Source organism: Passer domesticus, chromosome 7 (genome assembly GCF_036417665.1).
Source record: "Passer domesticus isolate bPasDom1 chromosome 7, bPasDom1.hap1, whole genome shotgun sequence".
Lineage (NCBI taxonomy): Eukaryota > Metazoa > Chordata > Aves > Passeriformes > Passeridae > Passer > Passer domesticus.
The window spans coordinates 61839728-61961623 of NC_087480.1; the positions used below are offsets into that span (position 1 = coordinate 61839728).

The 121896-nt window shown below is 55.0% G+C and overlaps 4 protein-coding genes, 2 long non-coding RNA genes and 1 other non-coding gene across 9 annotated transcripts; 3 read left to right on the top strand and 4 right to left on the bottom strand.

Moving 5' to 3' along the window:
- The first annotated feature begins 30172 nt into the window (after nt 1-30172).
- On the top strand, nt 30173-42103 carry LOC135305486 (cystathionine gamma-lyase-like). Of its 2 annotated transcripts, none has more exons than XM_064429203.1 (12): nt 30173-30349; nt 30761-30842; nt 31362-31457; nt 32346-32461; nt 33136-33267; nt 34487-34544; nt 34782-34859; nt 35239-35391; nt 35814-35935; nt 36645-36697; nt 37737-37875; nt 41715-42103. In XM_064429203.1, exons 1-12 carry the CDS (start codon nt 30188-30190, stop codon nt 41721-41723), a joined length of 1200 nt encoding a protein of 399 aa, XP_064285273.1. In that variant the 5' UTR covers nt 30173-30187; the 3' UTR covers nt 41724-42103. The 2 variants fall into 2 exon arrangements, with proteins under 2 accessions (XP_064285273.1, XP_064285272.1); XM_064429202.1 differs by lacking the exon at nt 41715-42103 and adding an exon at nt 38577-38993.
- A 144-nt stretch (nt 42104-42247) lies between these two features.
- Nucleotides 42248-45379, bottom strand: LOC135305488 (uncharacterized). The gene is made up of 2 exons (XR_010366632.1): nt 45283-45379; nt 42248-44490 (listed from the first exon to the last, which is right to left on the bottom strand). It is a non-coding gene; the product is annotated as an uncharacterized LOC135305488 (long non-coding RNA).
- A 198-nt stretch (nt 45380-45577) lies between these two features.
- LOC135305485 (cystathionine gamma-lyase-like) lies at nt 45578-60575 on the top strand. 2 transcript variants are annotated; one of them, XM_064429200.1, is made up of 12 exons: nt 45578-45752; nt 46858-46939; nt 47471-47566; nt 48466-48581; nt 49256-49393; nt 49908-49965; nt 50202-50279; nt 50873-51025; nt 51822-51943; nt 52386-52438; nt 53456-53594; nt 57313-60575. In XM_064429200.1, the coding sequence occupies exons 1-12, from the start codon at nt 45591-45593 to the stop codon at nt 57778-57780; spliced, it is 1665 nt and encodes a 554-aa protein (XP_064285270.1). In that variant the 5' UTR covers nt 45578-45590; the 3' UTR covers nt 57781-60575. The 2 variants fall into 2 exon arrangements, with proteins under 2 accessions (XP_064285270.1, XP_064285271.1); XM_064429201.1 differs by lacking the exon at nt 57313-60575 and adding an exon at nt 54378-54794.
- A 4256-nt stretch (nt 60576-64831) lies between these two features.
- Nucleotides 64832-64913, top strand: TRNAL-AAG (transfer RNA leucine (anticodon AAG)). Its single transcript has one exon. It is a non-coding gene; the product is annotated as a tRNA-Leu (tRNA).
- A 19752-nt stretch (nt 64914-84665) lies between these two features.
- Nucleotides 84666-91601, bottom strand: PTGER3 (prostaglandin E receptor 3). Its single transcript, XM_064429212.1, has 2 exons — nt 90732-91601; nt 84666-87094 (listed from the first exon to the last, which is right to left on the bottom strand). Exons 1-2 carry the CDS (start codon nt 91542-91544, stop codon nt 86816-86818), a joined length of 1092 nt encoding a protein of 363 aa, XP_064285282.1. The 5' UTR covers nt 91545-91601; the 3' UTR covers nt 84666-86815.
- Nucleotides 91602-94228: 2627 nt separating this feature from the next.
- Nucleotides 94229-103049, bottom strand: ZRANB2 (zinc finger RANBP2-type containing 2). The gene is made up of 10 exons (XM_064429213.1): nt 102897-103049; nt 102558-102610; nt 102294-102402; nt 100840-100922; nt 99905-99981; nt 99451-99588; nt 98485-98657; nt 96414-96500; nt 94885-95049; nt 94229-94371 (listed from the first exon to the last, which is right to left on the bottom strand). Exons 1-10 carry the CDS (start codon nt 102950-102952, stop codon nt 94308-94310), a joined length of 1005 nt encoding a protein of 334 aa, XP_064285283.1. The 5' UTR covers nt 102953-103049; the 3' UTR covers nt 94229-94307.
- Nucleotides 103050-117294: 14245 nt separating this feature from the next.
- LOC135304165 (uncharacterized) lies at nt 117295-118862 on the bottom strand. Its single transcript, XR_010365612.1, has 3 exons — nt 118260-118862; nt 117662-117871; nt 117295-117354 (listed from the first exon to the last, which is right to left on the bottom strand). It is a non-coding gene; the product is annotated as an uncharacterized LOC135304165 (long non-coding RNA).
- Nucleotides 118863-121896: the final 3034 nt, after the last annotated feature.

Consider the following 121896-nt stretch of genomic DNA (forward strand, 5'->3'; position numbering starts at 1 on the left):
ATTCCCAATTCCCAATCTCCCATCCAGTCCTTCCCTCTGGCAGTGGGATCCATTCCCCGTGTCCTGTTCCTCCATCCCTTGTCCAAATTTTGGCACCAATCACTACAGAAAGAACAAAGGAATCTGCTCAAAAACAAACAAAACCAGAATTTCCTCTGAACACCTGTCCATGGGAGATGTCTGGAGCTGAGCAACTCAACAGATTTTCCTCCAAATAGCCCAAAATCCCCATGGGGCAAGTGGATCTTTGCCCTTTTTTTATTTCCTTCTGATTAAAAGGAGAAGTTTCCCCCACAGCAACACATTGCAGTGCAATGAATGTTTTCAGGAGGAAACTGGGACAATTCCCCAATAAAACCCCAGCTCTGCCTGTTCTCTTGGACACACACGTGCCCAATCCGGATTGCTTCTTTTCCCAAGGAAAAACCTGCCACTTTTAGCCTCTCAGAAACAAATCTGTGTTCAGCTCTGACCTTTCTTGCTGTGCACCAGCTCTCCGGGGGCTGTGCTCCAGTGCCTGAGGCTGCTATTCCTGCCGGGCTGTTATTTCGGAGTGACACTGCTCCTCAGCCAGGAATAGCTGCAGGACCCGGAGCTGCAGGCTGAACTCCCTGCTGGGGCTTTCCTGCACCTCCAACAAAGCTGTCACCCATGCCACCCCTGCCACGGATGGGGCTGGTGAAGAGGTGGAAGTGTGAAGAGAAATCTTGAGTTTTCAGCGCTGGGTTCAGCTGCAGAGGGAGCTGCCAGGAAATCAGGCTGTGCTCCCAAAGCACTGGGATGGGATGTGGAACCACTGAGGGGTAACCACATCACCCGGGTGTCACCTCTGCCACCACGCTGCCTGCCTGCAGCTGGAATTTCCTGTATTTATGGATCTGAGCTGCATTTGTGGCACTGGGGGCTCCACCTGCCGTGTCCCCCCAGCCACGGAGGACATCCCACGCCTTCCTCCCTCCCAGCACGGAGGGCCTGGATTGCACAGGGAACTGAGAACGTTCCAGCACCTCTATTTGTGGGTCTGCTGCTGGTTTGGGACCTGCAGGTCGGGCTCTGAGCCGTGGGGACAGCCAGGACTCCCTGCCAGGGCCTCCCGTGGACTCACATCCAGCAGCCACAGCCCCTGCAATCCAACCACACCTTCCAGCACCAGCTCATCCCAGGGGCCTTTCCCCGTGCAAACCACATCCCCTGGCTCTGCCATTCCTTAATTTCGTACATTAATGGTCCCCATCATTTTTAAAATTCAACTTAGAAATACCAGCAATGCCAAAAACATGGAGAATCTCACAAGAAGAAACAAATTTCTTGATAAAACTGATACCTCCCCAAAATGCCACCTCCTGGGCCCCTTGGCCAGGGCCACCACCCCTTCCCTCCTTTTCCCAGCATCCCACACAGCCCTGTCCTCATGGATGCTGAGGATGAGGTTCACAGCTCTGCCAAACCCTACTCCCATGGGATGTGCTCCAATGAAATTATCAAAGAGAATAAAACCCAGACCTTTAAAGGCAAAATTCTGAAGTTCTCTACAGGGGAGTTTTCAAAGTGAAGCCTCTTCCCTTCAAATTCCTTTTGTGTGGAAAATTTTGCCATGATTTTTTTTTTTTTTTGGCCATCCAAACAAATGTTGCCCCAGATTTTGGGCCAGTTTCCTTTTGGGAAGTCCTAGAAAAAGTGGCCATGTTCAAACAAGACCCTGGCTGAAGGAGGTGGGGTCTCCTCTGGCCAGGATGTTCCAGGAGAGCCCCCAGGAGAGCAGATATGGATCCCTCAGTGCTGGATCCAGGGAAGGAGCCACATTTTCCCAGACGAACTCCCAGTGTCCCACCCCAGGAAGCAAATTCAGGCCCCTCTCTAACATTCCCAAGCCTGTGCCCACAGCAGGGGCACATTTGGGGTACAACTGGGGCTTTGTGCCACTTCCCCCCTCCAGAAGTGTCCCAGCACCTCCCTGGGGAATGCCACGTCCACTTTTCTCATGGATAACCTGACCAAACCAGCCCCAGCTGGCCCTGGGCTGAGGCATTGGCACAGTGCAGGTTTTATGGACAATGGGAAGGATCCTTTAGCCTGAAATAAAAGCAGTGCCTCCTGCAAGCCCCACAGGTCCCCAGGGCTGGTTCCAGACTTTGGGAATGCAGAGAGCCCAGCACCAGCCTGGCACTAATTATCATTCTCCATGCTTAAATCATCAGTTTTGCTCATCTGGCTTCCAGAGAAATTGTTGTTTTAATGGGAACTGGAGGTGCTCAGCACATTCCAAACATAAATCCCAGACTGTTCTGCACCAAAGCGGGACGAGTGAGGTCTGTGGGGGCCTGTGCATCTCCTCCTGTTCTGCAGCAGGTGATAAACATTGCTAATTAAAATAGTTTATAATTGTCTCCAAAAGGTTAAAAATGCTGGAGCACAAAATTTGGACTTTTCCTGACTAAACTGTACTTTTCTCCCCCGGCTCCCCGGGCCGTCTCCATGGCTACCAGGAGATCGCTGGGCTGCCTGTGCTAATTGATTTCCAGGAAGGAATGATTAATAAAGAACAACAGAGTCTCCCTCTCTGGCAGGGCACTTCTCCCAGCAGCCTCTTCCTTTTCCCCTGGGAGCACATGGACTCCAGAGGCAGATCCAGGCCGGGCCATAAATCCCAGCCCAGCAACACCTGGGATCCCCCCCCAGGCTGCAGGGATAAAAGGAATGGGAACCCTGCACTGGAGAGGAGAGTTATGGCTGGTAGAAAAGAGATTGGATCCCAGCCCTGCACTCTTCCCATTAATCCGTCACACTCGCCTTGCCATGGATTAAATTGCATTCCTGGAAAGCAGAGCCCTGGGTGTCAGAGCAGCCCAGAGAGAAAATGATTGTGCTCTGCTTCCTCCCTGAGCCTGGAGCCAGCCAGGCGTGGAGGGAAAGCTGCACCCTCAGCCTGCTACCCCTGCACCCTGCCATCCTTGCACCCTGCCATCCTTTAATCCTGCCATCCCTGACCCTGCCACCCCTGCACCCTGCCACCCCTGCACCCTGCCATCCTTGCACCCTGCCATCCTTTAATCCTGCCATCCCTGCCATCCCTGCCATTCTTTAATCCTGCCATCCCTGACCCTGCCACCCCTGCACCCTGCCACCCCTGCACCCTGCCATCCTTGCACCCTGCCATCCCTGACCCTGCCACCCCTGCACCCTGCCATCCTTGCACCCTGCCATTCTTTAATCCCGCCATCCCTGCCATCCCTGCCATCCTTTAATCCTGCCATCCTTTAATCCTGCCATCCCTGACCCTGCCATCCCTGCACCATGCCATCCCTGAACTCTGCCACCCCTGCACCCTGCCATCCTTGCACCCTGCCATTCTTTAATCCCGCCATCCCTGCCATCCCTGCCATCCTTTAATCCTGCCATCCTTGCACCCTGCCATTCTTTAATCCCGCCATCCCTGCCATCCCTGCCATCCTTTAATCCTGCCATCCTTGCACCCTGCCATTCTTTAATCCCGCCATCCCTGCCATCCCTGCCATCCTTTAATCCTGCCATCCTTGCACCCTGCCATTCTTTAATCCCGCCATCCCTGCCATCCCTGCCATCCTTTAATCCTGCCATCCTTTAATCCTGCCATCCCTGACCCTGCCATCCCTGACCCTGCCACCCCTGCACCCTGCCATCCCTGCACCATGCCATCCCTGCCATCCCTGACCCTGCCATCCCTGACCCTGCCCTGGGAGAGGGCCATGGACACCTGAACATCTCAGGGGTGCCTTTTTCAGCCAGCTCTGCCACACAGAAACCAAAACAATGTCAAAATCCCATTATTTTGCCTTAATCCTTCACCAGGATGTTGGACAGTGCTCCCCAGAGCTCCAGGTTTTTATTTATTTAATTTCCCCCTCCAGGTGATGACATTTGATACAAAACTTTAATCTGCATTTCAGCATCATCTTACATAGAAAAGCAAAGGAAAATTTGGATGAAGATTCCACGGGTGCCTGAGCCCTTCATGCAAGATTTAAAGCACTCCCGAACAGCTCCGAGCAGAATTGATTCCTGAATGAACTCCTGGCAGTGGAACTGCACGTGCTCCATCTCTGCCCCGGGCTCTCCGTGCCTGCCTCGTGCCAGCCCTGCAGAGCTGACAGGGACAAACCCAGGCTGTGTGTGCCAAAAGTGCCTCTGGAGAGACTCGGGGAATCCTCATCGTGCCCCTGAGGGCTCGACAGGCAGATCCAGACTCGGTGTCCCAGCGATCCAGGGAAATGCCCTGGGATGAGAGCGGGGGCAGTGGGACAGCAGGGGCTCCCCAGGCTCCCACCCGAGCATCCATCCCCGCAGCTTCCAGCCGGCCTTTCCCTGCGGGTTTGCTCCCCCGGGCCACGAGCAATTCCCAGCCTGGGGCTCAGCTGCTCCCAGACCTGCTCCAAGCACGGGCCCAGGCTCAGCCCCTCACAGAATTCCCTTGGGATGCCCTGGGATGCACTGGGAGCAGCCGGATCCCATCCCTGCCAGACTGGGAATGCTGTGACGCCCCCAGGCTCAGCCCCTCACAGAATTCCCTTGGGATGCCCTGGGATGCACTGGGAGCAGCCGGATCCCATCCCTGCCAGATTGGGAATGCTGTGACACCCCCAGGCTCAGCCCCTCACAGAATTCCTCCGGGAGCAGCCGGATCCCATCCCTGCCGGGCTGGGAATGCTGTGCTCAGCCGGGAGCAGCCCGGGACGGGTTTGGAATCTCCGGGACGCGTTTGGAATCTCCGGATCACGCCGTGCAGCGATCCCAGCGGGACCTGGGCAGTGCCCGGCCGGGTTCCCCGTCCATTTTCACCGCTCCCTCTCCGGCCTGCCCTGGAGCTGGCCCCCGGGCTCGTCCCTTTCCCAGGGGCGCTGGGAGCAGCAGGGCAGCCCGGAGCGCAGAGGGGAGCAGCTTCCCCCGCGCCGCTCGCACGTTCCACCTCGGACTTTACACCTGGTGCAGCCCTGCCGCTGTAAACCTGCTGGGATTTCAGCCCCAGTCCCCGATTCCCAGCTGCAGGGATCGCCCCTCCCGCAGGAGGCTCCTGCAGGGTGCGGGAGCAGCCAGGTGAGAGCCCCGTGCTCCCCAAACAGCGCTTGGTAACACAGGAGAAAATCAAAAGCGGCTTTTGGGCTCCTTGCCAGGCTGCCCTGGGCTCCTGGCGAGCCGGAGTGCACATCAATCCGAATAAAAGATGAGGGAGCTGGGCCGTGCCTCAGCCAGCTCGGAAACACCGCGTTATTGATGCACATCCCCGGCACTCCTGCAGGGATTAAATAATTAGGGGGAGAGATTAAAAATTACTCCAAACGAGCAGAATTTTTAAGCTCTCCCTCCTCCCCTACCTGTGCTGGCTGGGAGGGTTTTTTTAATCATGGATTTTTGAAAAAGGTGGCAAAATGAAGTGTGGCAGCAGAATAAATAATGTTTTTTGCAACAGAAACAAAGCACATTTGGGCAGGTTTGGGTGAAGAGGAGCGGGTGTAGCTCCTGGACATGAGCTGGGGCCTCAGCCTGGGAAGTGCAGCCACAGAATCTCCTGACTCTGCCATTCCTTGAACCTTGTGGCACACTCATATTTCCCATATTTTTAAAAATACAGCTTAGAATAAGCAGCAATGCAAAAAATCTGGAAGATCTCACAGCAAGGGACAAATTTCCTGACAAGACAATATTTCTGGATAAAATGGGTGATTTCCAACAGCCACTGGGGATGGATCTGGACTTCCAGGATGTTTGAAAATTATTAATAAACAACTAATTAATAAAGAACCTCTGGATTGTGGCAGAGCATTCCCAGAGCACATCCCTACTGCTCACATATTAAATGGATAAATCACTTTTTTCCTAAAGAAGACCTTTTAGACCTGCTCTGAAAAAAGAAATTTTTACATTGAACAAGTAAATATTTACAGCAACTTTTTTTTTTCCACAGTATTTTTATGCACAACTCCACCTGTGAGCTGCAAAAGCAATTCCAAAAGGAATTCCATGTTTATACAGGGGGAAAGCAGCAGCTTCCTGATAAACCCACGGAGCAGCCAGGCTGGGATAAACGGAGCACTCAGGTACTGATCCAAACCAAAACATTTGGGGAATTTAGGAACTGGAATTTGACCCTAATTTCCTTTTCACCCACCACAAAAGGGAAATAAAGAGGCAAAATTAGAATGTGTTTGCTACTACATTTCAACCTGTCCTTTTCTCATGGATCCCTTCTGCTGTTGAATTCCTGAGCATAGAAAGTCCCCAAAAAGGTGACTCCAAAAGTGACTCCAAAAGCTGAGTGTGTTGTGCCTGACAGAATTTGGGCCTTTACTCCTTTAAAACCTGAAAGTGCCCCACTGCCTTTTCACCTCCAAAATGCCATCCCAGGCCAGAACAATTCCCAGTTTTTGGGAGACTGGAGCGCCCCAGCTCTGGGGCAGGAGCTGCTCCCACCCTCACCTCTCCCCTGTCAGCTCTGCCTCCCAAAGGCAGCCCCGACCCGGGGACAACCTGTCCAGCACCAGGAATCCCGGGAATGGGTGCATCCCGGGCTGGGGAGTGGCACCCAGAGCCACCTGCACGGGGTGTTTGGCACCAACCCCGACCCTGCTGCTCCCCAGAGCTCCGGGCCAGCTCACCCCATTCCTGCAGGACAAACACAGCCCACGGAATCCCTGGATTTCCCCCTGAGAATTCCCACACGGGGCAAACTCAGCAGCAGCATCCCCGCTCCGAGGTACAGCCTGTGAATGATGGGATGGCAGCGGCTGTGCCAGAGCTGTGACCCCGGGGCTGGCACGGCAGCAGCTGCTCCCACCCTGCTGGGAGCCTGGGACTGGGATAAAACACGTGGGATTCCTTTGGGTAAAACAGCCGGGACTGGGATAAAACACCCAGGATTGGGATAAAACACCTGGGATTCCTTTGGGTAACACACCCAGGATTGGGATAAAACAACCTGGATTGGGATAAAACACCCAGGGTTCCTTTGGGTAAAACAGCCAGGATTGGGATAAAACAACCTGGATTGGGATAAAACAACCTGGATTGGGATAAAACACCCGGGATTCCTTTGGGTAAAACAGCCAGGACTGGGATAAAACACGCAGCATTCCTTTGGGTAAAACACACGGAATTCCTTTGGGTAAAACACCTGGGATTGGGATAAAAACACCCAGCATTCCTTTGGGTAAAACACTCGGGATTCCTTTGGGTAAATCACCTGGGACTGGGATAAAACACCTGGGACTGGGATAAAACACCCGGGATTCCTTTGTATAAAACACCCGGGATTCCTTTGGGTGAAACACCCAGCATTCCTTTGGATAAAACACCCAGGATAAAACACCCGGGATTCCTTTGGATAATGGGTCTGGCTGGAGCACCAAACAAACAGCCGGGCACTGGGTGCTTTTTGCTGCCCAGCTGGGCTGGGATCCTGAAGCACTTTTCCTGAATTTTCTGGGCTGGTTTTGGTGCCCTTGCCCAGCGAGGACTCAGTCCTGGAGATGCCCTGGCCCCATGGCCCAGGCTCTGCACTTGGAAGTCCTGGCCCTGCTCCAGGATGGAGAGAGGATATTCCAGGATGGAGAGGGGGATAATTCAGGATGGAGAGAGGATATTCCAGGATGGAGAGGGGGATATTCCAGGATGGAGAGCAGGATATTCCAGGCACGACCTGCAGCCAGGGTGAGGGCAGGCTCCGTGCAGCAGGGATGTGATATGTGTTCAAATTTGCTGCCCGGCACAGATTAGATCTGAACGAGGTCCTCAGGATGGATTTATCCCCCAGATCTGCTCGCCTGGGAGCCAGGAAGGTGCTGCCGGGCCAGGAGGGTCAGGGCAGAGGCAGCTCTGATGTCTCTGATATCTCACACCTTTTTTATCTGCACTCTCATTGCCCACAGGCTGCCAGAACTCCCCTTGCTTTCCTCAGCCCCTCCTGCCCAGCTCTGGGCTCTCCCTTGGATTTTCTCACAGGTTGGAGGGATCAGGGACTCCCCTTGGAGCCTGAGGCAGCTCTGACAAGCCCTTGTCACAGCTGGGATTTAGGCACATCAGCAGCACAGAAGGTTTTTTATTACATCTTCCCAAATATTCCACTGCAGAGCACGGAGAGCCTCTCGCAGGGAAGTTCAGCAGCAGGAGGGAGGAGAGCAGCAGCTCCTGGCTCAGGGCCTTGCAGCCCACCCTGCCCTCGGGATAGGGGCAAAGGATCTCCCAGAGCTCTGCCAGACACCAGGAAAGGAAAACCCAAACACGGCGACGTAAAGCTGGGGATATTGTGCAGGCACAGCAAAGTGGTTTTGCTTTAATTTGATTTTCTGCAGCTCCAGGGACGCTGGGGGGCCATCCCAGTCTCTGTTGTGACACAAGGAAACAAAGCAGTTCCACGCTTCCATCTGAGGAACGAGACAGAGGAGTTGCAAACAGCAATTCCCCTCCCCAGAACCCATGAAACACGGGATAAATGGGTGTTAATCAGGGAGGGATACGGGCTTTTCTAAACAGCCTCTGCACAGCCTGTGCCGCTGCCTGAGCCCTCCAGGCTCCCTCCAGGGAGTGCCCTGGCTGGGCTGGGGGTGAGCCCGGGCTCGGGGAAGGTGGCCCCGGTGTCCCCCTGCTGCACCCAGCCCCTGAAGACATCCCAGCCCCTCCCGGAGCAGCTGCTGCCTTCGGGTGCAGCCGGAGCCCCTCCCGGGACACTGCAGGAGCTGTCCAACATCTGCTCCATCCCGGGACACTGCAGGAGCTGTCCAACCCCTCCTGCTCCATCCCGGGACACTGCAGGAGCTGTCCAACCCCTCCTGCTCCATCCCGGGACACTGCAGGAGCTGTCCAACATCTGCTCCATCCCGGGACACTGCAGGAGCTGTCCAACATCTGCTCCCTGCTCCATCCCGGGACACTGCAGGCTCTCTCCAGCACCTCCTGCTCCATCCCGGACACTGCAGGAGCTGTCCAGCATCTCCTGCTCCCTGCTCCATCCCGGGACACTGCAGGAGCTGTCCAGCATCTCCTGCTCCCTCCAGGCTCCCTCCTGCTCCGTTTGCCTTCTCCCTGCACCAAACCTCCACAGCTTCTCCTTCCACCACCTCCTGCCCCACCTGGTGTCCTCCCGGCATTTTTGGCTCCTCAGAGGAGTGGCTGGGTGGTTTTGTTGAGCTGGACCCATCTGCTGCCCCAGGAGCAGCTGTGTCACTGGGTTTGGGGGCAGGGAAGGGCCAGGAGCGCTCCAAGGCCAGAGCTCTGCCCCACACAAGCCTTTCAGGATCCCAAATCCCTTGTGACTTTAGGGAACTTCAGGCACAGGACGCAGCAGTCACCTGCCATGGCAGCACCCTCCAGGTTCCGTGCTCCTTCCAGAGAGCTCCGTGCTCCTGCAGGGCTGGCACAGAGTGGCCTGGAGGAGCCGGGGCTGCTGCTCCCCTCCTGCCTTCCCCTGCCTCAGCCCGCTGCTGAGGCCCCGGAGATGCCAGTGGGAGTGACAAAGCCTTGGGATTCTCTCCAGAAACCCAGATTTCCTGGCGTGGGCCCAGGAGGGAGCACACAGCAGGGCCTGGCTGTTCCTGTGCCAGCTCCCGGGCTGTGGGAGCATCCCTGGCATCAGCAGGGCCATCCCTGACCAGCACACCCCCAAATCCCTCCCAGAGCTGCTCCTCACCCCACAGCCTCCCTCTCCAGCCTGGAGGAAATCTTGGAAGAGCAGGAGAGGGGATGGCTCTGAGCTGCCCTACTTTAATGCTATTTTTGAGAACATTCCCTAAATTCTGGGACTCTGGCACGATCCCTGAGGCTTCCCCACATCCAGGATGCCACCACACCAACCCACTGCTGACCCTCAGCTGTGCTGGGATTATTTTGCTTTAAAACCACAAACCCCCCCTGATTTTAATACATTCAAGGAGAGCTGTAACTAAATCTCCAGAGCTCCCACGTACAAGGGTGTCTATTCAAGTGAGACAAAGTTTTGCAATTCAAAACCCATTTCTTCCCAAGATTCCTTCTCCAAACCCTCAAACAGTGGCCAAACACTACAGAGTTTCAGTGCAGAATCACTGTCCATTTGGAATGAAATCACTTACAGTCATTAAATCTTCCTATTTTAGCCACACATCCATTGAAAGGCAGCATCAAAAGGAACCAAATTTGGTTCAGCTTCATTATGGACAAGCTCCAAGTGCAGTGAGGTTTGTGTTGCCTTTCTGGAGGTGGCAGCTTCTCAGCCCTGGAATGGCAAATGAAGAGCACAACCTTGTTTCAGAAGGTTTTCTGCAGGTTTTAAATAGCCTGGCAGGAATGCAGCCTGCAGCTCCTGAATACCAATGCACAGCTCTGCACCTCCCCAGGGCTCAGCACAGGGCCAGCACCCTCCCATCCAGCCAAAATCACATTTCAACCAAACGCCACAGCCCACTCAATGTACCCAGATTAATCCAATGCTTCGCCGATTTCCTACTTCAAAATTAAAGAAAGCTGTGCTTGCCTAAAATAACCCCAGAAAAGGCAGCTGTGCAGCAGCCTCTCATTTCCCCATTTTCCTTGGAGCAACCATGGAATCCCAGACTGCTTTGGGTTGGAAAGAACCTTAAAACTCATTTATTCCACCCCTGCCACGGCAGGGACACCTCCCACTGTCCCAGGCTGCTCCAGCCTGGCCTTGGGCACTGCCAGGGATCCAGGGGCAGCCCAGCTGCTCTGGGAATTCTATTGCAGGGCCTGCCCACCCTGCCAGGAACAGTTCCTGCTCAGAATGGAGAAGCCCCTTTCATTGGTGCTCGGCTCTGATGGATGTGGCACAAAGGGACAACCCTTCCCTGGGCAGTTACAGTCCAGCCCTTCATGGTTTGGGGTTTTACTTTAAGGATTTCTCTTTAGTTCCTGATTTTTGGGTGAACGTTTAGGAGGTGTTCCCAGCTGTGCAGGGAACCCAGGTGCAGGAGCAGCCTGGGGACAGGATCCCTGCTGGGACAGCAGCCAGACCCCAGCGCCAGGGCCCTGAGCCACAGCTGCAGCAGCTCCAAAGGGAAGGCACCAAACACCCCAAACCCAGCTGCAGAGCTGAGCCAGCACTGCCAGGTGCAAATTCCTCTGGCTCGGGCACCCATCAGGGCCAGGAGAGACTCTGGGGTGTGCAGGGTGCCCTGAGCCACGGCAGGATCACTCCTTCTGTGATCATTAATAACATTAACTGATCTGTTTGCCATGAGCACGCCCAATAGCTGCTCCTGAGAGGAATGAAACTTTCCATTGTAAGGAAAGCCCAGAGCCCTGCACGTCTGCATCCAAGCACACCTGAGAACAGAGCCCATGGGGGGAGAAATCCTCCTGGTTTAAAGTGTGACATGGATTTAAAAAATACAATTTCTCCTCTCCCTGCAAAGCCCAGCAGCCTTCAGGCCACACCACCCAACACCCCCCACTTGCTCTGTGCTAATCAAATAAAAACACAGCTTTAACAGGGAAAAAATGACATTTTTCCACCTGCTGGTTGTCCCCCAGCCAGATAAACCCTCCAGATCTCTTTCTTGGGAGACAAGCAAAACAATAACAATAATCCAAAGCAACACTTCCATTCTTTCCATTTAATCAGCTCAGATTTGCTCTCACAGCCTCCCCAGACAAGCAGTGGGGCTTTTAATGGATGCTTAATATGTCAAAGCCGTGTATTTTTAATTAAAACACTGAGTTTGACATCCTGGGTGATCCACTACCCACACATCTGACTAATACACTGTCTCCAGACCAGCTGAAGAGATAAAACTCACTAAAATAACAAAAGCAGCTTTTTTTTTGTTTAAATCCAAGCACAAAAGAGCTTTTCACAAAGCTGGGCAGTAAGCACCCATTACTGGTGTCTCCCACTGGGGCTTTTCCCCTTAGCAAGGTGGCCTTGCCCCAGCACACGTTGTGGAAAAAAGGGATTGCCAGGAGCATCAGGAAAATCCAGTTTGTGCTTCTCCAGTGCCCTGGCAGCTGAGCAGAGCACAGCTCTGCCTGTGAGACTGGGGGAACTCAAGCAGTGGTGTGCCTCAGGAAGGAAAAGCCAAGACTAAATCCATGGATGAGCTGCCATGGCTAAGCCAGCGTGCCCAGCTTTATCCCAGAGTTGCTCCAGGGACAGGGATGTCAGCAGCCCAAGCAGCCCCTGGCACTCACCCCCATCTCTGCAGAGCTGGCAAGGGCAGAAGGCTCCTCCCCAGGCAGCATTCCCTCTGTGCACTCCCAAACTTGGCCAAGCAGCCAAGGAAAGCTCTGCCCTTGGCAGGGAGAGAGGGCAGAATTCCAGAGGCTGTAAGGAAAGCTGGGAGCCACAACCAGGGGACAAAATCATGGGTTAGTAGGAAATGGAAATTTCCCCCATTAGGTAGAAAAATCCAGTTTGTTTCATCAGCAAAATATTTTTTACCTGGTGGGGGAAAAAAATCAGGGGCGACAATAAGAGATGAAGTTCTGAGGGGAAGATGGAAAACCAGGATATCATTTATGGATCCCAAGGAAAGTTAATTCAGTGCCACCTCAGGGGCTCACACTCAGCTGCCACAGTAACACAGGGCTGAAGGTCCGAGGGGTGAAACATTTATTGGGCACCCCAGGAAAAACACCCCACAGGTAAGGGGTGACAAAGGGGACATGAAGTTTCCACAGCCAGAAGGTTCAAGGGTCAATTTTCCAGCAGTGCTGTCAGCCCCACAGCAGGGAATGCCTGTGGAGATGGGATTTACCTTCTGGAGGAGTTTTAGCTGAGGTTTGGGTGGAAAGCTCCCTCCTGGGAGGATTGCAGTGTCCATCCCAACCAAGTGTTCTCATGACAGCAGGGAAAATGGGAACACTGCATTCCTTTATCCTACTGAAGACAATTCCTTTTGTTATTAATGTCCATAATTACTTCTATTTCTTTCTCATGACTGATAAATAGTTTAATAATATTTTTACTCATAATTAAATCAAGAAAAAAGAGATTTGGACAACAGAGGAGCTGATTTTTCTGCTGAAAAGCATTTTAGGGCCCTGGAGCTGCTGCAGGGCTGGAGCCCCTCTGGAGCCAGGCTGGGAGAGCTGGGGGGGCTCCCCTGGAGAGGAGAAGGATCCAGGGAGAGCTCAGAGCCCCTGGCAGGGCCTGGAGGGGCTCCAGGAGAGCTGCAGAGGGACTGGGGACAAGGATGGAGGGACAGCACACAGGGAATGGCTCCCACTGCCAGAGCTGGTGCAATAAAGAAAATTCAATATTTTGAGATGCCACCATTGCCCACAGTAACTTGTCTGACCAGGAATGGGGAATTCACTCCACAAATATCAGCAGGGAATGACTACCTGGGATGCACCACTCAGGAAAACAAGGGGAAAGAACTGGAATTAGTGTTACAGAGGAGTTGCCAAGTATTTAAAACCCTCTTTTGCCTGAATTTGTATCTTTATGTGGGCTTGAGAGACTGTCTAGGATGGCTTTGCTTGATTTGTTCCTTCTTTTATCCTTAAAATATCAGGAATGCCAATATTAGCCCGGTTTTCAACACAAGTCTTGAATTCTTTTTAAGCCAAGCCTTAAGGAGAGATGTTGGATTTTTAGCAAAGCTTTCCTTCCTCTGAAATGTTAATTAGCATCTGAAGTGGAGAAATTAGGGAAAAAAGGCAAAAAGCAGCAAACCTTGATATTTCCCTCTCAACTTCCCTTTCAAGTCCAGAGTTTTCACTCCCTTTCTTCTTGAAACTTTATCTGCACACGTTTTCCCAGGTTTTTGTAGATCACACACCTCAGAAGTTTAAAATAAATACAGTTCAGCCCCTGAAAGTTCCTTTTCAGCTATCAATATCTCCCCCATTATCTGCTCTCACATGAGGGAGCTGGCAGAACCCTTTCTGAGATATCTAGAAATTAAATAAGCCGGAGAACACATTTCTCACTTTTCCCCTGATTTGTCACCATGCACATCCACTCTGCCAGCCTCCTGCTTGGAACTGCACCATGAATTCCTGCAAAGCCCCCTTGGAATGCTGGCCTTTCAAGCTGGGACCTGGCCCTTGTAGGGACAGGGCAACTTCAAACTACCTCTTCAACCTAAAACCTCCTTGTGGGACTGTCCAGCAGCAGCGAGAACAGCAAGAAGCAGGAGTGTGTTCTAAAGGAAAGGCAGAGGGCTGCCAGGGCCCTTTCACCTGCAGGAGCTCGAAACATCCGCAGGGCAAAAATTCTGGCTCCTCCCCAAGGCCCGGAGCAGCTCCAGGCTGGAGAGGAGCAGCAGCAGAGACCTGGGGCTGGGGACACGCTGCCTCCCATCCTGCAGCTTTCCAGGGAAAGTCTTCTTCTGGAAAGCTTCATTCTCCTCATCTGAAGGTCGTGCTCACATGGGACACCACTAATACTGTGTTTCTGTGTTTGTTTTATTTTTGTTTGTTTTGGTTTTGGCTTTTTTTTTTTTTTGTTTTTTTTTTTTGTTAGGGTTGGGATTGAAAGTGTTTGAGACGGTATTTTGTGTTTGGACACAGATGTTTATTATTTTTAATTTATATTAGAGTTTTACAAGTTGTGAGTTTTACGGTATTTTACTAAAAAGTTATAAAATGGCTTCGTATTTATCTTTACAAGGTCTTTTAAGGAAAAACTAAGAAATAATACTTAACTTATTTTTACTTTTAACTTAATGACTAATCACTCATGTCTCGTAACGTGGACTTTTTTGTTTGATTACAAAATACCACCCAAACCCATGAAGAAGAAGGTAAAGAAGAAGGACGAGCTTCTGCTTTAAAACTTTTATCTTGTTTTATATATATATTACTGTATTTTAAAACTTTAAACTCTTTTTTATTATATGAAATGATACACTTTTAATTAAACTACACACCTACAATCTTATTGTTTTGATTTAATTTTGGAAGTTTTTTCTACGGCCTCAGGTCAAATGTAGTGTTCTCTTGAGGGTCTGTGTCTTTCAACACAGAAAGTTTAAAATTCTCAGTATCTAGGGCTCTAACACACCAGGACAGGATTTGGGTCCAGGGAGATGAGGCTGCTCTGGCCTAAGTGAGCCCAGCTCACCCAAAGCCACCGCAGCTCACAGAGAGGGGCAGCTGGGCAGGCAGGAGCAGCACGGGCCTGCCTGGAGCCTTCCCACGGAGCCAGCCCTGGTGCAGTGAGGTACAGAAGTTATAAAGACAGACCCGATAAGATCAGCCGGCTCTCCTGGAACCAGGGGCTGGCCCTCTGCAGGTTCCCTGTGCAAGCAGTCCTGGTGTGAGCAGCTGGTTAACACAACAATCTATTCCTGGGTGAACAGCAGCCTGTACCTCTATAGACTGGGTTTAGATAGGAAAATGAGAACTGTTCTCACAAACAACTTCCCTACATGTACACACTGAGAGTTCGAGTGAGCAATCAGCCCAGGGTAACAGCTTGTTATTAACCAACAAAGTAATTAGCAACAAAGCTCCTGACCAATGGAGTCACACACAGGGCTGTACAACGGTATAAGAAGGAGTTCTGTGAATGCAGAAGGGGCTTTTCCCACCATGAGGAAAAGGGAGCCTGAGTGATTTATTCCCTGACTTTATCCCGACCCAGACTCGCTCCCGGGTGGGTCACACGGGCAGCTCCCACCACCTGGGCTCTGCAATTTGATTTCCCCCCAGTCTGTGCCAGACTCCCCGGGGCTGGAGATGCCTGTCCCTGTGGGGTGGCTGGCAGCTCCCACAGGCCAAGGTGCCAGCACCAACCACATCCCCAGCCCTTGGAGAGGCTCACTGGGCATCCCAGAGCCTGGAAATGCTTATTCAGGCTGGTGGCACAGGCTCAGCACGTTCCAAGGGTGGACACGGCCACGTGGAGAGGGCTGGGATGTGTGGGTGAGCCCTGGGGCTGCTGGACAGGGCACAGCTTCCCCCAAACCCACTCTGCAGCTCCCAGGGAGAGAAATTCCATCTGGGATCTGCCTGTCCTCCGTCAGCTGGAGGGGCAGGACACAGGGAATGGCTCCCCTGCCAGAGGGCAGGGCTGGATGGGATGTGGGGCAGGAATTGTTCCTGGCAGGGTGGGCAGGCCCTGGCACAGGTGCCCAGAGCAGCTGGGCTGCCCCTGGATCCCTGGCAGTGCCCAGTGTCCCAGTGCCTGGGACAGCAGGAGGTGTCCTTGCCATGGAACAGTGCAATGGGATGAGCTTTGGGTCCCTTCCCATCAAACCATTCCAGGACTCCACATATCTCTGCCCTGCAGTAAAATTCATCACTCCCTGCTTGCTGCACATTTCAAAATCCCTTTCCCCTGGGTTTCTCTGGCTGCAGACCCTGCAATCCCACAGCCCCTGGGGCAGCTCCAGCCCCACAAGCCCTGCATGCTCCCTCAGGACAGCCCTGCCACCTCCCACCCCAGGGCTGTGATACATGGCTTTCTCCCCTCGCACAAAGGGAAGGGCCTGGCTGTGCTCTGTTTCACTCCTCGTTTGCTGGGCCTGGATTAAGTGTGGAGATTATTGAACATGTGCTGGTGCTCAATTAATATTTCATTGCTGCTGGCTCCTGTGTGGGCTGCCTGTTCTCCTGGAGTGCTCCAGCACCATGGAAACGTTGGGAGCGATTTTCCCTTAATTGCATGAATGGTTGACAGACAACAGCACAGCACCATGGAATTAAGCCCCGATGGCTGAGGAATTCTCAAGAGCTGCTGCTGCTGGCTTAATTTTGTTTTTAAACCTGGCGACATCTGCTCTTGTCCAGGAGAATTTGTGAAGGCTTCAATGTGATCAGGGAAGGAATCTGTGTGACAGGGAGTGTGTATGCACCAGAGCTTTGACTCACACAGGTGAGCCCCTGAAACTCAGGGAGAATTCCAGCCAGGAAAGAAAATACAAACAAATTTTTAAAAGTGATCAGAAACTAATGAAATGCTCCTTTTCCTTTTAAACTGTACTTTTATGGCAAGTTTAATTCCACAAATAACCACCCCTTGGCTCTAGGAATGCCAGGGAAAGAGTGACTGAGCAACATTATCCAAACCCAGGCAGCTCTAAATCAGCTTTTTGTATTTCTCAGGTTGAAATTGTTCTGTGTCTTGTAGGACAGAGCCCTGGCAATCCCCGAGCATCATTATATAATGAAGCAGGTTTTTGTGAGCAGGGTTTGTGCTGCATGATTCACTCCTGAGACTCCTCGGGATGCAGATTATCCCTGTTCCCAAAGCCAGCAGGGATCACATCAGGAATTTCACTGAACTGCACCAAGTTTTTGCCATTTTATTAAAGCAGACTTTGAAGTGTTACATCCCCAAAGCTGTGGCTGAGGCTTAGCCCCAAATTAAATACCAGTTTAAATCTAATTCAGACCCATTTACTGTTAAGGGCCAGGGCTCCTCTAAAGTTTTCTTGGCAATTCAAACCTCACAAGCTCTAAACTCTTATCAAAATAATTCCCTGATGATTTTAAACAGCACAGATGATAAAGGGGAGGTTGGAGAGCTGGGAGATCACTTGGTCACGGGCCCGCTTGTCTCAGTCTCTGCCAGAACTCTCAAAGAGCCCTAATTTAAGAAAGCAAATTATATTAATTGCATTTATCATTATTATCATGAATGTGCCATCAGAAACTCCCAGTGACATTTGTTTTGGTTTGTTTTTAATATGTTTAAATGAGCTGGATTTGAGCCCAATGCCAATTCTGAACCGAGGTATTGCTGGAATCCTGAAAAATTCCAGTTCTGAGTTTTGACGAAATTGTCTCTGTGGCCATTTTTAAATGCACAGCAGTAGAGCCTGGACCTACTCAGGAGCTCAAACTTCCAGTGTTCAAAAGCCAGGTTTGGGCTCCAAGCCCCAAGCTGGCCCTGAGCACTCCTGGGGCACGGGGAGTCCATCCCTGGGGTACCCATTTCCTCTCCAGGACAGTGCTGATCCCAAGGCTGAACTGCTGATCCAGAGGCTGAACTGCCCACATTCCTTCTACCAAGGAACGTTCAAAGCATTGCCCAGCGTTTAGCTGGTGCTGAGATCAAGACTAAGTGAAATAAGGCCAGCACTCAGTCCTGGAGCACAGGAGTGTTTAACCCCCGAGCAGCCTCATCCAGCCGGGATTCCCAGCCGGGATTTCAGAACTTTCTCAGCTCCTGTGCACAGCCCCATTCACAGCCATGGTCAAGCCCTGCAACCACAGAATCCCGGGATCCCCGAGGCTGGGAAAGCCCTCCCAGCCCATGGAGTCCCAGCTGTGCCCAATCCCCACCCTGTCCCCAGCCCAGGGCTCCGAGTGCCACCTCCGGGGATGGGCACTCCAACCTCCCTGGGCAGCTCCAGTGCCTGACCCCCTTCCATGGGGAAATTCCTGCTGCTGGGCACCCTGGACCTGTGTCCAGCTGCTGTCACCAGCATCCTCAGGGCCTTTCCCAGCTTTCCAGCCCCTCTTTCCCAGCCTGGAGCATTCCAGGGGTTGTTGTCACCCAAGTGCAGGACGCAGCCCTGAGCCCTGTTGTCCCCTGGGTCCCAGCTGGCCCAGTCCCCCTGCAGAGCTTCCCGCAGCTCCAGCAGATCCACACTCCCTCCCAAAACATGGACAAACCTGCTCGGGGTGGTGAGCAGCCCATGGACACCCCTGACAGGGGTTTGTGCCCCAAACCCACACGAGTGGCACTGCAGAGCCCCATTCCCTGGGGCGTGCTCTGGTGGGTAGCTGGGCACGTTTCCCTCAGCCCAGTCACGTTCCCAGCAGTGCACTGCTCCACCCTCCTGGCACAGCTCGCTCTGAGAACGTAGAGCCAGGCTAAAATTAGAGGTGTTGCGAGTGCCTTATCAGGGAAAAAAAAAAAAAATTGGCTGAAAAGAATGGATCTGAGCTAATTCTGGATGGGGCTGGCTGTATTTCCTGTCAGGAGATTGCTCAGCACCCAGCACTGGCTCTGCTGGAGGAGCCTCTCCTGAGACAACATTTGGTGTTTCATCACTTCCCATTCCACCTCAGGTGGAGGAGAGATGTCTCTAACTCACAACCACAAGCCCAGCAGAAGGGAGCCCTCCCTTCCTCCCCTGCAGCAGCATTTGACCCCAGCTCAGGCTGGAGGAGAGCTGGGAGCTCCAGGGCAGGAGGAGGTGACCCCCACCCACCACAGTCCCTCTGCCTCTAACAGTGTGGACAGCAGGTTTTACTGCTCAGAAATACTCACCAGCCCAGAAAGTGGAGCTGGAGAAGAGCCAGGGCAGGGATCTCAGCCTGGCTGAGCACAGGCTGCCACAAGGGCACTCTGGAGGGGGAAGGTGCACTGAGGGCAGGGGCCGAGTGACAGCAGCCAGGCTCCAGGGATGGACACACGTTTATTGGAAACACCAAACGGGCCAACGTGAGCCTCTGGGCCAGCTCCCACCTCCACCACACTACCTGCACGATTTCTCCTCCTTCCAAGGCTCTCTCACTGTTCCAGCATTCTCCCTACCCCGATTTTCCACACAAAGGGCCAAGCCCTTCTCCTCCTCATCAGCTGCCACTGGAACAGTCCTGGAATTCCTTCCTGCTCCCAGTTCATGGTCAGGCAAGTCTCTCAGTCCATCAAAATCTGCTCTGCTGAAATGAAGTTTTTAAAAGTCTATTTAAGTCAAATAACCTCCTCTTGCATGAAGGTCATTTTTAACAACAAGCTCTAACAATTTTAGAACAGCATCTCCTCCTTCGCAGCCAGGGCATATTTATTTTAAAAATCTGTTGGCTAAAAACTGAATAGTTAAAATTGATAGGAAGGAGACCAGCTGATAATAGTGTACAGTGACCTAGAAAAAATTCAAATTACTGCCATTTTTGTCCATAGCTTACAAGCAAATGAAGTACAAAAAACTTGCCAAAGTTGAACTGCACACAATGAATTCAAAGCCCACTCAGAGCAAATGGCACTGGAGGGCTGCTGGGGATGCTGGAGCTGCACTGACAGGTGCCTGATGGAGAGGAGCTGTCAGAGCCTGCTCTGCCCCCAAACACTGAACTTCCCCCGAACTGCCCTTTTTAAAATGCATTTTGAGATGAGATTCCACAGAACTGAACAGATCACACAGCTCCACCTGCACGAGGCTCCACTGCAGCTACACAAGAAGCAGGAACGTGCCAGGAAGATCATGGAATCTTGGGATGGGTTCACAGGGAACCTAAAGCCCACCCAGTGCCACCCTGCCCTGGCAGGGACACCTCCCACTGTCCCAGGTGCTCCAGCCCCAGTGTCCAGCCTGGCCCTGGGCACTGCCAGGGATCCAGGGGCAGCCCCAGCTGCTCTGGCAATTCCATCCCAGCCCCTGCCCACCCTCCCAGGGAACAATTCCCAATTCCCAATCTCCCATCCATGGCTGCCCCCTGGCAGTGGCAGCCATTCCCTGTGTGCTGTCCCTCCATCCTTGTCCCCAGTCCCTCTGCAGCTCTCCTGGAGCCCCTCCAGGCCCTGCCAGGGGCTCTGAGCTCTCCCTGGATCCTTCTCCTCTCCAGGGGAGCACCCCCAGCTCTCCCACCCCTCTGATCACCCTGGTGCCTCCTCTGGAGCTGCTCCAACAGCTCCACGTCCTTCCTGAGCTGGGGAGCAGCATCATCAGGCAGTGTAATTAAATGTAATTAAATTGCACCTGATTTCCTTCCCTGGGGCATAGGGTGAGGAAGAGGAGGCAGTGAAGCCCTCCTGATCTCCTGGCCCTGCTGCTCTGGACCCTGCCTGGCTGCTCCTTCTCCTTGCTGGGGACCAGGAGGGACACAAGGGTGGCTCTGCTTCCTCTGCCATCAGAGGCGAGCTCCATTTCCAAGCAGGACAGAGCCCAGGCCATTCCGAGGTCAGGTTTTACCAATAAAAGTGGCTCCTGCCCCAAAACTAACCCAGGGCACAGCTCAGCTTCCAGAGCCAGACCAACAGGGATGGAGGAGCCCATCCCACACCCCTCATCCTGTTTGGCTGGGTTTTCTTTTGTTTTGGGGTATTCTGGTCAGTGTTGGGTTGGTTTTTGTTTCATTCCTGCTCTAATCCCAGCCTGCAAACACAGCCTGCCCAGGGCTCCTGGATCTCAAGGACATTTCAATTACCTTTTCCCACAGCCTTTGGCTACTTCCCAGCCTTCCAGGAAGGATTTCACAGCATTCTGGAGTCTACAGGTATTTGGCCAAGGAGATCTGGCCTGGATCAGGTGCTCAAGGATCACACACAGCAGCTCCAACCTCCGTCTGCTCCTGGGCATCACTACATTGGCCCCTTCCTTGAGCAGGCAGGCTCCCAAACAAGATATTTTTGGGATTTAAACCTCTGCCAATGGGAATCTGAAATGATCCATTCCTTATAACAGAGCCTAAACCACCTTTTCTCAAACAACAGCTTTAATTTTATAAAATTATACCCAAGACTCAGAGTTCCTAAGTTCTCCTGGAAAAAAGGCTCGCCTCATTTCACCCCATGGGGATAAAGTAGCAGTAAACCACCAAACTCAGGGAGATTTTGGATTCCAAAGCCTGGGAAGCTGGAAAAGCAGCACTGCTGCTCCACACAAATATTGGTGCCACGTTTCTGATGTGCTGACATGAAAACTGCAAGAACGTTTCTCAGGATCAGCCGCAGTCGGTCAGCGGCAGCCCACAGAGCCAGCCCTTCCCACTCCTCCACCTGCTGTAGGAAGAGCTTTTCGGGATTAGGAAAACCACACCACCACCGTGCGGCCGGGACCAAGGACAGCAGCCGGGCAAGGAGGGCACATCCCGCAGCAGGTTCCCAAATCCGCCTGAGGAAAGCCAGATAAACCCAGGCTGCTGCAGGCTGCTCCTGTGCGGAGCAGCGTGTCCCGCTCCAAACTCGGGCCATGGGTTCTGTGCCTGCTCTCACTTTCTGGGGTGCCCTGGAGCTGCTCCCAGCCCTCCTTTTCCAGGTGTCACTGGATCCAAGCCCATGGATGTCCTGCAAAGGTGCCTGTGGCTTTGGGGCGGGGGAACCTCCAGTGCCACGCAGACCCCAGTGGAACTGTAAGGCTGGAGCAGGGGTGGGCTGTGCCCCTGGGGATGCACAATTCCAGACTGGTTAGGGCTGGGAGGGACCTGAAATCCCATTCCAAGGCAGACATCTCCCACCACCCCAGGCTGCTCCAAGCCCCAGTGTTCAGCCTGGCCTTGGGCACTGCCAGGGATCCAGGGGCACAGATTTTCCCCTGGAAATTCAATTCCAGGGCCTCCCCACTGTCCCAGCCAGGAATTCCCTCCCCACATCCCATCTCTCCCTGCTCTCTGGCACTGGGAAGCCATTCCCTGTGTCCTGGCACTCTCTGCCCTCTCCCTCCTTTTCAAAGCCCCACTTGGTTTGGATTTTGGTCCCCTTTTCCCAGGCAGCCACGTGAAAACCAGAGTATTTCCAAAGCTTTCCTTCAAATTGCATTCCATGGACAGGACGGGATGCACAGTTCACAGCCAGGGAATAAGGGAAGCAATTACAAAATTAAACTTCCCAGACACCTGCAGGAATCTGCAGCATTTGAAAAGACCATGGATTATTCCCAAGAACAAAGTGCTTTGTTTTTCCATCCTCCTTCTGCTTTTCCAAGCTGTTTGGATCTTCTAAGCCTTTTGAGTAGCTCTAGAGAAAACTGACTTTCCATTTTTTTTTCCCCAACAATGCAGCCTCAGCCACGGAACAGCAGTGGAAACAGCAGCAGGAACATCCTAAAGAGAAAACTGAATTTCCATTTTTTTTTTCCCCCAACAATGCAGCCTCAGCCACGGAACAGCAGTGGAAACAGCAGCAGGAACATCCCAAAGGCTGTGTGAATGCAAAACATGCTCACTCCAGCTGGAGTCATTTGGGCACTGGAGGAAATCTAAGAAAATCCTGGAAAAAAAATCTCAGTAAATATTTAGTTGCATTTCCTAGTGAGCAAGCCAACTTCTCCCTGCCAGCATTCCTGGTGTAACATTCCTGCCAGCTGTCACCTTCCACTCCAGGAACATCTGCATCCCAGAGACTTGCAAGGAACAAGTGAAGCCCCAAACCCATTGGGATAAAAGCCTGGAGAGAGGGACAACTTTCCCATTTCCTCCCTGCTCCCAAGGAGCAGTACAAGCCAAGCCCTGCGAGCATTCCCCTTCCAGCACCTCTCCCTGAGAGCCAGAATTGAGAGCCCACACTCCACATTCCAACCTGATCCCATCCTCTGAGCCAGGGGCTGCCAATTGCTGCCCTCTGGAGCATTTCAATGGATTCTGTCCATGTGGTTACCACAAATGAACGATTTAGTGACAAAATGTTTGGAGTGAACCAATTGAGAGGAGCGCAAGGGAAATGAGGCTGGAGTGGAGCAGCAGCTGCTGCACTTTTGGGGAATAATGGAGCTGATGAACTCGTTTGTGAGGGAACTGGGCACAGCTGCAGCTCCTGGGAAAAACAGCGGCACAAAAGGCTCATTCTGCAGCCCAGCTCCCCTGAACTGCTCAGAGTTTGGGCGTTGTTGGGGGTTTCATTTTTAAGTAAGTACTTTAGGGGACAGGGAGAAAACCTCCCCATCTGAAGGAGCTGCCAGTTAAAGGCCTGGGGCAGAGGCAGAAAAGCAGTTTTTTCTCTAAAAGTACAGGCATAATCCCACTGACTCTTATAAAATCATGTCAGACACCTTAAAGGCTAATTTTCTAAAGAAGTACCATAGACCAAAGCTCTCTGTATCCTAAGTACAGCTATTAAATAATCAGAACAAATATTCATTTGTTGTTACCACAATTTGCTCCTTCCCTTCTAGAAATTATCTCAAGAGTGGATGTCACACAATCCCAGCAGTGTGGATAAAATAGGATTTATTTATCCCAGTTCCCAGTAAAAATCTGATTGATCCCCATGGAGTTGGCTGGTTTCCCTCTGTTTTTTGGTTTTTTTCCCTTGAAAAGTCAAAAGTTGCCTCAGACTTCCTGGATGGATAATTGAGGCATTTCCAGCTTTTCATTCCATCCTGAACTTTTTAAGGCAAAAAACCTCAGCACAGGCAAGGGCAGTAACAGGCACTGAGAAGTCCATAAAATATCTAAATAACTTTTTATAATAATATAATAATAGCTTTTGTAAATACAAAAATTGTAGCTAAAACAATTTCTAAACGTGGATAAATATCCAGGGAATTTCCTCCTGTTTGATCCAGGTAGATCTGAGCAGCAGGATCCCACACCACAGAAGGAAGTGCTCCCAATTCAGCTTTAATATCCCTCCAAGCCAGCAAAAAGCAACCTCAGCTGAATCTCTTCACTACACCACACTTAAAATCCACTGTTTAATTAAATCTTAAGATAAATGACTCGAGGGGGGGAAGCACAAGTTAATTAACATATCATGATACAGTCCATAAAAACCCTGGGACAGGGGCATAAATAACAAACCAGAGGCAGAGCAAAAGGGATTTCATTTAGGATTGGCTCGAGGACCTGCATTCATTAGGAGTGTTTGAAGCCAGGACTGCTCATGTCTCTGCCTCCAGCCAGGGATTCAGACACTTAGCTCGGATCAATCTTAACCTCAGGTAGAGCAGCTCAAATCCATATCTGCTGTCATTTTTGTGCTCAGCACCTTTGGATCCCATGGAAAAGAAACGAGGTTTTTATCAAAGTCCCATCCACCAGGATGGCTGCGAGCTGGGGTTGTTAATTATAGATTAAACATTCCTTCAAGACTTTGAAACCAACCCAAATAAACCAAACTCCGGATTTCTGAGTATCCAAAGATCACACAGTTTCACACACACTTTAATTGTTGGGAGAGACTGAACATCACATGAATTCTCTCTTGCAAAATGCTCTTTGTGCACATCACCCTATAGTAAATTAATGTTTGTGTCACACCTTCTACAGCTCCATGTTTTGTTACACACAATCCTCTCATTCCCTGGAGAGGATTTTTTTCTCTTATATTCAATAATATTAAATAGTAGGCTGTGAATTGATTATTATTTTTAGACTAAATGTCCCCAACATTCCTCCTCAACACATTTATTCAGCTCAAAATTTACACTCTAGTTAATAGGTGTTTACATCCTTCAAGGAATAAAAGGCAGATAAATTCAATGTCTACAAGGTTAAGGGATTTACAGCCATAAAAACTGTCATATTATTCATGACTTCAAGGTTTTTCTTTACAATTTTACAAACTGGCAGGACGTTTGTGTGGTTTTATACAACGCTATAGAAGAGCTACTCAGAAATTTGTACGAGAGGAACAGAACTAAGACCAGTGAGTGAATTAAAGAATATTTTCCTACCTGACATCGCAAAGGATTTGCACTGTGGGGGTCCCTTCATGGAGGGCTCTGCCAGGAGCACCCACAGAGAGCTGGGACAGAGAATTCCCTGTTTCTCCTCGGGGTTATTGACATTCCCCAGCACCCGGGGCAGTGATCCCACCCTGGGCAGGTGATCCGGGCTAGGGAGCGGAGGGTGGGCATGGGGGGCACAGCCCAGGCAGCTCAGGGGGCTCTCACTCTCCCATCAGGGCAGGAGGAGGGGCTGGGAATGGCCGGTTAACAGGAAAATTCAGTGGGAAAATAAATCAGCTGCAAGTGGGAGCAGGAGCTGACTCCTGGATGGGGAGGAATGCAGAGTTCCTCAGCCTTTGAGGTGTCCTCAGCTGCCCCTTCCCACACCAACCCTCCTGAAACTCTGTCCAAGACAGTCCCTCCAGCTCGAAAAAGCACCAAATCAGCTGAAATGATGGCAGCTGATAAATCCCACAAAACAGTACAGTTTTTTTTTCCTAAGAAAAAACCCTTTACTGCAATGAAATGGTGATTGCTGCAGTTTGGCTCCAAAGTCCATTTCCCCCCAGGCACATCCAGCCCGGATTGGGTTCTTTGTCTACAAAATGTTGCTTTTCTAAAGTCTGTACCACACTAAAAGCCCCTAAAATCCAGCCCTTATTCTTTAGCCCCCTGAAAAAATGATGCATAATATTCTTGGGAGAAGGGATTGCTGAAATGTTTAAATGCACAGCTGAGCTCTCCCCTTGTTATCTCAGTGCCACAATGGGAGCTGGGAGTGAAGGACTCTCATCTTTCAGCTCTTGCAGATTTTTGAGCTGCTTGTTCCATCTCTCTCCAGATCAGGCAGTTTGCTTTGCCTTGGAGTGGAGAAGCTGTTGCCCCATAATCCAAATGGGAAGAGATGAGCAGGAAGGAACTTTGTGAGAGTGCCCCAGTGTGGGTGGATACCTGAGCTGGTGTTTGTACATTGAGAGCAAAGGAAAGGAAGTCTGGAGCACAAGGAAAGCTCATTGTACAGGCAGAAAAAGTGGCTCCAAGAGTGCTTTTGGGGGCCTGGAGGTGCTCTCAATCATTTCTAATGCTGCCTATGCTCCCAGTTGATTGGCTGGCTTCATGGCTGTCCAGGGATAAAAATCCACAACTGCTGCCCCTGTGGAGTCATTTCCTTAAAGCAGGGAAAGAGCAGGAGGAGACTTGGAATCCAGCTGTAACAGCAGAGAGAATTCCAGCCTTGTCCTCTAGCAAAGTCATTGAAACACTGGAGGCTGCAGCAGGATCAAGCTGCTCACAGGATGATGAGGATAAGGAATGGTTTGGGAGGGAAAAGCTCTCTGAGCCCATCGAGCCCAGCCATTCCCAGCACTGCCCCATGTCCCCAGGTGCCACATCCACATGGCCTTTAGATCCCCCTGGGGCAGGGACTCCTGTTCCAACGTCTGACCTCCCTTCCCATGAGGAAATGTTCCCAGTATCCAGCCTGAACCTCCCTGGGACCGTCCCACGCCCCAGAGCACTGCAGACATCCCTGCTCCTGCACTGGCCAGCCCTGCCCCTGCACTCTCCTCACTTGTTCCAGGAGAGAAGTTGGACACCGTGCCACATCCTGGGGGAGCAGAGCTCGGATGCAAACACATCCACAGTCACGTTTGTAAATGACCTGAGAGAAGGAGGCTGGGAGCTGCTCCAGAGTGAAACAGTCATCACTTTCTGCAGGCTTTACCTGGGGGCTTCCCCTGGGATGATCAATAATTGATTGATACTCTTGCCTCAAGGCCAAACACTGCTGAGAAGGGCTGAGGCTCAGCCCAAATCCCTGCCCACACCCCAACCCCATGTCCAGGATGGGACCCCACAAAATGAATCCCAAAGAGGAGCAGCCCCTGCCCAGCCCTGCTGCTGCACAGAGACACAAAATGGAAATCCTCTGGCTGGAAATCCTCTGCTCTTTTACAGACTGCGTGGGTGGAAATAATTAACATTGCTGTTGTAAAGTTTTGAAGGGAGAACTTCACCCAGATCACAGAAGGAAAGCTTGGGGCCTGAAGGCTCATCTTGTCCCAGTGCTTCCATTCCCCATGGAACCCACACACCAAAATCCCAATGCAGTTGCTGCAGCCTGGCATGTTGAGAGTCCTCATTGCAAAGCAGATTCTTGCCTCTTGTTGCACAGTCAGCTCCTGTCCTGGAAAACCGAACCCTGGCATCACGGGCACACACAGCAGAAAGCCCCTGGAGGAAACTCAATCAGCTTTTTGGTCAGGCGTGGCAGAAACCATGATGTGGGCCATGAGTTTGATGCCATGTGTGCACTGAAGGCACACATTCGGCAGTTTCTCCAGATAAATTATCATTATTCACACTCGAGTTTCATCGGTTACGTTATAAACATTGAAAGGCAGTTTTGTTAAAGTGGAAGCTGTGGCTGTGCAGAGCAAGGAGGCGCCTGCATGGAGCTGCTGCACTGCCCTGGAGAGGCTGAAGGCGGCTGCCAGCAGCCCCTGGCCCTGCAGTGCCGGCTCAGCTGGAGCACAGGGGCCCTGCAGCTCCTGCCCCCGGCGCTGCTGCCACGGCAGGAGCAGGGCTGGAGCACAGCCCGGACCCTGGTCCGTTACACCACACCCTCCTCACACCCACATTTCTCTGGGAGATATTTTCCTGAGTAAGATAAAGTGCCTGAAGGCAGCTGATTTTGTCTGAGCAGCGAGATGCAATTTGTACATTGACAATAATCCTTAAAGGTGTATTTTAGGGGAATTGCAGAGAACAGGACCTGGACTCAAAGGACAACATTTTCTGAGTCCATATGAGGAAAATCTTAGGTCCCATTTGGGTGAGTTCCTCGGTCATTGCGAATTTCCCAGTCCAGAATTTGTTTCTCTGATGTCTAGCATAATATCAGAGTCACAATGGCAAAGAAGGTACTTTGTGTTGTAGTTTTCCATGAGACATTCGGGGGATCTTTGGGAAGCACGAGAGTATCGAGTAGTTCTAGACTTGGTTTTATGAGAGAGGCAGCAATGATGGATAAAATCAACATTTCATTCGCACTTTGACATTAATAATTAAAAGTGTATTTTTGTCCCTCTCCATGCCCCCACACAGATCTCATTCCCAACCAGCAGGAAACACATTTAAATGTGTTTGTAATCACAAATTTCTGTCTAGTGAACCAGCCTGACCACACCAACCACAAAAAGGCAATTTTGTGTACTCTGCACACAACATTCAGTTTCTACATCTCACACTCTAGAAGCAAACACCAGAAATATTAATTTCTACCATCCAAAGCTGTTGCTGTGTTTTTCATGCCCTGAGGTCCATGCCCTTGACCTCATGGCACACCCAGACCCTCTCTCAGGTAACAAGGGTTTGCTATAACCTATAAAATATGACCTGGCAGAGGTGATATTTTGGCAGTGTATTCATCCCTAAAAGTGTCTGGAAAAATCCACACAGATTCAGTATCTCTATTCTTTTATATATAATAGAAGAAAAAAATATTGCACTGTTTTTCATCTCCACGTGTTTGGATGATCACTAAGGACCCATCTTGGTGCCACAGGTACTTCCTGCTCCTCTCAGGATCCCTGAGGTTGGGAAAACCCCCCAGGCCATCGAGTCCAAATCCTCTGGTGCCATCGCTGGGCCCTGGAGCAAAGCCTGGGCACTGCAACACAGTGCACCCAGGGACACACAGGGACACTCTGGGACTCATCCAGGGACACCCAGGGACAGCCAGGGCTGAGGCCCCTCTCCCTGGGGCTCCTCTCCCGGCTGAGCAGCCCCAGCTCCCTCAGCCTTTCCTGGGCACGGAGCTGCTCCAGGCCCTTCCCCAGCTCCAGGAGCTCCTGTCCCTGCTGTGCTGAGGAGCCAGAGCTGGGCACAGCAGCCAGAGGTGCTCCCAGGGCTGGGCACAGGGGCAGGATCACCCCTGACCTGCTGGGAATGCTCTTCCCAAAGCAGCCCAGGATCCCACTGGGCACTGCTGGGCAGGGACAGCTCGTTGTCCCTCAGGATCCCACTGGGCACTGGTGGCCAGGCACAGCTCGTTGTCCCTCAGGATCCACTGGGCACTGCTGGGCAGGCACAGCTCGTTGTCCCTCAGGATCCCACTGGGCACTGCTGGGCAGGGACAGCTCCTTGTCCCTCAGGATCCCACTGGGCACTGCTGGGCAGGGACAGCTCGTTGTCCCTCAGCATCCCACTGGGCACTGCTGGGCAGGGACAGCTCGTTGTCCCTCAGGATCCACTGGGCACTGCTGGCCGGGCACAGCTCGTTGTCCCTCAGGATCCACTGGGCACTGCTGGCCGGGCACAGCTCGTTGTCCCTCAGGATCCCACTGGGCACTGCTGGCCGGGCACAGCTCGTTGTCCCTCAGCACCCCAGGTCCTTCCCCAGAGCTGCTCCAGCAGGTCCCCCCAGCCCGTGCCGCGCTGGGGTTATTCCCAGCTGCTCGGGTGCTGCAGGCAGCGCTGCCGGGCAGTCAGCACCCTGCTCCGCTGCGGATCGCTGCCGTGCTGCCGGGCAGTCAGCACCCTGCTCCGCTGTGGATCACGGCCGTGCTGCCGGGCAGTCAGCACCCTGCTCCGCTGCGGATCACGGCCGTGCTGCCGGGCAGTCAGCACCCTGCTCCGCTGTGGATCACGGCAGCGCTGCCGGGCAGTCAGCACCCTGCTCCGCTGCGGATCACGGCCGTGCTGCCGGGCAGTCAGCACCCTGCTCCGCTGCGGATCGCTGCCGTGCTGCCGGGTCATTCCCGGCTCCTCCCGGCGAAGGCGCCCCTGGATCCCGCCAAGGCTCCCCGGGAGCGGCCCCTCAGCGCGCAGCGCGCGGGCGCCCCCCAGCGGGCGGGCCCCGCCCCGCCGCCAGCCAATGGGAGGGCGCGAGGGCCCCGCCCCGCCGGCGCCGCAGCCAATGAGGAGGCGCGAAAGCCGCGCCCCGCGAGCCCGCTAAATGCAGCCGCACTGAGGAGCGGTCCCTCAGAGCCGCGACCATGGCAGGTGGTAACGCACCGGACTTCCTGCCACCCTTTAAGCACTTCGCCACCGATGCCATCCACGTCGGGCAGGAGCCCGAGCAGTGGAGTTCCAAGGCCGTTGTGCCGCCCATCACGCTCTCCACCATGTTCAAGCAGCGAGTGCCCGGGAAGGACGAGGTGAGTGCGGCCACCACGGGCCCCCCGAGCCCCGCTGCGGCCCCGGCGTGTCCGGGCCCGGCAGCGGGAGGCGGCAGGTGCCGGGCACGGAGGCAGCTCCCGGCGCGGATGTTCCCCCCGGGCCGCTCCTGGGCAAACGCGAGCATCTCGCTGGGCCGGGAGCGGGGCTCTCGCCCGGGCGGGCGGCGGAGTCTCCTGGCGGGGACACGGCAGAGCCCCTGCCCGCGATGCCGTGCCCTGCGCTCCGGGGTGGCCCTGCCGAGCAGCGATGGGGCCGCAGGAGCCGCTGTGGTTCCTTGCAGCCTGAGCCAGCCCGGGCTCGGTGTTCCCGCAGCGGGCGGCCATCCGGAGCCCTTTATTCCAAGCTTTCCCAGTGCTCTCTCTGATGTTTGTTTCCTCTTCCCACCCCAGGGTTATGCATACACCCGGTATGATAATCCGAACCGGCATATCCTGGAAAACGTTATAGCCGCCCTCGATGGAGCCAAATACAGTGAGCACCTCATGGGCTGGACGGGGCTTGGAGCAGCCTGGGACAGGGGCAGGAGGTGGCACTGGGTGGGCTTTGGGGTCCCTCCATCCCAAACCCTTCCATGGTTCTGTCACCACAGCTCTGGCTGTTGGCTGTGGGCAGGAGCAGCTCCGAGGTGGGGAAGAACCCAACACTTGTGGTGCAGGAATGTCCAGCTCCATCCCTGGCTTTGTCTCCTGCTTCCTCATGTGGCTGATGCCTGGGCTGGGCTGGATCCATCCTTGTGCAGCAGCACTGGAGGCAGTGGGAGCAGGCAGCCCCTGGCCCCGGTCCGTTCCCAGTCCGTTCCCAGTCCGTTCCCAGTCTGTCCCAGTGTCCATGCTGGTTCCATGCTGTGCACATCCATCTCCTGCTCTCACTGGCTGCACGTTCCCAGTGAGGCAGTGACAGGACAGGCTCTTTTCAGAGGCCAAGGGAGGAAGGCCAAGGCAAGTCTGACTTGTTGTGTCACATCAAACACTGATGATCCTTTCTCCTTAGGCTTGGCTTTTTCGTCTGGCTTAGCAGCTATTTCAAACATCTGTCACCTGCTGGATTCAGGAGACACAATTATCTCCATGAATGAGATGTATGAAGGTGGGTACAGCACCCAGTGGCTTCAGCCTTCTTTGTGCAGGGGCTCAAACCTGCCTGTGGCTCTCAGGAACCCTGAATTTCCCGTGTAGGACCTCACTGCTCTTTGCAGGCTGTTTTTATCAATCCCCTCTTCCTCACAAGTGCCCGTGCAGAGTGCACCCAGCTCTGCCAGAGTCCTGCTCTGAGCAGGGTGAGCTCACTGCAGCTCTGGGAACTTTCCCCTGCTCCTTGGAGCCTCAGCCTGGGCTGCTTCCTGCAGGGCTGAATTTCCCTGCTCCTCCTCGGGCTTGGTTTGTTATCAAGAAAGGGTTTCCCACAAAAGAACCCCCCAAACATCACTCAGATGTTTCCTTCAGCTCACAGAATCCTCCTCCATGTTCCATCCCTTCCTGCTCGTGTGGAAAACTGAGTCCCTGGGGATCACCTTGGCAGGAGGATCCAGTCAATGAATTTTCAGTCCAGGCAGTGTTTCCAGTGGGAGTGCTGCACATCCATGGATCTCCTGTTGCTGCTGGATTCTTTGAATCCTCCCAGGGAAAGGCTTCAAAGACAGGAAGGAATCATTTTTATTGGAGTGCTGGGAAACAGCAGCTGGAGTCTGCCCCTTGTTTCTTCTTCTCTGTTTAATTTTCTGATCATGAACCCCACAGTGATTTCAAGTACTTCCTAAATCACTGTGATCCCATCTTCCCATTATTACTATTTCATGATCACTCAATCTGCAACAATCTTTAAACTCTGTAAATAAAGAAAGTATAACTGTGCCACTGATGGTGTGCAGCATAAAGCTGTGCCCTCCTGACTGTCCCTGCACGATGCAGGAGGCTGGAGAGCAGGGAATGAAAGTTAAGGAAGTTGCTTCATTTTGTGACTTTTGTTTTTTCTTAGGCACGAGAGAATTATTCGAAAAATTAGAAGAGGAGTTTAATTTGAAAGTGGTATATATTGACTGCAGAGACCAAAAAAAGCTGGAAGATGCAATTAGACAAGAGACCAAGACCAAGGTAGGGGAGAGGGAAATGGATTTTAAAGGGATGTTAAATTGTTTTATCTCTGCTCCTGTTGGGTTTGGGGGTGTGTTGAGCTGAGGGGGGGCAGCCTGGGGCACAGCTGGATCCACCATATCCCACGGTGCTGCCTCCTGGAAAGCATCCCAAGAAGGGCAGAAAGCCCTGGAGAGAGAGGAGGGAACAGGGAAAAGGTGAGGAAGAGCAGAGGGAATGCAGAGCTGGGGGTGCTCCATGGCACTGCTGGGTGATCCCTGCTCCAGGGGAGGGAACTGTGCTGGGAAAGGCTTTGGGAAGGCTCTGTCCTGGCTGGGTGATCCCTGCTCCAGGGAAGGGCACTGTGCTGGGAAAGGCTTTGGGAAGGCTCTGTCCTGGCTGGGTGATCCCTGCTCCAGGGGAGGGAACTGTGCTGGGAAAGGCTTTGGGAAGGCTCTGTCCTGGCTGGGTGATCCCTGCCCCAGCTGGGATGCCCTGGGATGGCACAAGCCCAGCTGGAGGAAACCTCCCTGAGCTTGGAGGAAGCAGCTGGAGCCTCCCCTGGCTCTGGCAGGGCCACTGCCTGTCCCCAGTGCACAACCCCAGGGAGCTGCCAGCCCTGAGCACCCAGAGCCCCTGGGACTCAGCACAGCCCTGGGAAGTCTCTGACCTGGAGTTTTTCTGGGTTTGTGCAGCTGGTTTGGCTGGAGAGCCCCACAAATCCTGTGCTGACAGTGCTGGACATCAGAGCCTGTGCAGAGGTGGCACACAGGTTCCAAGATGTGCTGGTGGCCGTGGACAACAGCTTCATGTCTCCATATTTCCAGGTGTGTGGGAAAGGACAGGACTGTCCCCTGTCCCAGTGGGGCTGGAGATCCCTTTTGGGAAGGGAAGCAGCACCAAGGAACTGCAGTTTTGGGCTCTGCATTGTAAAGTGACCTGCTCTGCTCCAGCCCCAGCCCAGGTGCTGCTGCCTGTGCAGCAGTGAAGGGGGCAGGGGGAGTCTGTCCTCCAGGAATGATGGGATTCTGTTCTTCCTGATGGAAATCAGAACAGTTACAAAGGGTTCCCTCACTTTGGCCTTATTACATCAGTTCTTCTGTAGATGCTGTTCTGAGCCACAAAGGTGAAAACCAGAAGGTAGTGGAAGAAAAACTAAAACTAAGCAAACTTGGTCCAGTCTTTTTTGGAGACATCCACTTTAACTTTTTCTTCACTATTTTGCTGAATAGATGACTCAGAAGTTTATAACTTTCTTCATAACAACTGCCAGAACTTTCCTGTATTGATAACTGGCAGACATGAAACGAGGCGATTTTTTAAGTCTTAAAAGTGCTTCAGAATAGTGAACTTCCATGCATTGTTGCTCTTACTATGTGCTCGAATTTGCCTGCTTTGTTGAGTTTTAAAAGTGATGCCCCTATGCTGTTCACTCTTCAGAATGTGCTGATACCTTGGGCAAAGTGCCTTAATTAGTGATTGATTAAAAATCAGGCACTGCTCAGCACCTCTTGGCCATCCACCTCCTGGTTTGTCTCACCTCAGCAGGCTCCTGGGCAGGGAGCTGGGAGCTGAGGGGAGAGAGCTGCCACAGGAACCTCCTTTGCTCGTGTTCTCAGCTCCTCCAGGGCAGGGCTGCAGCACCTGGAGAGCAGAGCAGTTCTTGAGCTTTGCAGTGGAGTCCTTCATTTCCCATGGCAATGCTCTTTGTGGGGTCAGTGCCATGGTTTGTCCCTGCCTCAGCTGAGCAGCAGAGCTGTTTCTTCCCAGCTCTGCTCTGTGTGTTGGATGTGCTCAATCTCTTCTCTCCTGGAGCCTGTGGGAGTTGGAGCAGTGCTTTTAAATCTCATTTTCTTGTGCTTACCTTGAATCCAGAGTGCCCCTCTGTAGTGCTGCTTTTAGCACGTGTCCTATTGCCATCCTCAGGTTTTTGTGTTTGTTTCTCCCTTGTTTTTGCTGTGTGAGCTCAGAGCCCTTTGGGATGGCTGGGAATGATCCTGAGTGCAGCCCAGCCTGAATTATGATGTTATTTTCCTTTCCTTTCAGCGTCCCTTGGCCCTGGGGGCTGATATTTGTATGTCTTCTGCAACCAAGTACATGAATGGTGAGTGTGAGAGTTGAGCACATCCTTAGGGCAGGGGTGGAGGGAGATTGGGAGGGAATTCCTGGCTGGGAGGGTGGGGAGGCCCCTGGATCCCTGGCAGTGCCCAGGGCCAGGCTGGACACTGGGGCTGGAGCAGCCTGGGATGGTGGGAGGTGTCCCAGGGATTTTATTTACATTTGGGGGTTGTGGCAGGACCCTGGAGTGGCTGATCCCGTTCTTGTCCCCTGTCATTTGTAGGGCACAGTGATGTCCTCATGGGCCTGGTCTCTGTGAACAGGGATGATCTCTATGAGAGGCTGAAATTCCTGCAGACCCGTAAGTCCAGCCAGGGAATTGCTGACAGGAATGCTGTTCACATCCACAGCTCCTGCTGGGGAGGGTGGGCATGCTCACAAGTGGGAAATCTGCCTGGAATGTAATTAGCAGAGCTAATTACAAGCAAGCTCAGTGAAATAGTCCCATGAAATGGGAGGTGCTGGTCTGCCCTTCCCAAGCAGCTCAGGAGAGCACTGGGGCCCACCCTGAAACCACTGAGGTGCCCCCTGCACCTGGGGGGTTTGGAACTCCTCACCCACCAGGATGGGCCCAGTGCAGAGTTTCCTTACCTCTGATGATTCCAGCCATTTTCTGGCCTCTTCATTGTCAGCAATAAATTCCTGTGGAATTCTGTGGAATTCTGTTGCCATTCCCCCAGGCCTGGGAGCTGTCCCCTCCCCCTTTGACTGTTACATGTGCAACCGGGGGCTCAAGACTCTGCACCTCCGGATGAAGCTGCATTCCAAGAATGGCCTGGCTGTGGCTGAGTTCCTGCAATCCCATCCCAGGGTGGAGAGGGTCATTTACCCAGGTGGGTGGCCAGGGGTTTGGGATCATCCCAGGGCAGGGGTTTGGGATCATCCCAGGGCAGGGGTTTGGGGAGCATCCCAGGGCAGGGGTTTGGGGAGCATCCCAGGGCAGGGGTTTGGGGAGCATCCCAGGGCAGGGGTTTGGGATCATCCCAGGGCAGGGGTTTGGGATCATCCCAGGGCAGGGGTCTGGGGAGCATCCCAGGGCAGGGGTTTGGGAGCATCCCAGGGCAGGGGTTTGGGATCATCCCAGGGCAGGGGTTTGGGATTATCCCAGGGCAGGGGTTTGGGAGCATCCCAGGGCAGGGGTTTGGGAGCTGTGGTGCCCCGTGGCTGGGGCTGGGTGCCCAGCTCAGGTGAGGCTGAGCTGCCCCAGCTCTGCACTGGAATTCACTGGGAATTCTCCCAACTCTCTCCATTCCAGGGCTGTCTTCCCACCCTCAGTATGAGTTGATGAAGAAGCAGTGCACAGGCTGTCCTGGGATGGTCACCTTCTACATCAAAGGGAAAAAAGGAAATGCCATTGCCTTTCTTGAGAATTTGAAGGTAAAACAAAGGCAACAAAATCACCCTCAGAGAGAGCTGAACCTGCCCTGCTGAGGGGAGGGTGGAGTGGCTTTTCTTGCCCAGTCCTTTGGGTGTGCCCCTCTGTAAATCAGGGATAATTTATTCTTGGGGGTTAATGAGCGGGAACAACAGGACCCCTGAGTTCCTTGGAAGTGTTTGGTGCCAGGGTGTGTCCAGTCCAGCCCAGGAGCTGCTGCTGGCAGAGGGCTTTGTGCATGGCTGGGCAGCTCTGCTGGAATATTGCAAAGTGCCCTCAGCAGGGAAAGGCACAGAGGGGCCCCTGGCTCTGGGAATGCTTGGCTGGGGCCAACCAAGGAGCCATCCAACCAAGGACACTCCCTGGGATCCAGGGACAGGATGAGTCTGTTTTCAGTTGTAGCTCTTACCTGCCAGATGTGCACTTTATTCCCTAATTACAGCTAATATTCTAGAAAAGGCAGGGGATAAAAAGTGCCTAAACTTTCCATTTTCCTCAATGCCCTTGAAGAGGTCCCAGCCCGAGGCTGCTGGAGCTCCAGGGGGGTTTGGACAGCTCTGCCAGGGATGCCCCGGGTGGGAATGTTGGGGTGTCTGTGCAGGGTCTGGGTATGGATCAGTGATCCCTGTGGGTGCTTCCAACTCAGGATATTCCCTGATTCTGTGAGCTCTCTGTCCATGATTCCATAGCCTCCTTCCCTTTCTCCCACAGGTGTTCACCCTGGGTGTTAGTCTGGGTGGCTTCGAGAGCCTGGCAGAGCATCCGTAAGTTCATCCTCCCACCCTCAGAGCCTCTCAAAGCTGCAGAGCACCACAAAATCCCCACAGCTTCCCAGCCCCAGAGCTGCTTTGCTGTTTTGCCTTTAGCTAAACTCAGGGACTGTTGTGAGGCACAAAGCCAGGGGGGGTTGCAGAGGGAGGGAATCCTGTGAGAGGGCAGAGACAGAGCAGTTCTGCCTGGAGGGCTGGGGCACTTGGTGTCCATGAAGACAATCCCAGAAGCTGCAGAGTGTTGGGATGAGGAGCTTGGATGGAGGAATGCCCAGCTCCCTGCTCCCCCAGGGGCACGGTCACTGTGTGCACCTGGCTGCCTCTGGTCCCTGGCAGGGCTCCTGGGGCCTTTTCAAGTGCTCCAAACAGCATCTTCAAGGAATTGCATTATTGCACTCAAAGGCAGCTTGCTTTTGGGAAAGGTCCATGGAAATGAATGGCTGTATTTAAATGTTCAGTCATTTCACTCCCTGATTTCACAGCAAATGTTGAACCCCTCCAGCAGCTGAAAGGAACTGGTGCCAGGGACTGAGCACAGGGGGAAATGCCTTCTTGCCTGTGTCCTGTGTGGCTGGGGAGAATAAACCCTGCAGAGTCCTTTGGGACAGTTTGGGAAGGGATCTGAGCAACCAGGAATGAAACCAGGAGGTTTTATTCTGGAGGTTGCACATTCCCCACCTGCAGAGCTCACAGAGCTTCTGTGGAATAAAGAGCAGCTCCGGAAGGAAGAAGAATAGGATTTTCTCCTTTGTCAGGTCCAGATTTGTAGGTATCCACTTCTTGTTAATCATTTGTGTCTTGGAAATCCGAGGCGGAGATGCAATTCCCTGACTTGTCAGCATTCCCACCATTTCCAGGAGCTGCTGCCAGGAGCTCTTTGCACCTGTGGGGTCACACAGGTGGCACAGAGGAGGTGTCAGATCCTGCTGCATTTCAGGGGTGCTGGCAGGGAACCCCTCAGCTCCACCCCCAGGCTGGTTTTACCAATACAAGTCCCAAATTCTTGGGATAAAGATGTTTTTTGTCCTTGCAGGTACACCATGACACATGGCTACATGGATGCCAAGACCAAGGAAGAGCTGGGAATCACAGACACCTTGATCCGCCTCTCGGTGGGGCTGGAGGATGAGGAGGATTTGCTGGCAGACCTGGACCAGGCCCTGGAGGCTGCGGTGAGTGGGGAGTTCCCCTCCAGAAATCATCCCCAGCTGGCAGCCTTTCCTGGGGCTGAGCCCTCAGCTGCTCCCTGGTGGACCCTGGGCTGGGGAGGGAAAGTTTCCCTGTGGGCAGCCCTGGCCAGGTACAGCCCCGTGGATTCAGGAGCAGTTGGGCTGTGCCAGGCACAGCCCCGTGGATTCAGGAGCAGTTGGGCTGTGCCAGGCACAGCTCCCGTGGATTCAGGAGCAGTTGGGCTGTGCCAGGCACAGCCCCGTGGATTCAGGAGCAGCTGGGCTGTGCCAGGCACAGTTCCCGTGGATTCAGGAGCAGTTGGGCTGTGCCAGGCACAGTCCCCATGGATTCAGGAGCAGTTGGGCTGTGCCAGGCACAGCTCCCATGGATTCAGGAGCAGCTGGGCTGTGCCAGGCACAGTTCCCATGGATTCAGGAGCAGTTGGGCTGTGCCAGGCACAGCTCCCATGGATTCAGGAGCAGCTGGGCTGTGCCAGGCACAGCTCCCATGGATTCAGGAGCAGTTGGGCTGTGCCAGGCACAGTTCCCATGGATTCAGGAGCAGTTGGGCTGTGCCAGGCACAGTTCCCATGGATTCAGGCAAATCACATACTACAATGTGACTTTAATCTATGCAAAGGAAATAAAAATGTGTGGTTGACAGAGGGGCAGAGCACAATGATCCCTCCCTTTCCTTCCTGCAGTTTCGTAAATCTTGAGGGTCAAACAGGACCTTGGAACTGGACATGGCTGTGGACGAGGACACGGAAACCAAACCCCTCTTGCTTTGCCTTTGCTTTGCCAGCAGAGCCCAGTGTTCCTCCTGCTGCTGCAGGGTTTGGGCACTGGGGCTGCTTCCTCTTACTGCTCTCAGGTCATTCTCTTCTCACCCATCAGCTCAGCTCAAAAACTGGGTTGACCTCAGATTTATTTTAATTAGGTGTCAGATTTGCTTAAAAGCTTTTCCTTCTCTTGATGCAACACTGATGATGAAGTGAAATCCAACTCCTGGCAAATAATAACTGTCTGAAGAGAAATCTTTGTCATTTGAAAAAATCATGTGCTGTGGGAATGATTGGAATTCTTTTAATTAAAATCTGCTTTTCCTTTCCTTGCTTATATTCCCATGTGCACGTGCTGCTTGTGTTCAAAATCAGGGGATGGAGTGACCCTGGAGCTGTTGGGGTTCTCCTGTGGGAAGGCAGGAGGGGGATGGAGCTGAGGAGGGGATGGAGCTGAGGCAGGACAAGTCTCTATTGGCCACACCCAGAACAACCTTCACTGCACAGAGGGATTAAACCCTGCCAAAACCACAGTGAAGGTGTTCCCAGCCAGCCCTCATTCCACAGCATCCCAGCCTGGGCTGGGTTGGGAGGGACCTCAAACCCACCCAGTGCCACCCTGCCCTGGCAGGGACACCTCCCAGTGTCCCAGGTGCTCCAGCCCCAGTGTCCAGCCTGGCCTTGGGCACTGCCAGGGATCCAGGGGCAGCCCCAGCTGCTCTGGGCACCTGAGCCAGGGCTGCCCCCCCTGCCAGGCACAATTCCTGCCCAGTGCCCCATCCAGCCCTGCCCTGTGTCCCTGTGAAGCCATTGCCCCTTGTCCCTGCAGAGGAGGTTCCTGCTCACACCAGGTCAGCTCCAGGAGCCCCTCCATGGGCAGTCCCTGAGCTCCAGATGATTTTCCAGGCAGCCCAGCCCCTGCTGGGCCCTGGAGCCGCTGCCTGGTCTCCCTGTGGGGAGCAGCAGGGTCTGCTTTGTGTCACAGGAACGTCTGCCCTGGAAGGAAAAGCTGCTGTGCTTCCTCAGCCTCGTGCTGCCCTGCATTTCCTTATCCCATTTACCTGGGGGAAGGACAGGCAGCTCTGCCAGCAGGGAAATTCCCAGTGCATTGCTCCATGGTTTTCATGTGCCCTGGGAGATCAGCCTGAGGCTGGCTCTGAGCTGGGACCTGCCAGGACCTGGTCTCTTTCCAGGGAGCTTGTGGGAGAGTGCAGTGGCCTCCTCCTCACTGCCTGTCCGGAGTTTATCCCTCGTTGCCAGCCCTGCCAGAGCTCCGGGACTGCTGGGCCACTGCTCAGGCACAGGGTGGCAGCATTGGGGTGTCTGTGCAGGGCAGGCCTCGGGCTGGAGGATCCCTGTGGGATGCAGCTGGGGATATTCCGTGATTCCATCCCTCTGAGCAGGAGAGAATCCCGGGCATGTTTCAGTATCTCCTGCTGCATGGCTTGCCTGGAGCCACCCTGTGCCCCTGCTCTGGGCTGGTGCCAGGTCTGGGTTGTATTTCCCCTATTCCATCTTTCTGAAACCCACAGGATATTCTTGGGAGAAGGGATTGCTGAAATGTTTAAATGCACAGCTGAGCTCTCCCCTTGTTATCTCAGTGCCACAATGGGAGCAGGGAGTGAAGGACTCTCATCTTTCAGCTCTTGCACATTTTTGAGCTGCTTGTTCCATCTCTCTCCAGATCAGGCAGTTTGCTTTGCCTTGGAGTGGAGAAGCTGTTGCCCCATAATCCAAATGGGAAGAGATGAGCAGGAAGGAACTTTGTGAGAGTGCCCCAGTGTGGGTGGATACCTGAGCTGGTGTTTGTACATTGAGAGCAAAGGAAAGGAAGTCTGGAGCACAAGGAAAGCTCATTGTACAGCCAGCAAAAGTGGCTCCAAGAGTGCTTTTGGGGGCCTGGAGGTGCTCTCAATCATTTTGAAGGCTGCCTATGCTGCTGTAATGTGCTGTGAGGTGGTTGAGGGTTTTGGGGTCTCTGGAGTCGTCCTCTCAGCTGGAACTGCCCAGGGTGAGGCAGGGCAGGTGAAAGAACACATTTTCAGGCAGTGAATGCACTCAGCCATGGGTGAGCTCCGTGCTGGGCTCGTGGGACCCCGGGGCTGTGAGCCCCTCCTGCCTCTCCAGCTGGTGGCTGGAAGCTGCTCCAATCCTGGGCTCACCCAAAGGCTTGGGGCCACGGGGTGGAAGGAGGGGATTCTCCCTCTCTGCTGGGCTCTGGTGAGACCCCGTCCTGCTTTCAAAGACAGGGTCTGCCAAGGAGGGTGGGAACGTTCCTGGGAGGGAAAGGTGACCCCTCCCTCCAAAGCAGTGTAACTTTGAAACTGGGGGGCTTCCAGGCAAATATGTGGGACAGGCAATGACTGTTGTTTTCTGTTAATTTCACATCAAATATCTATCTATCTGTATATCTAGAAGTCTATATGTCTATATCTGTCTATCTATTTCAGAGCAGACAATAAACCCCCCAATGACAGAAGTTTTCCTGCCTGTTAAGCACTTTTCCCTTTGGTGCAGTTATGGCCATAACCGGCTGGGGACGCTGGTGACTGCGGTAAAACCATCCCCAGGGCACACCCTCACAGCCGGGAATTCCTTCCCAATCTCCCATCCAGCCCTGCCCTCTGGCTGTGGGAGCCATTCCCTGTGTCTATCCCTCCATGCCCTGGCTGAAGTCACCCTGCCTCCTGATACACAGTTGGGCAGATAAAGGTGTTTGAAATGGGGCCTTTGGTCTGTGGGAGGGGACGTGGAGGGTTTGGGGGGCAATGGAGAAATGTGAACCTGCAGCAGCTGTGGAGGGGTTGGATGTTCTGTACAGGCTGGAAAGACTTGTTCTTGTGTCCTTTTAATGGGTATGTGGTTTATATTGGTGAAGTTTTTCGGGTTTTTTTATGATAGGGAAACCTATCAACAGTAACTACACATATTTCTATTTGTCAACATAGAGCCTGAAGAGAATCAAATGCTAAAATGTGACTTTAATCTATGCAAAGGAAATAAAAATGTGTGGTTGACAGAGGGGCAGAGCACAATGATCCCTCCCTTTCCTTCCTGCAGTTTGCATGAACCTTGAGGGTCAAACAGGACCTTGGAACTGGACACGGCTGTGGACGAGGACACGGAAACCAAACCCCTCTTGCTTTGCCTTTGGGAATCCCAGCCTGGGCTCCTGGGGCTCTCCCTGCTGCTGTTGGGCTGGGCACAGCCTGGGCTCTCCCTGCTGCTGCCTGGAGCCAGCAACTGTGTGGGAGCAGCCGTGGGCACCCCGGGAATGTGATCCCAGTTCTCCCAGCAGAGCCCAGTGTTCCTCCTGCTGCTGCAGGGTTGGGGCACAGGGGCTGCTTCCTCTTACTGCTCTCAGGTCATTCTCTTCTCACCCATCAGCTCAGCTCAAAAACTGGGTTGGGCTCAGATGCAGAGGCCGCATCTCTGGTGGCTTCAGCTCGCTCTGTGATAAGGCAGCGTTTGGGTACGGCAGGTGCTGCCCTAAATTGTGGCTTTATCTGTTTACAGGAGCATCCCCAGCTTGGAGCTCTTGCAGGGCTCGGCTACGGGCAGTGTCTGGAACGGCAAGGAGAGCTCTGACAGAATTAATGGGGTGTGTTTGTTTGTGACAAAAGGAACAATGAGGGCAAAGATAAAAAGGAATGTGGACTAAAAGCTTCATACCACTCAGACTTAATAGTGCTTAAGTTATACCTTAAACCTAATAATTTAACAAAGGAACAACACTTGACGAATAGCTTACTTAACTCACAGCCTAACCCTAACAATGAACAGAGGAATGACACTTAACAGCTCTTAACTGAACTTAGGAAATCAAAGTCGAACTGAGCAACTTCGCAGAGAGCAACACTTGGCAGCATTTCACTCAGCTTAGAACTCATGTCTTAACCTCGCTCACAGGCCTAATTTAGTGGGATACCGGAGGTACTCAGCCCCTCAGGGAGCAGCATTTCTGCCAGCTTTGCCAGGGCACCGGCACTCTGTGTGCACACAGCCAGTCAGTGTGATGTACCTGGGAGGAACTCCCCCGAGGGCAGGGAAATGCTCACTTTGGATGCTGTGGCATCTCCCCAGCGGGTCAGCCTTCGAGGAGTGGGAGGATCAGCCCAGGACTCGTCATTTTTTGGGGCTCCCCCCAGGGCAGCAAACGGGAGAGCTCCCGGCTGGGAGAGGCCCCACTCAGAGGGAGTCGCTGGCCCAGGAGAGCTCCAAGGGGCTCCTTTTGCAGCGCTGTTTGCAGGGCCCCACGAGAGGGGCTCCAGTCACAGCAATGGTTCATCCTGGCCGCACTTCCACTGAAAGTGTGACAACGGGGATGTTGTGCTGTTTGGGCAAGAGAGTCTGTTCCCAGGGCTGCTCCTAAGGAAGGCAGGAGCAGGGCCTGGGAGCAGTGTTTGTGTTCAGTCCAGAGGAGCTGAGCCCAGGGGCTGCTCCTCGAGGCCGAGGCTGAAGGAGCATTTCTGAGATCATGGTGCAGCCAGGAAAGGGGCTGCACCCCCACAGTCCACCCGGGGACTACAGCCAGCTTCTGCTGTCAGCTCTGGCCTCTGTGCCTGTAAATGCAGATCTGATTATGTTCCACTTACAAAGTCAGGGAGATTTTTGATCAGGTTATGTTTTTGTGGCTTCTTTGAATGTGATGGAACCATGTTATATGTGAGGGGAGGTTTGCTGATAGCCACACTCCAGTAAGGAAAACATTTAACAAGGAGCAGAATAAGACAAAAATCAGCAAAATTAGAAGAGGGTGCAGTATCAGATCTGAAATTCCTCTTGTGGTTAGAGGCCACCTGAACAAAATGTCCTACCACTGGTGTTCTCCATCTCCTCTCACTCCAAGACATGGTGTTTCTCCTGTTGCCTGATGAGCAGTGATTAGAGCTGTGTCCACCACTTCAGACATGTTCCAGTAGTTGACATGGCTCATGCTGCAGGAATTTTTTCAGCAGTGCCTGGTTTATTCCAATAGGAGGGGGCAGGAAACCTTGATGGGATGTGTATGCAGATTGCAGTAATTCAGGGGTTGTGACAGGAGTGGAATGGTTGAGGTTGCATCCCCTATTTGTTACCACACAGCTGTTTGAGTGATTGTTTATCCTGTAGTGGTGTAGTCTGTGACTATGGGATCACAAAGACTCCTCATACAAACACAGTCCTTTCCAGCATATATAAGCACAGTTTCAGGAATTTCATCAGATGGATTTCAAAATTATCAGCGTTCTGCTCAGTGTCTAGGCAAATGTTTTGAGCCTTGATAGTGTTACTTTCACCAATAAATCTCAGTTATTCTCACACAATGTGGCACCAACAGCTTGCCACTTATACCCTTGGGATTTCAGTGGGCAGTGCACCTTCATAGCTCTCCCCGAGAACTGCTGCTGCAGCGAGGTGTGCAGCTGAGAGCGAGAGGTGCTGGCTTGGGCTGCGCCCAGAGCATTCCCTGGCAGGCGTGTCATGCTCTCAGGGCAGCTTCTTGAAACATCTGCCCTGCTCCTCCAAGGAGGTCTGCTGGAAACTGGGGGAGCGAATTCAGTGGTGTTTCGCATTTTGCAGTGAACTCTCCCTCTGCCAAATCCTTGTTACTAGCTGGAATGTCTAGATTTGTACAATTATCGCTGCCTTCATTAGCAAAGGCCCTTGAAATGCATTCAGGCTCCAGTGTGTGGGCACAGCTGTTGGCAGAGTGCCCACTATAGACAGGACAAGGCAGGGTGTCCCTCCCGGGGGTCGGGCTTGGTGATGCTCGTGCCCAGTCTGGATTTCTTCTGTGAGGAGAAGAACTTCATCTTCAGTGGAGATGTGTGGGCATCGTTCCTAGCATTCGTTTCTGCAAAGGAGAAATAAAACTGATCTACAGGGAGGATTGCCTGGATGGGTTACCCCATTGAAAGGGAGGACAAATCCACCAGGCACTGGTTTTGTGTTTTGTCCCACCCCTGTCAGGAGCTTCCCCAGCAAGTGGAGCACAAGGCTGATGAGCTTCTACCTGTTGGACTGGCAGGCCCAGATGCCATCTGGATTTTATTCAGTTTTTGACCCCTGCTTTTGGGAAGGAAAAGAGTTACTGTTCCTCCCTGGAGCCTGTTGTTGTTGTTGTTGTTGATGATGTGTGTTTGGATAATTTTCTCCCTGATTGTTGTTGGCTCGTTTGAGGGCTGCATCAATTAGGCTCTGAAGAGCACTAATAGGCTGACGCTGGTGCCTGGCATGTGTGTTTGGGATGGCCAGGGAGAACACCCCAGGCCACCTCAGCATGTTTGATGGGACTGTGCATTAGTGGTGTCCTGCTGGGGATTCCCTCAGGGTTTAAGGCTGCTGCCCCGCCTCTGACTAATTGTGCGCTGAAGGTGGCATCTCCGGTGGCTTCGCCTGGCTCCGCGATAAGGCCGGGTTTGGCTACGGCACGTGCCCACCTAATTGGTGGCTTTGGCGTGTTTACGGGAGCTCTGATGGGAACACGCTGTGCTGCGGGCTGGCCGCGGGCAGTCTGGAATGGCAGGAAGAGCCCATTCCCAGATTTAATGGCTCTCCTCCGTTTCACCACCCAGCCGGCCACCGAGTGGGAATCACTTGAGGGTAGGGAAGGTAAAACAGCACCAGGAGCCCAGAGCACGCTGACCTCTTTCCCGTTCAGCACTGTCACCCTGCGGATCGCTGCCGTGCTGCCGGGTCATTCCCGGCTCCTCCCGGCGAAGGCGCCCCTGGATCCCGCCAAGGCTCCCCGGGAGCGGCCCCTCAGCGCGCAGCGCGCGGGCGCCCCCCAGCGGGCGGGCCCCGCCCCGCCGCCAGCCAATGGGAGGGCGCGAGGGCCCCGCCCCGCCGGCGCCGCAGCCAATGAGGAGGCGCGAAAGCCGCGCCCCGCGAGCCCGCTAAATGCAGCCGCGCTGAGGAGCGGTCCCTCAGAGCCGCTCCCTCAGAGCTGCGACCATGTGTTGTAGGAAGTGCAGTGGTTACCTGCCGCCTTTCGAGCACTTCGCCACCGATGCCATCCACTTCGGGCAGGAGCCCGAGCAGTGGAGCTCCTGGGCCGTTGTGCCGCCCATCACGCTCTCCACCACCTTCAAGCAGGAGGAACCCGAGGTGAACCGGGTAAGTGCGGCCACCACGGGCCCCCCGAGCCCCGCTGCGGCCCCGGCGTGTCCGGGCCCGGCAGCGGGAGGCGGCAGGTGCCGGGCACGGAGGCAGCTCCCGGCGCGGATGTTCCCCCCGGGCCGCTCCTGGGCAAACGCGAGCATCTCGCTGGGCCGGGAGCGGGGCTCTCGCCCGGGCGGGCGGCGGAGTCTCCTGGCGGGGACACGGCAGAGCCCCTGCCCGCGATGCCGTGCCCTGCGCTCCGGGGTGGCCCTGCCGAGCAGCGATGGGGCCGCAGGAGCCGCTGTGGTTCCTTGCAGCCTGAGCCAGCCCGGGCTCGGTGTTCCCGCAGCGGGCGGCCATCCGGAGCGGTTTGGGATGAGGCTGGGATGATTCCCGTGTGCCAGGCGGGGGAAGGGGAGCAGGGAGCGCCCGGTGCCCCCGGGCTCGCGGAATGCTGCTCCAGGGGCTGCCCGGAGCCGGAAATCTGGGAGGCTCTCCCCGCCCTTCTGCCCCCCGGGAGAACGGGACACATGCATGCGTTTGCTTTTCCTCACTACCTTTTTCCAGATTTTGTATTAAAGCTGTGGTACTGAGCCATTGCCAGAGGAAAGTTTGGACTTTCAAGACCTGATGGGGAGGAATTGTCTGGTGCCCTGTGATGGAGATGGACACGCGTTTTTCCTGAGAATTCCCCCCAGACAGGCTGAGGAGTCTCCCTCTCTGGAGATACCCAGAACTGTCTGGACACCATCCCGTGCCCTGTGCCCTGGGATAGCCCTGCTGAGCAGGGAGTGGGAGCAGGGCACTCTCGTGGTCCCTTCCAGCCTGACCCAGCCTGGCATGCTGAGGGTGGTGGGACTGTGCATCCCGAGCCCTTTGTCCCACAGTGGCCACAGAAGGATGTCTGGGAGAGGCAGGAGAATGTGGCTCCTTGCCCCAGGGCAGCCCTGGCCCCTTTCTCCAGCAGGGATGCCCAGCTGGGTGTTGTGCCAGGACACCCTCCTGCTGCTCTGGGAGGAGCTGGGTGCCCTCAGCCAGGGCTCTCTAAGGAACCCAGAACTGCTGTGATTTTAAAATTTCCTGTGCTCTCTCTGATGTTTGTTTCCTCTTCCCACCCCAGGGTTATGCATACACCCGAACTGGGAATCCAAACCGGCATATCCTGGAAAAGGTTATAAGCGCCCTCAATGGAGCCAAACACAGTGAGCACCTCATGGGCTGGACGGGGCTTGGAGCAGCCTGGGACAGGGGCAGGGGGTGGCACTGGGTGGGCTTTGGGGTCCCTCCATCCCAAACCCTTCCATGGTTCTGTCACCACGGCTCTGGCTGTTGGCTGTGGGCAGGAGCAGCTCCAAGGTGGGGAAGAGCCCAACACTTGTGGTGCAGGAATGTCCAGCTCCATCCCTGGCTTTGTCTCCTGCTTCCTCATGTGGCTGATGCCTGGGCTGGGCTGGATCCATCCTTGTGCAGCAGCACTGGAGGCAGTGGGAGCAGGCAGCCCCTGGCCCCAGTCCGTTCCCAGTCCGTTCCCAGTCCGTTCCCAGTCCGTTCCCAGTCTGTCCCAGTCTCCATGCTGGTTCCATGCTGTGCACATCCATCTCCTGCTCTCACTGGCTGCACGTTCCCAGTGAGGCAGTGACAGGACAGGCTCTTTTCAGAGGCCAAGGGAGGAAGGCCAAGGCAAGTCTGACTTGTTGTGTCACATCAAACACTGATGATCCTTTCTCCTCCAGGCTTGGCTTATTCCTCTGGCATGGCAGCAATTCTGAACATCTGTCAACTGTTGAAGACAGGGGAAACAATTATCTGCATTGATGATGTCTATGCAGGTGGGTACAGCACCCAGTGGCTTCAGCCTTCTTTGTGCAGGGGCTCAAACCTGCCTGTGGCTCTCAGGAACCCTGAATTTCCCGTGTAGGACCTCACTGCTCTTTGCAGGCTGTTTTTATCAATCCCCTCTTCCTCACAAGTGCCCGTGCAGAGTGCACCCAGCTCTGTCAGAGTCCTGCTCTGAGCAGGGTGAGCTCACTGCAGCTCTGGGAACTTTCCCCTGCTCCTTGGAGCCTCAGCCTGGGCTGCTTCCTGCAGGGCTGAATTTCCCTGCTCCTCCTCGGGCTTGGTTTGTTATCAAGAAAGGGTTTCCCACAAAAGAACCCCCCAAACATCACTCAGATGTTTCCTTCAGCTCACAGAATCCACCTCCATGTTCCATCCCTTCCTGCTCGGGTGGAAAACTGAGTCCCTGGGGATCACCTTGGCAGGAGGACCCAGTCAATGAATTTTCAGTCCAGGCAGTGTTTCCAGTGGGAGTGCTGCACATCCATGGATCTCCTGTTGCTGCTGGATTCTTTGAATCCTCCCAGGGAAAGGCTTCAAAGACAGGAAGGAATCATTTTTATTGGAGTGCTGGGAAACAGCAGCTGGAGTCTGCCCCTTGATTCTTCTTCTCTGTTTAATTTTCTGATCATGAACCCCACAGTGATTTCAAGTACTTCCTAAATCACTGTGATCCCATCTTCCCATTATTACTATTTCATGGTCACTCAATCTGCAACAATCTTTAAACTCTGTAAATAAAGAAAGTATAACTGTGCCACTGATGGTGTGCAGCATAAAGCTGTGCCCTGCTGACTGTCCCTGCACGATGCAGGAGGGTGGAGAGCAGGGAATGAAAGTTAAGGAAGTTGCTTCATTTTGTGACTTTTGTTTTGTTTTTGTTTTTTCTTAGGCACGAGAGAATTATTCAAGAAAATAAAAGATGATTATAATATAGAAGTTGTTTATGTTGACTTAACAGACTTAAAAAAGCTGGAAAAAGAAATTAATGAACATCCCAAGACCAAGGTAGGGGAGAGGGAAATGGATTTTAAAGGGATGTTAAATTGTTTTATCCCTGCTCCTGTTGGGTTTGGGGGTGTGTGGAGCTGAGGGGGGGCAGCCTGGGGCACAGCTGGATCCACTATATCCCACGGTGCTGCCTCCTGGAAAGCATCCCAAGAAGGGCAGAAAGCCCTGGAGAGAGAGGAGGGAACAGGGAAGAGGTGAGGAAGAGCAGAGGGAATGCAGAGCTGGGGGTGCTCCATGGCACTGCTGGGTGATCCCTGCTCCAGGGGAGGGAACTGTGCTGGGAAAGGCTTTGGGAAGGCTCTGTCCTGGCTGGGTGATCCCTGCTCCAGGGGAGGGAACTGTGCTGGGAAAGGCTTTGGGAAGGCTCTGTCCTGGCTGGGTGATCCCTGCTCCAGGGGAGGGAACTGTGCTGGGAAAGGCTTTGGGAAGGCTCTGTCCTGGCTGGGTGATCCCTGCCCCAGCTGGGATGCCCTGGGATGGCACAAGCCCAGCTGGAGGAAACCTCCCTGAGCTTGGAGGAAGCAGCTGGAGCCTCCCCTGGCTCTGGCAGGGCCACTGCCTGTCCCCAGTGCAGAACCCCAGGGAGCTGCCAGCCCTGAGCACCCAGAGCCCCTGGGACTCAGCCCGGCCCTGGGAAGTCTCTGACCTGGAGTTTTTTTGGGTTTGTGCAGCTGGTTTGGCTCGAGAGCCCCACGAACCCCACACTGAAGGTGATTGACATCAGAGCCTGTGCAGAGCTGGCACACAAACATGGACGCAAGGATGTGCTGGTGGCCGTGGACAACAGCTTCATGTCTCCATATTTCCAGGTGTGTGGGAAAGGACAGGACTGTCCCCTGTCCCAGTGGGGCTGGAGATCCCTTTTGGGAAGGGAAGCAGCACCAAGGAACTGCAGTTTTGGGCTCTGCATTGTAAAGTGACCTGCTCTGCTCCAGCCCCAGCCCAGGTGCTGCTGCCTGTGCAGCAGTGAAGGGAGCAGGGGGAGTCTGTCCTCCAGGAATGATGGGATTCTGTTCTTCCTGATGGAAATCAGAACAGTTACAAAGGGTTCCCTCACTCTGGCCTTTTTACAACACTTCTTCTGTAGAAGCTGTTCATGGGCTGTTCTGAGCCACAAAGATAAAGAGACCTGAAGGTAGGGGAAGACAAACCAAGCAAAATTCATCCAGTCTTTCTTGGGGACATCCACTTTACCTTTTTCTTCAATTCATTGTGTTTCTCCCCTTGTTTATCCTGTGTGAGCTCAGAGCCCTTTGGGATGGCTGGGAATGATCCTGAGTGCAGCCCAGCTTGAATTATGATGTTATTTTCCTTTCCTTTCAGCGTCCCTTGGCCCTGGGGGCTGATATTTGTATGTGTTCTGCAACCAAGTACATCAATGGTGAGTGTGAGAGTTGAGCACATCCTTAGGGCAGGGGTGGAGGGAGATTGGGCAGGAATTCCTGGCTGGGAGGGTGGGGAGGCCCCTGGATCCCTGGCAGTGCCCAGGGCCAGGCTGGACACTGGGGCTGGAGCACCTGGGATGGTGGGAGGTGTCCCAGGGATTTTATTTACATTTGGGGGTTGTGGCAGGACCCTGGAGTGGCTGATCCTGTTCTTGTCCCCTGTCATTTGTAGGGCACTGTGATGTCCTCATGGGCCTGGTCTCTGTGAACAGGGATGATCTCTATGAGAGGCTGAAATTCCTGCAGACCCGTAAGTCCAGCCAAGGAATGGCTGACAGGAATGCTGTTCCCATCCACAGCTCCTGCTGGGGAGGGTGGGCATGCTCACAAGTGGGAAATCTGCCTGGAATGTAATTAGCAGAGCTAATTACAAGCAAGCTCAGTGAAATAGTCCCATGAAATGGGAGGTGCTGGTCTGCCCTTCCCAAGCAGCTCAGGAGAGCACTGGGGCCCACCCTGAAACCACTGAGGTGCCCCCTGCACCTGGGGGGTTTGGAACTCCTCACCCACCAGGATGGGCCCAGTGCAGAGTTTCCTTACCTCTGATGATTCCAGCCATTTTCTGGCCTCTTCATTGTCAGCAATAAATCCCTGTCTGGGGTTGTGCCCTCTGCAGTGAGGGTGCACTGTGCCCAATAAATGCAATCCTTGAGGCTGAGCCTGTTAATTGGGCTCATTAATTGGCTGCCCAGTGTGGGAGATGAGGAACAGAGATTGCCTCGAGTGTCTTCCCACTTGTTCCAAGCTCAGAAATGTGGGAGGTGAGGATGAGCTTGGCTTTGCTGAATGCAGAACACCAATGTTGCTGTGGAATTCTGTGGAATTCTGTTGCCATTCCCCCAGGCCTGGGAGCTGTCCCCTCCCCCTTTGACTGTTACATGTGCAACCGGGGGCTCAAGACTCTGCACCTCCGGATGAAGCTGCATTCCAAGAATGGCCTGGCTGTGGCTGAGTTCCTGCAATCCCATCCCAGGGTGGAGAGGGTCATTTACCCAGGTGGGTGGGCAGGGGTTTGGGGAGCATCCCAGGGCAGGGGTTTGGGATCATCCCAGGGCAGGGGTTTGGGGATCATCCCAGGGCAGGGGTTTGGGGATCATCCCAGGGCAGGGGTTTGGGGATCATCCCAGGGCAGGGGTTTGGGGATCATCCCAGGGCAGGGGTTTGGGAGCATCCCAGGGCAGGGGTTTGGGATCATCCCAGGGCAGGGGTCTGGGGATCATCCCAGGGCAGGGGTTTGGGATCATCCCAGGGCAGGGGTTTGGGGAGCATCCCAGGGCAGGGGTTTGGGGAGCATCCCAGGGCAGGGGTTTGGGAGCATCCCAGGGCAGGGGTTTGGGATCATCCCAGGGCAGGGGTCTGGGGATCATCCCAGGGCAGGGGTTTGGGATCATCCCAGGGCAGGGGTTTGGGGAGCATCCCAGGGCAGGGGTTTGGGGAGCATCCCAGGGCAGGGGTTTGGGGAGCATCCCAGGGCAGGGGTTTGGGATCATCCCAGGGCAGGGGTCTGGGGAGCATCCCAGGGCAGGGGTTTGGGGAGCATCCCAGGGCAGGGGTTTGGGGAGCATCCCAGGGCAGGGGTTTGGGATCATCCCAGGGCAGGGGTCTGGGGAGCATCCCAGGGCAGGGGTTTGGGGAGCATCCCAGGGCAGGGGTCTGGGGAGCATCCCAGGGCAGGGGTTTGGGAGCTGTGGTGCCCCGTGGCTGGGGCTGGGTGCCCAGCTCAGGTGAGGCTGAGCTGCCCCAGCTCTGCACTGGAATTCACTGGGAATTCTCCCGACTCTCTCCATTCCAGGGCTGTCTTCCCACCCTCAGTATGAGGTGATGAAGAAGCAGTGCACCGGCGTTTCAGGGATCCTCAGCTTCTACATCAATGGGACAAAAGAAAATGCCTTTGCCTTCCTCAAGAACCTGAAGGTAAAGTCAACAAAATCACCCTCAGAGAGAGCTGAACCTGCCCTGCTGAGGGGAGGGTGGAGTGGCTTTTCTTGCCAAGTCCTTTGGGTGTGCCCCTCTGTAAATCAGGGATAATTTGTCCTTGGGGGTTAATGAGAGGGAACAAAGGGACCCTCAGCCCCTTGGGAGTGTTTGTTGGTTTGTTTGGTGCCAGGGTGTGTCCAGCCCAGCCCAGGAGCTGCTGCTGGCAGAGGGCTTTGTGCATGGCTGGGCAGCTCTGCTGGAATATTGCAAAGTGCCCTCAGCAGGGAAAGGCACAGAGGGGCCCCTGGCTCTGGGAATGCTTGGCTGGGTCCTTGGCCCAGCCTGTGCTGGTGTTTGGCCAGGTGTTCACTCTCCTGTGCCCGGGGAGGTGTTTGTGTCCTGAGCCCACTCCTGTAACTCCTTTCCCCTTCCCCCACAGGTGTTTACCTTGGCTGAGAGTCTGGGTGGCTTCGAGAGCCTGGCAGAGCATCCGTAAGTTCATCCTCCCACCCTCAGAGCCTCTAAAAGCTGCAGAGCACCACAAAATCCCCACAGCTTCCCAGCCCCAGAGCTGCTTTGCTGTTTTGCCTTTAGCTAAACTCAGGGACTGTTGTGAGGCACAAAGCCAGGGGGGGTTGCAGAGGGAGGGAATCCTGTGAGAGGGCAGAGACAGAGCAGTTCTGCCTGGAGGGCTGGGGCACAGCTGGTGTCCATGAAGACAATCCCAGAAGCTGCAGAGTGTTGGGATGAGGAGCTTGAATGGAGGAATGCCCAGCTCCCTGCTCCCCCAGGGGCACGGTCACTGTGTGCACCCGGCTGCCTCTGGTCCCTGGCAGGGCTCCTGGGGCCTTTTCAAGTGCTCCAAACAGCATCTTCAAGGAATTGCATTATTGCACTCAAAGGCAGCTTGCTTTTGGGAAAGGTCCATGGAAATGAATGGCTGTATTTAAATGTTCAGTCATTTCACTCCCTGATTTCACAGCAAATGTTGAACCCCTCCAGCAGCTGAAAGGAACTGGTGCCAGGGACTGAGCACAGGGGGAAATGCCTTCTTGCCTGTGTCCTGTGTGGCTGGGGAGAATAAACCCTGCAGAGTCCTTTGGGACAGTTTGGGGAGGGATCTGAGCAACCAGGAATGAAACCAGGAGGTTTTATTCTGGAGGTTGCACATTCCCCACGTGCAGAGCTCACAGAGCTTCTGTGGAATAAAGAGCAGCTCTGGAAGGAAGAGGAAAAGGATTTTCTCCTTCGTCAGGTCCAGATCCACTTCTTGTTAATCATTTGTGTCTTGGAAATCCGAGGTGGAGATGCAATTCCCTGACTTGTCAGCATTCCCACCATTTCCAGGAGCTGCTGCCAGGAGCTCTTTGCACCTGTGGGGTCACACAGGTGGCACAGAGGAGGTGTCAGATCCTGCTGCATTTCAGGGGTGCTGGCAGGGAGCCAGCTGGGCTGGTTTTACCAATACAAGTCCCAAATTCTTGGGATAAAGATGTTTTGTCCTTGCAGGGCCACCATGACCCACGCCTCAGTGCCTGAGAAAGTAAAGGAAGAGCTGGGAATCACAGACACCTTGATCCGCCTCTCGGTGGGGCTGGAGGATGAGCAGGATTTGCTGGCAGACCTGGACCAGGCCCTGGAGGCTGCGGTGAGTGGGGAGTTCCCCTCCAAAAATCATCCCCAGCTGGCAGCCTTTCCTGGGGCTGAGCCCTCAGCTGCTCCCTGGTGGACCCTGGGCTGTGGAGGGAAAGTTTCCCTGTGGGCAGCCCTGGCCAGGCACAGCCCCGTGGATTCAGGAGCAGTTGGGCTGTGCCAGGCACAGTTCCCATGGATTCAGGAGCAGTTGGGCCGTGCCAGGCACAGCCCCGTGGATTCAGGAGCAGTTGGGCTGTGCCAGGCACAGCCCCGTGGATTCAGGAGCAGTTGGGCTGTGCCAGGCACAGTTCCCGTGGATTCAGGAGCAGTTGGGCTGTGCCAGGCACAGCTCCCATGGATTCAGGAGCAGCTGGGCTGTGCCAGGCACAGCTCCCATGGATTCAGGAGCAGTTGGGCCGTGCCAGGCACAGCTCCCATGGATTCAGGAGCAGTTGGGCTGTGCCAGGCACAGTTCCCATGGATTCAGGAGCAGTTGGGCTGTGCCAGGCACAGTTCCCATGGATTCAGGAGCAGTTGGGCTGTGCCAGGCACAGCTCCCATGGATTCAGGAGCAGTTGGGCTGTGCCAGGCACAGTTCCCATGGATTCAGGAGCAGTTGGGCTGTGCCAGGCACAGCTCCCATGGATTCAGGAGCAGTTGGGCTGTGCCAGGCACAGTTCCCATGGATTCAGGCAAATCAAATACTACAATGTGACTTTAATCTATGCAAAGGAAATAAAAATGTGTGGTTGACAGAGGGGCAGAGCACAATGATCCCTCCCTTTCCTTCCTGCAGTTTCGTAAATCTTGAGGGTCAAACAGGACCTTGGAACTGGACACGGCTGTGGACGAGGACACGGAAACCAAACCCCTCTTGCTTTGCCTTTGCTTTGCCAGCAGAGCCCAGTGTTCCTCCTGCTGCTGCAGGGTTTGGGCACTGGGGCTGCTTCCTCTTACTGCTCTCAGGTCATTCTCTTCTCACCCATCAGCTCAGCTCAAAAACTGGGTTGACCTCAGATTTATTTTAATTAGGTGTCAGATTTGCTTAAAAGCTTTTCCTTCTCTTGATGCAACACTGATGATGAAGTGAAATCCAACTCCTGGCAAATAATAACTGTCTGAAGAGAAATCTTTGTCATTTGAAAAAATCATGTGCTGTGGGAATGATTGGAATTCTTTTAATTAAAATCTGCTTTTCCTTTCCTTGCTTATATTCCCATGTGCACGTGCTGCTTGTGTTCAAAATCAGGGGATGGAGTGACCCTGGAGCTGTTGGGGTTCTCCTGTGGGAAGGCAGGAGGGGGATGGAGCTGAGGAGGGGATGGAGCTGAGGCAGGACAAGTCTCTATTGGCCACACCCAGAACAACCTTCACTGCACAGAGGGATTAAACCCTGCCAAAACCACAGTGAAGGTGTTCCCAGCCAGCCCTCATTCCACAGCATCCCAGCCTGGGCTGGGTTGGGAGGGACCTCAAACCCACCCAGTGCCACCCTGCCCTGGCAGGGACACCTCCCAGTGTCCCAGGTGCTCCAGCCCCAGTGTCCAGCCTGGCCTTGGGCACTGCCAGGGATCCAGGGGCAGCCCCAGCTGCTCTGGGCACCTGAGCCAGGGCTGCCCCCCCTGCCAGGCACAATTCCTGCCCAGTGCCCCATCCAGCCCTGCCCTGTGTCCCTGTGAAGCCATTGCCCCTTGTCCCTGCAGAGGAGGTTCCTGCTCACACCAGGTCAGCTCCAGGAGCCCCTCCATGGGCAGTCCCTGAGCTCCAGATGATTTTCCAGGCAGCCCAGCCCCTGCTGGGCCCTGGAGCCGCTGCCTGGTCTCCCTGTGGGGAGCAGCAGGGTCTGCTTTGTGTCACAGGAGCGTCTGCCCTGGAAGGAAAAGCTGCTGTGCTTCCTCAGCCTCGTGCTGCCCTGCATTTCCTTATCCCATTTACCTGGGGGAAGGACAGGCAGCTCTGCCAGCAGGGAAATTCCCAGTGCATTGCTCCATGGTTTTCTTGAGCCCTGGGAGATCAGCCTGAGGCTGGCTCTGAGCTGGGACCTGCCAGGACCTGGTCTCTTTCCAGGGAGCTTGTGGGAGAGTGCAGTGGCCTCCTCCTCACTGCCTGTCCAGAGTTTATCCCTCGTTGCCAGCCCTGCCAGAGCTCCGGGACTGCTGGGCCACTGCTCAGGCACAGGGTGGCAGCATTGGGGTGTCTGTGCAGGGCAGGCCTCGGGCTGGAGGATCCCTGTGGGATGCAGCTGGGGATATTCCGTGATTCCATCCCTCTGAGCAGGAGAGAATCCCGGGCATGTTTCAGTATCTCCTGCTGCATGGCTTGCCTGGAGCCACCCTGTGCCCCTGCTCTGGGCTGGTGCCAGGTCTGGGTTGTATTTCCCCTATTCCATCTTTCTGAAACCCTGAAGATGTGTTTTTCCTTGGATTTGATGTTTTAGATTGGGTTCAGATTCACTGCACTTCCAGGGCAATTCTCTTTCCACGCTGAGGCCCAAATCCCTCGTGTTGGTTGAGGATTCCTTTATCCTTGGGAAACAAAGGACCAGCACTAAGCCTTGAATCCAGCCCAGCTAAGCCTGAGGCCTGGCCTGGCTCCCAGCCCCAGCATTCTCTGTGCTAGGGTCAGCCTGCTCCCTCCCAGCCTCACATTCCCTGGATTTGAGCATTCTCTGGCATTTCTCACTGTGTTTGATGAAGGGTTTGTGTCCTCCAGCCAAGACCCGGCCACATTAGTCAGAATTGTTCTTAGAAACTCCAGCTTTCATTTACAGGAAGGTTCTGTCACTGCACTCCTCTGTGTCAGCAGGAGAGGAGCTGGCATCCAGGAATGCTGAGCTCACAATTCCCAGTGCAGGGCCACGCTGTTGGGGTGCTGCTGCTGCAGGGCCGAGCAGGGCTGGGGGCACAGCTCCCATCCCACATAGTTATGGATTGAGTGGACTCCAAGGCACAAACTCCAGATGCCCCTCAATCCCAGCACAGCTTCCCAACATCCCCATGAATCACTGGAATGAGCTTGAGCCCCAGGAGTGCTCTGTAATTATTTTATCTGCTGCAGTGTGCAGTAGCTGACTGACAAATGCAATTTTTATTCCTCCCTTTTATCATCTCTCTTTTATCATCTAATCAGTAGGGGCTCCCACCCTGGCAGCCTGACAGAATCATGGAATATCCAGAGGTGGAGGGGCCCACAGGGATCATCGAGTCAGGCTGCTGGCCCTGCACAGACACCTGAGCAATCCCACCCTGTGTTCCACCAGCTGGCTCCTGGAATGCTGGGGCAGGGCAGGAATCGAAAGGTGTTTCCCCCCACGTTTTCAGCCATCATTTCTAACTCTTTAAACATGACTGAAAATTCATTTTTCTGCTCTTGCAAGCCCCATTTTTCACACACATCCCACCCTGATGGATCTTTATCCAGGGCAGCTGCAGGATTTGGGAAGGAAAGTTCACCCCTTAGGGTGGGTTTTTTCCAGTATTTCCCTGTCTGCCTGCATTTCCAAGCTGCCAGTTGGGTTCTCACCAGGACACCATTATTGACATTGTTACTGCTGACTTTTAATGCCTCGTGTGTTTCACAAGAGCAGTGGCAGATCTGTGAGGAACGGAACAAATTCCATTTCAGTTGGGAGTATTTCCCAAGGGAGTGTGTCACAAAGGCTCTCAGAATGAAGGAATTCTATTTAGATGATGTTAATCATTTATAATCATTTATCTCTTCTCCTCTTGCAGGCTTCCATGAGGACAGATGAACGTAAAAGGAATTCTCTCGCTTGGACACACAGGGAAGAGCAGAAACAGAGCCATTCCAGCTGTAAGCCGTGTGCTCTGTTCCCAGGCTCCATGTCAAACCCATGGGCTGCTTCTGGGGAGGGATTTCATCCAAGCAGCCAGCTCTCAGCTCACTTCTGCAGCGTCTTGGATCGGGAAATGGGAAGTTTGGATTCAAAGTTTCTGGGCGCCACCGTTGGCGACTGCACAACAAACACTTGTCTGAAGACGGACGTGCCCCAGGAGGTCATGTCACAAGCTCCTGCTCGTTTCCAGATACTTGGCTCATTGACCTTGGGTTGCTGTGGTTGCTTTTGGGATGTGCTGTGCTCTCCTTGGGTGCAGGGTTTGTTTCCCTCAGGGGCTGGGCTCTGTGCTGCCTGTGGTGGGGGAGAGCTCCCCTTGTCCCTCCCCCCTTCCCTGAGGTGACAGGAATAACAAGGGACCTTAAATCTCACCCAGTGCCACCCCTGCCATGGCAGGGACACCTGTCACTGTTCCAGGCTGCTCCAAGCCCTGTCCAGCCTGGCCTGGGACACTGCCAGGGATCCAGGGCAGCCACAGCTCCCCTGGTCTCTGCTCCCTGCCTTTCTCCCAGAAATGTCTGAACTTGGAGAACTGTGCTGGTCTCCTACTTTTCCAGGTTTTCATCCATGCTGTTCCCTTTTCCAAAGGTTTGTTTTGGACTCACTTTGGTTCCTAACACCAGGTCTCACCTGAGGCACAGGCAGCAATTCCCAGGAGCTTCAGCTGCAGCTGAGCCTTTGCCAGCAGCCACAGCCACATTCCCAGAACTGCTGCCTGCATCCAGCATGGATTCTCTGGAAGCTCTTCCCAGGAGCTCCAGGCACTCTCTGGCAGGAGTCCAGTGCCACCAGAACTCCCCTTGCACCTCCAGCCCCTGATGGAGCAAAGCAGAAGGTGAAGGACCACGGAGCACTTGTGGGGCTCAATTCCACCTCAGCACTGCTCAGGAGAAAAGAGGAATCTGGAAAAGGAGTTTTGCTGCCCCAGGCTCTGGGCTGGGCTGGAGGGGAGCTGCAGGACTCCTGGCAGGAAGAGCCATGGTGTGTTTGGGGGTGGGAGGATCATGAGCAGGGGAGGATTGAGCCCAGGCTGGGCACTGCCTCCTGCAGGAACAGCCTGTCCTTGTCCCAGCTTGCCCAGTGGCCTAAAATGTCCAGAGACATTCCAGCTGGCAAAATTCTGATCACTTCTGATCCAAAATCCTGAATTAAGTTCCTTTCTTCTGTTGTGTCTGAAACCCACCCTGCATCTCTCTGTGACTTGCTCCTTTTCCCTCAGAAAGAAATTCCTTTCCAGCTTGGCCATGGGGCCCAGGATAATTAATGGAACCCCTGAGACTCCAAGAAACAAATGCCTGCATTTACAGCAAAGGTTCCATTCAATTTACTGCACACTAAATCCATTCCTCAAAGAAAACCCAGACAGAAGCACTGGGCTCTGAGGGGATGTGGGGAGGGCCAGAGCTGCTCCTGCCATTCCCTGATGCTCTGTGGGTGGATGGAGCTGTTTGATTCCCTGGTGAGGAACGAGCTCTGTTTTCCTGGGAACGAAGGCCCAGGGGATTCTGTTCAGAGGCAGATACCGAGGCACCAGCTCTGCCCTCTCGGGGATTCAGGCTCCCCGAGTCGTGTTTTGTCACCTTGTTCCTCTCTGACACCAGATTTTCCCCTCAGAGAAGACATCAACGCCATCTCCTGCAATCCCAGCTCCTGCAATTCCCTGAGCTCCCTTCCCTGGCGGCTGCAGAGCCTCTCAGCCTTTGAGGCTCCGACCAGAGCCCTTAATTTGACAAGTGCTGAGGGAGCTGATGAAGCTGGAGCTGGATTTACCCTTCCAGGGCTGCTGCCAGAGCCAAGCCCTGGGCGTGGGGGTCCTTTTCCAGCTGTACCTTGGGGCTGCTGAAAGCTGGGGATGGGCAGCCAGGCAGGGCTTTCCTGTCTCCTGTGATCCAGAGTTTCCCTCCAAGGTGAGAATCCCTGGGTGCCGCCTGTTCCTGCTCTCCTGATGGTTTTTCCCTCCAGCAACAACAGCTCCTGAGGAGATTCCAGATCCAGGGCCACCTTCCTGCTGCCAGGGTGGCCCTGGGGGTGACATGGGTGACCCCTGGGCCAGGCAGGGACACCTCCCCTTGCTGACATTGCACTCACCCGGGCTCTGCAGGAGCAGTGGCTCTGGCTGCTGAGGGATGATGGACGATGATGGGCAATGATGGATAATGATGGACAAATATGATGGATGAAGAGGGGCAGTGGATGATGGACAATGTTGGATAATGATGGATGATGATGGACAGTGGATGATGGACAATGATGGATAATGATGGACAAAGATAATGGATGATGAGGGGCAGTGGAGGATGGACAATGTTGGATGATGATGGACAATGATGATGGACAATGATGATGGACAATGATGGACAAAGATGATGGATGATGGACAATGATGGATGATGGACAGTGATGATGGATGGGTTGTGCTGCCTAATGATGGCTCAGGACAGCAACAGCAGGAGCAGCTCCACCATCAAATCACACATGAGAAGTACAGAAGTCTTCCCAAATGTGAGGGACTTTGTGCAGAGAGGATCCCAAAGCTCCCCCCTGGCGGCTGGAGCCTGTGGGCATGGATGGGCTGTCCCATGGAGGTGGTGCCCACGCCTCCCTGCACTGCAGAGGATGCCAGCTCCACCCCTGGCAGATGTGCTGCTGATGCCTTGCATTAGTTGGGTTTTCCAGGGAAATGCAGGACAGCTGAGGGCTGGTGGCCCTGGCACAGCCCTCCGTGGTATCCCGTTCCCAGGCAGTCCCTCCACATTTGGGAAGGAATGTGCAGCCCTGTCAGCCTGGCCGTGGCAGGGCTGGGCTGCCCGGGCTTCTCGGGCTGTGTGAGCTGCCCTCCTGCTCCAGAGGCTCCCTGGGATCCTTCCAGCTGCTTTATTCCCTGCATTTCCCCTGGGCGGTGCTCGGCGCACCCCAGGAGCACAGACAAGAGAAGGAGCTGTTAAATGTGAATATTAATATGTGGAGTTTCTTTATTAAATGCCCATTTTGGGAAGCTCTGCTCCACTGATGGGTGAGCAGCTCCTCCCCTGTGCCAGGAGAGTGAATTCTGCACGGGCAGATGGTGATGGGACAAGGGGAATGGTTTTGAACTAAAGAGGAGAGATTGAGGTGGGACTTTGGGAAGGAATTCCTGCCTGGCAGGGTGGGCAGGCCCTGGCACAGGGTGCCCAGAGCAGCTGTGGCTGCCCTGGATCCCTGGCAGTGCCCAAGGCCAGGCTGGAGCAGCCTGGGACAGTGGGAAGTGTCCCTGCCATGGCAGGATGGCACAGGATGGGCTTTAAGCTCCCTCCCAACCCATTCCATGACTCCTCTGAGGTGCCCTGGTGCTGCTCTGAACTCCCAAGGAACTTCCCTGCTCCCAGAGCAGCAGGAAAACTCCCTTTCCATCCAGCCCCACGGGAGCAGCTGTCCCAGTGCCTGCAGCATCCCTCCCCGGGCTGTGTAAACATCCATGGGGTGGGATTCCACAATGTCCAGGGGTGGGACAAATCCCTGCCCCCTGTCTCAGGCTCCCACAAACCCCATTTATCCCGTCCCTCCCTGGCCGTTTCAGACTTGGAGATGCAATTCCCAGTGCTCCCACTCCCTCTGTTCTGACTCCCAGTTGATGTTTTCTCTCCGAGCTTGTGCTCACACCAACGCAAACCCTCACAAGTCAGTTTGCAAATATCCCTGCCAGCCCTTAATGACCTGCTAAAAATACCAGCAATGATTCATCTCCTCATCTATGGAAATGGGAATTATTTGCTCTTGGCCCTGGGCTGGGCTGCTGGGGAACACAAGAATGAGCAGATCAGGGAATATTGAAGGGGTTTTTCTTCTGTTTCAGGGGAATAAAAACATTTTCTACAAACCCAGGTGGGTTTTCCGTGGCCATGGGTGATCCCTGGGGAGGTCTCAGGCCTTCTCAAAGCTGCTGTCCCAAATTTGGACAGGGATGTCCAATTTTATTAATGTAATTTTTAGCAGAAGTATTTAAACAGCAATAATTTTAACCAGGGATATTCCAAACATTGTTTTGGAGAGCCATACAAAGGCTCAATATCTTCTAATCTTTTAATAGGGGCTGCTTAAATGCCCTAATAAGAAAATAAGGGCTGTTGTAATCACTTCTTTTTAATTGAAATAATCCCATTGGATTTATTAAAGTGGTTTGGGGTTTAATTCCAAACCTCCCCAGCGCTGCAGGATGTTTATTGGGAAGGTTTCCCGACCCCTGCCACACAGTGAGGTGCACATGCCTCAAATCCTGCACTTTCCCACTCTCCCGGGGCAGATCAGGGTCCCCAGATCCACGGGATCCCAAATGGAGCTGTAAACTTCCGTGGGGCTGGAATTTATTTGGAATGATTTGGCAGCTGCTGGCTGGAAATAAATCGTCTTTCAGAAATCGGCAGCAGTTTGTGAGTGTCCCCTTAATGAAAATCCAATTATTATCCCCAAATAACCAGTTTACTCCTGGAGTTTCACCATCTCTGCAGGGGATCCCTGACAGGGATCCATCCTGGGATTTGGGACTGGGGAACACTAGGGCTGGAGCAACGTGGATCAAAAACCCATGGAGCAAGGAATTCCAGACAACGCCTCCTTTTTTACCACTGGTTATTTTTGCAGTTTAAATCAGAACGTGTCTGGGAATGGGAGGATTCGGGAGAAGGTGCCGAGTTTCCCGAGGGAGCTGGGGCACCTGCAGCTCGTGCAGCCAGGAGCTGCTGCAGTGAATGAAAAAGGCTGGAAGAGGAGCCAAGAGCAAACATCCCTTTGGAGCGCTGTTTATTGAAGCGTGCTTTTATGGCCGTGCTGAGGAAGGAGAGAGTGCCTGTGTTTAACCGGCGAGGAAAAATATTTACGTGACTCCAGAGCTTCCCTGGGTCTGGCTCCCGGCGCTTGGCAGGAGGTTTCCTGCGGATCTTGGCCCCGTCCCTGATCCCACAGCGGCAGCCTGGGATCTGCGGGCCACGCAGGCACTGAGCAGCAGCGCTGCCACTGCCACTGTCACTGTGTCACTGCCACTGCCACTGTCACTGTCACTGCCACTGTCACTGTGTCACTGCCACTGCCACTGTCACTGCCACTGCCACTGTCACTGCCACTGTCACTGCCACTGTCACTGCCACTGTGTCACTGTCACTGTCACTGCCACTGCCACTGTCACTGTGTCACTGCCGCTGCCACTGTCACTGCCACTGCCACTGCCACTGTCACTGTCACTGCCACTGTCACTGCCACTGCCACTGCCACTGCCACTGTCACTGTGTCACTGCCACTGCCACTGTCACTGTCACTGCCACTGTCACTGTGTCACTGCCACTGCCACTGTCACTGCCACTGCCACTGTCACTGCCACTGTCACTGCCACTGTCACTGCCACTGTGTCACTGTCACTGTCACTGCCACTGCCACTGTCACTGTGTCACTGCCGCTGCCACTGCCGCTGCCACTGCCACTGCCACTGTCACTGTCACTGCCACTGTCACTGCCACTGCCACTGCCACTGCCACTGTCACTGTGTCACTGCCCCTGTCACTGCCACTGCCACTGTCACTGTCACTGTCACTGTCACTGTCACTGCCACTGTCACTGCCACTGCCACTGCCACTGCCACTGTCACTGTGTCACTGCCCCTGTCACTGCCACTGCCACTGTCACTGCCACTGTCACTGCCACTGCCACTGCCACTGCCACTGTCACTGTCACTGCCACTGTCACTGCCCCTGTCACTGCCACTGTCACTGCCACTGCCACTGCCACTGCCACTGTCACTGTGTCACTGCCCCTGTCACTGCCACTGCCACTGTCACTGTCACTGTCACTGTCACTGCCACTGCCCCTGTCACTGCCACTGTCACTGCCACTGCCACTGCCACTGCCACTGTCACTGCCACTGCCACTGTCACTGTCACTGTCACTGCCACTGTCACTGCCACTGTCACTGCCACTGCCACTGCCACTGCCACTGTCACTGTCACTGCCACTGTCACTGCCCCTGTCACTGCCACTGTCACTGCCACTGCCACTGCCACTGCCACTGTCACTGTGTCACTGCCCCTGTCACTGCCACTGCCACTGTCACTGTCACTGTCACTGTCACTGTCACTGCCACTGTCACTGCCACTGCCACTGCCACTGCCACTGTCACTGTGTCACTGCCCCTGTCACTGCCACTGCCACTGTCACTGCCACTGTCACTGCCACTGCCACTGCCACTGCCACTGTCACTGTCACTGCCACTGTCACTGCCCCTGTCACTGCCACTGTCACTGCCACTGCCACTGCCACTGCCACTGTCACTGTGTCACTGCCCCTGTCACTGCCACTGCCACTGTCACTGTCACTGTCACTGTCACTGCCACTGCCCCTGTCACTGCCACTGTCACTGCCACTGCCACTGCCACTGCCACTGTCACTGTGTCACTGCCCCTGTCACTGCCACTGCCACTGTCACTGTCACTGTCACTGCCACTGTCACTGCCACTGTCACTGCCACTGCCACTGCCACTGCCACTGTCACTGTCACTGCCACTGTCACTGCCCCTGTCACTGCCACTGTCACTGCCACTGCCACTGCCACTGCCACTGTCACTGTGTCACTGCCCCTGTCACTGCCACTGCCACTGTCACTGTCACTGTCACTGTCACTGCCACTGCCCCTGTCACTGCCACTGTCACTGCCACTGCCACTGCCACTGCCACTGTCACTGTGTCACTGCCCCTGTCACTGCCACTGCCACTGTCACTGTCACTGTCACTGTCACTGCCACTGTCACTGCCACTGCCACTGCCACTGCCACTGTCACTGTGTCACTGCCCCTGTCACTGCCACTGCCACTGTCACTGTCACTGTCACTGTCACTGTCACTGCCACTGCCACTGCCACTGCCACTGTCACCCCAGCCCCGCGTCCCTCTGCATCGCGGGGAATCCAACAGGAAAATCCAACAGGAACATCGGACTCTGGGGCTTGTTCCCAGCGGGACGGAGGGGCTGTCCTCAGCCTTTGAGGAAAGAGACGTGCGGGTCAGTGGGGAGGGAGCTGGGAGGGTGGGGAAGGGAAGGGAAGGGAAGGGAAGGGAAGGGAAGGGAAGGGAAGGGAAGGGAAGGGAAGGGAAGGGAAGGGAAGGGAAGGGAAGGGAAGGGAAGGGAAGGGAAGGGAAGGGAAGGGAAGGGAAGGGAAGGGAAGGGAAGGGAAGGGAAGGGAAGGGAAGGGAAGGGAAGGGAAGGGAAGGGAAGGGAAGGGAAGGCTGCAGCCAGGCTCCATCCTGCCGGGAGCTCCTGAGAACGCAGCAGCATCCAGAGGATCTGCAGCGGGAGAGGGCGGCCGGGATGGGTAAGGCGCCGTGCCCAGGGGCGGATCCCGGCTCCAATGCCATTCCCAGGGAGCACCGTGCCAGGGTAGTGTGGCCGAGCGGTCTAAGGCGCTGGATTAAGGCTCCAGTCCCTGCGGGGGCGTGGGTTCGAATCCCACCGCTGCCAGCTCTGTTTTGGCACCTCAGGGACCTGGGTTGGTGGGGCTGCCTGTGGAGCAGGGCAGGGATGCATTCGGGATGGGATAGATGGGACATGGGGAAGGAATTCCGGGCACAGGTGCCCGGAGCAGCCCCTGGATCCCTGGCAGTGCCCAAGGCCAGGCTGGAGCACCTGGGGCAGTGGAGGTGTCCCTGCCAGGGCAGGGTGGCACTGGGTGGGTTTGAGCTCCCTCCCGATCCAAACCCAGCTGTTTTATGAAAAGCCACAAGCAAAACCCTCATGATCCCCCCGGGCTCAGGGGGGGTTGTCCCACGGGTGCCGCACTGGTGACTGTTCTGGGGGGCTGGGACACAGCATGAATTCCCTCAAAAGGGGTGTGCAGAGATGAGCCGGGCCGAGGTGGAGCTGCTGCTGCCTCTGCCGAGCCAGGGCTGCTCTGGGCGCCGGCCAGGACCTGGTGGGAGGGGACAGAGGTGAACAAAGGCAGCCTGGCCTAAAACCACGAGGTCATGGCAGGGAAAGATTCGTTCTGTGGTCTGGGAGGAGGATGAACACATCTAACCCTGAGCCCTGGGGCTGGAACTGGGCAGTTTTCATTGCATCATCTCCACGGCTCTGCACATGAAAGGAGACTATTGGTAAATTATGGAATGGTTTGGGTTGGATCATCTTGTTCTTTAAGGTCCTTCCCACCCCTCACCATTCCATGGCTTTATGGCATTCCACGGGTCCCAATTATTTGCTGCTGGATCCAAAACCAAAAGGGAGTTTTGTTCTGAGTACCAGGAGTCCTGTTTCACTGGCTGCTATTGCTGCAGCCCAAATCCGGGGTGATTCTGCTCCACACCCTGTCCCTGCTCCAAGGGAAGGGTAGGGAAGGGCAGCAGATGGCACAGCCAGGGCTCAAGTCCTTGCACAGCTCCTGGCGGGACAGCAGCCTGCGGGAATCCGGCACTTCCCGGTGGAATTCCCGGGGGACACAGAGCTCGGGCCCCCCGCGGGCCGCGCAGCTGGACGGCCCTGAAGGAACGGAGTGCCCGGCCTCGGGGTGTTCATGAGCGCGGTGTTCATGAGCCGTGCCCCGTTAATGAGCCGTGCCCCGTTAATGAGCCGTGCCCCCGTTAATGAGCTGTGCCCCGCTAATGAGCCGCGCCCGGAGCATCCCTGCCGGAGCAGGAGGAGCTGCGGGAGGCCCCAGCGCTGGTGTGGCACCGGTATCCCGGATCCAGCCCCCTGCCCCAGGCTGCTCCTTTTCCCGTCCCGTCCGCGGTCCCGAATGGAAGGAAACGCTGCTCCTCCTTTCCAGAGCCGCTGCAAAGCAAGAAGCTCATTTTCAGCACAACTCGCAGAAAAGATATTAAATATGGACACTAATGAGATCAGCCTGGCTCAGGGCAATATTAATATTAATTGGATTAGGTCGAGTTTAAGAGGAAACCATGTTTAACTTAATGCCTGTAATAAATGAGGAGGAAGGGAAGGGAGGGAAGTTTTCCTCCTCTATTAAAAAAAGCCAGAGCAGGACATAAATAACATTTGAGAGATGCCGTTGCAGGGGAGGGACTGCAGGGACCTGCAGGGGCACCTCTGAGGTCCCCTCCAGCCAAACCACCCCCTGGTTCTGTGTCACACGTGGCCAGGAGGAAAGTGCCACCTTGTTCCAGCCATGCCCACGGTGCCACAGCCCTGGCACTGAGATGCCAGCAGGAATTGTGCTTGTTTGGCTACCCGTGGATTTTATTAACTCTTAGACTTTACTGAAAGGGAAGACTTTTTAATTTCAGTGGGATTGTTAGGCCAGGTCGAGTCTGTGGTCTGAACACAGAGATTTAATCCCCCAAATAAATGTGTAGGGCCATAACTAATGAGGCCATAATGATGTCCTGTTTAATGCCATTATTATCTCATAACAGTGCAAACAGGATGTTCCTGCTCCCCTGGGCAGATTTGCAACAGGAGAAAGATTTAACTGTGCTTTTCTGCATCTTTTCTCTGTCAAAAACCTCCAGGGTAATTCATGCAAATGTAACTGGAGCACCCTGGGCTGCGGAAGGTGCCCCTGCCCTGCTGGGTGCCCAAACCTGCCCATGTGAGCACACCAACCTGTCCATGTGTGTCCCCAAACCTTTCCCACTGTGTCCCCAAACCTTTCCCACTGTGTCCCCAAACCTGCCCCGCTGTGCCCCCAAACCTGTCCCCGGTCCCCGTGTCCCCGTGGGGCTCCAGGCTCCGTGTTCCTGGCAGCTGGATCCCTCTGTGTGGGGTGGGGCTCAGCTCTCCTGCCGGCAGTGTCCCTGTCCCTGTCCCTGACGGTGCCACTGTCCCTCAGCCGGGCCCGGGGGTCCCACAGCCGGGAGCTCTGGGCTGGGATGGGGTCACGGGTGCCGTGCTCGGCCCTCGCCAGGCCGTGTCTGGAAGCAGAGGAGTGCTGGAACGAGGTCCCCATAACCCAAATCCTCCAGGAACCCTGCTGCCCTGGCCCTTTCCCGGGCTGGACATCCCTCTGCTTTCCGCAGCAGCACCCTGAAACCAGGAGAAGGCCACAAGGGGAGGAAGGAGGGGAGCGGCATTCCTGCCGTGCCCCAGATGATTCCTGCTGCTCCTGCCGGAGCCCCGCGCCTGTTCTGAGGCATTTCTGCGTGCCAGGGCAGTCACGGATATTTATGGGGCTGGGATGCCGCCGCTCATGGGGGACAGCTCATGGGGACAGCGTGTGCCCCAGACCCGGGGCAGCGCTCAGCAGTTCCCGGGGCCGACCAGGCAAAGCCGTGCATTGAATCCCACCTTGGCTGGGCTCGGTGGGACGGGTTAAAGGAGGATTTGAGGTGTCCTCCTGCGCTGATGGGTGTTGTGGCTCAGGCTGTCTTATCCAGGGTCATGGAATGTCCTGATGGAAGGGACCCCCAGGGATCACTGATCCACCTCCTGCCCTGCACAGACACCCCAAAACCCCCCTGTGCCTGGGAGTGTTTTGTGCTGTGTTCTCCCTGTTTTTCATCCCCCACTGCACCTCCCCTCCACAGGAAAGAATTTCCTCTACCCTGAATTCCTGCTGCTCCGCTGCTCCAAGGAGCTGTTATTCATCAAATTCCCTGCTTAAAGAGCTGTTCCACATCTCTAATTTATATCATTTCCATTCCCCTGAAAAACACTCCTTAAAGCTCATCCCATTCCCTGCCATGGCAGGGACACCTCCCACTGTCCCAGGATGGTCCAAACGCATCCATCCTGGCCTTGGGCACTGCCAGGGATCCAGGGGCAGCCACAGCTGCTCTGGGAATTCATCCTAGCCCCTGCCCACCCTGCCAGGAACAATTCCCAATTCCCAATCTCCCACCCATCCCTGCCCTCTGGCAGTGGGAGCCATTCCCTGTGTGCTGTCCCTCCATCCTTGTCCCCAGTCCCTCTGCAGCTCTCCTGGAGCCCCTCCAGGCCCTGCCAGGGGCTCTGAGCTCTCCCTGGATCCTTCTCCTCTCCAGAGGAGCCCCCCCAGCTCTCCAGCCTGGCTCCAGAGTCTCCTCTGGACTGATTTTGGGGTATTTTTTAACTGAAACATGTCCATGAAGCACTCACAGTAACTCACTGTTCACTTCAGGGTGTTTATTTTGTCAGCATTGAGCAGATATTGGCACCCCCTCGTCTGAATTTATTTAACACATGTAATGAGCCTCGTGTGTGTGGCTCAGGAGCCTCATTAAGGGTGATTCTCATTAAAGGTGATTCTCATCCCAGGTGAGTCTCGTAAAGGGTGATCCTTATCTCAGGTGAGCCTCATCCCAGGTGATCCTCGTTAATGAGCAGCGCATGACGAGGGGTTTGGGGGGTTTCTGTTAATGAGGAGCACACGATGAGGGGTTTGGGGGGTTTCTGTTAATGAGGAGCACACGATGAGGGGTTTGGGGGGTTTCTGTTAATGAGTTGCGCAGGGTGAGGGGTTTGGGGTGGGCTCTGAGCCCCCAGGTCAGGGATGGGGGCAGTGGGTGATGCCCCGAGGGTCCCGGGGGTCAGGACACCCCTGGGCACACCGGTGTCCCCTGGCAGGGCTGTCCCTGCCCCTCTGTGCCCCCTCCAGTGCCAGGAACCTCCTGGATCCAGCCCTGGATCCCTCTCCCGGCTCCCTCCCTGCCAGGCCCAGGCCCAAACCCTGTAATTTGTCTTCTCCTCTGGTTTTAAATTGCTCCTTGAAACAAAGCCCTGCAGACCCGGTCGGCAAGGATGTGGTTCAATAACCTCACTCTGAGCTCCTGGGCTGGATGGGAGCTGGAACTGGGGCTGGAACTGGGGCTGGGGCTGGAACTGGGGCTGGGGCTGGAACTGGGGCTGGACTGGGGCTGGAACTGGGCTGGAACTGGGCTTCTCAGGATCTGGACTCAGGGGAGACGAGCAGCTGATTCATTTAAAAAAAATAAATAATTTTAAAAAGTTCTTTACGTGTGTCCTCTAATAAAAGTCAGAGTTGTTTTGGAAGCTTTCCTCTGCGAAGTACAACCACAGAGATAAATGACACGTGTTAACAAATCCCTGTCTTTTTTATCTGGCAAACTTGTGCGCACGGAATCCCTCCCCAGGCCCAGGAGGTGTTTTTTCCTTGCTGATCCCTTCTGGAGGGAATTCATCTCTGTCCTGGCTTTGGGAGCTGCAGAGGGACAGGGATGAGCTCAGCCTTGGCTGGAGATGTCACCTGGGCTGGGGACACTGTGGGGACGCTGGGATGGCCAGGGACAGTCCTGGGGATGGTCAGGGACACTCCTGGGATGGTCAGGGGCACTCCAGGGATGGCCAGGGACAGTCCTGGGGATGGTCAGGGACAGTCCTGGGGATGGTCAGGGGCACTCCAGGGATATCCAGGGGCACTCCTGGGGATGGCCAGGGGCACTCCAGGGATATCCAGGGACATTCCCGGGGATATCCAGGGGCACTCCCAGGGATATCCCGGGGCATTCCCGGGACGGGGCAGCCCCAGCTCCCCGGCAGGGCTGTCCCAGCGCTCTGGGCTCCCCAGACTGTCCCCAGGGCCCTGCCCGGTGCAGACGCTCCGTGCCCACCGCCCCGGGGCAGCTCAGCCTCTCCCGGTGCCCGTGGCTCCGGGGCTGGCTCAGCTCCGCTCTGCTGTGCCTCAGGGAGAGCCTGCAGCAATGTCCCAACTGCTCCCTGGCACATCCCCTTCGCCCCAAGGCTGGGCTCCAGCATCCCGGAGGCCTTTCCCAGCCTTTCCCAGCCTTTCCCAGCCCTGAGGTTCCGCAGATCCTCCTGCTCCCAGCAGCTCTGTTGCATTTTCAGCTTTAACCCCCTGGGTCTGGTGTGCTGAACCCCCGGGAAAGAGCTGGGAATGGAAAATCCGCTGGAAAATCCGTGCCCTGCAGAGGAAAATTGGCTCACAGACTGCAGATAGGAGCTGCAAAATAAACCGAGGAGCAGAAATAAACCGAGAGGAGCCGGGAGGGCTGGAGCGGCGCTGCTGCTGTCCCCTGCCCTTGGGGACATCCAGCTCCTCCCGTGCCTCTGCTGCACGGGGCTCGGGGCAGGGGCACAGGGGCTGCCAGGAGCCGGGCCATGTCCCCCCTGTCCCCTGCTGTCCCCTCCTGGCTCTAGAGGGGATTCCTGCTCCTCCCAGGGCTGCCCCAGCCCCGTGCTCAGCCAGCAGCAGCAGGACAGTGCCCCCTGCGCAGGGACACGGCCCTGGCACCCCGGGGCTGGCTCCTGGCCCCCCAGCCCCAGATGTGCCCGGGAGAGCCCCCAGCTCCGGGCTGTGACCCCCCAGCAGCCCCTGGTGTCCCCTGCTCTGTGGCACCGAGGCCACCCCCGGCTGGGCTCCTGCTCTCCCGGGACTGTCACGTTTTGTGTATCTTGGCAGGATGTCCAGGAGAACAGAACCTGGCTGCCTAGCGGGGGGAAAAACTCCTCTTTTCTTTTTATTTATTTATTTTAAACAGCTTCCTCTGCTGCTTTCCATCCCCAGTGCTGCACACAGACCCTGCTGAGCCAAACCCTGTTGTTGCTTTGCAGGGACAAAAACAATCTCCTGGAGCTGCCAGCCCTGCTGAGTGTCCCCCGCAGGCAGCTCTGCAAGAGCTCTCACAGCACTGCCTGCCTGCAGACTGCTCTGTCCTGCGGCCGAGGGACCTGGGGACAGCATCTCACACTGGAATTGTCCTTGGCAGCCCCGGGGACAGGCCAGGGGCACAGCTGGGACACGGCCCCAGTGCCAGGGGGGTAAAGGAGACCTGGCACAGGTGCCCAGAGCAGCTGGGGCTGCCCTGGATCCCTGGCAGTGCCCAAGGCCAGGCTGGACACTGGGGCTGGATCTCCTGGGACAGTGGAAGTGTCCCTGCCATGGCAGGGGTGGCACTGGGTGGGATTTGAGCTCCCTCCCAACCCAACCCAGTCTGGGATTCCATAATTCTATAATCCTAAAATAATTTGGGAAAGGGCTGCACCTGTTGCTAGGGATTGATCGATTTATTGATTTATTTATCTCTCTATTTTTTGTTTTATTTCCACCCAGCCTCTGGCTGGGCAGAGCCGGCTGAGGTCCATCAGAATCCCTTGAGCAGGAGCCCAGGAGGGTGCAGAGCTTGGTTCAGCTCTGTGAGGCTGCCCTGTGCCCTGCAGGGCCTGGCAGGGCTGGGCTCAGCTCAAAGCCCTGCCGTGTGCTGAGGGGCTGCCACAGATCCCCAGTTCACCTTCTGCCCTTTTCCCTGAGCTCCTGGCACTCTGCAGGGGCTCCCTGGGGTGTCCCAGGCCAGGCTGGAGCGCTGGGACAGCGGGAGGTGAGATGGATGGATGGATGGATGGTGAGATCCTGCCATGGTGAGATGATCTCTGGGCCCCTGCCAGCCCAAACCAGCCTGGCAAATTCCCTGTTTCTTGGTAATTCCCTCTCTTTCAAAATTGCCAAAGGTTTTTTGCTGCTTCAGCTCTGCTTCCAGCCCCGTTCCCTTCCCCACACTCCCAGGCTCCCCCCAGTGCTCCCCTGGAAGCCTGAAGGCAGCTCCTGGCCCCAGGGCCGTGGGGCTGAGTGAAATGAGAATAAAGGGGCATGAAAAGGTAAATCCTGACCAGAAAGCAAAGGATGTCCTGTGGAGAGAAGATGGGGGGAAGCTGGATGGGGTTATGCAGATGGAGAGCCCCGGGCTGCTCTGCCATAATTGGTATTTATGAACCAGGAGAGCCCTGGCACCGCTGATGTTTGGTGCCATGGCAACTGCTGCTGCCAAAGGATCAATAAATAAACAAAGGGAGGGAAATGAATGGCAGCACAGGCAGGAGGTCCCCAGGTGAAAGTGCTGCTGAGCAGGGAGAGGAGCAAGCTGCTGGGAGCCACAGTGCAGCTGGAACTGCCTCGATCCCTTTGTGTTCCACCCCTGGGGGAGCTGCAAGGCTGGAGCCGGGCTGGCACAGCCACAGCCCCCTCAGCAGCTGCCCTTAGGGGTGTCAGCATTTCCAGTTCAGTCTGCACCAGGAGCAGCCCCACGAGGGCTGCCTGACACCACAGCTCCAGCCGCTTTCACCCCGGGGGAAGGAAGTGGTTTGAGGTTGGTTATTTTCAAAGAACTGTGGCTATTTTGAACAGGGAAGTTGCCCTGTTCAACTGCACTCTGAGTCAGGGCTTTTTTCAAGAAAAAAAGTGGTTTAAGGAATAAGTTAATGACAGACAAGCCACGTGGACCTCTGCTGGGAAAGCAAAACCAACCTCCACCCTCTTTTGATCTATTTTGGGGTGCGGGTTAGAGGAACCCAAAGGTCCCTTCCAACCCAAATGTTCTGTGATTCTACAGCCCTGTGGAAGGCTGAAAAACAGCCTGACAGAGGGAACACTGCTTTGGCTGTTGCTGTTTGAGGATGCTGCTGTTCGTGCTTTGGTTTAACAGCCCAGCCTGGAAGCACAGCACAGCTGGAACCAAGGGAGTCACAGAATATCCCGGGCTGGAAAGGACCCACAGGGTCATCGAGCCAGTCCCCAGCACCCACTGGGAAGTGTGGAAATGCACAGATGTGGCCCAGATAAAATGTCCGGATGTTGCAGACGGGAGCAGGAATGGGGCAGTGGCCGTGGCACGCAGAGCTCCGGGCTGGTGACAAGGTGGGGCTGGGCCAGGGGCTGGCTTTGATGCTCTGGGAGAGCTTTTCCAACCTAATTAACTCTGTGAGTTAGCAGGTTCTTCCTTTCCTGCGGCTCGTCCTAAAAACAAGGCTGACTTCTCCCCTGTTCCCCACCTGCACTGGAGGCTGTGCTGTCCTTTGGGAAGAGACACTGTCCCTTCAGAGCTGAATTCCTGCTGAGGGGGCACAAAGCCCCCCAGCTGTCCCTGGAGGTTCCCCCTTCTCTTCCTGCCCAGCTTTAGGCCCCAGAGCAGGATCAGGGCGGGTCTGGGCTCTGGGAGAAGCCCGGCTGGGCCAGGAGCCCTGGCAGAGGGAGGGCTGGGGGCTGTGTGGGGTGGCCCCGGGGAGCAGAGAGTGCCCCGTGTGCCCCTGCTGAGCACAGGGACACGCCAAGCCCAGGCTCAGCAGCTCAGCCTCAGGAGAGGCAGAGGCTGCTGAGAAGGGGGATCTGAGAGCAGCTCTGGAAATCGGGATGCTGGGGGGTGTTCCACCCAGGGCCACTGCTCTGGGTACCTGCTCCACTGCTCTGATTAATGCAGGGCTTCATTATGGCCATCAGAGCTCCGTGGAGGCTGTTTGGTTCTGCCCCCACAGGAAATGAATTGGTGTGCTTGGTAAAATACGCTGCAGTTAATATTTAATGCCATGGTTGAAAGGGAAAATGGAAACAAAAATAAATTACCTTTCTTCAGTGCTTACAGCAGTTTAATTTCGCTCTGCAAACACTTAGAATAAAAGAAACACCTTTCAGACTGCAGCCTGTGGATTATTAATGTCTTTATGGGGGTAAATGTGCTATTTGTGTTCTGCAGAAACCAGCCCGTGCAATAATTCAGCGGAGCAGGGCTGAATTTCCCTGAGCTGCCCTTCCTGTTGGGAAACGGGAAACGTTCCACCCCCTCTCCCCTCCAGGGCCACCTGCCCTGTCTCCCAGAGCCTGTGGGGCTGGCAGGAGCGGGGCAGGGGGAGTGCAGCATCCCTCCAGGCCGGGCTCCAAGCGCTGCCCGGGACCGGCTCTGCCCTCGGGGAGGCAGCTCTTCCCAAAGCCCTGCCAGAAACCCTGCAGGGAAATCTTCCCGAAAGAGCCGCAAAACGGGGGGCAGACAGCAAATGTCACTGGCTGGGTCGTGCCCCACAAAGTCCGGGGGATGCTCGGATCCAGCACGGAAACCAAACCCAACTGGAAATGGAATCCAGCATGGAAACCAAACCCAACTGGAAATGAAATCCAACTGGAAATAAAACCCAATATGGAATACAAACCCAACTGGAAATGAAATCCAAGATGGAAACCAAACCCAACTGGAAATGGAATCCAACATGGAATACAAACCCCACAGGGTGCTGGGAAGAGGTGCTGAGGGGGCACCTGCATTCCACGTGGGCAGGTGCTGAAGGCAAAGGCTGCAGTTGCCTTTGCCATGAATCACCGTGACATCATCGTGACATCACCATGACATCACCTTGGTTCACCCTCTGCCATGGAATGTCTGGGTCACCCCTTCTCTTCCCTGGAAATTGCCCCTCCAGGGCTCAGCGTTTCCCCTTTTCTCATGACTGGGTGGATTCAAACAAAACTTGGAACTGGAAGTAGTGTTGGAAGTTGGACAAAGCTGTGACAGAAGTACATTTTCTGCTTTTTAATATTTTATGTTTATTTTAAAAGTTTTTTCCCTCCTTTTTCAGGCTGTGCTCCTCCTCCCTCTGCCCGGCTGAGCTCTGCAGCCCGCTGAGGTGCTGCCAGGAGGAGCCAGCCCTGACCTGGTGCCCTGAGCCTCGGCCAGGCCAGGCTCCCCAGGTGCTCTCACATCGAGCCTCGGGAGCTGTTCTGCTCCCCAGTGGCTTTGGGCCCGTGGGAAGGATGGAATTCTGTTCCCAGGGAGTGGCTGCAGCTCCCAGCAGTGGAACGGGGAACAAGCTCACCCAGCTCTCAGCAGACACTGGAGACTGAGGGGGAAAGGAAAAACAGGTGAGACTGGGACTGAACCATTCCTTTTCAGAAGGGAAAACCAAACCATTCCTTTTCAGAATGAAAACCCAAACCATTCCTTTTCAGAATGGAAAACCAAACCATTCCTTTTCAGAATGAAGAACCAAACCATTCCTTTTCAGAATGAAAACCCAAACCATTCCTTTTCAGAAGGGAAAACCAAACCATTCCTTTTCAGAATGAAAACCCAAACCATTCCTTTTCAGAATGGAAAACCCAAACCATTCCTTTTCAGAATGAAAACCCAAACCATTCCTTTTCAGAATGAAGAACCAAACCATTCCTTTTCAGAATGAAAACCCAAACCATTCCTTTTCAGAATGGAAAACCCAAACCATTCCTTTTCAGAATGAAAACCCAAACCATTCCTTTTCAGAATGGAAAACCAAACCCATTCCTTTCAGAATGGAAAACCAAACCCATTCCTTTTCAGAATGAAAAACCAAACCATTCCTTTTCAGAATGAAAACCCAAACCATTCCTTTTCAGAATGGAAAACCAAACCCATTCCTTTCAGAATGGAAAACCAAACCCATTCCTTTTCAGAATGAAAAACCAAACCATTCCTTTTCAGAATGAAAACCCAAACCATTCCTTTTCAGAATGAAAAACCAAACCCATTCCTTTTCAGAATGGAAAACCAAAACCATTCCTTTTCAGAATGGAAAACCAAAACCATTCCTTTTCAGAATGGAAAACCAAACCATTCATTTTCAGAATGGAAAACCAAAACCATTCCTTTTCAGAATGAAGAACCAAACCATTCCTTTTCAGAATGGAAAACCCAAACCATTCCTTTTCAGAATGAAGAACCAAACCATTCCTTTTCAGAATGGAAAACCAAAACCATTCCTTTTCAGCGTGGCCACAGAACATGGCAGAGCAGGGCACTTTGTGGCTCTCCATCCTGCTGGGAACCACTGGGCTGCTCTGCCTTGGGCAGCCTCACTGGGAACTCAGGGAAATTAAACCTGCCTGGGTATAAAGTAACATTAGAAGCTTAATTAAACCCCCGTAAATAGTGAGCAAAGCACAAATAAAATCTCTGCTGCCTCGGGCTCAGCCCTCGTGGGCTGGGTTCCCCTCTGCCTTCGGAGGGGGAGGATTTGCAGCGGGGATGTTTTGGACATACAAGCTTCCCAAAAAAGGAATAAATTGTGGCTCTCGTGCTTAATTTACAGTGCTCCGTGATCCTGCTGGGAAACCAAGGTGCAGCCCTGGGCTGGGCTGGCCCCGGCCCTGCCAGGAGCAGCCTCCAGGACACCCAGCGTGTTGGGAATGGCGCTGGAGCTCTGCAGAAATGGGAGTTGTGCTGAGGTCATGCCTTAAAACGTGACAGGGACAGGCAGGGATTGCCCCAGCCACCCACCCAGCCCGTTCCCACTGCACTTTAGGGGGTCCCCAGAGCTCTGTGGGGTTGAGATCAGGGGAGGCCATGCAAGGGGGGCTCAGGGGGCTCAGCCTTGTCCCCTCCCCTGCCCTGTGCATGGTCCTGCTCCAGCCCTGGTGAGCCCAGAGATCCTGGCCTCAAAATCCATCACAAACCCCAGTCCCAGAGCCACAGGGCCCTGCAGGGAACCTGAGCCCCCCCATGGGACTCCATCCATGGGGAGGTGTGGGAACCCTGGGAATGAGAAGTGAAATCAAAAGGTGGAAGATCACGGAATCCCGGAATGCCAGTCTGGGTTTGGTTGGAGCTCAAATCCCACCCAGTGCCACCCTGCCATGGCAGGGACACTTCCACTGCCCCAGGTGCTCCAGCCCCAGTGTCCAGCCTGGCCTTGGAAGGGCTGGAGGGGCTGGAGGGGATGGAAGGGCTGGAGGGGCTGGGAGGGCTGGAGGGGCTGGAAGGGCTGGGAGGGCTGGAGGGGCTGGGAGGGCTGGAAGGGCTGGAGGGGCTGGAGGGGCTGGAGGGGCTGGAGGGGCTGGAGGGGCTGGAGGGGCTGGAGGGGCTGGAGGGGCTGGAGGGGCTGGAGGGGCTGGAAGGGCTGCAGGGGCTGGGGGGCTGGAAGGGCTGGAGGGGCTGGGAGGGCTGGGAGGGCTGGAAGGGCTGGAGGGGCTGGAGGGGCTGGAGGGGCTGGAGGGGCTGGAGGGGCTGGAGGGGCTGCAGGGGCTGGGGGGCTGGAAGGGCTGGAGGGGCTGCAGGGGCTGGAGGGGCTGGAGGGGATGGAAGGGCTGGAGGGGCTGGGAGGGCTGGAGGGGCTGGAAGGGCTGGAGGGGCTGGAGGGGCTGGAGGGGCTGAGGGGATGGAGGGGCTGGAAGGGCTGCAGGGGCTGGAGGGGCTGCAGGGGCTGGAGGGGCTGGAAGGGCTGGAGGGGCTGGGAGGGCTGGAGGGGCTGGAAGGGCTGGAGGGGCTGGAGGGGCTGGAGGGGCTGAGGGGATGGAGGGGCTGGAAGGGCTGCAGGGGCTGGAGGGGCTGCAGGGGCTGGAGGGGCTGGAAGGGCTGGAGGGGCTGCAGGGGCTGGAGGGGCTGAGGGGATGGAGGGGCTGGAGGGGCTGGGAGGGCTGGAGGGGCTGGGAGGGCTGGAGGGGCTGGAAGGGCTGGAGGGGCTGAGGGGATGGAGGGGCTGGAGGGGTTGGAAGGACTGGGAGGGCTGGAGGGGCTGGAGGGGCTGGAGGGGCTGCAGGGGCTGCAGGGGCTGCAGGGGCTGGGAGGGCTGGAGGGGCTGCAGGGGCTGCAGGGGCTGCAGAGCCCGTCTCGTCCCCTGTGCCAGGACACCTCGCAGAGCCAGGCGGTGGCAGCAGCACCGAGCCTGCCCTCCCTGCGGCACAGACAGGGAGTGATGTCCCCGCCGCTGCCATTGCACAACCCGGCCCTGCCGGGCCTGCCAGCATCTTGGGAAACCTCAGCAGGATTTCAGCACGCTCCCTGTGCCAGGGTAACACCGCGTCCTCCAGAGGATCAGCCACGAGCAGCTGCAGACACAAACACGGCCCCAAGGCAGCCCCAGGGCTCTCCCTGCAGCCGTGCCCCAACCCCGGGCAGCTGTCACCTGCCCCAGGTGACCCCGCCAGGGTCAGCAGGGACAGCAGCACCACCGAGCTCACCCCACAGCCGGGCTTGGGGCACGAGGGACATCCCGGGAGGGAGCTGATGGGCTTTGGCTCCAGCTCTGTGCTGCGGGACTCAAACAGGGAGAACTGATGGGAAGAACTGGGGATACTGGGATGCCGGGGACACCGGGGACACCAGGGGAGAGCAGCTCAGCTCTGTGCTGCTGGACACAAACAGGAAGAACCGGGGGAAGGCCACAGGTGGCCCTGCAGCACGGGTGTCCCCAGCACGGGCTGGGTTGGGGAGCTCACAGTGACAGCTTGGCACGGATAGCCCCAGGGGCTTTGGGAATGAAGCTGGGCTGTGCTGCAGCGGGGCAGTGACAGCGACAGCCCCCGGGGCTGGCCTGGGTGGGGCTTGGTGGCCCCTCACCTTGGCGACACCTCACTGTGCCATGGCACACCAGCCTCTGGAGCAGCAGCCCTTGGAGTGTCAGCTCCTGGGACACCAACCCTTGGAATGCCAGCCCCTAGCATGCCAACCCCTGGAATGCCAGCCCCTGGAAGAGCAGCCCCTAGAACACCAACCCTTGGAATGCCAGCCCCTGGAATGCCAGCCCCTGGAAGGGCAGCCCGTGCCCTCCCAGCAGCCTTTCCCAACGGTGGCAGCTCCCAGTGTGGGAGAGGTCGTGCCTGGGGTGAGCCCGGGGTGAGTCTCCCGAGGAGCAGTGCTGGGAAGCAGATCGGGAATGTCCCGTGGGCACCCGTGTCTGCTGCACCGTGCAATCCAGGGTCACGCTTGCACAAACCCTCTGATGTGGGGAGCAGCTCTCATGGCTGGGGCGTTGCTCACCCCGGCTGTTTTGGGAAGGAAAATCGGGGTGCCAGGCCTTGCTAAATGCCTGTTGTGTCAGGAGGGAGCAGCTGGGGTCCAGGGGCTGTGCAGCTCCTGCCGAGCTCTTCCTTCCCAGCCAGCAGAGTTCCCAGCACTGAGGAGCAGCTCTGGCTGTGACAGGCACAGCACGGGCAGGACTGAGGCCTGCAGGCAGGCAGGGGACTGCCACATGGGCAAGGCCTGCCTGGACACCCAGGGACACCCTGGGACACTCCTGGGACACTCCCCAGGGATCCCAGGCAGAGAGGTTAGGGATGGGAAAAGGGCATTTTGTAAATGCAGTTGAAGGCAGGTGACAGGGTGATGGCAAGAGATCAATTTTAATACGCTAATTAAAATTATTTGTGTCAAAATGAGGGGGAATTTGGTCCCTGGTGTTTCTAAACACGACTGGAGAAGATGATGGAAGAGATCAGCCAGCAGCACCGAGTGACTGATTCCAGGCTTGCACTCCAAGGTGGCAAAAGCCAAGGACAACTGATGTCCAGGGGGCACGGGGACCTGTGGATCAAGTGGGAAACAGGAATTGAAATGCCCTCCTGGCCAGGGGCATCTGGCTGGGGTGAGCCTGGTGGCTGCAGGGCCCAGCACAGAGCAGAGGGGACACGAGGGGACACTGGGGACACCGGGAACACTGGGGACACTGGGGACATAGGGCACACTGGGACAGCGGGCATACCGGGAATACCGGGGACAGCGGGGACACGGTGCCCGCGGTGCCCGCGGTGCCGGGCTGCGGCAGCAGCGGCTCAATCATTAACCGTGCCATTGTTGGGGAACCGCTCCGATCCTCCCTGCGCACCCGGACCGGCCCGTGCCAGCGCGGCGGGAGCCGTGCCAGCGGGGATGGGGACAAACAGCGACAGCGAGACTGGCTGTGGCTCGGCTGTGCCCGGATCAGCTGTGCCCACCTCGGGGCCCGTCCTCTGCCCTGCACGGGATTCCCGAGCGGCCCCGGGAAGGCACCGGAGCCAGCACGAGCTGTGCCGGGGGTCCTGTCCCCTGGCAGCGGCTCGGTGGCTCCCGTGGGGGGACCGGGTCCCCCCGGGCCCCAGGGCGGCTCCGGCAGCCAAGGGGTGCTCCCCGTGTGTGCCCCCCGTGTGCTCCCCGTGTGTGCTCCCCGTGTGTGCCCCCCGTGTGTGCCCCCCGTGTGTGCCCCCCGTGTGTGCCCCGTGTGTGCCCCCGTGTGCCCCCCGTGTGTGCTCCCCGTGTGTGCCCCCCGTGTGCTCCCCGTGTGTGCTCCCCGTGTGTGCCCCCCGTGTGTGCCCCCCGTGTGTGCCCCCCGTGTGTGCCCCGTGTGTGCCCCCGTGTGCCCCCCGTGTGTGCTCCCCGTGTGTGCTCCCCGTGTGTGCCCCCCCGTGTGTGCCCCCCGTGTGCCCCCCGTGCCTGAGCACACCTTGATCCACCCCCCCGAGGGGTGTGAGCTCCGCTGACATCCAGAAATTCAGCTGTGGCGGGATCTTGATGCTCTGGGGTTTCTTTCCGTTGTCTCTTTAGAGAAAGCCCTGATTTTAGCCGTGCCATTAACTGGCTTTGGCTCTCGGCTGTTTTTGCTGGGGGTGCCTTTGTACCCTGAGCACGGCGTGGGACGTGCACAGTGTCAATAAACACGCCGGGAGGGGCAGCTGGGCAGCGGGGGCTGCTCTGCCCTGGGCCACTGAGCCCTGCTGCTTTCCACTCTGCCAGAGATGTCCTGCAGAGCTGGCCGTGTCCTGCCCTCGGGACAGGCGTGTGCCACAGCTGACCAGTGCTTCAAAGAGCCACAGAATCACAGAGTTACCGGGGTTGGGAAAGACCTCCAGGACCACTGAGCCCAACCCATCCTCACCTTGTCCCCAGACCCTTCCTTTGGTTTGAGTGTCTAAAGCTGTGCCATTTACAGGTCCCCAGACCGTTCCTTTGGGTTTGAATGTTCAAAGTTGTGGCATTCACAGGTCCCCAGACCGTTCCTTTGGGTTTGAATGTTCAAAGTTGTGCCATTCACAGGTCCCCGGACCGTTCCTTTGTGTTTCAGTGTTTAAAGTTGTGGCCTTTAGAGGCTGCAGATCCCTGTCAGCCCCAGGAACAGAGGCTGGGCGCAGCTCCCTGGTGGCACTGCCAGGCTCTGACCTCCCCCTGAGGCCAGGGCGGGACACAGCCGTGCCCAAATGTGGGCAGAGGGTTTCCAGGCTTGTTTTTGCCTCTGTTCCTCGGGGCCTGCTCGGAGCCAGGAACTCAGACGCATCAGGCAAAATGCAACCTGTCCCACACAGCACGGAGCGCTGCAGCCCGCGCTGCAATCCTCTCCAAGCAGGGATGAACTCTTCCTTCCTTCCATCTGCCAGCCCAGAGCTGTCACAGTGCCGGGATGTGTCCTGATGGATGCACGGGAGAGCTGTGGCTCCTGGAGCCAGCAGCCCGCGTGGGGAGGGGGGCAAGGTCTGTCCAGCCGCTGTGTTTACAGGAACAAAAATAACTGGGGCTGCTATCCCTGGCCATGATGGATTCTTCAAACAAAGCAGCCCCAAACATAAATACATTGTCTTTTACAAAATGCATTCGGGCATATTTGACGTATTTCATATTCAGAGCAGCTCTTTCATGTTGTGCCCTGCAGTGCAGGGGGGGCTCAGCTGCTCTGTGCTGCTGACGAGCCCGGCCGAGCTCAGGATTAATTCTCCTTTTGGCTCCATCCCTGGAGAACCCGAAGTGCCCCAGGGAAGGCAGGGCTGGCTCGGGGAGCTGCCCAGACACAGCCCAGGAGCAGCAGCAGCAGCAGCAGAGTTAATCTGTAAGCCACGCTGAGCAGGGAAATCTGCAGTTTGTGGTGCCCAGCAGGAGCCTGCAGAGCCTGAAGTGTGGAGCTGCTGGCAGAGTCCAGCCCAGCCTGGACACACCTGGCCAGCCCCGCAGCCCCCAACAACAGCTCTGGGAAATGTGCCAGGGGAGGGACTGGAGCGGGGTGGGAACTCCATGGAGGACCTGGAGCAGGGGGTGATCCTGGAACACACACTTCTGTAACTCAGGGATGCATGGGGTATTGGGAATTAGGAATTGCTCCCTGGCAGGATGGGCAGGCCCTGGAATAGAATTGCCAGAGCAGCTGTGGCTGCCCCTGGATCCCTGGCAGTGCCCAAGGCCAGGCTGGACACTGGGGCTGGAGCACCTGGGACAGTGGGAGGTGTCCCTGCCAGGGCAGGGTGGCACTGGGTGGCTCTGAGCTCCCTCCCAGCCCAGCCCAGTCTGGATTCTGTGGGATCCCAGGCTCCTGTAACTCTGGGCAGAGCCTGGTGCATCTTGAAGGAGCTGTTTGTCCTGACAGCACAGTTTTGGGCAGCTTTCTACTGTCTCTGGGCAACCAAGAGCTGACGCTCTTCCTGCTGCTGCTGAAGATCAGAGAGATTTGCCTTTTGTGGTCCCAGCTCTGTCTCTGCCCTCACACCTCTCCTCTGTTCTGCTCGTTTTCAAACCCGGGTTCTCTGTTGCCTTTTGTTGGGTTTTTTTTTAAACCGAGATCAAAGTGATAAAGGGAAACTCAAACCCAGCCGTCCAGTGGGGGCTGGAGCTGGCTCTGAGGCGTTCCTGCCATCACCTGGGAAATTTAATATGGGATTTCATGGAGTGCCCATCCCTGCAGGTGTCCAAGGAAGGCCTGGATGTGGCACGCAGGGCTCTGGGCTGGTGACAAGCTGGGGATTGGTCACAGGTTGGACTCAGTGCCTGGGAGGGCTTTTCCAGCCTCAGGGATTCTGGCATGTGCCTGCCTGGAACTCCTGCGCTGGTTCAGACCCCGTGGCAATCAGGGATTTCCCATTCTGCTGGGCTGGGGTGCCCATCCCAGTGCTGCTCCCCTGCGCCAACCTGCCTGAGGAGCTCAAACAGTTCCTGTTAAACTCCAAAATGCAAAACCCCAGTAAAATAATAGGGATAATGGGATAAAAACATGGGAACAGCCTTGGCAGGGGGGCTGCAGATGATTCACCTCTGTTGGGATACTGCAGAGCCTGAGCTGGGTTTGGGGTTGGGGTGCAGGTGCTGTGCTCCTCAGGGGATTTTTGGGGTTGGGGTGCAGGTGCTGTGCTCCCCAGGGGATTTTTGGGGTTGGGGTGCAGGTGCTGTGCTCCCCAGTGGGTTTTTGGGGTTGGGGTGCAGGTGCTGTGCTCCCCAGTGGGTTTTTGGGGTTGGGGTGCAGATGCTGTGCTCCCCAGGGGATTTTTGGGGTTGGGGTGCAGGTGCTGTGCTCCCCAGTGGGTTTTTGGGGTTGGGGTGCAGGTGCTGTGCTCCCCAGGGGATCCAGGGCTGTAATTCCCAGCAGAGCAGCTCCTGCAGGAGGTTCCTGGATCACTGGGCAGATAAAATCTGCTCTGCCCGGGGTCACTCTGGTTTTTATTGTCACTGCTCCAACATGCTGGGCTCTGGGACACACACAGGGGTGGCTGGCAGGCTAGCCAGCATCTCCAGGTGGATCTCCTGTGCCCTGCGGCTCCCAGAACGCCTCGGGTAGAGGAGCAACACAGAGAGAGCAGCTGGAGAGGCATCGTTACAGAAACGCCACAAACACGGCTTCCCGTGCCAGGAACATGGGGATGGAAGCTCCCAGGTGTGCTTCAGCTCCTTGGATGGGGTTCAGGAAGGGCAGCCCCTCACAGAGCCGTGGCTAGGGGCACAGCTCCCACTCCTCCTCTCCTGGAAACAAATGGGAAGCTCCCATCCCTTCCCACTTGGACAAGGCTCCCATCCCTTCCCATCTGGACAAGGCTCCCATCCCTTCCCATTTTGATGAAGCAGCTTCTTCCTTTTACCCCAGCACCGGGTGCCCACCCCAAACCCTGTGAATATTCATGACAAAAGGCATTGTTTCCTGTGAACTGGAGTTCACATAAATACACTTATGGCATTAAGGACCTGGATCTCCTGGAGGGCCCTCCCCAGTGTCGCATTCCCGGTTTTCCGTGCGGGATCCATGGTGCTCAGACACAGCACCCTGCTCCTCCTACAAAGGAGCGGATCACAGGGTGGGTTCCCTCTTCCCCAGCCCTCCTCTCACCGAGGCTGATCCCAGACCATCCCAGAGCCAGGAATGTGCCAGCAGGGCCGGTGCAGGCGGCTGAGGTCATCCCGACATATTTCACAAGTGAGCGGCTCCGCTGAGCTCTTTCCCAGAGGAAAAGTACACAGAGGGAACAAAAGGGATCCTCGGCACACCACGGGCTTTTTCCAGCCCCACATCATTCCAGCAAGACAGTCTGACCCCAGCAAGGCACTTTTCTGAGCCCATATTTTCCCCTAAAGCAATTCCATCTCTAGTAACCGAAGCACTGATGAGCCTGTAGTTGTTACACCCAGGAGCAGCTCAGCACAGAGCAGGCTCCAGCAGCTCCAACTAAAAAAGGCATTTAATCCATTGGTTTTAGGCTGGGTCTTCAATTACAGCTAAACCTTGGCTTTTAGGCTGGACTCAGACATCACCTGGACAAAATCAGATTTATGCGGACACGAATTGGACAATGCAGAACAAAAATGAAGGCACAGATTCTTTGCTGAGGAGTTAACTTTTATAAACAAATTAAATAGAGTAAAAGTACGGGTTCTGTGCAAGAAATTCCTCATAGATGCAGGACTTCATTTGTCTGTAAGACCCCTGAATTCCACAGTGCCTGGCACATGGAATATCAGCTGTATTTTATTGTGTTTGCATTTAACTTCCCCCAAAGGCCACAAAACAGGAGACATGAGAGGCTGTCAGCTCCAGAAGGGTGAAGAAAATGCGTTAAGACACAGCTGTTTTTTTATAAAAAAAGTTTCAGATGTGGCACAAATGGATTGGAACTGAGTTTGTAACTAAACCATGGAAGTTTCTTTGGGAAAAGACCTGACAAATTCTGACACTTCCAGTCTGCTGCAGTTTAAAACCTCCCGGAGCTGCCACATTTGTGTTTCTGGAGGAGGAGCTGAGCTCTCTGAGCTGCTCTGGCCACCCTGCAGGGCGCTGCAGGGACCGAGTGCCAACCCCACTCCTCACACAGCACTTTGCCATGGTGCCTGGACAGGGGCACTTCCCAGGAGAGCACGAGCACAGCCCCTTCTCCAGCCCCTCTCCCTCCAGCAGCTCCGAGGGTGCTGTGCAAGCAGCAATTCCAGCCTGCCTGGGCATTCCACAGGGAAAAATCAGGGATTTCTCCCCCGGCCCCAGTGTGAACCCTCCTCAAGTGTTTATCAGCACACATCTGTGACTCAGGAGCTCGTGCTGCCTTCAGTTCCTGGAAGGGATGGATGTTCCCCCACTGCCACCACCCCTGCTCAGTTTCAAGACACTGAAATCCAATCAAATTTCATTTCTTTTCCTTATTCCTGTAGTTTTTCTCCCTGTCTCCCCTTGCCCCTCCAGAAAAGAGGAGGAAGGACTGTCTGAAGGACATGTTAGTATTAAACATTCTCAGGAGTGACTCCCCGTAGTAATTCCATCTCTACAGTCTGTTGGCTGTCAGGAAAGCAATTTTTTCCACCTTAAAACAAGAGAAGCCCCCTCAGGCTCCACTTTAGGCCCACAAGACCTCCCACTGTGCATCTCACCACGAGTGGCAGTGACCAGGGAATGTCCTCATCCTATTTGCAGGGACCATGCAATGTCCTCATCCAGTTCTGCATCTCAGCCACCAGTGGCAGTGACCATGGACCGTTCTCATCCCATCCTGCAGGGACCATGGACTGTCCTCATCCTGTTCTGCAGTGACCATGGACTGTCCTCATCCCATTCTGCAGTGACCATGGATTGTCCTCATCCCGTTCTGCAGGGACCATGGACTGTCCTCATCCCGTTCTGCAGGGACCATGGACTGTCCTCATCCCATTCTGCAGGGACCATGGACTGTCCTCATCCTGTTCTGCAGGGACCGTGGACTGTCCTCATCCCTTTGTGCAGCTCAGCCACCAGTGACCGTGGAGTGTCCTGTCCTGCTGTATCCCAGCACTTCTGCAGGAAGAATGTGGCACTCTGGGTCCAAGCAGTGACACCGAGAGGATGCCAGCAGGGAGCAGATTCCAGGAGGGTTTCCAGGTGGCTGCAGCTCCCGGAGCTGTGGGAATGTCCCCTCAGGCCATTGTGCAGTGTCCCTCAGGCCACTGTGGGAATGTCCTCTCAGTCCATTGTTGGATGTCCCCTCAGGCCACTGTGGGATGTCCCCAGGCCATTGTGCAGTGTCCCCAGGCCATTGTTGGATGTCCCCAGGCCACTGTGGGATGTCTCCAGGCCATTGTTGGATGTCCCCAGGCCATTGTTGGATGTCCCCAGGCCGTGGTGCAGTGTCCTCAGGACATTGCTGGATGTCCCCAAGCCACGGTGCAGTGTCTCCAGGCCATTGTTGGATGTCCCTCAGGCCATGGTGCAGTGTCTCCAGGCCATTGCTGGATGTCCCCAAGCCGTGGTGCGGTGTCCCCAGGCCATGGTGGTGTCCCCAGGCCGCGGTGCGGTGTCCCCAGGCCATTGTTGGATGTCCCCAGGCCATGGTGGTGTCCCCGGGCCGCGGTGCGGTGTCCCCAGGCCATGGTGGTGTCCCCAGGCCATGGTGGTGTCCCCGGGCCGCGGTGCGGTGTCCCCAGGCCATGGTGGTGTCCCCAGGCCATGGTGGTGTCCCCAGGCCATTGCCCAGTGTCCCCAGGCCATGGTGGTGTCCCCAGGCCATGGTGGTGTCCCCAGGCCATGGTGGTGTCCCCAGGCCATTGCCCAGTGTCCCCAGGCCATGGTGGTGTCCCCAGGCCATGGTGGTGTCCCTAGGCCATGGTGGTGTCCCCAGGCCATGGTGGTGTCCCCGGGCCGCGGTGCGGTGTCCCCAGGCCATGGTGGTGTCCCCAGGCCATGGTGGTGTCCCCAGGCCATGGTGGTGTCCCCAGGCCATTGCCCAGTGTCCCCAGGCCATGGTGGTGTCCCCGGGCCGTGGTGCAGTGTCCCTAGGCCGCGGTGCGGCGGATCTCCTCGGACAGGGTGAGGGCCCTGTCCCTGTCCCTGCACTCGGCGTTGGAGCAGTGCGAGACAGCGCTGGCGGCCTGGCAGACGCGGCGCAGCAGGAAGCGGCGCAGCAGCAGGTACACCCAGGGGTCCAGGATCTGGTTGAGCGAGGCCAGGCGCACGGCCGTCAGCGGCAGGTTGCACTCCCGGCGCGGCTCCCAGCGCTCCCAGCCGCCCCGGCACGGCCCGGCCGGCTCCGACACCATCCGCAGCATGGTCACCTGGCAGGGACAGCGACAAGGACGCGCTGAGGGGCTGCTGGCCGTGTCACCACAGCTGCGGCAGCGCCGTGCAGAGAGCTGGGGCTGCATCCCTGAGGTGTCCCAGACAGCGCTTGGGGCAGCCGGGGATGCTGGAAGGTGTCCCTGCCCTGCCCGTGGAACTGGATGAGCTTTAAGGCTCCTCCCAAGCCCAGCCTGTATGGGATTCTGTGGGAGGGCTCCTCAACACCTCGTTTGCCTGAACAGATCCTTTTTCTGCTCACAAATCTTTCCTAGGCGTGACCTGGAGCCCCAGCTGTCCAGGCATGCTGCCTGGGATCCCTGTGGAAAAGGGCTGTCCATTGTGCTGTGTGTGCTCCCAGTGCCAGGGCCATGGATGCACCCCCAGGGCCATGGATGTACCCCCATGCCAGGGATGCACTCCCAGTGCCAGTGCCATGGATGTACCCCAGTGCCAGGGATGCACCCCCAGGGCCATGGATGTACCCCCATGCCAGGGATGCACTCCCAGTGCCAGTGCCATGGATGTACCCCCATGCCAGGCCCAGGGATGCACCCCAGCTCTGCCCCAGGGCACAGGCCAGCACTCCCAGCCCTTCCAGCCCCGGATGAACTGGCAGCCAGCCCCAAATGTGCTGGCACAGCCCGAGGGAGCAGAGCCGCTGGGAATCACTGCCAGCGCTGGCCTTTGGGAAGCGCCAGGCCAACCTGCAGTCCCACAGGAAGCCTGCTCAGGGCTGTGTCACCACACAGGTCACAGCTGGGCTGCTGCTGTCCCCACGGGCCGGGACAGCCGGAGCCGCAGTGACCGGGAGCAGAGGCTCCAGGGAGGGTTTTTCCACTCCAAGGGATATTCTGGGTGCCAGATCAATAGCCATGTGTTGACCTTGGAAAGCCTGGGCTGAGTCTGGAGGGCAGCGTGGACAGCACAGCATTGTTTTTGTTTCTTTAAACAGAAGCAGCTGAGGATTCTACCACGACATTTCATTGACAGAAGCAGCCATGGATAGAACCTTGAGAAAACAGGGATGCAGAGCTTTGTAAAAACATGGATAGAGACCCAGAGCACAGCAGGAGCCAGCGGAGCACCAGACCCACACTGCCAGAACCTGACCACTTCCCTGGCTCTTCACACACTGCCCCTGTCCAGACTCTGCCATCTCTTTTTCAGATGGAGCTCCAAAACCACCAGGCTAATAAAAATATATTTCCCAAGCACACAACTGCTGCCCCTTTCTGGTTTTATTACGTAATATCCCTTTATGGGAGTAGTTGTTGGGCCAACAGCTGCTCTACTGGAAATTTTGTTTGTTTGATATCATTAGGGGTTGTTTATCATGGCCTGTATTGGTCTTCTAAATGGATTAAAAGCCTGCACAAGGCAGAGGAACAACATCAGGTGGAATAAAGTCAACATAATTCATGCCATTAAAAATCTGGCTCAAAATGCTGATGATTGGATTTATTCAACAAGAGCAGCCAAAACTTTACTGTTATCATGACTGTGGTTTTATATGTCTGTAATTTCTGTCTGCCAGGAGGGATAAGGAGCAGAAGTATTTTAACAGGAAGAGCAGCAGAACTTCTGAGCATTTTGGCTTTAAATAACTTGGGAACAACTCTGGGAAGGAGTAATTTTGTAGCCTGGAACTCTGAAATATTATTATTATAATTCCAGGTTGTGCTGCAGCGGCGTTTCCGTGAAATCAAGGAACAACTCGCTCCATTTCACCTCGGGGTCATTTGTCTGCTTCCCTCCAGCTCAGGGCTATCCCAGACTGGTTTGGGATGGAGGGAGCTCAGAGCCACCCAGTGCCAGCCCTGCCCTGGCAGGGACACCTCCCACTGTCCCAGGTGCTCCAGCCCCAGTGTCCAGCCTGGCCTGGGATCCAGGGGCAGCCCCAGCTGCTCTGGGCACCCTGTGCCAGGAATTCCTTCCAATATCCCATCTACCCTGCCCTCTGGGCAGCCATTCCCCGTGTCCTGTCAGTCCACGCTCCAAAGCAAACAGGTCAGCGTGAACTGGAAACCAGGACACCCCCCTGGAGTGGGGTGTTCTCCCAGGTGCTCCCTGTGAGTCCAACAAGCTCCTGTGTGCTTGGAAAAAGGAAACAATTCCTGCCCTGTCTGCTCTCCTCCCTCCTTCCCAAGGCAGCAGAGAGCCAGACGTGCAGGACGCTCCAAGGAGCCCTCCAGAGCACAGCCACGATGTCAGAGCTCTCCTCTGCTGCTAAATCACATTTGATTTTGTCGTTTACATCAACAGATCAGCTCTAAAAATACCGTGCGTGGCGAGGGCGCTGTTTACCTCACAGCAGCAGCTGCCAGGATCCATTAGTTCTCAGTTACAAAACTCAGATGTCTTTAAAAAAAACACAGAAACAAAAAAACCTCCTCTGTAAAGCGCCAGATTTCCATTGCAGCTCCGTTTCTTACAACTGCTGAGTGCTGCAGCTACGGGTTAAATTAAATGATTGCTACGAGCTGGCTTTCACTGAAAAGGCATTTGCATTCTCTGTGGTCACTTCCCCAAAAATCTGGTCTCTAATTCCTGACCTGCACTTCAGGGGTGTACAGAACAAGTTGGGGAGCATGTAAATGGAGGTTTATGTACAAAAATGGAGGTGTATTTGTAAAAATACCCCCGCAGCCATGAGTCTGGAAGGTGAGAACTCCACAGAAGAAGTTCCACACCTCCGAGTGCTGCTGCAATCCCTCGTGCCTGTGGACTGACTCCTGCCTCTGAAACCACAGAAATGCCCAGGGCACCAAACCACCAAGCGGAATCCCTGCTTCCTCACTGATTTACCTGCTTATGAGGGAGGAGGAAACTCTTCCCCCACCTCAGGGCTCTCCTCTCATGCTGCGAGGCTGGTGAACCCTCAGGGGTGACAGGACATGAACAAAACTCCTACTCCAGCCAGAAAGAACCTTCCACGTAACCTCAGCATTTCCTCAACCAGCTTCAGCCCATCCTGCTCAGAGAGCCCAAGTACACATTTTCCAAAAATCCTGCTAGTCCCTGATAGAATAACCCAGGCTTTGGGGATTCCAGACCCCCGGGTGTGCCCTGGTCCCACTCAGCAAGGATGTGGATTCTGCCTTCTCCACTCCCACATCACGAGGAGGGGCTCTTAAGGAAGGAATAACAAAATAGTGGAAAGCAATGCAAAGATCCTTAAAGGCAAGCCCTGCAGGCTGCTGTAAATCAAACACAACAGGCTGCCAGCCACAAGGCACTCACAGAGTCACGGCTTGTGCGTTTTCTCATGAAACGCTGACACAAGTTTTGCTGCAAGGCGGGAGCAAATAAAAACCCCTAAATCCCACCTGGCTGCAGCGTCCCGCTCCCAGAGCCTCTCCTGACACCCCCCTTTTCTCCTGTGCACAAGAACCTTGTTCTCCTGCTTTTATCTCTGCTTCCTGCAGCTGGTTTCCTCTGGGACCTCTCCAGCTCCTGTGCTACGCCCTGTCTGTGTCCCTGTCCCTGTCCGTGTCCGTGTCCCTGTCCCCATCCCATCCCCGCTGTCCTCCCGAGGCGCTGCCCATGGGTGTCCCCAGGAGCAGCGAGCCCCGAGCCTGCCGTGCCCCGCTGGCTCCTGCCCCGGAGGACTCCGCGGGGCTGCCCCGCACCTACCAGCAGCGGTGCCCAGCAGGCCGAGAGCACGCACATGATGCCCAGCAGCTGCAGCAGCGTCTCGGTGGCGATGCGGCCCCAGCGGGAGCCGGGCTGCGGCGCGCCGGCCTTGGCGCGGCAGCGCGACACCAGCGCCTCGATGGTGGCCAGGTTGCAGGCGCCGGTGACCACGAGGGACAGCAGCCCCAGCGCGGCGAAGGCGGCGGCGAAGGCGCTGCCGCCGGCCGTGCTGATGAAGCACCAGGTGCCGGGCCACTGCAGCGCGTAGCGGCCCAGCCCGGCCAGCGGCAGCAGCGCGAAGGCCACGCCGGCGGCCCAGATGGCGGCCAGGCCGCGCTCGGCGGCCCGCGGGCTCATGTGGCTGGCGTACCAGTGCGGGGCGCGGATGGCCAGCGCCCGCTCCACGGCCATGGCGCTGGCGATCAGCAGCGGGCACAGCCCGAACACCGTCATGCTGAAGCCGAAGAAGTCGCAGAGGCGGCCCGAGGGGTCCATGGCCGCCCAGGGCCGGCCCGACAGGTACACGGAGATGACGATGGGGCTGGTGAGCAGCTGGCCCAGCATGTCGGTGAGCGCCAGCGAGCCGATGCACAGCAGGAAGGAGCGCTTCCTGCGGCTGCCCTTGGCGCGGTAGCTGCGGGACACGAGCAGCATGGCCAGGGCATTGCCCACGATGCCCGTCAGCATCATGGTCAGCGGGATGGCCACGGACACGGCGCTGCCGCGCTCGGCCGCCCGGCCCGTGCCGTTCCCCCGCGGGCCCGGCCCGCCGGCCGCGCTGGCGTTGGGCGGGCGCTGCTGCCAGGGGCTCATCCCGGGGCCGGCAGCTCCCGCGGGGAGCGGGCACGGAGCGGACACGGAGCCGGCAGCGCCGCGCCGCCTTTATGTGAGGGAAGGGCGGGAGCCGCCCCGGGGCCGGCAGAGGCGGAGCGAGAGAGGGCAGAGCCCGAGGGAACGGAGCGGGAACCGGGCTGGGCAGGGAGCGAGGGAGCGGGGACGGGGCTGGAGAATCCCTGAGGGAGCTGGGAGGGGGCTGGAGAATCCCTGAGGGAGCTGGGAGGGGGCTGGAGAATCCCTGAGGAGCTGGGAAGGGGCTGGAGAATCCCTGGGGGAGCTGGGAAGGGGCTGGAGGATCCCTGAGGAGCTCGGAAGGGGCTGGAGAATCCCTGGGGGAGCTGGGAAGGGGCTGGAGAATCCCTGAGGAGCTCGGAAGGGGCTGGAGAATCCCTGAGGGAGCTGGGAAGGGGCTGGAGAATCCCTGAGGAGCTGGGAAGGGGCTGGAGAATCCCTGAGGAGCTGGGAAGGGGCTGGAGAATCCCTGAGGAGCTGGGAAGGGGCTGGAGAATCCCTGAGGAGCTGGGAAGGGGCTGGAGAATCCCTGAGGAGCTGGGAAGGGGCTGGAGAATCCCTGGGGGAGCTAGGAAGGGGCTGGAGAATCCCTGAGGGAGCTGGGAAGGGGCTGGAGAATCCCTGAGGAGCTGGGAAGGGGCTGGAGAATCCCTGAGGGAGCTGGGAAGGGGCTGGAGAATCCCTGAGGGAGCTGGGAAGGGGCTGGAGAATTCCTGAGGAGCTGGGAAGGGGCTGAGCCTGGAGCAAAGGAGGCTCAGGGCCCTTGTGGCTCTGCACAGCTCCTGCCAGGAGGGGACAGCCGGGGGTCGGGCTGTGCTCCAGGAACAGAGGGAACGGTCTGGGTGGAGATCAGGGTACGGTTCTTTCTTCTTTCAGAGCGTGCTGGCCACTGCCCAGGCTCCCCAGGGAATGGGCACGGCCCCGAGGCTGCCAGAGCTCCAGGAGTTTGGATGCTGCCAGGGATGCTCAGGGTGGGACTGTTGGTGGTCTGGATCAATGATCCCTGTGAGTCCCATCCAGCCCAAGATATTCCACGATTCTGTGAAAGCACCCGGAAGTTTTCTAAGTCTTTTGCTGTTGAAATTTAAAATTATTTTTAAGACTTAAAGGATTGCAACAATGTGAACATGTGGGATGTGTGGGCCGGTGAGCTGATGAGGATCAGGGTCTGTGACAGGGACGTCTGAGCGTCCCCAAAACAAAGCACTCGAGCACAGTTGACTCACAGGTTTTATTTACACTTGTCTACAGCATCATTTTGCCTTACACGTTCTCTAAGCCAAATGAACCATCCTCCTCCTCCTCCTTTGCCTGTGGCCTATCAGTTGCTAAATTTAAAACCTCCCATCTGTTAAGTACAGCAACAATTGGAATACAAAGCACAAGAAAACCCAAGGCTAACAACAGAGCGTCTACTTGATCTGGTTTTACAGTTTAGTTGGACGTTGAAGTCAGAGGCACAGTTACAGACTAACCTGCTCTTGTGCAACCTACACACATTTAGCATGGAAATTAGAGAAAATAAAGCATTAAAGAAAAAACTGCATTTTTTTCTGCAAAGAGATTTATCAAAATACCTCTACACCAAAAACATTTTGCTTCTAGACCAGTCCATAAGACATGGCTCAACAAAAAAAGAAAAAAAAAAAAAGAGAAAAATAAAGCAAAATGGAGTTCTTTGATTTTGCTCCGTTTGTTTCTGTGCAGTTTATCAAAACAAGCAGCAAATCTGGCAGTTTTATTACTGAAATAAATGCAGGTATATTGCTCTTTGCTTGCTTAAAAAGAAGAGTTTTCCTTACCATACTTACCTTGTGATGGCACTGAACCTTTCTTTAACCAAACGGAGCTCAAGAGAGACCAACCAAGTTTTATACTCAAATGGATTCCATAAAGCATTTTAAGCCATAAATTATGTTGAAGGGAAAAAGAATGATCGATGAAGAAGACGTTGAAGATGCCAGAACTTTCTACACAGTTTATTCATTCTCATTTTTTAAAGAAAAATAAAATTAAGATACCTTGAAAATTTTAGCCCCAAAGGAAATTTTACAGGCGGCCTGCGGAAGCTTCCCTTGATTCCAAGGAGCCAGTTCCATACTCCTCCAGCCCAGGAGCAGATCCCAACCGATCCCTTTGGAAGGAGGGACCCGGAGTCCGGGCTCTGGAAACCACCACAGCCACAGCACTGTGCTGGCTGCAAGCGTCCTCCCTCGCCAGGAATGAGGCTAATCATGATGGACTGGGGGTTTGAGCTGCTAGAGAGGGGTGTCCATCTGCACTGGCACTGCTACGTGGCAAAACAAAAACTGCTCAGCCCAAGGCCCCACTGCTGGCCCCAGCCCTGCCCCTGCTCTGGTCCCACGGGAGCTCCGTCCTGCTCTGGAAAACTCACGGCTTCCTCCTCGCACCAAGAGCTGTGCCAGGACATGCCCAACCTGCTCCTCCAGCTGGGGGAGCCAGGAATGGAGGAGCTGATCTTGAAAAATAATAACCCCCCCCACACCACAGAACTTCCCCCTGTGCCGGGGAGTTTATGGCTTAAAATGCTACTGCGGGTTTGGGTGATGGATGAACAAAGCTGCAGTTTGCCAGAAAGCCAGGACAGACATGCACCTCTACTAGCAGATTGAGCACTTCTGACCAAGTAAGACACCAACTTCTTAAAAATGTCTCATGCACTGACTGGAATTTTGGTGGGTTTTTGTAAGTGTGAGCTTTTACACATTATTTCTTTTTAGAACTTGTACGGGAACCAGAATGGGAGGATCCGGAGGAAGATCTGCGGCGTCTGCAAGATACAAATGGAGAAAGCATGCACAGAAATGAGCTCAGATTCATCCTGGCACCCACTTTGAGCAGCATCCTACCATAGCTGGAAGCCAAGTATATCTCATGGGGGCCTTACAAGAATATACAAGTAACTTTAAGCCGCTAACTTAACACTAAAAGTCTAAGTTTAATACTGAGAGTAGAATACAGTTTCTATTTCAATGCAGTATTTACTTTAAGAAAATAATTCATTAATGACTGTCACACACTGAAAGAAGGGTGAGCCAGGTCTTTATACAGAACACGCTCCTACCAGGAGGACTTTCATTGGAGGGGGCGGGGGAATTATTTTAAAAAACGCAATTACAGAGGGGTTAACAAAAGTAAGAGTAGGGCAAGTGAAGAAACTACTTTTACTATGCGAAAAACTGCTCAGATTGAACTGCTTCCCAGTGGATCTCAGTCCTTGGATAACTACAATAAACCATCACACATGTCAATACAGCCATTCTTATTCTACATAAACCCAAACCTTTCGGGTGACCGTGATCTCGAGCGCCTTTTTTTGCGATCACCAGAGGAAGAGGATCTAGAGCGGCTTCGCTTCTTGCCTCTCTCGGGGGAAGACGAGGAGCGAGAGCTGGAGCAAGATCTTTTCCTTGGGGTGGAAGACCCCCTGTAGGACCTGGAGCTGGATCTTTATTGATTGAGAAATAAACCACATTTAATTCTGGGATCATGGAGAAGGCACAAAGACAGAACAAGCAGAGACAGTTTTCATCAACATTCACTACTCTGTTTTCTCCAGGGGCGTGGAAAACAAACACGAGGGGCTTCCATACTTACTCTGCCAAGAACACTGCTACTGCCAGGGCAGCTGGCCTAAGGAACTCTGCTAAGTAGTGTTTCCTGATAAATGGACCACCAATGGTTTGGAAAGCTCTCCCCAGCATTCACCAAAATGAGCCATTTTGGCAAAAAAGCACTGGGCAACTGCTGGGAAGTTGCCTCTGTAAGGACCATCCTCAGCAGTTAAATCCACACATCAGAACAACCTGGAAACCAGAGATCTAAAGGTGATTTACAATGGTTCACTTTATCCTAATGGACAGTTCACACTGCATGTTCATCTGACCAAACAGTAACAAATCCAGCTGTTATATTTACAGATCTCAATCTACATTTGTGAAGAGACTAAAACCTTCCTCAACCAAAACACTGCAAAAAGCCTCTCAGAATAGAGTCAGAATATTTAAAACCATCTCTTGGAACACAGTGCCCCTCTGGTGGGGCACAGGGACACCTTCCCTCTTCCCAAAAGCACAGATTCCATCCTGTGCTGACCCTCACGGGATAATCCACAGCACGTTCCTGCCCCCAAGGGGTGATGGCAGCATTTGTGATCCTTCTTCCCAACCCAAGCTTCCTCACTTAGAATTTTGTGATTCTCTGCATGCATGGAGAAGGGACAGCCCTTCATTCCATCACAGAGGGAATGTTCTGCCAATGGAATGCCTGTGCAAGGACACCTCAAACGTGCTTTTGCTCCTGTGCCCTGCCCAGCTCAGTGATGCTCTACACAGATCACTCTGACTGCTCTCAGCCTCTCCCACCATTTCCTACCAACATTTTCCTATGATCCCCCAGGTTTACACAGGAACGGCTGCCCTGTCTCGTGGAGGATGCAGAATTCTCACTGAACACAAAACCAGAAGGACAGCGGCATTTCTAATGCTCCTCCAGCTCAAGCAGCCCCAGTGGAAACAGGAAAAGCACCCAAATGCCTGCAGCAGGGAACCATGCACTCAAATCCTTCTTCCTCCACTGCAGCTCGGTGGCGTCCGCTCGTCCGGCTTAGGCCAGACTTAACCTCTTGCACCAAAAGCTCTGCTCCTCAGTGAAAGCTGTGCTGGCAACACCCGGTGCAGAGACCCAGCAAGTCTGACTTCCAAGACAAAAAGCAGTTAATGTTTGTCTGAGCAGCACAGCCTTACGGTGGGGCCAGAGCAGCTGCAGCCTGTGCCCTGTGTCTGTGCAGGGACAGGCTGGTACCTCATTCACCTGGATTTGGACCCACGGGACCGCGACTGTTCCCTGGAGCTGGAGCGGGATCTCGATCTGGAACTGGAAGAACTCCTGGAATGGGACCTGCAACAACACGGGAGATCTTTGTCCAGTGTCTGACTTGCATGTAGCAGAGCTACTGCTCCTGAGAGCAGCAGACACAAGGCAGCAAGACAGTCTGAATGCCCTCCTGCCCCCAGCATCGCCACACTTTAAACCAGACACTTCTACACAGCAAGGTCTTGCATTGAAAACATTACAAAGTCAGCTTTGGATTATGGTTCCTAAAACAAAGCACAACAATTAAACAGGATTGCAATTACCTGGCAAAAAAGCCAACCTCCTATCTATTCAGTATTTAATGAAATCAATGCTTTAATTTGTGCCTTAACTGGAAACCCATCAGTTTCCTTCAAAGGCAGAGTACACGAGAGCATTAGGATTGGTCATCTCAATTCCCCCCCAGCCAGTTCTTACAAGCACTTTGAAATCAGCTTCAAATTTTCATAAAGATTTTCCCCTGCATTATAAATTAAGTGGTTAATTTGGGGCTAAAATACTGCCATATCCAACACAACTTGTAACTGGCCACAATTATTTCCCAATTTTTCACTGATGGATTTTCTCTAAAGCACAAACCACAAGAGAAATTTAACAACGGCAGCAGGCTCCAGCAACCACTGGAAACAAAAGCACTGACAACAAATTCTAATAATATTTTCAGGTAAAATATATTCTACTTGCTGTCAGCCTCTGAGTTCATACTGTTACCACAGCTTTCTCATTTTATTGGGCAGGACACAGTAATGTGAACATTTCCCAGCTAGGAAATTACATTTAAACCTTTTTAAAACCCACAAAAAGAGCATCCACAAATGGTAACTGATATTTCTGATTATCTGTAGCTAAAAGCAAAAAGTACAAGAGGAAGCTGAAATCTCAGGACAAGTTACTTTCTACTTCACTGTTAATATTTGTGAATTAATGACCAAGGTTATGGGCTGGTGGGGCTTTGAGTGTCCTTGGAGCCTCCCAGCCAAGCACTGCACTCACACTGCTCGGAGCAGTGGGAAGCAGGGGAGGCTGAGGAACAGAAGAGGCAGCAGGAGCAAGAGCCAACAGGGAAGGGGGAGAAGCCAAGCCAGAGGCTGGGGCTGGCCCCTGGTTACAAGGGGCTGGGGAATTTTGGCACTGAGAGCACAGAGGGGCAATGATGAAGCTGGGAAGATTAGAAGAAACTTGAACTGTACAGATGTGAATTTAATAAGTGACCCTGGGAGCTTGTTCTGAATTATAATGATCTCCTTGCATGAGATGTAAGGCAGCTCAAAAGCTCCAATATTGACATCACCCAATTTCAAAGCACTGACTGAATTGTTCATTTATTACTGAATTTAAATAGCAATGAGAGAGCTTAAGCCTGCCCAGCAGACATTTGTGAGGGCCCCTATAAACCCTCAATGTTATTAGAGAATTCCAGAGTGGTTTGGGTTCAGAGGGACCTTAAAGCTCATCTCATTTCACTGTCCCGTGGCTTTCACCAGAGCAGGCTGCTCCAAGTCCTGTCCATGGACAGTCCCAGGGATGGGAAGATTCTGACAATATTGATGGGAATGTGCTGACAATACTGCCACTGCATTTAAAACTTTGTCACTTGCCATTAACTCAAGTTCAAGTTTCTTGTCTTTATTTCCAGGACATTTCCACTGTGTTCCCTGAATCTGCCTGGGCTGCATTGTCACTGCCTCTTCTGCCACCTCCTCCCACTCCAGCAGTGCCCCCCTCTGTCCAACAACAGAACCACACATGGCCAACGAGCCTGAAAACCTGAAAATAAATTACATTATTCCATTTCTTTGAAGGATTCCACCAAACATCAACTTAAATCACTAAAACAAGCCACAAGCCCACGGAGCCTCCCTGCTGCGGCTCAGGCAGAGCATCACCACCTCTGTAAAAGGAGCGTTATTCACATCATCACACAACTGTAAGGCAATCAAGCAAAGTAAATAAGGAAGTCAGATACTGACATTTTGCCTGGCGTTACCCTGGACCTGTACCCGTTTACCTGGACCTAGACCTTGAGCTCGAGTGAGAGGATGAGCGCGAGGACGAGCGCGAGTGGGAGGAGCGGGACTTGGAGCGGCTGCGCCTCGGCGGCTTCTTCTTCTTGTTGGTGTCCTCCTCCTCACTGGCATCCAGGTTGTACTTGGACAGGTCAGCATCATCCTCATCCTCGTCCTGGCACAGCAAACACACCAAACTCAGGCCATGCTTTGAGCTCCCCTTCAGTTTTTACTTATTCCAGCCTTTACCTCGTGCTCTTTCCCGGCCTTTGAAAACTGAATGGAATTTAATGAGCTCCCATGATTTTAAGCAGTAAAGAGTGACTGAAAATTGGTTTTGAACCAAAGTAATAAAAACCCTGCAACACCCTGCCCCGTTATTTAATGAAGCTAATGAGCACACAGACACGTTTTTACCACTTACTTGAAATGAATTTTTACCTTCAGAATCTAAGCAAAGCCCAACTCTGCAGAGAGATCTCATATGCAAAGTTTGGTGACTGCTGTGTAAAACACGACCATCTGCACGTGTCTCTGCAGGGCTGCTGCCCAAAGATGTGGAAAATCCAAAAAGTGATACTCACACAGCTCAGAAAAGATGAAAAAACCCTCAGAATATTTTATTTCATTTTATAAAAAATAAATCTGATGTAGTTTTAAAAGTCTAGGAAGAAAACTCAAGAGCACTCGCTATACACTGTAATGACACATCCAGGTTCCAAATAAAGATCCTGGAGTTCTGGTTCTGATCTCAGATATCACTGATGATTTAGGGAACTGGCCATTTTTGAGTGCAGGTGTTTAGAAGAAAGCAGAACTTGTGCACATCTCTTCCAGCAGGTCTGGGCACTGCTATTGCCAGAGCTCTGCTCCAAAGGCAGCTGAAATCACTGACCAGCCGCTCCCCTGCTCCTGGGCAGCACTGAAATCATGATGAAAAACTGCTTCCAGACAGCAAACCATCCTACCTCATCCAATTTATACTTGGAGAGATCTTCATCCTCATCCTCCTCATCCTCCCCCTCAGATTCCTTATCTTCCACTTCCTTCAGGATGGAGGCAGGACCCACTGGCTTCCCCCGGTACTTTTTCTTTTTGCGCCCAAACTGAGGAATTTTGTGCCAGGGTTAGAACAGGATTTCATCAAAAACAATCACCAACTGTATTTTTGATAACACTTCCATAAGAAAATAAATAATCATCAATTTTAAAGAGGATCTCGCCCCAAGGGAAAGGGGAGCACTATGGAACGTCAACTAGCAACAAGGAACTTTTAAAGAGACGCTCATCTTGGGGACAATGAGCCTCCACAGGGGTGAATGGGGATCTGAGCATTTGGATTTCAATTCTATGGGATATCCTTACATAACACAAGAGGATAACAGGGATATCCTCCCCAGAGCAACCCCTGCCCTCCCTTACCTCATCATACTCCCCGTCGGACTCCTCCCGCTCTATGTATTCCACGTTCTCCCGTTCATTGAATCCTCCTCCATAGCCTAGGAAAGGGGCAAAACAACCATGCCTTCAGCTGCTTGGAGCACACAAACCTCCACAGGGGCTCTGGAATCCCTCACGGAATTCTAAATCAGCCATAAGGACGTAACAGGATCTCAGGAGGAACATGAATTGCTCCCACACACGTTTATTAAATGCAGTTTCTCACAAATCCAATTAAAATAATGGATTAGGATCACTAAAAGTATTTATCAACTTAATTAAGTACTAAGTACTTCAGTAAGTTATTTAAATAATAAATACATGGATATATTATTTGCAATTATAACAATTATATGAAATATGATTATATTATTTAATATCCTTTACTATTTTCATAGTAATACTGAAATATTGTTTTTTCTTTAAAATAATAAGCTCTGTGCTCTTCTCCAGGCTCCTTTGTTTCTGTGCCCTTGTGTTGCACCCTGTGCTCTAAGTTCCCTGTCCTGCTCCAGTCTGGCAGTGAATTCCCCGCCTGATCCCAGGTGCAGAGGGGAGTGCAGGAGCTGTAAGGAGATCCTGCCCCAGCTCCCTCAGGAGAGCTGAAACTGAGCCCCAGCCCTCCTGAGCAGATAACAGCCTTATCTGCACATGGCCAGCCCCTGCAGGCCTCTGCAGATTAATTAAACATTGCTTCCAAAGTCCTGACATCAGGATCCAACACAGGGGCAGCTTGGGCTGAACGTTCTCCACGAGTGGACTTCCCACTTGGAGCCACCACTTCCCTCAGCACCAGAACTCGCTGAGGCCACCAGCAACCTGCACCTTGCATGGACTGTGCCAGTTCTGGGAAAAGAAGGAATGCCCACTCTGATTCCCAGAGCCCCTTGTGGCAGCCCCAGGCACCCCCAGCTCACCTGTCCTCTCCTCCAGCTTGGCGTACTTGGGGGTGTTGCACATGTTGCACTCCGAGCGCCGCGCCCAGTTCACATTGCCACAGCTGCAGGGACAGAGACAGGGAACCTTATCCTTACCCCTCAGACTGGGGATCAACACCCCTCAGAGGGGAATGAAACACCCCTCAGACTGGGGATCAACATCCTTCAGGTGGGAATGAAACCCTATCCCTCAGACTGGGCATCAACGTCCTCCAAGGGGGAATGAAACATCCCTCAGATGGGAACAAAACATGCCTCAGATGGGAATGAAACACCCCTCAGATGGGAATGAAACACCCCTCAGACCGGGAATGAAACACCCCTCAGACCGGGAATGAAACACCCCTCAGACTGGGGAATGAAACACCCCTCAGACTGGGAATGAAACACCCCTCAGACTGGGAATGAAACACCCCTCAGACTGGGGAATGAAACACCCCTCAGACTGGGAATGAAACACCCCTCAGACCGGGAATGAAACACCCCTCAGACTGGGGAATGAAACACCCCTCAGACTGGGAATGAAACACCCCTCAGACCGGGAATGAAACACCCCTCAGACTGGGGAATGAAACACCCCTCAGACTGGGAATGAAACACCCCTCAGACTGGGAATGAAACACCCCTCAGACTGGGAATGAAACACCCCTCAGACTGGGGAATGAAACACCCCTCAGACTGGGGAATGAAACACCCCTCAGATGGGAATAAAATCTCCTTGAGATGGGAATGAAACCTTATCCTTCAGACTGGGAATAAAAGGTTATCCTTGGACTGGGAATGCTATCCTTCAGTCTGGGGACAAAAGGTTACCCTCCAGCCTGGGAATGCCAGGGTGGGACACAGCACTGGGGAAGGTGACAGCCCTGGGCAAAGCTGGGGAAGATGCCAAGTCAGTGGCAGGAGCAGGGACAGGAGCAGAGCTGCACAGAGGGCCCTTTCCCAGCTCCCTCAGCCTCTCCTGGGGCTCCAGCCCCTTCCCAGCTCCATTCCCTGCCTGGGAGGGAAGAGCTGCAGGTGCCAGGCCAGCTGCTCGCTGGAACTGCCACATCCAAGAATCCCAGAGCTGCTTTGGGTGTGAAGGGACATCACAGCCCACCCAGGGCCATGGCAGGGACACCTCCCACTGTCCCAGGTGCTCCAGCCTGGCCTTGGGCACTGCCAGGGATCCAGGGGCTGCTCTGGGAATTCCATCCCAGGGCCTGCCCACCCTGCCAGGGCAGGCAGCACCTCCCAATCCACGGGGGTGGCAGTGCCACCTCCACACTCCCCCCAAACCCGGGCAGTGTCCCAGCTTAGCAGAGCTGGCCCTTTCCCCGGGCAGCGCTGCCGTTCCTGCTGCTCTGTAATTAACGCACAGCTAACGAGCCCAGAGCAGCCGGGCAGCACCGGGAATGCCCCGCGAGAGGCAGGAGCGCCGTGTCCCGGCCTACGTTTTGCACTGCCAGTCGTTGGCGCTGAACAGCCCCCGGCTCTTCTCGGCCAGCGTCTTCCCGATCTCCGTGCCCCCCGCCTTCATCATCTTGGCCTCCGTGGTCTTCTCTGCGGGACAGACACAAAGCGCCTGAGGCGGCAGCCTCGGGGCCCCGGAACAGCTCGGGGGCTTTGCACAGAACCAGGAGCGCTCTCAAGCGGCTCCGGGGATTTTGGCGCTGTTTTAGGGGCGGGAGGGACGCGGGGCAAGGCCGGGAGCTCACCTCTGCCGCATCTGTTACAGCTCGTCCTCCTGGCGAAGTTCACGTTCCCGCACCTGGGCACGGAGCAGAGCGCGAGGCCCGCGGTTAAGCGGAGCCGGAGCCCGCCCAGCGCCGGGACCGCCCCAGTTCAACCCGACTCCGTCCCGCGCCAAGAGCCAGCCGAGCCGAGCCGGGCTGAGCCGAGCCGAGCCGGGCTGAGCCGAGCCGAGCCGGGCTGAGCCGAGCCGAGCCGAGCCGGGCCGGGCCGGGCCGGGCCGGGCCGTGCGCCCCCCCGCGCCGCTCCCGGCTCCCCGCGCCTGCCCCGCTCCCGCTCCCCGCGCCGCTCGGCCGCGGCCTCACTTCTTGTCGGGGCAGATCCAGTCGCCGTCGCTGACGCGGAAGTTCTTGGTCGCCATCTCGGGCCGAGCCGGGCCGGGCCGAGCGCCGCCGCCGCACGCAGGACCCGGGCCCTGCGCCGCGCGGGCTGCCCGCCGCGCGCCTGCGCCCCGCCGCGCGCCTGCGCCCTGCCGCGCCCGCGCGCCCTCCGCTCAGGCAGCGCCGCGGACGCCTCAGCCGCGGCCGCCGAGGGAGGGAACGGGGGGCGAGCGCGCCCCCTGGCGGAGGGGAGGGAGGGCGTGAGGGGGAGCGGAGGGCGGGAAAGGGAAAAGGGAAAAGGGAAAAGGGAAAGGAAAAGGAGAATGGGACTAGGAAAAGGGAACGGGAACCGGGCCGTGTGAGGGTGGGCAGCCCTGGCACAGGGGCCCAGAGCAGCCCCGGGATCCCTGGCGGTGCCCAAGGCCAGGCTGACGCTGGGGCTGGGGCGGTGGCGGTGTCCCTGCCAGGGCAGGGTGGCACTGCGTTTGAGGGGTTTGATCTCTCTGGCACCCAGCCCGCCCGTGTGTCCGTCTCTGCCTGCTCTCCCAGCTGAGCTCAGGGCTGTTCCCTGCCGAGGGCAGCCGCCGTGCCCCGCAGACCCGCCGTGCCCCGAGCCCGCCGCGCTGCCCGCTGTCCCTGTGACAGCCTGGCAGGACAGAGAGAGATCACAGAATCCCAGCCAGGGAGCGTCCTGGGCTGAACGGACCCCAAAGACCACCCAGCCCAGCCCCTGCCCCGCACAGAGCCCAAACCCCCCCCGGGTATCCCTGGAGCGCTGTCCAAACCCTCCCGGAGCTCTGGCTGTGCCCATTCCCTGGGACCTGGGCAGGGCCAGCACCCTCTGGGATGAACCTGTCCCAAAATCTGAAGGACAATTTGGGATAACGGTCAGTGTGGGGGTGTCTGAGTCAATCTGTTGTTTAAATAAATATTTTTATTTGGATTAATGACCCACGCCATGGTTTGTGGGTGGGTTTGTGCCAGCACGGGGACACTGTCCTCTGTTCCCTGCGTGTCCCCAGGGCCGTGCCCATCCTCAGTGTTCTGCTATCTCCTTTCAAACCACTCTGATATCCCCCTTTCTGCTTTTTTCCGGGCTGGGTGTGATCTGCCAAGAGCTGCAGTGGCCCGGCATCCCCAAGCCACGTCCATGCTGCGTGTTTGTTTACAGCAGTTTTTATTCTCTCCTTCTTCTAGCCACATCCTGTGGAAAAATCACCTGGGACCTGCCTCTGGAGCTGGTTTCTGTCGCTCCCTCTCAGGTGACGGGGAGATGACAGTGCTGTTGCTGTTTAGTTACAAAAGCGTACAGCAGCGCTGGGAAGGGCTCTGTGCCAATTCCCACCTCGGGAATGTCCCCAGCCTCAGGAAGGACAAAGCTGTGCTTCCCAAAGCTGTGCTTCCCAAGGCTGTGCTTCCCAAGGCTGTGCTTCCCAAGGCTGTGCTTCCCAAGGCTGTGCTTCCCAAAGCTGTGCTTCCCAAGGCTGTGCTTCCCAAGGCTGTGCTTCCCAAAGCTGTGCTTTTCCACAGCTGTGCTTCCCAAGGCTGTGCTTCCCAAAGCTGTGCTTCCCAAGGCTGTGCTTCCCAAGGCTGTGCTTCCCAAAGCTGTGCTTCCCAAGGTTGTGCTTCCCAAGGCTGTGCTTCCCAAAGCTGTGCTTCCCAAAGCTGTGCTTCCCAAGGCTGTGCTTCCCAAAGCTGTGCTTCCCAAGGCTGTGCTTCCCAAGGCTGTGCTTCCCAAGGCTGTGCTTCCCAAGGCTGTGCTTCCCAAAGCTGTGCTTCCCAAGGCTGTGCTTCCCAAGGCTGTGCTTCCCAAAGCTGTGCTTCCCAAGGTTGTGCTTCCCAAGGCTGTGCTTCCCAAGGTTGTGCTTCCCAAAGCTGTGCTTCCCAAGGCTGTGCTTCCCAAGGTTGTGCTTCCCAAGGCTGTGCTTCCCAAGGCTGTGCTTCCCAAGGCTGTGCTTCCCAAAGCTGTGCTTCCCAAGGTTGTGCTTCCCAAGGCTGTGCTTCCCAAGGTTGTGCTTCCCAAAGCTGTGCTTCCCAAGGCTGTGCTTCCCAAGGTTGTGCTTCCCAAGGCTGTGCTTCCCAAGGCTGTGCTTCCCAAAGCTGTGCTTCCCAAAGCTGTGCTTTCCACAGCTGTGCTTCCCAAGGCTGTGCTTCCCAAGGCTGTGCTTCCCAAAGCTGTGCTTCCCAAGGCTGTGCTTCCCAAAGCTGTGCTTTCCACAGCTGTGCTTCCCAAGGCTGTGCTTCCCAAGGCTGTGCTTCCCAAGGCTGTGCTTCCCAAGGCTGTGCTTCCCAAGACTGTGCTTCCCAAAGCTGTGCTTCCCAAAGCTGTGCTTCCCAAGGTTGTGCTTCCCAAGGCTGTGCTTCCCAAGGCTGTGCTTCCCAAAGCTGTGCTTTCCACAGCTGTGCTTCCCAAGGCTGTGCTTCCCAAGGCTGTGCTTCCCAAAGCTGTGCTTCCCAAAGCTGTGCTTCCCAAGGCTGTGCTTCCCAAAGCTGTGCTTCCCAAGGCTGTGCTTCCCAAGGCTGTGCTTCCCAAGGCTGTGCTTTCCACAGCTGTGCTTCCCAAGGCTGTGCTTCCCAAGGCTGTGCTTCCCAAAGCTGTGCTTCCCAAGGCTGTGCTTCCCAAGGCTGTGCTTCCCAAAGCTGTGCTTTCCACAGCTGTGCTTCCCAAGGCTGTGCTTCCCAAAGCTGTGCTTCCCAAGGCTGTGCTTTTCCAAAGCTGTGCTTCCCAAGGCTGTGCTTCCCAAGGCTGTGCTTCCCACAGCTGTGCTTCCCAAAGCTGTGCTTTCCACAGCTGTGCTTCCCAAAGCTGTGCTTCCCAAGGCTGTGCTTCCCAAAGCTGTGCTTCCCAAGGTTGTGCTTCCCAAGGCTGTGCTTCCCAAGGCTGTGCTTCCCAAAGCTGTGCTTTCCACAGCTGTGCTTCCCAAGGCTGTGCTTCCCAAGGCTGTGCTTCCCAAAGCTGTGCTTCCCAAGGCTGTGCTTCCCAAGGCTGTGCTTCCCAAAGCTGTGCTTTCCACAGCTGTGCTTCCCAAGGCTGTGCTTCCCAAAGCTGTGCTTCCCAAGGCTGTGCTTCCCAAGGCTGTGCTTCCCAAAGCTGTGCTTCCCAAGGCTGTGCTTTTCCAAAGCTGTGCTTCCCAAGGCTGTGCTTCCCAAGGCTGTGCTTCCCAAGGCTGTGCTTCCCAAAGCTGTGCTTCCCAAGGCTGTGCTTCCCAAAGCTGTGCTTCCCAAGGCTGTGCTTCCCAAGGCTGTGCTTCCCAAGGCTGTGCTTCCCAAAGCTGTGCTTCCCAAGGCTGTGCTTCCCAAAGCTGTGCTTCCCAAGGCTGTGCTTTTCCAAAGCTGTGCTTCCCAAAGCTGTGCTTCCCAAAGCTGTGCTTCCCAAGGCTGTGCCTTCCTGCTGCCGGGGTTTGGAGCGGGAGCATTCCCCGCTGCCCTGTGTGCTGCAGCCAGGACAGCAGGTGGCACTTGAGGAACGCCGTTTCCCATGGAAAAACACCCGCTTTTCCCGGGATGTTTTAAATGTCGGCCACTTTATTCTTTTAAATAAGAAACACCGCCGGTGTCACCGTGTGGGGCTGGCCCTGCCACCCAGCATGGGTTGACCTCGGGCTGCTCCTGGCACAGGACACGGAGCTGGAGCAGCAAAACGATTAATTTTATTCTGCAAAACTATTAGTTTTATTCTGCAAAACGATTAATTTTGCTCATGCAATGCAGCTGAACATCCTAAGTAATTAACAAAAAAGAGTCTGCAGAAAAGCAGCTGCCCTACAGTTGGCTAAAAACCATCTCAGTTTAAGCCAATAGACAAACTATCTTTTTTACCATACCAGTGCAGGCCATTGATCCATTTTAATCATCTTTTCTGATTTAAAGCTCCATGAAAGAAATGTAACAAAATTTTAGCTCCGGCCAGCGGGATATTCCCAGTATTCCCTGGCTGCTCCTGATCTATTCCCAGGTGCCTTTAGGGAAAAGCCTTTCATAGAGGTGGCAATGTCCATCAGAAAGTGTCGAGTCAGGGAGAGCAAACCAGCTTGGGAGTAAATTAATGACTGATGGAAGGGATTCTTCGGCTGGGATGTTCTCTGTACCAGAAAATGTTGGCTGAGCAGGAATGTCGGAAGGAAATCTGTGTGCTGAACTCTGCCCATTTAATATTTAGGAAATTTAACAGCATTCCAGAGCAGTTTGGGTTGGAAAGGACATTAAATCCCACCCAGTGCCACCCCTGCCATGGCAGGGACATCTCTCACTGTTCCAGACTGCTCCAGCCTGGCCTTGGGCACTGCCAGGGATCCAGGGGCAGCCACAGCTCTGATTAAAAGCTAAAAAGCCAACTGGGAACTGAAAAATAGCCCCAGACTTTTAATTTATGACTAAAGCAAAGCCCAGGTGGAAAGGGGGGACTGGAATTCCCAGACACAATCCAGCGTTCACTCCTGTGACTGTCCAGGATATTCTCTTTACTGAAGGAGCAGCTTTGCTCTTGGATTTCTGTGTGCTGCTCCTCTTTTCCCGTGTTCCTCCCACAAAGCTCCATTTAAATATCTTCCCCCCGTATCCCAATAGCTTGTGAACACTTTTATTGGATTCCTGTTTCTATCACAGCACATTTTGCCCTCAGACGAGGCTGAGGAATTGATAATAACCCGGTAAATGAGAAATACATCAGCCATCATTTTACCATAATGAAAGCGAGCAGTTGAGAATGAATCAATGTGCAGAAAACTGTTTAATTGGCCCAGCTCTAGACAGCCAATTCCTACCAACGAGCCCTGAAAATCAGTTTCCTGAAGAAAAACTAAATGGCACAAAGGCCAGGAAGATCAAAGGCAGGTAATTAAAGGAAGGCTGTGCCTGCAGCCCTTCCCAGCCCTTCCCGGGGTGCTGCCTCCGTGCCACGCTCTGCACTCAGCAGCTCAGGGCTCCCAGGTTTTTAAGCATCACTTTAAAGCACTTAATACATTGTTGATGCCTTCCAAGACACAATAATAATAATAATTTCGGCCCTGGGAGTTAAGGAGCAGTGCTTCCAGCAGGGCGAGCTGGCTGCTGCCAGCCTGCTCTGAGCTGCTGGGATTGCAGCGGGCAGGGGGGAGAGAGTCCTCCAACACAGGGCACACAGGGCTCACACACGTGCCACAGCCATGTCACTCACGTGTCACACATGTCACATGGCACACAGCCCAGGGCCCGGGTGATTCCCAGGGGATGTGGATCCCAGCTGGCCGTTCCCCTCCTGCTGCTGGAGGTGCTGCAGGGGTGGTGGATCCACACCCAGCTGCCTTGGCTGTGGGAGTTTGCTCCTAAAGGTGTTTGCTCCTGCTCTGCCAGCGTTCCCCGTTGTGTGTGCCCCTGGGGAGGCAGTAATGGGAACACTTCCAGCAGTGGAACCCCCGGGCTGTCAGAGGAGGAGCCTTCCCAGCTCGCCCTGTGCTCAGCTCAGAGCTCTGCTCTCCCCAGCCCTGGCAGCCTGATCCCGGGATAAGAGGGCATTTCAGCAGGAAGGGACCACATCTCATCACACCCCGCTCCCAGAGAGCAGCAGCACGCCCTGCCCTGCCTCCGTCACTGCCAGAGCCTTCCCCGCAGCCTCAGCCTGATGGAGGTGTGGGATTTTCCCCAGCAAGTCCCTCCTGGCAGGGGCTGCTGCAGGCTGGGGCTCGCTCAGGGATCGGCCGGTGTCAGGATGCTCCTCACTCCTCTGACAGGGACACCCAAACCGGGCTTGTCCCAGTTCTCTTGGCCTTGGCACCTCAGCCTAGGAGGCTCTGGGAGCCTCAGGGTTTAGGTTTTTAAACTCAGTCTTCAAAGCAGGCGTGGAATGAAGCCGAGTTTTCCTCATTTCAGGAGAAGACACCGAGCTCTCCCAAACCACAGCAGCCTGTGCTTCCAAGCTTGTAGGAGTGTAGGAGAATGCCCCCTAATGACAGAGTGGCAAAGCTAGCCTTTGTCCCCCAAAAAAGGAAAGAAGCCTAGAAGTTTCTCTCAACGATCAGGTGAAAAGCCACCTTATAGGACCCCAGAGACTTCACTAAAACCTTGGGGTCACCTAATTGGATAAAAGCCAAAAAGTCTTGCCTGGGCCATAAGGTAGAAAAGGAGAGAACAAAAGAACCACGAGGCTTTTGTGAATGTGTTTTCTAGAAAGAACAGACTTCTGTACCTAGCTCAGATTTTCTGTTTGTTATTTTGCCTTTTATTAAACCTTTTTGTTTCAAACACTGCAGCAGAAGCCATCCTGCTCATTCTTTGCCTCCAAAGGTAATAGCCAAGCTATCCTTGGGTGTATTAGGTTCCCTTTTGAGGGTTCATAAAACCCTGGCCCAACAAAACAGAACCTAATACAAGCTTATCCAAGAAACTGCTCTGTGGCTCTCGCTGCTGCTGCTGTTTCCCCCTCACTTTTCCTTCTGTTCCCCTCCTGTGGGATGCCTCTCAGGAAAGGACTGCAGGATTCCCCTCTGGAATCAGAGGAGTCTGTCAGGCAGGGGAAACAGCACAAAACCCTGTCATTTGTTCCTTTTCCAGCATGGTTCTGTGAGGTATTCCTCCTCTGGTATTCCAGCAGCCCTGGAGACACAAAAGGCTTCTCCAGCATTCCAGCCTGGCAGTGCAGGTGGGCAGGGAGCGGTTCCAGCTCCTGTGGGCTGTTGGGGAATGGTGCTGAGGGTCTCTGTGCTCCTGTGGCACCGCAGGACGGGCACTGCCAGCAGGAAGAGCAGGAATCCTCTTCTCTGAACCTGCTCCCTGAGTGTGTGTTCCCAAAAACACACACAGAAAAGCCAGTCTTTATAAATGTCAAAGGTGTGTTTGGACCCCAGAGCTGAGATGCAGGATGAATAATGCCCCCAGTAACAGCATTAATTGCTGTGCTTCGAAGAACCTGATGCTGATCACAAATTTCTTGGAGCAGAAGCATTTAATGGGCAAGTGTAGGAGTAAAGGTGAGGCAGGTAAAAAAGAAGATCTAATATATAAATATATATATATATATTTGTAAACGGGAAAGTTTCATCACTTAGGGAGTGGTTGTCAATGAAAACCAGCTGTGATTAACCTGTGCTGCATGCTGCTCCTGCCCTGCTCTCCTCACACCAGGAGTCCCTGCAATTCCTGCCTCCAGGAATGTCCATCCCTGCCATCTGAGCACCTCCCTGGAGGCTGCAGCCCTTCCCGGGGTGGTTTCTGTGCTTTCAGACCTTCCTCACCTTTGGCTTTCCACCTCTGCCCGTGGCAGGACCAGCAGTGCTCCCTGCAAGGCTTGGCAGATCCAGTCACTCCTGCAAATTTCAAGTTTTCTCCTTGAAATTTGGTGTGAAGTCGACCAAAGTGTAACTTGGCCTCAGAAACAATTAACCCCTTCACAGCAGTCGATTTGAACCACAATTTTGTACTTTGTTCTTGCAAATGAAATGTATTTGCCAGAGCATCTCTTCCTCTGGCAATCTGCCTCCCTAAACAAGTGCTGCAGTCTGTTCACACGGATCCCAGTCCATGGGAATGTGCCAGCTGAACATTTAAAGGGTAAGGAACAATTCCAGAAGAAACTGCACCAGCAAGTTTCTGCACTAATTTGAACTGCAATGTTAATTCTGTGAGCCCTGCTCTTGTTGAAGGCGTTGACCTGCACCAAACTCCGGGGGCAGAGCTCGGCTCTCCGGGTGCTGGAGTGACTCCTCACGCTGCTGCTCTCTGCTTTCTGCATCTCACTGCAGGAAATGCCTGGCCTCTGCTCCAAACTGTGCTCTAACAAAATAAAACAGCCAAGCAAGCAAAGAGGAGGAGTTTGGCTGAGGAACCGAGCAGCCCCGAGGAGGGGCCAGCCAGAGGGCCCTCCGTGGTTTGCTGGGTTATTCCTGGAGGTGCATCCCTGTGTCCTGATCCTCTGCATGTCCAGGGACATCCCTGAGTGTTCCCTGGCTCCTGGAGAGTTTGGGAATCCCACACAAAGCTGGCCAACGAGCCAGAGCCCACTGTGGGGAGCCTGCAGCTCCGGAGGGACGGGGGGCTGGCAGCTCAGCACAGACCTTCTCCCCAAACCCTGCGAGATGTGTGAGCCACGCCTGGCCCCGAGGCTGCAGCAGGTCCCGGCCAGACCCGTGACAAGGGGAGATGCAGACACGGGGGGAGGCAGAGGCGAGGCAGGAGGGGCCCGGGAGGAGCCAAGTGAGGCGGGAGGGATCGGGAGATTCCAGGTGAGGCAGAGGGATCGGGAGATTCCAGGTGAGGCAGAGGATCCCGGGGGTGCCAAGTGAGGCAGGAGGGATCGGGAGATTCCAGGTGAGGCAGGAGGGACCCGGGAGGAGCCAAGTGAGGCAGGAGGGATCGGGAGATTCCAGGTGAGGCAGAGGATCCCGGAGGTGCCAGGTGAGGCAGAGGGATCTGGGATATTCCAGGTGAGGCAGAGGATCCCGGAGGTGCCAGGTGAGGCAGAGGATCCCGGGATATTCCAGGTGAGGCAGAGGATCCCGGGGGTGCCAGGTGAGGCAGAGGATCCCGGGATATTCCAGGTGAGGCAGAGGATCCCGGGATATTCCAGGTGAGGCAGGAGGGACCCGGGAGGAGCCAAGTGAGGCAGAGGGATCTGGGAGATTCCAGGTGAGGCAGGGGATCCCGGAGGTGCCAGGTGAGGCAGAGGATCCCGGGATATTCCAGGTGAGGCAGTTCTGTCCCCAGGGGGATCAGCCAGCGCGGCTCTGTCTGACCCGAGCCCTGCAGCCCGCAGGGTCCCTGCCCAGCCCGGCAGGGTGTGACTCTGCCCCGCCGTGGGTGCCAGCAGCACTCGGAGCCGCTCTCACGTTGCCATGGTTATGGCAGAGCCGTTCCCGGAGCTCCCGGGGAAGGGGACGAGCCCAGGGATGCCGAGAGCCGTGCCCGGGAGCCCGGCGGGCCCGTGTCCTGCTGCTGCCGGGGCACTGCCGGTGACACCGCAGGGAATAAGGGATGGGAACCGCTGACAGCTGCGAGCTCTGCCACCGAAACAACCTCCCCGCGGGGATCCAGAACTCCCCAGAGGGATCCACACCTCCCCAGAGGGATCCAGACCTCTCTGCAGGGATCCAGCCCCACACCCGGGGCTCCTCTCTGCAAGAACGTGCACTGCTCCCCATCCATGCTGGAGGCATCCACGGATCAGGGAATCATGGGCTGGGTTGGCTTGGAAGGGACCTTAAACTCGTCTGGTTCCATGGTAGGGACACGGGCAGGGACACCTGCCACAGCCCAGGGTGCTGCCAGCCCCACCCAGCGTGGCTCTTCTCTTCTCTTCTCTTCTCTTCTCTTCTCTTCTCTTCTCTTCTCTTCTCTTCTCTTCTCTTCTCTTCTCTTCTCTTCTCTTCTCTTCTCTTCTCTTCTCTTCTCTTCTCTTCTCTTCTCTTCTCTTCTCTTCTCTTCTCTTCTCTTCTCTTCTCTTCTCTTCTCTTCTCTTCTCTTCTCTTCTCTTCTCTTCTCTTCTCTTCTCTCCTCTTCTCTTCTCTCCTCTCCTCTTCCTCTCCTCTTCCTCTCCTCTCCTCTCCCCCCCAGGCAGGTAATTGCTGGTGCCAGGTAATGCAGAGTGACAATTCCATCTTGCAGCCGTGGATCAGCCGGGGCTGTGCACATCAGGTGTCACAGGGACATGACAACCTTGTCAGAGAAACAGCAGAGCCCCTGACAGCCTCTCCACTGAATCCCTCACCCAGCACTCCAGCATCAGCACTGCCTTGAAACAACTCCATTCATTATTCAAAAAAGGGGGGAAAAAAAGTGAGATGCTGACAAAATATATAAAAATTTTTTGAATCCTAAAAATCCACCTGATTTTGCTTCTCCCGTGCCTTCAGAACAACCTGTCTGGGCTCATTAAGTGCTGCTTTATTTGTTGTCAGTGAAAAGCCAAGCTTGGGTCGCTCTGCCAACGAGTGGGAGTCACTTGTTGGCCATGAATGATTCATAGCTCTGATTTTTAATAAAACGCTTGTGTTAAAATTCTACATATGCTCAGAAGGAAGAAATAAAAATCCCTGTCTCTGTTTGCAATAGAATTTGTAATAAATGACCACGCAGAGATTTATTCTTGTGTCAGAGTGGTCTCCCAGCAGAGAGCCCTGGACAGGGCGCAGGGTCCCTGGATCCTCTGGGTCTCTGGATCCCTCTGAATCCTCTGGGTCCCTCTGGGTTCCTGGATCCTCTGGGTCCCTGGATCCTTCTGGGCCCCTGGATTCTCTGGGTGTCTCTGGATCCCTCTGGGTCCCTGGGTCCCTCTGGGTCCCTGGATTCTCTGGGTCCCTCTGGGTCCCTGGGTCCCTCTGGGTCCCTCTGGGTCCCTGGATTCTCTGGGTTCCTGGATCCTCTGCATCCCTCTGGGTCCCTGGATCCTGTGGGGTGCTGCTCCCATACAAACACTGCAGGGTCACAGTGAGCTCTGGTTTTACTCTCACTTAAAAAAAAAAAAAAAAAATCAATGGAAGAATTCCAAGTGAAGGCCAAGGAGGTGGAGCTCATAAAATCAGAGTCATGGCTGGTTTGGGTGTGAGGGACCCCAAACCCTCCCAGTGCCACCCTGTCATGGCAGGGACACTTCCCACTGTCCCAGGTGCTCCAGCCCCAGTGTCCAGCCTGGCCTTGGGCACTGCCAGGGATCCAGGGGCTGCTCTGGGCACCTGGGCCAGGGCCTCTCCTGCTCCCAGGGAGGGATTCTCCCCTGCTGGCCACAGCCCTGAGCCTGAGCAGTGGGATCAGCTGGGCTGGGTGAGCCCAGGGCTGGGACCCCTCCCGTGCTGGGACAGCCCCCAGCCCTTCCTCCAGGCTGGACCATGAATATTCAGAGATGTAAAGCAGCAGGTGCAGCAAGGCTGTGCTGAGGACGTGTTCAATGGGAGAAGGACTCAAACAGCTCACTGTGAAAACTCCATCTGTAGCTTTTCATGGGATGTTGAGGGGTTTTTTAAATTAAAAGCACGATTTATTTTAAAAAGTACAGATACTCTTGTAAAGGAAGGCTTTATACAATTAAATGGCAAAGTGTATTAAGGCCATTGATAAAAATGTAAAGATTTGAGTAATTTTAGGTTTCATCTCATATTCAGAACAAAACCCTTGTCCTGTGCAGTTCTTCGTGTTCCATTTCCAATGGGAATGTTCTTGCTCACAATCACTCTCTTTCTTTTGGCCTGCTCTTCCTCTGTTCCCATTTTCTCCCTCTTTTCCCCAGCTCCTGCAGCTCCTCGTGCTTCCCCAGCAGCTCCTGGTGTTGCAGGGCCTCACTGCCCAGAGCCAGGGGCAGAGCCTGGGCTCCAGCAGGTCACTGCAGAGCAATGCCTGCTATTTCCATTTATTGCCCCAAAATGCCTCCACAACCCCCCCATGCTCGCCTTGTCTTTCAGTAATTGCTGCTTGTAGAGCCCTGACATTTACATAGGAAAATCCCAATATTTGGATCAATTTGTACTCCACAGATCTGATTCATTTACTGAGGAAATCAATGGATGTCTTGGCTTGTGCCAGACACTTCCAACTGACCAGAGCTCCCTCCAAGGGGATCTTCCATGGGAGCTGGGGCTGCCCCTGGATCCCTGGAATGTCCAAGGCCAGGCTGGAGCAGGATGGGACAGGGGGAGGTGTCCCTGCCAGGGCAGGGTGGCACTGGGTGGGCTTTGAGGGTCCCTCCCAACCCAAACCTGTCTGGGACTCTGATTCCATGAGGTCTGGATAACCTGGCCTGTTCTTTAGGTACTTTTTTTGTAGCAATGGCGTTGCAGTCACTTTCCATCAGTAATTAGAATGTGTCCCTGTGGTGGAACAACAAATCCCTCCCACGGTGTCACCTGCTGTCCTTCAGGAAGGAAGGGGAGACCCCCAGGGGCTGGAGCGTGCCCAGGGAAGGGGCTGGAGCCCCAGGAGGGACTGAGGGAGCTGGGAAGGGCTGGAGAATCCCTGAGGAGCTGGGAAGGGGCTGGAGAATCCCTGAGGAGCTGGGAAGGGGCTGGAGAATCCCTGAGGAGCTGGGAAGGGGCTGGAGAATCCCTGAGGAGCTGGGAAGGGGCTGGAGAATCCCTGAGGAGCTGGGAAGGGGCTGGAGAATCCCTGAGGGAGCTGGGAAGGGGCTGGAGAATCCCTGGGGGAGCTGGGAAGGGGCTGGAGAATCCCTGGGGGAGCTGGGAAGGGGCTGGAGAATCCCTGAGGGAGCTGGGAAGGGGCTGGAGAATCCCTGAGGAGCTGGGAAGGGGCTGGAGAATCCCTGAGGGAGCTGGGAAGGGGCTGGAGAATCCCTGAGGAGCTGGGAAGGGGCTCAGCCTGGAGCAAAGGAGGCTCAGGGCCCTTGTGGCTCTGCACAGCTCCTGCCAGGAAGGGACAGCCGGGGGGTCGGGCTGTGCTCCAGGAACAGGGACAGGAGCAGAGGGAACGGCCAGGGATGCACAGCCCTTTCCAGGAAGGAATTTTCCCAAATGTAGAACCTGGCCCAGGCCTGGCACAGCTGCCCAGGCCAGGGCTCAGTCCCCATCCCTGGAGGGATTTAGAGACCTGTGGATGGCACCTGGGGACAAGGGGCAGTGCTGGGGATGGTTGGACTGGGTGGGCTCGGGGAATGCTCCAGCCTGGATGATCCTGTGGTTCTGTCAGGATCAGCTGACCTCAAATCCAGGAGCTGTGTGGCTGAAGTTTCTTGCTGGAGCAGAAGTTTTGTCCCACACCCCATAATTAGCAGTTGTTACATGCACTAACACACACTGCTAATTACTCTTTAGGATGAGCTCACAATCAAAGCCTTGATTTAAGCCCACATCTATTTCTCTGTGACCTCTGATCCTCCAAAGCATGAAGATATTGATGTTCCAGTAATTAGCTGTTGCTGCCCTGCTAATCCATTAACTCTGTGATTCTGGGCAGGACAGGGCTGGGCTGGGAACGGGGAAATAAATTCCATGTGCTAGAGCAGAGGGGCTGAACTCTGGCTCCTCACCAGCATTTACAGTTGCTGCTGCTGGTGTTAACACTGGGAAATGCTATATTGCCGAGAAACCGCTAAAAAATGAAAATAAATGTTGTTTCCAGGAGGTCCCGGGCGTCACTGGGGGGAATGGTAAATAAATAAATGGTGAGGTTAGTGGGCTGTGTGGCTGCTGAGGGGTCTGTGGGGAGTGCAGGGATGCACAGAGCAGCAGAGACCTGCACAGCCCAGGCTCCTGAATTCCCCAAACCTGCCAGTCCCTCTCGCCCAGCCCTCCCCGACACTCCACATCCTCTGGGTGAGCTCGTGCAGCAGGCTGCTCCGTGCTGCTCCTGCTGTGGGCGAGCTCCAGAGCAAGCAAACTGCACTTGCACAGGGACAGCAGCCCAGGAACTCATTAAAGAACGTCCCAGGATGTGTGGGAAGCAGCTGCAATGAATAATGAGTCTGGTTTTAATTAATGCATGGAAATTTATCATAAGCCAAGGGCGTTGGGATCCAGGGGTGAGGAATACAAGAGGAAACTTCTTGGGAAGGAATTTCTGGCTGGGAGGGTGGGCAGGGGCTGGAACAGAATTCCCAGAGCAGCTGTGGCTGCCCCTGGATCCCTGGCAGTGCCCAAGGCCAGGCTGGACACTGGGGCTGGAGCACCTGGGACAGTGGGAGGTGTCCCTGCCATGGCAGGGGTGGGAACAGGATGGGATTTAGGGCCCCTCCCAACCCAAACCAGTCTGGGATTCTGGGATCTCACCAGTTAAGCCAGCTCTGGAGCAAGCAATCAGCCCTAAATCCACTTTCTAGACTGAACCCTGCGCTTTGGACTTGCCTCAGAATTAATTCCCTTTACACACATTGTGTTCCTGCTGCTGGATTTTGTCTGTGTTTTCCCACTGAAATGCACATCATGCACATCCCCTCTGTTCCAGCATCAGCTGTTTCTGTTTCCCCTGCCCAGTGGGTGGGTGTCAGTTCCATTTCAGCAGCTCCAGCCACGGGTGGATTTTCCACACAGCTGCCTGGGTACTGGGGCAGTGAAACAGGAATGTTTTCCAGCAAAACCCAGAGATTTCTGCTGGGGGTGGCACTTCTCCGTGAGAATGGTTTTCTGGGAAGTGTTTCCTGTTCTTCAGACAAAATACTGAAGTTAAAAATCATTTCTCCTCGAGAAACTGTAGATATTATTCTTTGGGCCTTAGTTAAACTCACATAAATCCTGCCTTGGAGAAATTTCTGTATTTCAAGCTTCATTCTCAGCGACGTCAGGAGAGTGAATCTGAAAATTGGAGATCCATAGGAAACAAGAAATGCTGCTCAGAGGCAGGACATGGAACGCCTTAAAGAGCTGGGAGAGCGGGAGGGATGAGAGGAGAAAGGGATTATTGTCAGTGTGTTTTGATCCCAGCCACTTCTGAGCCACTGCTCTGCCTCAGGGCTGATACCTGCAGGTGATGGACTCTCCTGGAGATTAACACCCACGTCAGCCAGAACGGGAGAAGTGCAGTGATTCCTCTTTACCTGGAAGAGGTGGAGGCTGGGCATAAATCTTGTGGAAAGCAGCACAAAATCCTCCCCTGGAAGGCTCAGTGAGGGATAAAAGCTGTCAGTCCTGGGTGACAAATGGGGCTGGAGGTGTCCAGGCAGGGACCCTGAAGGGCTCAGGCTGGGCCAGGGAGGGTCAGGCTGGATTCTGGGGAAATTCCTCCTGGAAAGAGCTGTCCAGGAGGGAGGATTGGCTGTGGGAGGGGTAAAGAAACTGCCCAATGAACAGAGGATAGCTGCCCCACCTCAATAAATGTGGTGGAACACACCCCCCCAGCCACACCTTGCCTTTGCAGCCTCAGGCAGGATGTGTGGGTTTAACTCCACAGTGAGCAGGATGTGCTGAGCCCACGTTGTTCCCCCTGGGAGCCTGTGGATCTGCTGCTCTGGTGCTGCTGGAGCATCCCAGCGGGGTTTGGGTCACAAACAGGAGCTGGCCACCCTCAATCCGTTGATGTTTAACCCACGGGGCAGATTTTCAGCCAGGCAGGAGCTGTGGGAAAGGGCTGGGGTCAATGCAGTGTTTGTGTGTTGCCAAGGCTTCCGAGCTGAGCAGGGGGAAGAAAAATCATCTTGGGTCAGGCAGCTCCCAAAAATATTCCAGCCAAGCGGGCAGGCTCGTGGTTGTACAGACACTGGGAGTGGCCAGGACGAGTATCCCAGTCTGACAGGCATCCCCAGCATCCCAGGAGAGGGAAACCTCCTGTGCCCTCCCCTGGCTGAGGGAGGTCCCTGTCGTGCCACCCTGCAGCCTCCCCCCGTTCCCTGAGCTGCCCTTCCCAGCAGTGGCAGGGCAGGGAGGCGCTGGGACACCTGTGGGACACCCGTGGGAGCTCCCGTGTGCTCCCAGAGCCACACTGGCATTCCAGAGCCACCCTCACCCTGCCACACTGCCACCAAGGCCTGGTGAGGCTCCGCTGCTCGAGGCTCCCTTCTGTCTCCAGGCATTTGGGCTACACTGTCATCCTTACATCAATTCCTTTATGACCTGCGGAGTAGGTTGGAATTGAAGACAATCTCACGCAGTTTCCTCCTCGCTTCTGTTTTGTTCTAACTATCCAAGGCCGTTCCCAAATATTTCATTAATTAATTTAGTCTCAGGAGCTGCTATTTTCCAGCATCCAAATCCAATTGTTCGGTGGGTTTCAGTAAATCATCCCTGAAAGCTTTTTTTTCCTACTTAGATACTGCTTTTGCACAGCATCAATCATTCTGCTCGTTGACAGGAAAAAATGTTTTCTAAATCTGGCCTGCTTTATTGTTCTCCCTTACATAAACAAAATGATTTATGAAGTAAGAGAAGGAAAGGAGGAAGACTTGGATGATCTTTTTAGCACTATTTCTTCTTCATCTGCAGTTTCATGTATTCTTTTTTTTTTTTTTTTTTTTTGTTCCTGGGCTCACGTTGCTGCTGAAGAAGAGTTTCCACCTCTCAGTGACCTCTGTGCTGCTGCTCCTGCACCGTGCCCTGAGACTGGGAAAGCCTGAACTGTGTGGCTGCTCCAGGAGGGGCTGCTGGGGTTTAACTGGGGCCCTCTGGGATCCTCAGGACCAGAGATGAGGAGGGGCTGGAGCGTGTCCAGGGCAGGGAACGGGGCTGGGAAGGGGCTGGAGAATCCCTGAGGAGCTGGGAAGGGGCTGGAGAATCCCTGAGGAGCTGGGAAGGGGCTGGAGAATCCCTGAGGGAGCTGGGAAGGGGCTGGAGAATCCCTGAGGAGCTGGGAAGGGGCTGGAGAATCCCTGAGGAGCTGGGAAGGGGCTGGAGAATCCCTGAGGAGCTGGGAAGGGGCTGCAGAATCCCTGAGGAGCTGGGAAGGGGCTGGAGAATCCCTGAGGAGCTGGGAAGGGGCTGGAGAATCCCTGAGGAGCTGGGAAGGGGCTGGAGAATCCCTGAGGAGCTGGGAAGGGGCTGAGCCTGGAGCAAAGGAGGCTCAGGGGCCCTTGTGGCTCTGCACAGCTCCTGGCAGGAGGGGACAGCCGGGGGTCGGGCTGTGCTCCAGGAACAGGGACAGGAGCAGAGGGAACAGCCCCAGGCTGGGACAGGGCAGCTCAGGGTGGATTTTAGGGAAATCCCTTCCTGGAAAGGTTCTCCAGCCCCTGGAGAATCCCACCCCGGGGGCACCAGGAGCGCTCTGGCACCTCCCAGTGCCCGGAGCCCTGCCCAGTGTCCCCACCCAGCTCTGCTCCTCACCAAAGGCTGGGCAAGCAAACGCTGAGATTTAACTCAGCAGCCCTTGGCAGATTTTTCTGGGGCAGACAATAGCAGGGAAGGATCATTTATCATAAGTACATTCCTCTAATATTCAGAGAAACAATTTTTCAGCTCTGTGTTATCTGTTATTGCTCCTTTTATGTTCTTGTTCCTCACTATGAGTTTCTGTTCAGGGGAAAAAAATAAGTCTATTTCAGAGTGACTGGAGTCCTACATGCAGCTCTTGTGTGATATGTTCAATATTTCATGATTCCTTTCTTCTTAAGTATTTCTAAGAAGCAGAACGTCGCCGGCTGCCGAGGAGAAATCGGATTTGTTACTATTGAACAATCCTTAGAAAAGGAGATGGAACCACAGAGGTGTGGGGGAAGCTTAAAGGTTGAACTCTTGCATCTCCAAAGGAACACAGAAGGCAGCTGGAAAGAAGAGCTCTGGCTTCTGACCTTTGTGTCATCCCACTTTTGAAACAGAATCCGGGATGAGGAGCCAGAGGTGAATTTTGGTTCCAAGGCTGTCGTTGCCTGTGCCTGGCAGCAGCAGGGGAAGGATCTCCAGGGAAAGGATCACCCCTGCCCCTGTGTGCCCTGGGCAGGATCCCAGAGGCCATGAACCATCCAGGCTGGAAAACCCTGCCAGGGTCACCCAGTCCAGCCTGGGCCTGATCCCCCCTGTGCCAGCCCAGGGCTCTGAGTGCCACCTCCAGGATGGGCACTCCAACCTCCCTGGGCAGCCCCAAGCCCTGAGCCCCTTTCCATGGGGAAATTCCTGCTGTGCCCACCCTGAGCTGCCCTGGCCCAGCCTGAGGCCGTTCCCTCTGCTCCTGTCCCTGTTCCTGGAGCACAGCCCGACCCCCCAGCTGTCCCCTCCTGGCAGGAGCTGTGCAGAGCCACAAGGGCCCCTGAGCCTCCTTTGCTCCAGGCTGAGCCCCTTCCCAGCTCCTCAGGGATTCTCCAGCCCCTTCCCAGCTCCTCAGGGATTCTCCAGCCCCTTCCCAGCTCCTCAGGGATTCCCCAGCCCCTTCCCAGCTCCTCAGGGATTCCCCAGCCCCTTCCCTGCTCATTCCCTGCCCTGGACATGCTCCAGCCCCTTCCCATCTCCCCAACTCTGCCCCAGCACTGGAGGCTCTCAGCAGTGCCCTGCCCTGCCCAGGGAATCCCCCAGCGATGGATAAACCCCAGGGATCACCCAGCTCCAGCGGCTCCTCTGAAGCCAACCCTCCCAGGTTTTGGAAGGAGAAGTTCCCCCCCGTGTCCCCAGCCCGAGGCAGCCCCAGGAGGGTCCTGTCCCCTCTCCCAGAGCTCAGGATGTGGCTGGGAGGGCGAGGGGAGGGCTCCCATCCCCTGCAGCCCTTTGGCATCTCGGGAAAACAATCACTGATGGGAATTCCCATCCTGGCAGCTGGGACATAAGATGCAGGCTATCAAAAACAGAGGGAATTTTATTAGGGCTGAGCAGGGACAATAAAGAGGGGCAGAAAGGGCCAGTGAGCAACTGGGCGCCTGAGAGAAATGTCACAGAGCCAGGCTGGGAATTAATTTGCTGCCTGGACTGCCCTGACACGTCACATTCTGGGTGCAATGTGCCTTCCGTGGCATTTCCGAGCTCCAGCCCCAGCCTGGGAATCCTCGCAGCCTCTCCTGGCTCTTTGGAAGATTTGTGACTCAAAGCTGCATTTGTTTAGCTTTAAGCACTACACCACAGGCCCCTGCAATTTGCATTTCAGACTTGGCAGAAGGAGAAGGATAGAAATGCAGAAGGTGAATTTTGCCATTATCCCTGGGTGTCCGTGGGTTTATCGCTTCCACTCCGAGCCCAGCACGCCTCAGCAAGGCTGGCTTGCTCTGATAAAAGCAGGAATTTCACATGGCCAAAGCAAAATGTATCAATAAAAGAAGGAAGGAAGAAATAATGGGGGGAAGAGCACCCACCCATGCTCTGAAAGGATGCTCCAAGGTGAGGAGCCAGGCAGAAAATGGGAATTTTTAATTGTGGGAGATGTTTCCCGGGGAGACCCAGTGCAATCAGAAATCCCGCATTGTTATTTGGCTGATCCTTGGACAATTTCTGGAGTGTAAAACTTAATCCTCTGCAGGCGGGAGAAGGAACAAAATTCCAGTTTTTTCCCCATCGAAGCTCTCAAAGCTGTGTTTAAACAATGAACTTTATTTGGATCACAGAACCTCCACCTCCCTGGACCAGACAGACTGGGAATGCAGCTGCCCTCCGTGCTGAGGGAATGTGGGAGCAGCAGGGCAGGGAAGGGGCTGGGAGCTCCTGGCCTCTCAGAGCGGGCTCTGCCAAGGGGG

Coding starts and splice junctions, on each gene's coding strand:
- LOC135305486 (XM_064429202.1), top strand. CDS start 30,188: ATGGCAGGTGGTAACGCACCGGACTTCCTGCCACCCTTTAAGCACTTC. Junction 30,843..31,361: donor CCTCGATGGAGCCAAATACA/GTGAGCACCTCA, acceptor CTTTCTCCTTAG/GCTTGGCTTTTTCGTCTGGC. Junction 35,392..35,813: donor GGAGAGGGTCATTTACCCAG/GTGGGTGGCCAG, acceptor TCTCCATTCCAG/GGCTGTCTTCCCACCCTCAG.
- PTGER3 (XM_064429212.1), bottom strand. CDS start 91,544: ATGAGCCCCTGGCAGCAGCGCCCGCCCAACGCCAGCGCGGCCGGCGGG. Junction 87,095..90,731: donor CCTGCTGGGCACCGCTGCTG/GTAGGTGCGGGG, acceptor TGTCCCTGCCAG/GTGACCATGCTGCGGATGGT.
- LOC135305485 (XM_064429200.1), top strand. CDS start 45,591: ATGTGTTGTAGGAAGTGCAGTGGTTACCTGCCGCCTTTCGAGCACTTC. Junction 45,753..46,857: donor AGGAACCCGAGGTGAACCGG/GTAAGTGCGGCC, acceptor TTCCCACCCCAG/GGTTATGCATACACCCGAAC. Junction 52,439..53,455: donor GAGAGCCTGGCAGAGCATCC/GTAAGTTCATCC, acceptor TTGTCCTTGCAG/GGCCACCATGACCCACGCCT.
- ZRANB2 (XM_064429213.1), bottom strand. CDS start 102,952: ATGGCGACCAAGAACTTCCGCGTCAGCGACGGCGACTGGATCTGCCCC. Junction 99,982..100,839: donor CAAGCTGGAGGAGAGGACAG/GTGAGCTGGGGG, acceptor CCCCTTTCCTAG/GCTATGGAGGAGGATTCAAT. Junction 98,658..99,450: donor CCAAGTATAAATTGGATGAG/GTAGGATGGTTT, acceptor TTGCTGTGCCAG/GACGAGGATGAGGATGATGC.